Source organism: Pinus tabuliformis, chromosome 2_1, assembly GCF_031772625.1.
Source record: "Pinus tabuliformis cultivar Carrire ecotype Pingquan chromosome 2_1, CPIR1, whole genome shotgun sequence".
Taxonomy (NCBI): Eukaryota; Viridiplantae; Streptophyta; class Pinopsida; order Pinales; family Pinaceae; genus Pinus; species Pinus tabuliformis.
The window spans coordinates 378508471-378652649 of NC_142299.1; the positions used below are offsets into that span (position 1 = coordinate 378508471).

Sequence of the window (144179 nt, forward strand, 5' to 3'; positions counted from 1 at the left end):
CAAAACTAGTATGACATTTGGGAAGTCAAAAATGTAAAGAGATAGAAAAAACAATAGAGTCTACAGTTTTGAGAGGTATGCATCATCACTAAATTTACTAATGACGACTTTGGTTAAGACCAAACTCCTTTGGCAACATTCTTGAAGACTATGCCCATCAACATAGCTATTAAAAGTTTGTAGCAAGAATTGTATAAAAAATTATCCTTGGAACTATTGATCCTAGTTCAATAAAGTAATGCTAAATCCCAATGTATCTTGAAGATTGAAAACTCATTAAAAATTAGTCATGGGATTGTAAAGTATTATTGAAGAAAGGAAACTTATGAATGTTGAAGAAGATGTGACCTTTACTCATGTATTGAAAGGTCAAAGTTGTGCTCTTCTTTGAAGATACTGCAAAGTATGGTTGAAGGTCATTTTTAGGATGTTTTTGAAAAACTCTTAATGTGGCAAGAAAGGTTGACTTTAAGGTTGTTGGATATTAACAAATTCGTTACATCTGATGGCTGAGACAAAAGTATGAATCTTAGATTGAGATACACTAAATGTGTCTAATGCTATGACTGAGTAAGAACTTCCAATATTGAAATGTAAGATTTTTGGTGCCACTGGTTGTATGGTAGAATGCTAGAAAAATGGTTATCATTGAGAAAGATCCTCTTTGAGCCAGAGGAGTTAAAAGGAGGCATTGGAATATTCATGCACAAGAAGTATTGTAAGGATACTTGATCCTAGAAGACAAATCATTGAGAAGTACGGTCACAACCAAGAAGATATCTTGCTAAGACAATATGAATATTGAATGAAAGGAATTGAAGCAAAAATCCTTTAAAGGCAAAAGCTCTCTTGATAAGGTCAAGTCATGTGTAGATCTAACCTACACTGTCACCGTTATAGCAGGGCAAGGAAATAAATGATTAAAGACCTAAATTTTTTGAATGAATCTATATTGATATCATATACATTGTTGCAGAAAATCTTACATGGTATCTAGGTGTTGTGATCTAATGCTTAGCCCATAATGATGAAGTCCATTCATTACAATGAAGACCAAGTCTCTAAAAACAAAATGTTATTGTTGCTACAATGGTTTGGAAGGACCACATAAAATTATTGGATGCAACATCCTTGATTGATTAATGACAATGATGGACTTCATTGCATGTATGGGGCTTCATCACGTGTAATGGGCTCCAGGTTTTTGAAAATTTGAAATCTAGGGTTTGTGAACCCTAGTAGGCTAATAAGGGCTTGGATAAGAAAGCCATGGGGTTTATGAAAAAAACCCTAGGATTGAACCTAAATCAACATTTTTGCTGAAAGTAGAGACCCTAGCTCGTGTAAGGAAGAATGACATCATGTTGATGATGAGGACAAGGTTGATGAAATTGCAAGATGGATGCTAGAAGGCTAAGATCAAGAAGGAGCTGGAATTTTTCATACAATCCTCAAAATATAAGTAACATATATCTCTCTTCTTTGATTATTGTTGTTATTGTTTTCACCATTAGTTAGTCTCTTGTCTTTGTATCCTTTTCTTAGTTATAATTGTTCTTCCATAGCCTCCTAGTGAGGATTATAAGTACATAGTGAAGGCTACAAAGACTTTGGCAACAAATGGAAGAAGTGGAAGAGAGAAGCAAAGTGTGTGACAAGAGGACCTTCCTTGAATCATGATTTGTGTTAAGGAATACTGTAATAGATGAATTTCAAGCTCAGAGGGAGCTAATAGATCAACAAGTTTGAAGTATGCCTTGATTATGTCGAAGAGAAGCCAATAATGACTTCCAAATGGATCTACAAGATATATCATGCAATATAAGGCAACATAAACAAGTACAAACCGAGAGTTGAATACAAGGTTCTCCCAAAAAGAGGGAGAGGATCATGACAAGATGTTTTCTCCAAGTTAAGAGGTACACTGATGTTAAAACTATTACCTTTTCTTTGAAAATTGCACCAGGTGGATGCATAGATCATTTCTCTTAATATAGTAATTGAGAAGGAAGAAGTGTATGTAGAGCTACCTTAGGATTTTGAAGTGCATGAGAAGTAGTCTCATGATTGAAGAGGAATTTATACGATCACAAGAAGACACATTGGGCTTGGTATTTTTGGGATAATGGATCAAGGATGATTCTATATGATTTGTCTTTGTTGGAAGTAGAAGGACTCATGTGTTAGAGGGAGCAGTTGTGGCAGAAAGAATTGCTTCCATGATAGAGGGAGCAATCAGAGAGGCATGTTTTAGCTTCAAAGGGAGTTGACCTATGAGTTTGAGATGATGGATTGTCATTGATATTGTTAGAATAAATAATTGATATGTTGAAAGACAATGGTAGAGGGATCAATTAGAATTACCACAACAAGATATGTTTTTAGTATGAGAAGGAGCACCCAGTCAAGGTGATAGGAAAGAAACTATGATGATGGACCCAGTGTAAGGATTATAATCAGTTTATGAGCCAGGGCATGTTGCTCGACATGGGTTGGAGTACCAACAAGGTACAATTGGTCATGGAAAATACAATTGTGATTTGAGATTTGTCTCAAATAATGAAGTTCAACTACATATTTAGACTGGGCAGAGAGTGTTGAAGATAGGAAGAGTTCATCAAGATATTGCTTTAGTTTGGGCTCTGTTATATTTCTTGGATGAACATGAAGTAGACATTTGTCACAATCATTATTGTTGAAGTTGTGTTGGCAAGTTGAGAAGCAATTTGGCTTCAAACGCTACCTACAAGATTATCTTGATAAATTGCAGGTGTCAACCATGATGACAGGTCAAAACATAATGATATGCAATATCAAAGGAAACAATGTGACTTTAGTATTACTCTATAGTATATCAGATTGTTGGCAAAGCCTCTGTCCCAGGATGAAGCCTATATATACTTAAGGGACAAGCTTGGAATTGTTGAGAATGCTTCTCTCAATGAGAGGGAGTGCTGATGAGATAACATCATGGACTGAAATTCTCCTTGTGTCATATATGACCAAAATTAGGGAGAATGGTCCAACAAAGGAAAATCATTCTTCTTGTGTCAAGTATGTCGACCAGAATTAGGAAGAATGGTCCTAAAGGCTTAGGATTACTTAGATAGAGTGTGGCCTTTCAACATTAAGCTCATTTAGCACCATGCCCAAAATTACTCAAATAGAGTGTGGCCTTTGGAGATTCACCATGTGTCAAAATATTGACCAGAATGATGGTGAACGAGGACTAGTCTATATACCATGTGTTAGATATACCATAATTATTGTGACTAGTTAATGCTAATGATGTACTATGTGTCAGAGGTACTGACCAGACTTATGGTAGATTGTTGATGTTGTTGGTTTACCATGTGTCATAGTTGTTGACCATCATATTGTAACATGTTGATGTTATCAATTGACCATGTGTCACAATTGTTGACCAGATTATGGTAACTTGTTTTACCATGTGTCACAATTATTGACCCAATTATGGTACTTGGATTTGTTATAACCTTTTCTTAGAGAAATATGTCAACAAGAGAACATCTAGATAGTCATTATGAATACCTCCCTAGCTAAGAGGGACTGTTGAGTTTTGTAGTTATGGTCGATCTTCATAATCAATATTTTAGTCCTTAATGTATTTACAATGATAAATGTAAAGCAGGTTCTTCATGCTAGTGTCAACAAATAAATTATAAGCATGTTCTTCATGCTCTTTTCAAAATAAGGAAATTTGAATTTTTGGCTCCAAAATAAGCAAGTCAACCCTCCTCCTAGTCAAGTCGTCCTAGCTCTATTGTGGCACACATTCATCCAACAAGAAAAGTATTAATAAGGCACTAAACCCTCCTCCAAAGACACTACTTCATATCACCTCTGTTGAAGATAATTTAGATCAATCTGAGTCAATTTGTGGCAAGGATCAATATGAGGCAATTTATGGCAAGGACGAATCAGAGGCACTTTTTTTATCATGAAGAAAGACAAATTCCAGAAGTGATAAGGACGAAATTTTGAGATATATCAAGGATGATTTTCTAAGCATGTTAGGGTTGTAGGACAAAGATCTTTAGGTGCAAAAGTAGGCCAAAGTTTGGCCCTGACAGACTAGACCATACATAGTCTATTGGGCCGATCTTTGACTTGACTAGGATGGAGTTGGAACATGTTTGACCTAGCTTTCTTTATTGGTCATTGTGACTTTCTAAATAACTAGAACATCTAGGTGTGTGTATCTTGTTGAACTAAAGAAATTTATCTAAAGGTTGTTGGGTGTCCCCCATGTGGGTTTTCCCAAGGTAAAATGTTGTGTTCTTGTTTTGCTATCTCTTCGTGATCCTAGTTACATTTTGTTTTGTTGTTAATATTCTCTGTGTAATTAATTTATGATGAATAATCATGCAAGAAAAGATTAAACTAAGAAGAAATCATAAGAAGTAATTACCAATTTAATGGATGCTTGAAAAGTCAACATACTTTGGCCTTGGCCAACTTGCTGAAGCAATTGACTGCTAGTGGAAGGGGGTATCGATTCTTCACAATTTGCTTATTAAAAGCTCGGTAGTCAATACACATCCTCAACTCATTTGTATCCTTCTTTTTCTCGACGAGTATAGGAGCACCATAAAGGGATTAAGAAGGATGAATAAATCCTGCATCATCCAACTCCATCAATTGCCTCCTCAATTCATCCAACTTCGGCCCTAACAACCCATAAGGGGCTCGTGCTGGTGGTGGAGCACCAGGCTAAAGCTCAATGTGATGGTCCACTACTCTTCTTGGTGGAAGCACTTTTGGAAACTCATTTTTCATCCTATTTACATATGTCTCCAACAACTTGGAAAGCTTTGGTGGAATAGGTGTCCCCACTCCATCATCTCCTACTTCCTTGATTACTGCTGCATATATCCAGGCATTTGACTTCCAATGTTGCTCTTTCCATGCTTAGCGTAAACACAAGCTACATACTCTCCTTTTGTTGCTCTCGTGCGGTTGCGTGCACAACCCACATCTTGTTGTCATCCAAGATAATGAGTGGATCCATACATGGTATCAGAACCACTTGAATTCCTCTCAAGAAATCAACTGCTCAAAATTATCCATAAGAATCACTATGAAATCCAAAAGTCCCTTCCAACCATCAATATGAAGTAGCACATTTTCTACCAATCTTATCACTACCTTAGCCTTGGAGTTGACTGCTTTCACCATTGTCCTACTCACTGTTACTTTCAACACAAGTCGCTTTGCCAATCTTACCCTCAAGAAATTGTGTGAGGCCCATGTGTCAATCGGTGCTACTATTGTCTTCTTACCGATATCCATGTTCACAATGCATAATTAGTGCCTTTGATTGTCTTGTTCCTTCCCTAATACACTTATCATCTTAACAAAATATTCAAATGAACATGAAACACAAAAGACTAGACTTACCTCTTAGTTTGCACACCTCCATCTTGGTTGCACTGTTGAAATACTCAACTTCTACTGAGTGATTTCTTTGGCACCTCCTGTCACAACTCCGGGGCCTCCTATGGTTGTGAGGCACCTTGTGGGCGCATTGTGATCCCTTGAGCATGCAACATTAACGTGTTTCACAATTACCTAGTGTAGCATAGTGTTACTTCACTCAGACCATGCCTCACAATACACATTACCCCTATCAACCTCTATATCATATTAAGTGTGGAATTATCATCAACATAGAGAAATAATAATATTGTCACTTCTACTTCCAATTATCTTAATTCATTAGCAGAACATAGGCATTATATGCAAGACATTAAAAAACATTAACATCATCATACACATGCACCATTTCATAAGGGATGACCCTCTGACCTTCTGCTTTTATTAAAAATCAAAAGTACAAGAGATTCACTGAGTCAAAGGCTCATGCTGCAATTTTACCTAGCCAAAAACCCCAAGCAATTGCCAAAACCCTTCACCCTAACCCTTCAAGCCCCACCCAGATCACCCATAACTCTACCGCGATTTGCTACTACCCTATTGGGCTTGTTTGGTTTGGTTCACAAGAATTCTTCAGTCTGTGCACAATCATAGGCCTAAGGTCACTTGTCTGTGCTCCCTTGCATTCTCCTTCATCTCTTACATTTGTTCCAAGTCCCATGTGACTTCGACTGATATGAGTTTGATGTCCCTCTTCCACTGTTTGGTTTCTTCTATATATACGATTCATCACCATTCTTCTTGCAGTTTCTCTCCACTTTCCAACCGGTTGGCTCGCCCATATAAGCCATGTGCCTTAGGTTATGCCGACTCTTCATTCTTCCCAGGCGCCCACATCGCCTGCTCATCCCACACTGCCATTCCACTTCACTTGGTTGACATGCTTTTGTTTGGTGGCTTTGTCCAACTCACACATCGCTTGGCCTGTTGTGCCATCAAGCCACAATGGCTCTCAATTTTTTGACACCTCCCTCCACATTGTTGCAAATCATGTGATATGTTCATTACATTTCTTGCGACGTCGGAGTCACCCAAGTCACCTCATCTCACTAAGGCTTCAAGTAGTGCACCTCAGCATGTAGATGAGACAAGGATGTGCCTTAGCGCCCTGGGGCCTGACACTCATATACCAATTTAACATCTAATTTGACTGTAACCTTAAAATTAAGATATCTTTATCTTATCAAAAAACATATTCTCTAATATCACATACCCAACCTATTTATTTAAAATATCACATTCATACATATATTTAAAATTATTACATGAGATTCGTACACTAGAAATAATTATAGCATAATATTAATACATTGAAATAAACTTCCCCAATGGGGGTGTGCACAAGATCCGAGGGGGCTTGGGAGGACGAGCTCGCCACCCTGCCCACCTAATGTGTATTAAATGATAGAGTTGTGGCTCGTCTTGGACATGTAGTTGCATGCAACCACCTAGTTGGCATTAAATAAAGGTGTGAGGATGATGAAATGTGTATTCATTTTGGCGGTGAGGGTCGAAGGCAACTGCAGGCGTGAGGTCAAGGAGTTGATCTCCCTGTTGTCTGCCCCTTCGACCGACTCCTGTGTTGTGTTATTTTGGCTCATTTATGCACCTGACTTGTGTTATGAGAGAAGTGCTTTCTGCTTGGAGCTGGTGAAGTGGAGGGGGGTGGATAGTTCACGCTAGAAGAAAGGGAGTTTGTTATCAAAACCGGGGTCTAATAGGTCGTGTCTTAGTGCGGTGGGAGAATTGTGAGTTTGGTCGCTTGGTAATAATATTGAGGGATGTAATCTACCATGGACGTTGGAAAAGTGGAGGTGGGCGAAGAAGCTCAGTTAGAAAAAGAATAATTGATTTTTAGCTCCAATAAATGGTCATGGAGGCCGATGCAAGTTTCAAATTGTGGTTGCATACTCTGGAATGTTGGTATCAAATCCTATAATTTACCTTGTTATTCTTAAATGTACTCCTAGTTGTGTTAGCTTAGTCTTTGTTTGTGTAATTGCTATCGTGGTGTCTATGCCATTTTGGGTCTTGGGTTTATAAATTCTTGAGGAAAGAAATTTGTGAGAAGTACTATTTAGGGAAAGGGGTCTCTCATGTTTAGTTTGTTGCCGAGGGTCAACACTCTTTTTCCATCCTGGTTTTTATTATCTCGATGTGACTATCGAACGTCTAGTACACCATTGGGTTTATGTCTTGTTACTTGTATTATTTTTTAGTCTGTGGTAGGATCCATAGAAAATGGAATCAGTCCTAGGGTGTCTGAGTACAAAGTTCCATTGTGTGGTATAATATTGTCTATGTTTCATTATGATGACACTAGTATCTTGTTGGGAATGTTTCCTACCAGTTTTAAGTTTTCTTCTATCACCTTCCAGGTCATGGTCATTTTTGCTTTTGTTATAAGTGTGATCCCCTTTTGTTCATCATGCCTCCTAAACAACGCATGCGATGCATAAGGGGCAGTGGTGGCAGTAGCCGACCAGGTCAACAAAGGGCTCGACTCTTCACTGAGGATTCAATTGTTACATATTTTAATGCGGTACCCCTGGAGACATGACAAGAAATCAGGAAATTAGAAACTTAGGCAGGAACGAAGACACAATCCTACTTCGACTATGAGATTATGGATGAGGTCTCTTGCTGGGTTTCAGACATTGGTCATACTATGGGACAAAAAAAATAATATCTCAATTAGTCTGATATTGAAATACAAACAAGTGGAAATGTATAACATGTTTGCTTCTTTAGAAGACATTAAGTGAATGTTGTGAAACTAACATCTTACCATGGAAAAGTTTGCTCAAGACTAGCTCATGTGGAAGGACACCTGCATTGAGATACAAAAACTAATTCTCCTCCTAGATCAAGTGCCAGGTCCGTGCTCCCATCTCTTCTTTTGATTCTTAATGGTGTTTATATCTGCTAGTATATTTGGCATTCTATTATGCTTTGTAATTTTCGCCAATATGTTTTGATTTTTTTACGTTTTGGGATTAGTTGATTGATATCCTTTATATTCTGGGATTAGTAAAAAAATATGAATCCTTTACCATCCCCAAAAGTTCACAAAAATATCCTTAGTAATATGGTCATAATAACTATGTAAATTTAAGTTATTTTGGTAATACAAAATACTTTAGTTAAAAAAACATTAAAAAAAAAACAAAATTAAAATTCATAATATTAGATATTAAATTTAATCAACCTAATTCATATTCATCATTTATTTTTTAATAAAAATTTAAACTTTAATTTCTTTTAATCCCTTTAAATTCTAATCTAAAATGAATCTTTACCTATCTGAATTTACATTGAAATAATGGAAATTAAAATTCACAATATAAATTACAATGTTAAAATAAATCAACTTAGTTTATATTCCCCATTTTTTATTAACACAAAAAAATGATCTTTAATTTCTTTTAACTCTCTTTGGTCCTTGATGATGGATGAAGTCACTATCCAAAACACTGGACGGATCAACCATAAATGAAATGAAATTTTAATATCCACGAGACTAGATATAGTCTATGGGACCACTAGCTTCCCTGCTTTTGGCCTTTTGCAATTCAATCCTCTTATTATTCAAATGATGAGCTGACCCAAACCTTCTAACAGTCCCCTCACTAAAAATACAATGCTAAGGACCAATGTTAACATATTGCTGTAACTGCCTCTAATGTTTCTCGAAGCATCACATTCCAAAATGAAATGTTTTTCCGAATCCACTACCCAGGAAGTGCAAAAAGTAAAACCTGTTCTTCCCAAGCTTCTTTAGGTCTTTTCCACAGACTTGTTCCGCACCGTAGTTGATGCAAGTTAGTTCTTAGTTGAACAATAAGAATCTTTGCTCTCCATGGAATGCTAGCTCTAATGTACTCTTTTTGTTGGAGATCACAAGTGGGGTTGAATTCTTGAACATAGTACTTCTTCTTTCTACCCAACCCTTTTCCCCATATATGCTTACGAAACTTCTCCATATCAAAACTATTTAAATCCTTGCTATTTGTAGGACATGCATTGAGGTAAATACTTTTGTTTTGCATCCATTTGTTGTTTTGTCTCATCCATGATTTCTTTCTTTCACTCATTCCTTCATTGAAGATAACTTTAGGCCATTTACCTTCTCCCATTTGCTCAATTCTTTGTAGATACCTTATGAGACACACCATAGCGATTGCTTCAATGGAAGTTGCTCCTGTTTCACTCAGTATTATCTCATAAAAAACCAAACTTTTTATTTTAAACTTGCTCATAATCAAGCGTTTTTGGATTTTCTCAACTTGCTTCCATTTTGAGACAGGGATGCTAGTAGCCCACAATTCACACCCATATTATCACTGGGCAACCTAGGAGTCCAAAAAGCACTTTAATTGTTTTCCAATCCCATAACTCCGCCTCTCTACATCTGTTTTGAAGAGCATATAATGTTTTCTACCCTCCTAAAATTCTCTTCTTTCTATAGTGCTCCCAATTAAGTTTGTTGTTGAAATCAATCACGAGGTACTTGTATTCATTTACTTCTTCAAAAATGTTGCATTCGAAGAAGAATGTATGCTGGCTCTGCTTCTTTTTATTTGATAAAATCATTATTTTGGTCTTGCTGGTATTGACTTGCATCCCCATTGCTTTACAAAAATGCTCAAGGGCATATAGGTGCATCTGCAATCCCTGGGCCGATTTAGCAATCAATACAAGGTCATCAACATATAAAAGAAGCTTTATCACAAACTCCCCCAACCGAACACCATCCCCACCTTGCATATTTAGCAACTCTTCCAATTTATCAATATATAAACCAAAAAGAGTAGGGGATAAAGGGAAACCTTGCTTGACTCCGATGTCACTTCTAAAGCTTTCTGAAATGCCTGCTAAAGTTCTAATTTTGACTTTCACCTCTTCATAAACTCTATGGACAACAACTCTATAATGCACGAGAATTTCAAGTTCTTCCATTCTACTCCACAACTTATCTTTGGGCACTTGTCCAATGCCTTTTTGAAGTCAACAAAGCAACAAAATACTTCTTCTTTGCCCTCCCAAACCTTTTCGATAATGTGTCTCAATGTAATACCATGATCTAGTGTAGAATGTTTCAGCCTAAAACGTGCTTGCCCTTTTGCCCTATTTTCTTTGACTTCCGCCCACTTATTGTTCTATTTTCTACCATGCAGCTGAAAAGCTTTACAAACAAAAGATTGATCATAATAGTTTTATAGTTAAACGCCGCTGAATAACACAAGTGAGACTCTTGCAAATCGATTTCAAACACCAAAACTCCAGAGGCCCGAGTTGGTGATGGGACTTCTTTCTTATTGCTTGTATCTTCCTACACTACGAGCGTATGGGTGACAACCTCTAGAATTGGTGATGAGACTTACTTTCTTATTGCTTGTATCTTCCTACACTACAAACGTATAGGTGACGCTTCCAGAAATTTGAAGAGTTTTGCAAACAAAAATTTTATAGTTAAAAAGATTACTAAGATAATATAATCGGGAACAATATCTGACAATATATTTTAATCCCATGTAAAATGAGCCTGCCTTTGCTGATTTGAATTTACATTCACATTAAAATTGGCGTTCTTTCTCTTGTTGAAAAAACAAACTCAACCTGTGATTCTCTTCAGGTCACACAACTTCTGAATGTATGCTGGATTTCAACTCTTGGATATGCGAAAAATCTTGATTTTCCCATGTTCGCCAAGAATTTTTTGAATCCGACCTCTCAGACACAGGTTCTCTAATACATTCCCATTTTCTATATCTCTGCAACTTATGGCGGCAAGGGGCAAACTGGCTGACACATGATAATGGGTAGACAAAATCGCTCCTTCGAACGGAGACAAAGAAGATTGGAAGAGATAGCTGAAGCCCGTGCTGTACCATACTCTGGTCCAAACAGGTTATTATTCATTTTTTGCAAATTGATTTCAAAGATTTCAATTCTATACACGGTAAGTCAGATTCCATTTAGTTAAGTACCATTTCGTTTTTGAAACTGTCCCCGCCATTGATCGGAGATCTTTAAATGGCTGTAATTGCTTGAATGTATCTGCCAGAGGTTAGGAATTTTTGGTCGTTTATATTTAATTGGCTTTAATTTCGGGGTGATCTTGCATAAACATCATGGCTCATCAGTTGTAGGAACCGCCGGTAGTCCAAAACACGTGGAGTTAGGTTGCAGGTTGTTGTTGTCGTTTTTTAACGGAAACGACCCAAATTTTGCTCGGACGGGATCAAATCCCACGGACGTGTAGCTTTGGGGATTTTCAAGTAGAGCTTGTAAATTGAATTCCGTTTAGTTGTGATTAACCAGGACAAATTTACTGTCTGGCATGGAATTGCATAAGTGAACAACAATGAATTCCAAAAAGAGGTGATGGCAAAAGATACCATCATTATAGTACTGGAATACACATCATAGCACTGGAACACACATCATAGCACTGGAGAACACAAAATATGGATAACACCATTTACTACAATGATAGATAATCCATAGGATCATTTAACACAAAGCATAATAGCTAGCTCAACGTATAATAGATAACACTATTTACTACAAGGATAGATAATCAATAGAATCATGTAACCTAAAGCATAACTAACTTTCACAGAAGGACATAGTCATCTTTGATTACTTTGGATGCTCCTAGATCTCCTGCTATTGATTGTTGCTGTGTTGAAGGTTGTTTGGCCTCCTCAGAATGCCCGATTTGCCATGAAGAATCCCTTTCTCTGTCTAGTTTGCAACTATTATCTATACGACACTCTTTTGGTAACCAATTTTGCTGGCTTTCATTGCAGATGGTGGTCCACAGATACACTAGCAGTAGTGACCGGAAGTAACAAAGGAATTGGACTTGAAATTGTTCGACAACTTGCAAAGCAGGGCCTGACCATTGTTCTCACTTCAAGGGATCAGGTTAGGGGACAGGAAGTGGTGGAATCCTTACAGACAGAGGGACTTAATGTGGTTTTCCATCAATTAGACATTGTGGATCCAAAATCAGTGGAGCTGTTTTCCAATTGGATAAAAGAGCAATATGGCGGCATTGACATTCTGGTAAAGTATTGACCAGTGCTTTATATACATATGTGCTGCAGTTTTTTCCTGTCTGAACAGAATTCTTTTCTTACTGATTCAGAACATTTGTTTAAAATTGTCTTGGAATTCGGGAGTAATTAACATGTATGTTTACTTCTGTGCAACTTTTACTGTATGCCATTGAAAGAAAGCACTTTTCTCTTAGTTGTCATACGCGGCCTGATTACTTGGTGCCACGGGTATCCCAGGTTGATATAGATTGTAAAACGAATGGATAAATATATTTGGTTTTAACCTCTTTACTGGTCGTCACATGGGGGTTCAAAGTTTAACAAAGAATTTCTGAATCTAGATGACTCTTGATTTTATTAGTGGTTCCAAGTGACTTGAGTTTTGTAACCAAACTTTTGTGTGCCTTTAGAGGGATTGTTTCCATTGTTTAGGTCTTCGGGGGGTTTCTGGGGGTGGGGGTGCAGGTGGAGGGCTGTTTAACCTTTGGGGTTGGTTTTTTGAGAAATGCATAGTTGTCATATCCATACAATGGGTAAACTAAGCCAAACACTTCAAATCCAACGTCTTGTGTGGTGGGCCTCACCTTTATTTTATCTTAGGTATCAAGTCTTTGATTTGATTATCATAGTTCCTTTTTTGTAATCTTTTGTAAATTGTATGTAGATTCTTGTTGAACAAAACCTTGTACCCATGATTTGGGTTTTGGCTTTGGGTGTTCAAGTGCTTAGGTAAAGCAAGTCCAAGTTTCCTTACTTTTATGCCCCAAACCTTTGCAAGGTAGTATGGCAATGGGATGTCATTTACATGGCGGTGTCAAGAGCTAGGACACAAGAGAGAGAACTTTGATCAAGTTCTAATTGCATTCCCCTTAGTCTAAAGTGGCTCTCATGATTTATGCACCTTTCATTTGGATGGGGTTGTGGTGGAGCTTTTTTCAGGTGTTGCTCTTGCTGGTATTGTGGGACTTGTGATATAGGTGTATCACTATATGGGAACCACAACCAACACTCCTATCCTTCTAAGGGCTTGCATGCCTAGATATCTGCAAATGTATCAACTAAGTGTTGATCTTGAAGAGCATAGGTGGTGCCTAGTTGAAGGACATATAATAAATAACAATTTCACATGTGGACAATATGGATAAAGTGCGAGCTCTAGTTAGCATGATGTGTACCAATTGAAACACAACACGTGGCTATTCACATCGCAAGTTTATTCAAATCCACAAAACTCAAGCTAAGGATGAAATAAATGGAACGGTGCACATATGGGATTTTATTCGCTACCCCTTAACCTATTGGGATTATTGGTGTAATATATACATGTGGGCATGACCATTCATATGTATCATTAGTGTATTTGTTTTCACAATCAAGCCCATACTTTATTTTTTTATTTTATTACTAGGGTTGGTTGAGGTTGACCTAGTCAGCTTTGATATGTGGACTCAATAACCCTCTTGGGGAGTGCATCCTACTTATGTGGGTTTGTTACTGCTCAATTTAGTAGGGGTCCTAGGAGGGGTTCCGAAGGGACCACTGCTAGATCAAGTGGCAACAATGGGACAAGGACCCACTGTCACCTCAGTCGATGTCCCCTGCTCTTTACGGACTTTCACCGATGGGAGGAGTCTCGGTATAAGGAAATCACTAGGAATGATGAATCAATGATAGGATAGGTAGTGATTTCTAGAGCCCATTCACAAGAGAGACTCAAATAATAGGGCTTTGCTTGCTTTAGAAGCAAGGTGAAGGGCTCTCTAAGAAAGGCTTAAGGGAGGCTTAGACCTAGGGATTAGAGCTATTCCTCAAATAAAGGATGTCCTAGACCTAAGACTCTTCTATAAACTAGGTTTCTAAGTGGCCTTGTGAGATAAAGAATGATGAAGATGTGGGACCACAAAAGAGCCTTGGGAAGATCAAAGTTTGACCTAGGTTTCACGCTTTTTATCTTACTTTCAATGGTCATGCAAGGCCAAACGAGGAGGATGAGAAGGGTCTTGAGAATGATGAACTTCCTTTGAGTTTTCTAATAATGAGACCCTTGAAATCTACCTTAATCTAGGAGGAACCTAGACAAGTATGGTCTTTATGGCTACAACTTGGTGTATTTCCCAATCTAACCGTGGGAATGACCTCAAACTTGGAGGACTTCTAGAGGACACACCTACGCATATAGCTGCCAACTCGCTCGAAATTGTATGGCTACAAAGCAATTCGCTTGATGCCCTAGGAGACCAACTAAGGCTAGGGTAGAATTCAAAAGAAAAGGTAGGAACAAAAAAATAGGGCGATCACTTAGGATTAGACTAGTGCCTACCCTTTGGGAGAATTGGAGTCTAAATGTCTTTGGTTTTTCAAACTTCGCTATCTCAAGGAGGCCTATTACAACTTCACAAACCCTAGTGAAGAGGTTTGAAGGTTTCTCTAGACGTTTATACTTATTGACAATGTTTGATGGAGTTTCAAGGGAACAACATACATAGTGACCCCCTAGGAACATTCATTCTTATCAACAATGAGTAACGCATGCAATATTTTCGTAATCCAAGTGCTAACAAACTTGCATTACTTAGGGCACATTTCAAGACATAGAAATATATTCCATACAATTAGACATTTAATATAGAAGAGAAATAGCATCAAAAACATTTACAAGTTGACAAGAATATATCCATCCATCCAAAACATGCCAAAGAAGCTCCAAGAGAAAAATGCGAAATTATTCCAAACATCAAAGTGCATTAGAAACTCCAAAATTCGGCCAAAGTGCAGGTTTGAATTCTTTTGTTAAGAAATATCCAATCCAATTGATGATGAGAGATCAAATGATCCTCTCATACATTTATATGATCCTCTAAGGGATTCAAATGGCTAAACATGGCCTAACAATGTCCCTAATAATAAAATAATGTGCAATGTAACAATATTTGTTGCGGAAAATACTGGGGGGGGGGGTGAATCAGTATTTTAAAAAACTCACAATAATAATTTTTCTTTTTTGAAATGTATATGCGACTTCACTGAACCCAACTAGCGTATATACGCGACTGTTGTAAAAGAAACTAGCGTATTCCCAGTAAACTTTGTAAAACAACTAATTCTTTATCTGTTAAACTTTGAACCAAAATGTAAGAGATTTATCAGGCATTTGATAAGCAGTAAACAGGTGCAGTAAGAACAGAATAAAGTATCACACATAAGTAAACACACGTGAACATGCTGGAAATACTGAGAGGGGGGAGGTGAATCAGTATTCCTTAGCAATTAGCACTTTAAATCTTTTCAGAGCATTAATTAATCTTCAATTATTATTAATGTTTATGCAATAATAACAGTAAATAAAAGAACACAGTAGACAAGAATTTTAGGTGGAAAACCCCCTCTGGATCAAAAACCACCGAACGCTTTTCTAATAAATTCTTTAATCTTCATCCCCAACTGAAATGAAAGCAACAACTTCCTAGAATTCTAGAAAAGCAATCTTCTCCAGCTCCCATTGGAAGGATGCCCCAACGCCCTGGTTTCTTTAGTAGTCAATTGAATAGATGCCCCAATATCCTAGACCAACCTACCACCCTGAAGTTTTCATAGGCTTCAACTTGTAGGCGACTTCATGCACCAGCCTAACACCTCCCTGCCACCCTATAATGACTAAAATGAGACAAGAGTGTGGATTCCCATACTAGGGACAACGATCCACGATACAATATGATTTACAATGATTTTGACCGAACACCCAATCACACTATGACCTGCAACCCAACCATGACATCATCCCAACAGAGACTCCTATACCTCCCAATAATGCTTTTTCGACTCTAGGTAGATTGACTCTTTTACAATAATGACTCTTCCAATGATGACACTTTTACAAATGACTCTTTTATAACTTTATAATGATGACTCTTGGCCTTGATGCTTCTTCACAATATACGAATGACTGTCATGTCTTCAAAGGATGTCCCGCTACAATGCTTTTATTGATTTGATACTTCTGCTCTTGAATTCTTGCTTGAAGTTGTACTTGAATCTTCTTCTACCTACGTGCAAAATTTTCCCGGGGAAACCGATCCCAAAACAAAACAAAATACCCTTGCTTGCAAAACACATGTAAGTGCATAATAATGAATAAATACAAACTAAAATTACCATGCGTACTTGAAGTGTGCTTGTCACTTTTGTTGTTGACTTGTTGTAGCAGTAGACAAAGACTCCCACTCTTGATATAGGCCTGGACTCTATGCAAGACTATATCCAAAAGTTGTCCCTTGACTATTGATGTGTGGTCCTTACTGCAGTGATCCTTGAATGCATGCTTTTTCTTGCCTTCTAGGAGATCGATATTGAATATGTTGTATCTATGTAATTTCGGATCTCCAAGGTCTGAAATTTCGTCCTGTGGTAGCCCTATGAGTCCTCTTTCCAACCCCACAGGTTTGATCAAGATTGGATTCTTCAAGAAAGAGTTATGCCCAATCTCCCACGATGACCTGATTATAGACTGGTTTAGTAGAGCGAACTTGTACGAAGTGCCACGTGTCACTGTTGCGACCTTCGGCCCTGAAAACACTACTCAACAAACTATAGTCCGTCCTCTTTCTGTGACTATTTACGAAATTTGAATCCAATGCTCAGAGAGAAAGTTATGATGATTTTCCCAACGTCACCTGTTTGACATGGAATTCGGGAGCCTGCAAAAACCCTAACTTCCTCAGATCATATCTCCGAAAATATAGCGAACCAAGATCTGAAATTCGGTCACGAGGTTCATCAAGATTTCGACTCAAATGGGTTTTAATTTCAGCTTCTAAAGCTTCGTAGAAAAAAAGTTATAGCGAAAATGCCACAATGACCTGTTTGAAGCCACAAAATCCCTACTAGAGGAGGATATGAGGGTCATTATTTATATGAATGTCTTGAGTTGAGAGGGTCCTCAACAAGTGAACGTTGGAGGGATTTTAGGAGCAAAAAAAACATTATTAATTATTGACTATTCAATGACCACAACCAATTATGAGTGCCATGCCACAACCCCATAGGGTTTTAGCCCACTAACCGGGGTTACTAATTTCAAACATGAATATTTGCCAAACCATGAAGAATTACTTGGCATGTCATATATCAATGGAAACATCTCGACGAGTAGAATCCATCTAGAAGATCCTTGACTCAGAATAGAGTAAGTTGTCAAGTCAAAATGCCCATGCAAGATCGGGGTAGCCCCTAGTGCTGCTTGGGTTGACATCAATGACAACCACTAATAAAAAATCTCCCCCTTTGGCATTGATGGCAACACAAGTACTCCCCCTGCGATCATGACACCTCTTCCTACTGCCTTCTCTCCCCCTTTGTCATCAATGGCAAAGGGTAACTCCCCCTGACAAACTGTCATCCTGCAGACCTGTACACACCTCCACTCCCCCTTTCTACTTAGTTAGATAAGAGAAAGATTCTAATGAGAACTTGGGAGAATCCCAAGCTTTTGGTGAAGATACTCAAATGCTTCACGAGGTAATGGTTTGGTAAAGATGTCAACAATTTGTTCCTTTGTGCCAACATATTCAAGCTTGATATTCTTTTCGGTGACCTGCTCTCTAACAAAATGATATTTGATTGGAATGTGCTTTGTTTTGGAATGCATCACAGGATTTTTGGAGATATTGATGGCATTGGTGCTATCGCAGAAGATGGGAATAGGCTCATCAAACTTAACTTGAAGATCTTGCAAGGTTTGCTTCATCCAAAGAACTTGAGTACAACAAGCTGCTGTCGCGATGTATTTTGCTTCCGCTGTGGATAACAAGATTGAAGACTGCTTTTTACTTAACCATGAGACAAGGCAACCACCTAGGTAGAACGTTGCTCCACTGGTACTCTTATGATCATCAACACTTCTTGCCCAATCTGCATCTATATAAGTTTGGATGACTAGATCATTTCCTTTGGGATACCAGAGACCATATTCCGCTGTGCCCTTAAGATATCAAAGAATTCTTTTGACGACAATGATATGAGATTATTTTGGTGCTGCTTGGAATCATGCTACTTGTCCAACTGCCTGCATCACATTTGGTTGGGAGGCTGTCACATATAGGAGACTACCAATCATGGATCTATACAAACTTTGGTCCACATCCTTTGATGAGTCTTTAAAGCTTAACTTGCAACCTGTTACCATGGGGGTAAGGACTGGCTTGAAATCTTCCATTTGGAATTTCTTGAGCATTTATTTAATGTGCTTGGTTTGATATATGAATATTCCTTTATCCTGCTGAGAAATTTTAAGCCCCAAAAAGTATGTCAGTTCGCCAAGCATAGACATTTCAAACTCACTTTGCTTTTTTGTGGCAAAGTCTTTACTTAATCTGTTATCACTGCTTCCAAAGATTATATCATCCACATATACTTCGATAATTGTTAGGTTATCTCGTGTTGATTTGGGGTAGCATCGGATGTGCTCTAGCCACGAAAATTGGTGGAGAGGCTAAGGCACACGAGATCTCCAATACCTAGAAAGGGTTTCGGCAGATTCTAAACAGTTTGAGAGATATTAAAATAATTAATATTTTTAATGGAGTACCTAAGTCTAAACCCAGGGAAAATAAAATATCAATGTGTATTAATATAAAACTATGTTAGAATGGTCCAAAAGTCATGGATCAAGCCAGATCTAATCTTAGCCATTGATTAGGGACTTAATCTTGGCCGTTGATTTGTCAACGAGAAAAGTATAAGAGGAGGCTTGAGGGTCACTTGGAGAACACACCAAGAGATCAAGATTTCGCTTTTCTGGGGCTGCGTTTGTTGAAAAAGTTGAGAGAGTGATATGGAGTTGCAGCTGAAGGGTAGTGAATATAGAAGCAGTGAGGCAGAGATAGTGCCGGGAGGATCAGCGCAGCAGCCGGGAACGCTGACGCAGAGGGTAGAATCCGAAACTGTTGGGAACAGCCGGAACTGCCGGGAAAGCTGACACAGAGGGCAGAAGAGGCTGACACAGTCCCTAGAGGCTGACACTGGGGTTTTTCGTGGGGCAGATTGGAGCTGAGGAGTTTCTGGAGTGTTTATCCGGGGTTTCAGTTGGAGCATCTATCTTCGAAGGAGAGGTACTACTACCGAGATTTTTCTCTGTTGGGTGAGCCAGATTTGGCACCCAGATTGTATTCTGACTCTGCTTAATAAATCAAACCCTTAGATAGCTGCACCGGTTTTCCCGCATTGGGTTTTTCTGGGGACTTTAGTCCAAAAACAACGATGTCACTTCTGTGCTTGTTTCTATTTCCTTCAGTTGATGATCTGTAATGTGTTGAGCATGTACTTCTATTTATTTCCAGTATTTACATGGTAAATAACTTGTTAATTAACAAAACAAATAGGTAGGAATAAATCAGTAAAGTGGATGAAGGGTTTCTAACATGTCAGACTTAGAAATTCCAACATGGTATCAGAGGGTGGTTGCAGATCACAGGAGTACTGAGGACATCCGCTGAATAGAGCAGCAACAACAGAAAACAGTTGTACCGAGTGACAAAAGCTGTTCCTAGCAGAGTGGCAGCAAGGAAGGGGTGACGCAGTGCCTACGTCATCAAGATTGAGCTAGGAAGAGGCAACACAGAGGCTGAGGGAGGCAAAGGCAGGCTCATGTAAAGGCCAGGAGGGCTGACGCAGTTGGCTGAGGAGGCTGATTTGTCGGTGCCGGGATTGTGCAGAGCCTAGGAGCTCTAACCTTCAGTTTGTTGGGGTTTAGGAGGCTATGGGTAAGTTGCAGAGTGGAGCTGGTGGGGTACTGTAGTCAGAACAATACCTAACAGGGCAAGGCCAAGGTAGAGGGAATTGTTGCCAAGACAGCTTTCAAGCCAAGGAATCCAGATCAGTGTTGTTGTTGCAAAGATGATCGGAGAGGGGCAACTTAACGAAGGATTTCTAGGCGGGATATTGGGACTCTGAGGGAGTCGAGAAGAGAACTTCCAGACGGGAAGTAGAGAGACCCAGCAGGAGTCGAACCGAGAACTTCCAGACGGGAAGTAGAGAGACTCAGCAGGAGTCGAACCGAGAACTTCCAAACGGGAAGTGGAGAGACTCAACAGGAGTTGAACCGAGAACTTCCAGGTAGGAAGTAGAGAGACTCAGCAGGAGTCGAACAGAGAACTTCCAGACAGGAAGTAGACTCAGCAGGAGTCGAACAGAGAACTTCCAGACGGGAAGTAGACTCAGCAGGAGTCGAATAGAGAACTTCCAGGCGGGAAGTAGAGAGACTCGGAGGAGTCAACAAGAAGAGTAGAGAGATGGCCATGAATGGGCTGAGGGATCAGGATAGGTTGGATGAGGCATCCAACTTTGGCATCTGGAAGGCCAGGATCCTTTCTGTTTTGTGTGCCATGAGTGCACACACACCACTTGAGCGGAAGTGGGGAGACATCGAGCTGTAGTCAGACGGACTACAGACGATGAGGGGTAGGATCCTCGAGGTACCAACCTCTTGGATTAGACCTTGCTACGGGAGCCCCGAAGAGGAGTAGCAGTACTGGCGATGTCAGTAGAGATGGATGCGGATGGAGCGACAGAGGGAGCTACAGTGCAGGATTCCCAAGACAGCGTGAGGCAACAATGCGAGAGGCACGGGAGTGTTGCACCAGTGCAGGATGGCACAGAGAGGTGTGCAACAGTGCGAGATGCATGGAGTTGTTGCAGCAACGTAGAGGTCAGAGAGGGAGCACTTGTCAGTGACAGAGGGAGCTTCAGCATCAGGGGTGTCTCTAGCCTGACAAAGATGTCAGAGTTGGGAGATCAGTTACTTACTTCTCAGTAACTGAGTTGCAGTGTGGCAGTTAGCAGTGGTAGTGCTATGGGCAGCATGATGCAACATGATGAGAGGGTTTGCAGTGTAGATGCAACAGTGGCAATGGCAGGGCCATGGGCAGCAACACAGATGCAGAGGGAGTTGCAGTATGGATGCAACAGTGGCAGTGGCAGGGCCATGGGTAGTAGTACAGGATGCAGCAGTGCAGAGGATGTTGGGTAGCGGGCCTAACATTAGCGCAGGGACTGATGCCAGATGATCAGGGTGATGCTTAGTGAGGAGTATTACTAGAGCACACTCCTCGCTAAGAGGGAGTGTTGATTTGGGGTAGCATTAGATGTGATCTAGCCATGAAAATTGGTGGAGAGGCTAAGGCACATGAGATCTCCAATACCCAGAAAGGGTTTGGGCAGATTCTAAACAGTTTGAGAGATATTAAAATAATTAATATTTTTAATGGAGTCCCTAAGTCTAAACTTAGGGAAAATAAAATATTAATGTGTATTAATATAAAACTGTGTTAGAATGGTCCAAAAGTCATGGATCAAGCCAGATCTAATCTTAGTCGTTGATTAGGGACTTAATCTCGGCCGTTGATTTGTCAACGAGAAAAGTATAAGAGGAGGCTTAAGGGTCACTTGGAGAACACACCAAGAGATCAAGATTTCGACTTTCTGGAGCTGGGTTTGCTGAGAAAGTTGAGAGAGTGATTTGGAGTTGCAGCTGAGGGGCAGTGAATACAAAAGCAGAGAGGCAGAGATAGTGCCGGGAGGATCAACGCAGCAGCCGGGAAAGCTGACGCCATAGTTTTAAAATTCGGCCGGTTCGAAACGGAAACGACCGAGTTGATCCGTTTCATTGCCCAGAAATATGACTCGGTGGAGGAAACGGTTCGGGAGGCCGAGTCATGGCTGACTCGACCAACTCGGCCGTTTCCACATCTACTCGGTCGAGTCATTAAATCTGGCCAGTCACCCAAAAAAACAAGGATTTTTTTAATTTTTTTAACTTTTTAACATTTAGCTGATTGTTGGGGACTCCAAGGTGTTTTCTAAATTGGTTAAGTGCTATTTGGGGTCCATTCCCCTCTCCTAGTATTGATATGCTATTCAAATTTCATGGCAATGTTAAATTCTTAAAGTAAAAGTGACATTCTTCTGAATCTTCATTTTCATCCTTTTACTTAAATTTTTAACATTACCATGAAATGACTCAGGATGTTTGAGAGTGGTTCCAGCCTCATTGGATTTCATATGGAGAAAGTAGAATTTTAGATTTCATTCAAAATCTAGCAGACTTATTAGTTTTTCAGGATTTCAGGATTGGAGGATTGCAATGTTTCCATTGAATTTTGTCATGTATTAGGGTATGGAACTCGTATTTAATCAAGAGCACCAATCCCTCTATGTACCTTGATGTTAGTGACATTGGTTGTCGAACTCCTCCGGGATTCGCTCCCAAACCAGGAGCTTCTGAAAATGTCACTCCCACTCCCGTTTTCGCTCTCGCTCCCCACTTTCGCTCCCGCTCCCAAGTAACACTGAGCCAGATGATGTTGGCAACTCTAGCAGTTGCCAGTAGTACTGGTCACAGACTTTTGTTGTAGAGGCCATTTATAGCCTCCTTGGTTATGTGTTTTTGTTTTGATCTCTATATCAACATCGTGTATGTATTGGACAGTGCACTGGGTGCCATTTTGATATAATGGATATATTCATGAGCCTACTTTGATCATATGTTGTCTTCTATCTATATTCTAATGCTGTGTGTTTGGAAACATGAATGAAAATCTTTAAAATTATGTGTTTTTATAAAAAATAACTATTTAATGTATTTTTTACAACGATCGAGTCATTGAAATGGAGCCAGCTGAGTCGATACCGAGTCGGAGTCGGAGTCGGAGTTGGAGTTTTAAAACATTGGCTGACGCAGAGGGCAGAAGCCAGAACTACCGGGAATTGTCGGGAAAGCTGACGCAGAGCGCAGAAGTCGGAACTGCGCTGAACAATCGGAACAGCCGGAATTGCCGGGAAAGCTAACGCAGAGGGCAGAAGAGGCTGACACAGTCCCTATAGGCTAACATTGGGGGTTTTCGTGGGGCAGATTGGAGCTGAGGAGTTGCCGGAGTGTTTATCCGTGGTTTCAGCTGGAGCATCTATTTCCGAAGGAGAGGTACTACTGCTGAGATTTTTCTCTGTTGGGTGAGCCGGATTTGGCACCTAGATTGTATTCTGAAACTGCTTAATAAATCAAACCCTCAGATAGATGCACCGGTTTTCCCGCATTGGGTTTTTTCAGGGACATTAGTCCAAAAACAACGGTGTCACTTGTGTGCTTGTTTCTATTTCCTTTAGTTGATGATCTGTAATGTGTTGAGCATGTACTTGTATTTATTTCCAGTATTTACATGGTAAACAACTTGTTAATTAACAGAACAAGTAGGTAGGAATAAATTAGTAATGTGCATGAAGGATTTCTAACGTGTCAGACTTAGAAATTCCAACATCTCGATCCACTTTCATATAAAGTTTGCTGTCAGCACTTCCTTTCTTGAATCCCTGTTGATGTGGATATCCGTCAAGACGAGCATACCAAGCCCTAGGAGATTGCTTGAGACCATATAGAGCCTTCTTTAATCTTGATTTCTCTCGAGCAAGCATAAGCGAGAAACATCCTAATAACTTCTATTCTGGCAACGAGAGCAAATTTTTCTTCAAAATCGATTCCTTCAACCTGTGCATATCCTTTGCAGACAAATCTTGCCTTGTTCCTGGTTACCTGTAATCCTTCAACTGTTTTGCTCCCCTTAACTTGTAATGAAACTGCCATCTTGTTCAAACTACTTTCCTATCAATCGTAGACTTGTGCCATATACTGCTGCATAGACTCCTCCTCTACAAACATTAAGGAGTTAACAAGCCAGATTGTTCAAAATAATGAGTCACCTAACGAGCCATCTTGATGTTAGAAAATTATATATTACGGAGCAATGGAACACATAAAATATTGCAGAAATATAAACACAAAAAACGCATAAAACAAGAGAGACACAGATATACGTGGTTCACCCAGTTTGGGCTACGTCCACCCCGAACAGCCAGTCCTTCCTTTCTATTATCCAGCAAAATGAAGGGACACAACCTATAGCAGATCCGCTGTAATATCTTCTGTTTTCTGTCACAGTCTCGCCTCTTTATTTCTCGCTCAGAGAATACACATCTATTTCACAGCCTCAAATACAATGCCTTCATACAAAGAGAGGGGGTTTCCTTCTAGGGCAAAAAACCCTAAACTAAACATAAGTTCTATCATCAGATCATCCGCCTAATGAACGGCTCAGATTGACTAGAAATTACTATACTTTTACAAGGCAATTTTACATCTATTTTTGGCTTCGGGGGCGCTGCCCCTGAGCCCCCACCAGGGGACCGCTGGCCCCCAGACCCCCCAGCCGGGGGGGATCAGCCCCCCCGCGTGGAGGGGTGTACAAACTTCCTGGGGTATACATCTGGCTGAAACAAAGACCTTTGAACAATCATGCTCCACACACAACACTTGACTTGAGTCATTATCTGAAGCAACTGCTAATTCCTCATGACCTTTTGCTTTTACAAATCCTGAAAGTATACCGTTGAAACCTTGTTATCTTCTTGGTCTTCTTGTACCTGTTTCCTTTTCCAGACCTTCTTATCCTTACAATCTCGAGCCATGTTCCCATAGTTATGACACTCGAAGCATTCAATATTGTCCATAGGTGATTCCATCTGATATCTGCAACCGTGAGCGCTATAGCCATAGTTATGGCATTTGAAACATTCAATGTTTGGCCCATCTAGCACGTATTCTCTTCTGACAAAATCATCGTGGAACCTGTCTCGTGATCCTGCAAACTTGCTTCTAGGGTTTTGTAGATAATTATTGTACCTGTCAAAAACTTCACAATCCCTAGCCATATGTCCATAGTTAGCACATAAAAAACAATAACCATTAAATAAATGTGTATACCTGAATGGTTCATTCAGATGCGATGGTCCTTGATAGTTGTACCTGTCAATAACTTTACAATCCTTGGCCATATGTCCATAGTTAGCGCATGAAAAACAATAACCATTAAATAAACGAACATACCTGGAAGATTTTTCATTCTTCTTTGGAGGCGGTGTTGTAGTTTGTTGTGGTCCTTTGTTCTTGATTGCTTTGGTCTTGTTCTTTGGAGTTGCAACATTCTTCTTTGGCTTTTCACTTTGATCAACTTCCTTCTTAGAATCATCCTGCGAAGATGTGGAGCTTGTACCTTCATCAACTGGAGCTTTACCATCTTTAATTGCCTTCTTTTTTGCTTCTTCATCTGTCTTATCTTGTAAGTATTCTTTTTGTGATCCCTTGAGTTTGTTGATCTCATCACGGGTTGCATCAAGTTCTTCTTGCTTTTGAGCAAGATCTTCTTGAAACCATCTTTTCAAGATCTTCCTTCTTTTTTCTGCCTCCTCAACCTGTAGCTTGAGAAGAGTGGTCTTCTCTACTTCTCTGTTGAGAACTTATATTTGCTCCTTCTGCTTCTCATTTTCCATCATGAGTGTGCTTATTTCTACTAAAGATGTTTCTAATTCCTTTTGCTTTCGGTCAACAATAGATATGTACCTTGATCAGATTCCTTCCTTTCAATTTTTACTTCCTGCATCTGTTGTGTGATCTTGCTAATCTCTACAAACGTTGTGTCGAGTTCTTGTTGCTTTTGTTGGACTTCTCTCTTGAGGTCTCATGTCGCTGTATTCTTGATTTCTTCCAATTGAGTTCTAAGACTACTAATCATCTTCTCAGACTCTTCATTTTCTTTGATGAGTTCTTTTGCTGTCTTCAATTCTGCTTCCAAAAGTCTTGTCTTTTCCTTTTGACTTTTGAGTTCCTTTATCACCTTGATCACTTGATTTTGAAACTTTGTTTTACTCATTTCTCCCATTTCTTCATCATAATCAGAAGGATTTGAATTTTCAATAACATCTTGACCTGATTGCTTTGTTGAATAGAGATTATGAAGCTTTTCCCAAAGAGCTTTAGCTGTTGAACATTGACCAACTTTTGTTTTCACAGAATTTGGCAAAACATTCAAAATTACATTCATGGCCTTTGAATTGTACCTTTTAGCTTCGTCAGTAGATGTGTCTCCAGAAACAATTGATTCCAGTATTCCATGTGCCTGCAAATGTACTTCCATCCTGGAATCCCATATCCAGTAATTATTTGCATCAAAATCAATGGTTGGTACAAAATACTCACTCTTTTTAGATTTTGTTGTACTCGTACCTTCCTTTGAAATCCTTGTAACCTTCTTCTTTGACTTTCCCATCTCTATGATTTGAAAACTGACTTTCAGCGGTTAAGCTGTCACTGAAGGAACCAAGCTCTGATACCAATTGTTGGAAATACTAGGGGGGGGTGAATCGGTATTCCTTAGCAATTAGCACTTTCAAATTTTTCAGAGCATTAGTTAATCTTCAATTATTATTAATGTTTATAACAGTAAATAAAAGAACACAGTACACAAGAATTTTAGGTGGAAAACCCCCTCTGGGTCAAAAACCACCGAACGTTTTTCTAATAAATTCTTTAATCTTCAGCCGCAATTGAAATGAAAGCAACAACTTCCTAGAATTCTAGAAAGACATTCTTCTCCAGTTCCATTGGAAGGACGCCTCAACGCCCTGATTTCTTCAGTAGTCAACTGAATGGATGCCCCAACATCCTAGACCAACCTACCACCCTGAAGTGTTCACAGGCTCCAACCTGTAGGCAACTTCATGCATCAGCCTAGCACCTCCCTACCACCCTATAATGACTGAAATGAGACAAGAGTGTGGATTCCCGTACTAGGGACAACGATCCACGATACAATATGATTTACAATGATTTTGATCGAACACCCAATCACACTATGACCTGCAACCCAACCATGACATCATCCCAACAGAGACTCCTTTACCTCCCAATAATGCCTTTTCGACTCTAGGCAGATTGACTCTTTTACAATAATGACTTCCAATGATGACACTTTTACAAATGACTCTTTTACAACTTTACAATGATGACTCTTGGCCTTGACACTTCTTCACAATATACGGATGGCTGTCATGTCTTCAAAGGATGTCCTGCTGCAATGCTTCCTTTGATTTGATACTTCTGCTCTTGAATTTTTGCTTGAAGTTGTACTTGAATCTTCTTCTACCTGCATGCAAAATTTGCCCGGCGAAACCAATCCCAAAACAAAACAAAATACCCTTCAACTTACCTCTACCTGCAAAACACATGTAAGTGCATAATAATGAATAAATACAAATTAAAATTACAATGCGTACCTGAAGTGTGCTTGTCACTTTTGTTGTTGACTTGTTGCAGCAGTAGACAAAGACTCCCACTCTTGATATAGGCCTGGACTCTATGCAAGACTATATCTAAAAGTTGTCCCTTCACTGTTGATGTGTGGTCCTTACTGTAGTGATCCTTGAATGCATGCTTTTTCTTGCCTTCTAGGAGCTCGATATTGAATCTGTTGTATCTATGTAATATCGGATCTCCAGGGTATGAAATTTCGTCTTGTGGTAGCGCTCTGAGTCCTCTTTCCAATCCCACAGGTTTGATCAAGATTGGATTCTTCAAGAAAGAGTTATGCCCAATCTCCCATGATGAGTTGATTATAGACTGGTTCAATAGAGCGAACTTGTACAAAGTGCCACGTGTCATTGTTGGGAGCTTCGGCCTTGAAAATGCTACTCAACAAAATACAATCTTTCCTTTTTTTCGTGACTATTTACGAAATTTGAATCTAATGCTCAGAGAGAGAGTTATGACGATTTTCCCAACGTCAACTGCTTGACATGGAATTCGGGAGCCTGCAAAAACCCTAACTTTCTCAGATCATATCTCCGAAAATATAGTGAACTAAGATCTGAAATTCAGTTATGAGGTTCATCAAGATTTCGACTCAAATGGGTTTTAATTTCTGCTTTTGAAGCTTCGTAGAAAAAAAAGTTATAGCGAAAATGCCACAATGACCTGTTTGAAGCCACAAAATCCCAAATAGAGGAGGATATGAGGGTCATTATTTATATGAATGTCTTGAATTGAGAGGATCCTCAACAAGTGAACGTTGGAGGGATTTTAGGAGCAAAAAAAACATTATTAATTATTGACTATTCAATGACCACAACCAATTATGAGTGCCATGCCACAACCCCATAGGGTTTTAGCCCACTAACTGGGGTTACTAACTTCAAACATGAATATCTCTCAAACTGTGAAGAATTACTTGGTGTGCCATATATCAATGGAAACATCTCGACGAGTAGAATCCATCTAGAAGATCCTTGACTCAGAATAGAGTAAGTTGTCAAGTCAAAATGCCCATGCAAGATCGGGGTAGCCCTTGGTGCTGCTTGGGTTGACATCAATGACAACCATTGATCAACAGAACACCAAGATTTAAGGTGGAAATCCAATGTGGGAGAAAACCACTGCTGCTGTCGTCTCAGTCTTCAAAACTTATTAATATCAAACGCTGCTTACATTCTTGTACTGGTGTAGACTCATACTAGTACGCAGGCACCCACCTCCTGAAGGCTACAACCTTCACTAGTTCTGCAACTCTGTTAATTTTAGGTAACAATGGTATTTTCCTATGCTTAAGAACAATTTTACTTCAATTTCGTTATAAGCCCTGTTATCACTCTAGGAAACTCTCCTAGGTTGCAGCTCGGAGATGCCTAGTAACATATAATCTTCAATATTGTTCTCTGAACTATTGGAATGAATGATGGTTTGGATCAAGCCAGATAACCATTTCAACTCTATTCTCACTCAAGACATGCATGAACACCCTCAGCTCTACAAGGCTTTAGACCACTAATGCTCAATAGTTTGTAAATTCAATGAATAGATGGAGAATACCACCTGTACCAGCAGATGCATATATAAACACATATGAATGGCCAGCTACAGGAAGTAAAAGAAGCTTGCAAATCTAATTTATCAAAGCAGAGATAAGATGACAGTTATCTGGCCTTAGACACAAAAGAAAACATGAACAAACTGTTCAAGTGCAAGCTTAGAACAGAAGAGGAAAATGGACATTGAACATATAACAACAAAAGAAGCTTATATTGCTAGAATGAAGATGAGAAGCTTGGAGGAACAGAATAGGAATAATCTCCAGAAGTTGAACCCTTGTTACATCTAGTTTTCAGCCTTTTATAGTCCTTTTACAATGCTCTTGAGCTCTCAAAGGCTTGGAGTCTTAATCTGTCTAATCTGTCTTGTTAACTGATTGATTCCCTGAATAGGCAAGCATGGCTCGGAGGTTTTCTCCTTCTGACGGAGTAATAACCATCTTTAGGTAGTTTGATGCGCTGTCTGAGAGCTATCTCGTGCTATAGATGCTCCATGATCACTTGTTGGTTTTGGATAAGCTGCGCTGTTGATGCCTCATGACAGATTCTGTTTCGGGCTGCGTTGCGTTGTAGATGCCCATGATATTTCTGTTGTTGTGGCAGTGTTGGGAATGCTGTGTTGCGCTGTGCCCTTTCAAATGTTAGCAATGCATGCTTTTTGTGAATACAGAACAACGCTGCCATACTGTTTTTGTTTTAAACTGAAAACACAACAATATGGAGAAATCCCGCCCCTCTTTGTCCTTTTCGGACTTCAAAAGTCCTAAAAAATATGGGATATATATCCATCGGGTCCGCCTTTGGGGTGATATCACATCTCCATCGTTGATCTGGGAGTTCTAGATCCAAGGGTGATGATCCATTTCGGGCTAAGGGGGGTAGATCCTATGGGACAAAGGAAGACCAACTGTGGACCAGTTGGGTTGGGAGACACAACAAGGCAATTTAGCACCTGATTGATTTTAGAAGTTAATGTACCAGTACCTTATGGAGTTAATGATTAAATAATTGTTTGTCAAATGTTGTAGAAATATGAACTTTGTAATTCCACCATTAACAACCATTTATCATCCAATAACCAAAACAAAGATTAATTTTACAAAATGCGAGATAATCGATAAATGCTCAATGGCTCAGCAATTAAAATTCAAAAGATTAAATGCTTTAAATAACCACGCAATTTTAAATGTTAACTAATTATTACTTTCATATAGCTAATCTTCAAATGAATATTTAAGCATGTTTAACCACACATAAATGATAAAAATTAATCCCACATCAAAAATCTATTAGCCTTAGCGAAATACACCAAAATTTGGAAACGTGACAAAAATATGCTAAATTTGGAAAGGTGACAAAAATATGCTAAGACTAAATGCAACACAAAAATATTTCAAATTTTTTATATTTTTATATATATTTTTTTAAATTTTATTTTTAAAGTCAAAATTCAAACAAAACAAAACAAAATAAATCTAAAATCTAAATAAAACTAAAATCTAATCTAAACTAAAAGAAACTTTTTTATGCCTATTTATATTTTTTAAAGTCAAAATAAAACAAAGCTAAATTTAAATTACTCAAAATCTTAAATATTAATCTAATCTAAATCTAAACCGAATTTAAATCTAATCTTAATCTGAAATCATATGCTATACAAAAAATTAAAATGCCTAACCATATGTATATAAAAAAAGGTGAACTTTATAAAATCAAAACTCAAATCTAAATCAGAATCAAATAAACTATACGATGAAAACCTAACCGTATCTGTTAGTGAAGAAAGTCGATTTTTTTTTGGTTGTGTTTTTATCTTGTTTGCAGGTACACGTGAGGAATGCTTGGACGATGACAGAAGGAAGGATCGAGATGCGGATTGAAGGTGCTGCGAGCATGTGTGAGGCAGCTGCGTGAAGAGAAGGAGCTGCATGAGGAGTGCAGATGTGTGTGTTTTTGCAGGTGATCAATGGGAAAGGGAAGAGCAACGAGGAGAGGTTTGAGGTTGTGCGTGTGCAGGTCTGGATGGTAGAAGGAAGAGATAGCGGCAGCGTGAGGAGCAACGTAGGGAAAAAAATCGAATGGCAGCTGCGGATTGCTGAAGGCAGAGGTGGACGTACGTGAGGGCAATGCTGCGTTTGAGGAACATGTAGCAATGGAAGGTTTGGAGTTAGGCTGCGTGGGGTATGCGGAGGGAAAAAACATGCTGAGAGAGAGAGTTGGGGTTTTTGGAAAAGGAAAAGAGGGAAAATATGGCAGGGAAAACTGTAATTTCCTTGCAGGTGAATGCTGGGCAGCGTGAAAAGGTAGATGGATAGGAAAAATGTCCTTGCAGAAAAACCGAGGCTGCCAGAGGGTTTGCTGGCAGCAATCAAGCAATCACAACTTACTAAAAAAAATTCGAAAATCTTCCTGGAAATGAAACCCCAGCAAGCAGATAGCTTGGATAGAACCTCGACTTTCTTCAGAAAAATTGAAAACTCGTTGAAGATTATCCCTGCAAAATGATGCTGAGGCCAGATCTTACCCTCCAGGGCCTAGATCTGGCTTCAGGATAAGATTATATTCTCAGCTCCAAAATCTGTCACAGCAAAAGCAAAAATACCCAGAAATGATATATGCAAGGATTAAAACTAAAACCCTACAGATCAATTACAATATTTACAGATTTATGACTCTACAATAGCCAGATTTGTCAAAAATCCACAAAAATATTTTCAAAACTTTAGATTTACTATGAGACACTTCAGAAAACCTCTCATGCATTCAAAAGACAAATTTAAATGATAGACCCAGAATCGAAATTGGCTGGGCTCTTCAAGAAAATGCTTTCCGGGAGTTGGCTGGCTTAGCCGAGAACTTCCCCAAATGCTCACTAATCTTCACAATCTAGATTTTCTATACAACTCACTTCAACTATCAATAAAGAGGGAAAAAACAGTACTAAAACCCAAATCCAATGGAGATACTTGCCATTACTTTCAGAAATTCTATTACCATTCAAACCCTAGTGAGTGAACAAGATACCTATGTTCAACATCACTCTTCATCAACCTATTATCAATGGCTGAAATTAAATTTATGCAGAAAAATGAAACAACTTATAACATTTCAAAAGAGTAACACCAGCAAGATTTCAACCCCAAAGTCTTTCTTTATTGCACAAGAAAAAGATTACAAGAGAGCTTTCTTCAGCACAAGACTCACAGATCGAATGAATCTGAAATGACCCCTGACACCTTATTTAAAAGCAAATTTCCCAACAGCTAGTTCGAGTGGTCCATGTCAAAAAGATCTCTATCATCGATGAGGATCAAAATCTCTTTTAATCTCATCCATCGAAATTTTAAATGCATTTTAATATATTAAAAAATTAAAACCCTGCATTTATTTCCTCAAAACTTTGATTATTATTATTTTATTTTATTTTTCAAATATTTATTTATTTTAATTTAATTTTAATTTTTAATTTTTTAGTTTTTTTTTTTTTTAATTTTTTAATTTAATTTAATTTTTTATTATTTTTATTTTTTATTTTGGATCCTCGAACTTAGCCTTTAATCATGACTTTAATCATGACACTTTAATCATGACTTTTGCAATTTTACATCTTAAGGGGGAAAACCCATTTGACATAGACCCTCATAGACCACCCAGTCGTGCGACACAAATATAATTTAACAGATCAAGCAATTTGTAATAACCTAACCAAATAGTTAGAATTATTTCCAAATTACTTTTACATAGACTTGAAGCACACTATGATTCCCCTAAGATTCTAATGACAAATTCATTCCGGCTTTGGGGTTAGGCTGAAGGAAAACTCTGCCGATCATGGATCGGTGAGACAAAAAACCTTCCAGAACGTAGATTATCACTATAAAATTAGGTTTTCCTAAGCAATTTACATACATGACTCAGATCTGCTAAGATTATTTACAATTTACACATGCAGACTGGGTTTACAACATAATATGATTGGGTCGACGATGACTGTCGGATGGCATGGACATATCGATCAAGCGCTATCCCTTTTGCGAAGAAAAGGGGGTGTACTGCTATGGGTAGTTGACACATAGTGGTCAACATTTGGCTTTGCTTGCGGACACGTTGCTACACTGTAGGAATGTGAGAATCCAGAATCTGCATCCACGTAACACAACCAAAAATAAGTAGTGTCCATCCAAAAATCATCATATAACATTAAGCACATGAAAGATATAAGCTCTTCATTTATTAACTATCTAGTAACAAGAAAAGTAAATCTAATCCTAAAACAGAAATAAAATGCTGAAATGACAAGGAGTAAGGTTAGAAATATAATATAGAGGGTGCCCCATGGCATCATATATCATCTTTGAAGAACAACTTGAGCATTTGGCCATTTGCAGGTAAATCAAGTGGTTCGCCATCCAATCTGCTCAAGTGGAATGAGTTTGGTCCAACAATGCCTCGGATAATGTATGGTCCCAACCACAAACTGTCGAACTTCTTATGTTTTCCTGGTTTTTCATTCTTACGATCCCAAAGAAGTACCATATCTCCAACCTGCAAAGATCTAGATCGAGAGGATTTATCAAAGCTTTTCTTAATGTTAGATTGATTTTTACATATAGCATCAAAAGTTGTCCTACGAGCCTCATCTAACTCCACAATCTGATTTATTCTATTTTGAACAACATCTTTATTAGTAGAAAAATGTTGAAGGAGCTGATAAGCTGGCAACTTCAGGTGCACAGTTAAGGTTACATCCAAACCATAAACTAATTCAAAGGGAGATTTACCAGTAGCTTTCTTTTTAGTGATCCTATCTGCCCATAAAGCATACTTGATTTTGCCATCCCATGATCTCTTATTATCTCCTACTATCTTCCTGATAATGGTTATGAGATTCTTGTTACTTGATTAAGCCAGACCATTACCCCGAGGATAGTAATTTGATGAATGAGATAAGACAATGCCATACTTGAAATAGAAAGACGAAAACTTTGAGGAACTAAAAGCTTTGGCATTGTTAGTAGTGATCTTAGCAGGGACACCAAATCTAGTAATGATATTATTTTCAATGAAATCCATAATAACCTTTTCAATGGCATTCTTAGCAGGAATGGATTCAACCCATTTAGTGAAATAATCAGTAGCAGTCAAAATCCATGAGTAGCCATTGCTAGAATTTTCATGGAACTTCCCGATGAAGTCCAGACCCCAATGCTGAAAAGGTGCCTCTACAATGACAGGTTGTAGGGGCAGGGCAACAAGCTTCTGTTTCCCAGTGAATAGTTGACAGGCTTGAAAAGTTCTAACAAACTTATGCACATCAGAAAAAATTGAAGGCCAATAATAACCAGCTCTCAGAACTTTATGGGCGGTAGTTCTAGCAACGTGATGACCACAACAAAATCCTAAATGAAACTCAGAAATTAATTTCTTGGACTCATTGTCATCAACACACCTAAGCACTATGCCCTCATGATTTCTCCATCCAAGGCCATCCTTCATGAGGCAATACTTAGTGGCTTTTAATCTAAGAGCCCTTCTCTTATGAGCAGCTAAATGGTTAGGACATGTAAGATTCATCAAGTAATAAAGAATGTCCTTGTATCACTCATGCTCTCCTAATCTTTGCAACTTAGGTGAAGATAGATCGCTAAGACAAAACAAACCAAGAGTCTTTTCGTTACCTTCGGTCAACATTTGAGCCAAACCTTGGCCTTTGACTAGCTTGGTGGGTCTGATCTCCAAATCATATTCTTGTATTTTAGTAACCCACCTAGCGCGAGTCCCTAAGCAATCGGTTTGAGTTAATATATCTTTAACAGCAGAATGCGGGATGAAAGCAATAATTTTAGAATAACCCAAATAAGTTTTGAAATGCTTAAGAGACTTGACCAGGACATAGGCTTGCTTTTCCATGGTATTGTACTTTAATTTGGAATTTTGAAGTGCTCTACTCATGAAAGCAATAGGTTGCTCGTGACCATCTTTATTCTTTTGTAAAAGGATGCCAGCAATGGTATCTTTGGAAGCGAAAGAAAAAATCATGAAATCCTTGGAGTAATCGGGACTAATTAAGACAGGAGCTCTTGCAATAGCGCATTTGATTTCCTGAAAAGCCTTTCTGCGGTCTTCTTGCCAAACAAATTTTACATCTTTCTTAAGAAGACTTTGAATAGGCTTAGCTACTTCTGCGTAATTTGGAATAAACCTTCTAAGAAAATTTGTCTTTCCAAGGAAGGGCTGAAGGCATTTAAGATTATGAGGAAGAGGAATCTTTTGGATTGCTTCAATTCTTTCAGGATCAATCTTGATTCCATCTTTAGAAATGATATGGCCAAGTAATTTCCCTTCGGTTACTCCAAAAACAGACTTAGTTGGATTCAAAGAGATCCCGTATTCTCTACATCTATTGAAAACCTGCCTAAGATGATTTATATGACTGATACCATCTTTAGAAAAAACAGTAAGATCATCTTGGTAAATTTCAATAAATTTCCCGATTAACCCCTTGTAGGCATAATCCATAGCCCTTTGAAAGTAGCCCTAGCGTTGGTTAATCCAAACGACATTCTAATGTATTCAAAAGTACCCCATGGTGTGGTGAATGTGGTTTTGTGACGATCTTCCTTTTTAACCCATACCTGATTATACCCAAAAAAACCGTCTAGCAATGACATCATTCTAGAACTGGTTACTCTTTGTATCAAAGTCTCCATGTTTGGCAAAGGGTAATTATCTTTCTTGCATGCTAGATTAAGATTTTGAAAATCGACACAAAGCCTTATTGTACCATTCATTTTCCTAACAATCACCAAATTGGAACACCATGTTGAATGCTTTGTTTGAGCGATAATTCCTGCCGCAAGCATTTTTGAAAGCTCTTTCTGAACCAAAGGGGCTAACTTAGGATTAATTTGCCTAAGTTTTTGGCGAAAGGGTTTAGCATTTTCATCTTTTAAGGGGATAATATGTTCCATGACATTTTCCCTATAGCCTTTTAAGTCATCATAAGAAAATGCTAAAACATCTCGATATTCGCGAAGTAAATTAGTTAACTTCTTTCTTTCCTCCACACTAGTACCTTTACCAATTTTAACAATCTTTGGGTTCACAGGAGTACCGATGTTTTTCTCGAGATATTCGCCTGGGTCCATTTTATTTTCCTCTCTCAACTTCGTGGCATCATGATGATCAAAGTGTTGCTCTAAGGCAACCACATTCCTAGGAGTAGGATTTATGATATGCTCATGATTGAAAGATCCATCCTCCTTAGAATCTATCTGGAATTCTTCAAACTCATCCAGACTATCAAGAAAACGAATCACTTGCTTTTCATCATTAAAGACTTGCCAATGCTCTGAGTTATCTGGAACAGACAGTCTAAATATTACTTCCATTTTGATCTTATCCTTAATTAGTTCATCAGACAACTGGAAGGTAGTAGCAGCTATGGCAAGTTCATCCGTCAAACTATTATGCTCTCTTGGGATGGCTTTAGGGTCAAGGGCATCAAAGTGTTCCATAGCATCCCACACAACATTTCGATAATTCCTTAATCTTTGATTTTTACATGTAACTTATTTTTAAGCTGCATGATAATTAAATCAGAATCCCCCTTAATGCTAAGCAACTTAATTCTCAAAGATTTTTCCAATTCAAGACCCAACAATAAAGCCTCATATTTAGCAACATTGTTGGTTGCTTCAAATTCGAATCGATAGGCAAACTTGAAAATGTGACCAAGGGGAGATTTAAGCACTATTCTCGCAACTTTACCATGCCTAGATGATGCACCATCAAAATACATGTACCAAACTTTATCATTGAGATCCTTAATCTTATCATCAGGAGGAATTATGAAATTAGACATAATAGCAAAATTCCCAATGTCAGATTGTTCTTTAATTATCTCGTTGTGAGGTCTTTTAGGATCTTCAACATGGAATTTTCTTTTGAGCTCTCTATTAAGTCTTACAAAACCATCACCTCTAGGAGAAGGAATCATAGCATATGACCAATTCATTTGAATACTTCCTCCTAGATCAGAGGCCCACTTTTTGAATAAAAGCATACCCCAGGCATCAGGCACATCAACAACAACACTATCCATAACAATCATGATGTCTGGGTAAACTGATAGATGAACTTGTAAATCTTTGATCAAACCATGCACTTCAATCTTCGTAGAATCCATGGCACATATATTATAGTAGGGTCTAGAGACTCTTAAGTTAAGCTGTTCCATGACCCTTTTAGTGATGACACAAGCTGATGCACCAGAATCCAATATGCAATTATTCAATTTATATCCATTAACCAACAGGGTGATAAAGAAAGGTTGGTGATCTTTGTTATCCGCATCTAAGCTTTGCAAATATATGGGAGCATCGTGATAGTCAACTTCCTGGGTCTTCTATTGAGAAATATTTACTTGAGGACCTTGAATAGCTTTTAGTAACTTATCTCTTTGGGAAGGGATTTTAGCAATCTCAGAGACAGGAACCTAGATTTTCGCATTGTTAAACCAACTTCCCAAATCGACATCTAATCCAGAGTTCAAGCCAGGGTTAAAAGTTCGAGGGGGAATTTGATTCCCACTCTGATCTTTATCCCTTCTCTGATAGGTTAAACCTTTATCTCTAGCAATTTCCATGATTTGCTCTGGAGAGGGTTTTTCACCATATAACTTAGCCAAAATGTCATCTTCATTTTCAAGGTTATTTATACTAAAAGCTGACGAGGGATTCATAACGTCACGACTATTTCCCTTAACCTCCATCTAATCATCCATAGACAAAGGAAACTTGTTACCCACTACATTTATTTGATCACCTGTCCCAAACATTCCATTATCTAAAATTCTTCTAACGATGGGACAAGTGGCCTCTTCATGAAGAGCATCACAAACCCGATAGTAAGGCGAAGCATTATCGACCAAATTAGTAAGTGGATTAGGAGGTCTCTGCTCACTAGATTGACCCTTATTTTGACAATTGTTATTTCTGTTATTATTATTTCTAGGTTGGAAATTTTGTGTTTGTGCCCTTTCCATTTGGACCAACCTATTCTGCAAAGTAGCTATCTCCTTATTATGATTAATTTCCATGCTTTCGATCTTTCTGAACAAGCTCGCTTTCAGGCTCTTGAACTGCTTTTCCTTTATGTTCTTTTAGTTTCGTAGCAGCCCTATCGAAACTTGGGATCTCAGACATCCCAGATGCCGCCTTGTCCTTTTCAAGCTCTATTGCTAAGGCTTGGAAATCCCTATAATCATTAAGTCTAGCACGCCTTAATTCATAAGAGGGCTCAGGATTAAAGGCATTAATGTAAAAATCTCGAAGAGGTTTGTCGGTAGGTTTATAATCTTGAGGTAATTCTTTAATAATATCATTAAACCTTTTGTTAAATTCTTCAACGGTTTCATTTTCTCTCTTTTTTATTATGCTAATAGCTTTCACGAGGTGTCTCCCTTCTCTCTTATCCCCATACTTTTCCTTAAAGGCATCAATGATCGATTGTAAGGAATTAAATGAATTCCGAGGCTTTTCTGAAAACCAGTCATGAGCATCGCCCTCCAAGGTTATAATAAAAAGAGTCATTCTAACATCTTCATGATCGAAATCAGCAGACCTTGCGTACTTAGCCATCCATATACTAAAAGCTCTTAGATGTGAATTAACACTAATTGCGTTATCTCCATGAAAGCTAGGCAACTTATCTATCCCAAGTGTTGGAAGATCATTGGGATAACCTTGAATGTTAGAAAAATCGCAAGGGGCATATATATCCATGATGTCGTGCCCAACCAAGCTAGTAAAAAGCAAGTGGATATCAGAGAGGGCTTCTTGTCCGAGGTTAACAAGAAGTGTACGAGAAGAGAGTTTGTGTAATCGTACCCTGAGAGCCCTTTCAGGATCAAGAGCAGGATTGCACAAACTGCTTGGATGTCTTCTAGTATACACTCTTGCAGATGATATATGAAGTGGAGTCGCCACCCGGATAGGAAGTGAAACACGGAAAAGCTCGAAAGGAGAGAGCTAAGGACGAGAGGAAAGAAACGAGATGAATGTCGAAGGAACCAAGGACAAAAAAAACTCTATCCTCGGCAACGGCGCCAAAAAATGTTGTCGTAAAGATTGTCACGACAACGCTCAGATCGGGGGCTGTCACCCTGATCTCCGATCTCTCCGTTTAAGCTTTCTCCCGAGGCTGGGGGGGTAGACCCTATGGGACAAAGAAGACCAACTATGGACCAGTTGGGTTGGGAGACACAGCAAGGCAATTTAGCACCTAATTGATTTTAGAAGTTAATGTACTAGTGCCTTATGGAGTTAATGATTAAATAATTGTTTGTCAAATGCTGCAGAAATATGAACTTTGTAATTCCACTATTAACAACCATTTATCATCCAATAACCCAAACAAAGATTAATTTTACCAAATGCGAGATAATCGATAAATGCTCAATGGCTCAGCAATTAAAATTCAAAAGATTAAATGCTTTAAATAACCACGCAATTTTAAATGCTAACTAATTATCACTTTCATATAGCTAATCTTCAAATGAATATTTAAGCATGTTTAACCACAAAAAAATGATAAAAATTAATCCCACATCAAAAATCTGTTAGCCTTAGCGAAATACACCAAAATTTGGAAACGTGACAAAAATATGCTAAGACTAAATGCAACACAAATATATTTCAATTTTTTATATTTTTTTAATTTTATTTTTAAAGTCAAAATTCAAACAAAACAAAACAAAATAAATCTAAAATCTAAATAAAACTAAAATCTAATCTAAACTGAAAGAAACTTTTTAATGCCTTTTTTATATCTTTTAAAGTCAAAATAAAACAAAACTAAATTTAAATTACTCAAAATCTTAAATATTAATCTAATCTAAATCTAAACCGAATTTAAATCTAATCTCAATTTGAAATCATATACTATACAAAAAATTAAAATGCCTAACCATATCTATATTAAAAAAAGGTGAACTTAATAAAATCAAAACTCAAATCTAAATCAGAATCAAATAAACTATACGATGAAAACCTAACCGTATCTGTTAATGAAGAAAGTCGATTTTTTTGTTTTGTTTTGTTATGTTTGTGTTTTTATCTTGTTTGCAGCGATGCGTGAGGAATGCTTGGATGGCGGCAGAAGGAAGGATCGAGAAACGGATTGAAGGTGCTGCGAGCATGTGTGAGGCAGCTGCATGAGGAATGCAGATGTGTGTTTTTTGCAGGTGATCGATGGGAAAGGGAAGAGCAGCGAGGAGAGGTTTGAGGTTGTGCGTGTGCAGGTCCAGATGGTAGAAGGAAGAGACAGCGGCAGTGTGAGGAGCAGCGTAGGGAAAAAAAATCGAATGGCAGCTGCGGATTGTTGAAGGCAGAGGTGAACGTACGTGAGGGTGATGCTACGTTTGAGGAACAGGCAGCGATGGAAGGTTTGGAGTTAGGCTGCGTGGGGTATGCGGAGGGAAAAAACATGCTGAGAGAGAGAGCTGGGGTTTCTGGATAAGGAAAAGAGGGAAAACCTGGCAGGGAAAACTGTAATTTCCTTGCAGGTGAATGCTGGGTAGCGTGAAAAGGTAGATGGATAGGAAAAACGTCCTTGCAAAAAAGCCGAGGCTGCCAGAGGGCTTGTTGGCAACAATCAAGCAATCACAGCTTATTAAAAAAATTCGAAAATCTTCCTGGAACTGAAACCCCAACAAGCAGATAGCTTGGACAGAACCGCGACTTTCTTCAGAAAAATCGAAAACTCGTTGAAGATTATCCCTGCAAAATGATGCTGAGGCCATATCTTACCCTCTAGGGCCTAGATCTGGCTTCAGGACACGATTATATTCTCAGCTCCAAAATTTGTCACAGCAAAAGCAAAAATACTCAGAAATGATATATGCAAGGATTAAAACTAAAACCCTACAGATCAATTACAATATTTACATATTTATGACTACAATAGCTAGATTTGTCAAAAATCCACAGAAATATTTTCAGAACTTTAGATTTACTATGAGACACTTCAGAAAACCTCTCATGCATTCAAAAGATAAATTTAAATAATAGACCTAGAATCGAAACTGGCTGGGCTCTTCAAGAAAATGCTTTCCGGGAGTTGGCTGGTTCAGCTGGGAACTTCCCCAAACGCCCATTGATCTTCACAATCTAGATTTCCTACACAGCGCACTTCAACTATCAATAAAGAGGGAAAAAACAATACTAAAACCCAAATCCAATGGAGATACCTGCCATTACTTTTAGAAATTCTATTACCATTCAAACCCTAGTGAGTGAAAAAGATACTTGTGTTCAACATCACTCTTCATCAAGCTATTACCAATGGCTGAAATTAAATTTATGCAAAAAAATGAAACAGCGTACAGCATTTCAGAAGAGTAACACCAGCAAGATTTCAACCCCAAAGTCTTTCTTTATTGCAAAAAAAAAGATTACAAGAGAGCTTTCTTCAGCACAAGACTCACAGATCGAATGAATCTGAAATGACCCCTGACACCCTATTTAAAGACATATTTCCCAACGGCTAGTTCAAGTGATCCATGTCAAAAAGATCTCGATCGCCGATGAGGATCAAAATCTCTTTTAATCTCATCCATCAAAATTTGAAATGCTTTTTAATATATTAAAAAATTAAAACCCTGCATTTATTTCCTCAAAACTTTGATTTATTATTATTTATTTAATTTCTCAAATATTTATTAATTATTTAATTAATTAATTTATTTTAATTTTTAACCTTTTAGTTATTTTTTTAATTTTATTTATTTTTGTATCATTTTTTATTTTTTTATTATCTTTATTTTTTATTTTTGGATCGTCGAACTTAGCCTTTGGAAAAATCACCTAGGACCTAGGACTTAGGACTTATGAGGGGATAAAACATTTTCTAACCCTCAAGACACTTTAATAATGACTTTTACAATTTTACATCTCAAGGGGGGGAACCCATTTGACATAGACCCTCATAGACCACCTAGTCTTGCGACACAAATATAATCTAGCAGATCAAGCAATTTGTAATAACCTAACCAAATAGTTAGAATTATTTCCAAATTACTTTTACATAGACTCGAAGCACACTAGGATTCCCCTAAGATTCTAATGACAAAATTCATTCCGGCTTTGGGGTTAGGCTGAAGAAAAACTCTGTCGATGATAGATCGGTGAGATGAAAAACCTTCCAGAACGTAGACTATCACTAGAAAATTAGGTTTGCCTAGGCAATTTACATACATGACTAAGATCTGCTAAGATTATTTACAATTTACACATGCAGACTGGGTTTACAACATAACATGATCGGGTTGACGATGACTGTCGGATGGCACAAACATATTGATCAAGCTCTATCCCTTTTGCGAAGAAAAAGGGGTGTACTTCTATGGGTAGTTGTCACGTATTGGTCAATAGGGCTCATACTATTGTGACTAACAGAGGTCGAGTTTCAGTAAGGAGAGTCTGTGTACTCCAGAGACTTGGGGGATTCAAGTACAGTCCTACTGATTTATATCTGCTGTGTGAGACTTAGATTGAGCTCACTGTTGTAAAAGCTCTGCTTGAAAACATAATAGAGAGGCCACCACTGAAGGCTGGACCAGGAGACGTAGCGTAGGAGTGTTGGGTGAACTCCTTATTAAACTTGTTGTGTTTATATGTTTGCCTGTTATGTTTTCTCTAACTGCTTCAGTGTTTGTGTATTTCGCAATCTTATCAATCCGTTGCATAAAATAACATAGGCACACCCACGCATATGAGTTTGTAATACCTTAATTGTTTGTCTTGGATAAATTCCAGATCAAGTGGTATTAGAGTTCTAGGTTACTAAGGCTAGACAAACTTGTGCTAAATTTTGTTGTTGAATGCTAACTAGATTAAAGCTTAAATTAGGAGAAGGAGAGTTGGTTGAAGGTAACCCTGAAATTGGAAGAGTCTATCTTAAGAGGAAAATGTCAGAAGAAAGTCCCTTGGAATCAAACTCCCAGTTCATGGACAGTTTCTTGACCATGAGAGCCATGGTAGTAGAAATGTATAAAGAATTTAAGAAAGGTAGAGATGAAGATTCATCAAACTCCAAACAAGATAAAGGAGTAGAAGAATCTCTCCTCCATGACCATTCTAAAGGCAAAGGGAAAGAAGAAAAGTTGCCCACACCTCCTAGTAGCCCTGAAAATAAAAAGAAAACATCTTTGATTAAATTAGATGTTAAATTTGATTTGCCGATATATGATGGAGAGTTGAATGCAGAGAAGCTGGATAATAGGATTAGACAGATTGAAGTATAGTTCAGGGTGCATAACATTGATTCAGACAAGAGTAAGATTCAGCTGGCCAGCCTACGCCTTGGAGGCATTGCCTTGGTATGGTGGGAAGGCAGGACACAAGCTGACATGAAGAAGCATGGTAAAATTCTTTCTGTCTGGAGTGAATTTGTTTCTGCAATTAAAAAGCAATTCTATCCACTAGCCTATATGCAGCAAGCCATGATGAGCTGGCAAACTCTTCGCCAATTAAAAGGGCAAAGTGTACAAGGCTACACTCAAGAATTTAGGAAAAGAGCTTTGATTCTAGGAATTTCTTTAGACTCACCTGAAACTTTGCTGAAGTATATAGGTGGTCTACACAGCTATTTAAAGCACACTATTCTCATGTTTAATCCCACTAGCATAGATGAGGTATCTGTTCAGGCTACACATCTAGAGGCTAGAGGCAAGAATGTGAACCCAGAAGTTGGGGGATCATCAAAACCCACTGCAAGCAAGAATAAGGAGAAAAGAAAACAGAAATGGAAAGAGAGGAAGACAAATACTGTACAAAAGACCAAATCTTCATGCACTCACTATAAGAAGGATGGGCATGATGATGAACACTGCTGGATTTTGCATCCGGAGCTGAAACCCAAGAAGTACGATGGCAAAAAGAAGAAGGCTGCTGCAGTTATTCAAAAAGATTTGGGGTCAGACTCATGAGATGAAACAACAATCGCAGCCACAGGTATAATAGGTTGTCTGCGCTAGAGAATGCAGAAATCAAGAAGCAAGTACAGGAGCTGCTCGAGAAAGGGTTCATAAGACCTAGCACATCGCCATGTGGGTCTCCAATTGTCTTGGTGAGAAAGAAAGATGGCTCATGGAGAATGTGCATTGATTACTGAGCACTGAATAAAATAACGATAAAAAATCGTTATCCCCTTCCTCGCATAGATGATCTATTAGATTAGTTGAAAGAAATTGTTTATTTTTTCAAGTTGGACTTGCATAGCAGAGCAAGATGCATGGAAGACTGCTTTCAAAGCAAAGTAGGGATTGTATGAGTGGTTGGTTATCCCTTTTGGCTTAACTAATGCTCCTGCTACTTTCATGAGAGTAATGAATGATGTAATCAGACCTTTTATTGATGATTTTGTCATTGTATATTTAGATGACATTCTTATATTTAGTAAAACATGGGAAGAACATTTAAAGCATGTTAAGCAGACTCTAGATGTTTTGGAAAGAGAAAATCTTTATGTTAAGCTCTCAAAATGTGAATTTGGCAAAACATCTTTGAATTATTTGGGTCATATTGTAGGGGGTGATGTAACAACCCATTAATAAAATTTTGGACCTTAAAATTTTATAAATATATATCTATGTATTAAAATTTATAAAGTATGTGGTTAAAACCTTATAATATGAATTTATAAGTTATATTAATTAATTTTATATCATACATAATTTAAATATTATAAAATATACTTATATCATATATAGTTTAAACATTATGAAATATACTTTACATCATATAGTATTTAAATGTTATAATATATATATACCTTAAAGCTTTATAGCATGTATAATATAAACGTTATACATTATGTTATTAAAACTTTATAAACATCATGATGAAAGTTATAAAGGTATCAGTTTAAAAACGTATAACGTATGCTGAAGTGTGATATTCATAAATGTCGGCTGCCCTAAAAATCACCTTATCCCAGCCATTAATAAAGTCGAGGAATCAGCTGAACATTGATTGCTAAACGCAGAAGTCAGTGGAAAATATCCGAGAACCTTGAATGCAAGAAAGGCGGTGGCTGCAAGTGGGAGGGCGGCCACCGCCAGACCAGGGGTTAAATAGAAGGGTCTGAACCTGAAGGTGGGGGGAAAAAACCAGAGAATTAAGGATTCATCAGCAGGAAACCAGGAGAAGTAACTTTGCAGTGGAAGAGTCTTGAGTGATCTGAGTTCTGGGCACGGAGGGACAGAGAGCCTCTGTGGAGAGCTTCTCTGGATTGAGCAACCAGGTTGCTCATTCTGGTAGGGTGGTATTGGCCATCCCGAAATTGGATCAAATCAGTCAGCAGTTCAGGAGTACCAGTTCAGCAGCGGAATCGGAAGTCAGCCAGCAGCTCAGGTAGGTACAGATTACAGTTTCATACATTACTGTTTTCAAATTTTATGAGTATTTCTTTTTATGGTTGCTTTAATGCGAAATTAGGGTTCTACACATGGTATCAGAGCCCGTCTCAAACCCTTTGGGACCTTAGGGCAAAAAAAAAAATGGTTATAAAATAGCACCATTAAATCTGCGGGCCTGCCTGGCTTCAATCGTGACCAGCTTCAATCGTGACAGTCGCAGACTCACGCCCTAATGGATGGCCTAACACTCGCTCAGCTTAAGAGTGAACCAATGCCCTGTTACTTTTGTGTTCGTGTTTGTGAAATTTGGTGTTTTAACGACAATAGGCGATATAATGAAAATATCATTGCAGTAGTACTGGGCTGTTAGTGTTTGTGATTGTGAAATTCGGTGGTTCAACGACAATTGACTTTGTATTAAAAATGTTATTACAGTACTACTGGGTTGTAACTGTTTGGCAGGAAAAGCAGAATCGATTTAGAGCGATAGTGAACCACTGCCCCGTTGGCTAAATTTTGTACCTTTCTGTTGGTGTTTCTGAAATTTGGTGGTTTAACGACAACTCCCGTCGAAGAAATCGTAAAAATGTGTCTGCCAAAATCGTAAAAATGTCTGCCAAAATCGTTTAAAAAAAAATGTCGGTCAAAGGTATCCGTTGCCTGTCTGTCGAATAAATTCTGCCATGGCATGCGCAACTGGAGCTACCGATATAGGAACAGCGATTTGCATTGCGAAATTTAAAGCTATTTCAATACTTCCACCATTTCACCGCGGTCATCGCCAGGCGAGAGTACTCCGGAATCCGGTATTTCTGTCGCATATCGTATAATTATCGACGTTTTGTTCATTTTATAATAATTGTGGTTTTGCTCATTTGGCGAAATAAAGCGTCTAGCCAAGCTTGCTAAATTAGCTATGTTTAGATCACCGAATAAAATCTTTACAGAAGCAGTATATCCCTCCTCGCCAGCGTAAACTATGGTGACGGAAGTACGTTTTAGTGCACCGAAAATGAGATATTTTGGGGTAGTAAATTGGCTAGGGTGAAAGGTTCTAAGGTTCAAAAAAAAAAAAGTCTGTCAAAACGGTCAAACTTGGCATAAGCACTTCAAATGTCCAGCGAGACAGTCTCAGAAAATAGTCTGCCTAAAACCAACGAAACTCCTGTTATCTTAAGTCGTTCTGTTTTCTCATTATTATCCGATTTTACCAGACAATTCATTATGAATGTTATACATGTATGGATAAGAATAGACAAACTTCATTTATATTGATATATTGAGAAAGCTGAATGGTTTCTTTATGTAGAAAGAATACCTGCAGCAAATACTGAACTGTAGCTTATATGTCGACTGTATAAAAAGATATATTTTATAGAGCAGTTTAGATCGATTTTGACAAATTTCTTCTGAATACAGTATAAAATATATCAGAGAAGGATATGCAGGATCCCACTTATTTAGATCAAGTCTTTGGGAAACTCTCATTACACAGAAAAAAGTTAAATAACAACAATTAAAAATTAGACCACTACATGCCTGGTTGGTCAAAAGTTAACCTTGAGTTCATAGGCCATACAGGTCTCTGGACTATATTTGAACAACCATTTCCCTACTTACAGAAGAAATGGGAGAAAATTCCTCTGAAGCAAGGAAGAAATGATAAACACATCGATGTTTAATACTAATTTTTAACAGTAATGGTTAACTTCTGTATTTACATAGAAGGGGAGACTGGCCAGACTAAACATTCTAGTAACTTAAAACAGTCAGAAAAGTTGGAGAGATCTCCTCTTCCAAAATTAAAGTCTGGATAAGTAGTTGATCTTCTAAAATTTTATCTATCTTACTTATCAATTTACACCTATAAACTCTAAAGAAAATACACTAGTTTCTTCCCTTGTCAACCAACTAAACAGCTTCACAATTCATCTCTAGATTTTCTGTTTAGCAATAAATGGTCATGATAGTTGTATATGATGATAAAAGATAATTTTGTTATGTCTTGAAGCATACTACTGAAAGGAGGTCATTATCATTTAGCATCTTTTAGTACGCAATGCGTGCTCTATTTTCATTGTACTTCTTTGGGCTTCTGAGAATTCAATTTCTGCTTGGTGTGTCTACTTTGTCATTGCTGAAATCAAACAAATTGTCTGATTTTATATTTTGAATTCTTTCTCAGCATCTTTTCCCCAGTGGCTTGCCCATTCTAGTCATGGTAAAAGACTGGTCAAAGTGATTGATTTCATTGCAGTGGTGGACAATTTTATAAGTCAGTTTCCATCACAGAACACCCTGCTGTCTACACCATATCTCCTTATCCGATAAGGAAGCACATAGCAGTAATCCAGGAAGCACATCACAGTTACACCACTGCTGCACCTTCACTGAAGTCATCCCTGTTGTACCTTCATTAAGGTCACCATTGCTGTACCTTGATTGAGATCATAACAAATGTGGTCTTTATGATAGCTACACCGAGATAGGGATCAGGACTTTGCCTTCATAAAAGAACAAGATCATGACTGCTATTTCACCAAGATCTTGACTGTGTCTAGAATGCCAAAATGTATAACTATGAGGTCACAATCATGCCGAGATTGTGACTGTGTAATGCTAAGAGTGCCATATACTTAAATAAATTAAGTTTAACAATTAAATTGAGTATGCATATTGGTAGCCATTAAAAACTATATGTTATAATAGTGGTCCATGTTTTAATCCATACCCTTGTAATTTATTCAGGGTATGGATACAGATGACCCCCCTTAAATGTTATAGTCAGGTTGAGGTATGACAGTTATGTTACCGATGTACATTGTAAACGAAAAGCTAACATTTTCGTTTTGAGGATGTCATTAGGTAAATAAACTTTGGATGTCTTACCTTAGGGGCTAATAACCATACACTTCTGCATTATTCATTTTTAGAAAACCCTGCATTAGGACAAGGAGGTCGCGTGGCCACCCTCCTTGACCTCGGTACCAGTAAGATCCGCCTAGCGGGTAAAAATAGCAAAACTATACCCGTTTTAAATGTGAAGTTGCAAAGAAATTAGTGTGTTAAAATTTGGTTATCCGCCGCAATTTTTTTTATATATATACATTTTATTTTTGTTCAGGGACCATTACTATGGTAAAGACGTATGAGCGACGACGACGTGACCAGGCAGCATCATCACCATTAATGCCGCCACCGTCGCCATCACCATCCCCCTCACCCTCGTCACCACCAAGGCAGCCGTCAACATCAAACGCTCCAACGCCAGAGTTGACCGTGATAATGAACTCTTTGGAGGCCTTGTTGGAAACATTAAAGGAATCAACTAAGGCTAAAAACAAAGAGGAATTTCAGCATGTAGCCACCAGTTCAGCGGAACCACATAATTTGGAGCCCAGAGGATCGAGAGAAGACATCTCTAGAGAGCTTCAGAAAATTAGACTCCCCGAATTTTCGGGAGGTCGAGCTGGTGAACGCGCTGAGGCATGGTTGGAAGGGATGAACCGGTGCTTTAGGTTAAGAGAATATTCGCCTTCAGCAAAGACAAAAATTGCCGTGTTTCAACTAAAGGAAAGTGCCCTGATTTGGTGGGGAAACCTGGAAAAGCAACTACACCTTACATCACACAACGTTCCTTGGGATCTGTTTGAGGAAAGGTTCCGCGCGAAGTATTTACCTCCATATTTTCAACAGCAGCAAGCCAGAGCCTTTCATACACTAATTCAGGGAAGTAAAACGGTGGAAGAGTACGGAATAAGGTTTATGGAGCTGGTAAAATACATTCCCTACTTAGACTCTGATGAACGTCAAGCTGAACGCTTCATATTTGGGTTAAACCCTCGCATCAGAGCCTTGGTAAGTATGTGGAAACCATCATCAGTAGCCGAGGCAGTCGAATGTAGCCGTTATGCAGAAGAACACCTTGGAATCAAAAAGGATACAGGGCCAGCAGGGCCTTTACAATCTGGACTTCCAGGGAAGGCTCCCCGGAACTTTTTCAGAGGAGGTAGCTCGAGGCCACCTTACGGTAACAGGTTTACCCCAAGTATGGGGACAAGAGTTCCCATGGCTGTAAACACTATAGCTGCGGAATCGTCCAGCACCAGACCTTGGGCATCGCGAGGGACTACCGGTAGAGGAAGGGGTGCGAGAGGAACCAACATGGGAGGACGCGGCTCGTTCTCTAGAAACTCACACCTTAATTCAAGAGGATCAGCGCAGCTCAATTGTTGGGGATGTGGGGGGCCGCATTTCCAGCGTAACTGCCCAGAAGCGTCATCGGATATATTGCAAAGCACTGGGAGGGAGCCGATATCAGCCAAGCGAACTAATCATAGAATTCATGCAGTAGTCAACCACGACCAAGCAGCCCATCAATCCACTGTAGTGGAATCTTCAGGTATTATCAATGGTGTAAAACTCAAAATCTTATTTGATACTGGTGCCACAGATAGTTTCATTTCGTCATATGCATTAAACAAATGTGGGTTGGCAGCTCGTAGACAAAATGATTTCCACCAAGTGGAAATGGCCTCAAGAGAACTCCAAACCGTGGGCTTGAGTGTGGATCAATGCAAAATTGACCTAGGGGTCTGTTCGACTAAACTAAAAGTCTACGTCACCGCCCTAGGGACGTATGATCTTATCATAGGTATGGATTGGCTGGAAGCTCACCAAGCGTGGGTAGATTGTTATGGAAAAAGGATTTTGGGCTTAAATGATGAGGGAGAAGTAATCCAAATTCAAGGAATCAAGAGAGAAATTTCCTTGCGCTACATTTCGGCAATGCAGGTGAAGCGTTGTTTAAGAAAGGGTTGTCAGGCTTATGCAATTCACGAAGTAAGCCAGGAAAAGGGACCGTCCTTAGAACAATATCCGGTGTTAGCCGAGTTCCCGGATGTATTTCCAAAGGAACTACCTGGATTACCCCCGGTAAGAGAATTGGATCTCACTATTGAATTAAAGCCAGGTACCCAGCCGATTTCTAAAACGCCTTATAGAATGACAGCTCCAGAACTTCAGGAATTGCAAATCCAGTTGAAGGAACTACTCGATATAGGGCTTATTTGGCCCAGTACCTCACCTTGGGGCGCTCCTGTAATTTTTGTGAAGAAGAAAGATGGATCCTTAAGATTATGCATAGACTATCGGGACTTGAATCGAGCTACAGTAAAGAATCAATACCCTATGCCGCGAATCGATGATCTTTTCGATCAAATGAAAGGAGCTTCTGTCTTTTCAAAAATTGATCTTCGATCAGGGTATCATCAGCTAAGGATTTCTGAAAATGATATCTCTAAGACAGCATTCCGGACACGTTTTGGGCACTATGAATTTACTGTGGTACCATTTGGGTTAACAAATGCGCCAGCCGTATTCATGAATCTTATGAACAGTGTTTTCCGTCAGTATCTTGATAAATTTGTACAAGTCTTTTTAGATGATATTCTCATCTATTCCAAGAATGAAGAAGAGCATAAGGAGCATTTGCGGTTAGTATTGTCCTGCCTTAGAGAACGTCAGTTATATGGAAAACTGTCCAAGTGTTCCTTCTTTCAGGAAAAGATTCATTATTTGGGTCACATCATATCAGGTGAAGGGATTTCAGTAGATCCGGAGAAGGTAAAAGCGATCATGGACTGGCCAATACCGAAAAATGCACATGAGATACGAAGCTTTATGGGCTTAGCAGGTTATTACCGGAGGTTTGTGGAGGGGTTCTCCAAAATCGCGAAGCCAATCACAACCCTCCAGCGTAAAGGTGTTAAGTATGAGTGGACCGAGGAATGTAATAATGCATTCTCTGAACTCAAAAGACTACTCACCAGCGCACCAATCCTAAGGGTCCCTGATATGGGCAAAGACTTTACAGTATGTACTGATGCATCCAAGCAAGGGCTGGGTGCAGTATTGATGCAGGATAAGGGAGTGATAGCTTATGCTTCCAGAAAGCTAAAACCTCATGAAGAACTCTATGCTACTCACGATTTAGAATTGGCCGCTGTAATGCTAGCTTTAAAGATCTGGAGACACTATTTGGTGGGACGAAAGTTCACACTTAAAAGCGACCATCAAAGTCTACAATATTTGTTCACCCAAAGAGACTTAAATGCCAGGCAAAGGCGATGGAGTGAATTCCTAAGTGAGTATGACTTCGGAATATCATATATTAAGGGAAAGGAAAATGTGGTAGCCGATGCCTTAAGCAGGAGACCCCGGATATTTTCTCTCATACCCATTAAAGTGGACTTAAGACAACGAGTGCTGGATCGTCTTATAAAAGACAGCTGGTATTTAAAAGTGAGGGCAAGTCTTGAGGGGATTAAGGCAAAAGAATCTAAGTTCGAGGGTTATGAATTAGAAAGCGATGGGATCTTGCGATTCCATGGAAGGATGTACATTCCTGATGATAAAGATCTTCGAGATACCATCCTCAGGGAAGCTCACAAAGCCGTATATTGTGCTCATCCTGGAGTAGGGAAAATGTATGCGGATACCAAGAAACTCTTCTTTTGGGCAGGCATGAAGCGTGATATCGCTCAATTTGTTGCAAAATGTATGGAATGTCAGCAAGTAAAGGCAGATCATGGTCACCCAGCGGGTCTCTTACAACCCCACGACATACCTATGTCCAAATGGGAGACCATCTCTATGGATTTTATCACTGGACTACCTCTTACTTCTCAGAGACACAATGCCATTCTGGTAGTGGTGGATAAATTAACAAAAAGCGCCCATTTTATTCCGGTAAGAGATACTTATGATGTTGCTGACGTGGCTCGAGTATTCATAAACGAAATTATCAGATATCATGGAGTACCTAAGAAGATTATATCCGATAGAGATTCGCGATTCACTTCCAGATTCTGGACGTGCATGCAGACAGCCTTAGGTACTCAGCTAAATTTAAGCACTGCCTACCATCCTGAGACTGATGGGCAAACTGAAAGAGTAAATCAAGTACTTGAAGACATGTTGCGAATGTATGTAATGGATCAGCAATCACTCTGGGAAAAGTATTTACCCTTGGTTGAATTCGCATACAACAACAGTTACCACAGTTCAATTGGGATGCCTCCATTTGAAGCTTTATATGGCAGACCGTGCAGAACACCGTTAAGTTGGGACAGGATAGAAGATCGAGTGATAATAGGACCAGAATTAATCCATGAAATGGAAGCGCAGGTCAGACAGATTAGACAGCGGTTAAAGGAAGCACAGGATAGACAAAAGAGTTATGCTGATGCTCACCGATCTGATAGGAAGTATGAAGTAGGGGACCAGGTCTTCATCCGCATCAAACCAAACAAAAGTACTATTCGATTCGGGAAAGGGACAAAGTTGTCACCCCGATTTATAGGACCGTTTAAAGTCGTGGAAAGAGTTGGAACTGTTGCCTATCGTCTTGCCCTGCCACCTCACCTGCATAGAATTCATAATGTATTTCATGTTTCTGTATTAAGGCATTATGTAGCTGATCTATCTCATAACATCCAGTGGAAAGAATTGCAGGTATCGGACGAGGGAGTCATAACGGTCGAACCGTTACGTATACTGGAACGTAGAGTTAGACAGCTGAGGAACCGCCTGGTGGACCAAGTTAAGGTCCAGTGGGACAAGTATAGTCCTGGATCAGCGACTTGGGAGAATACAGAGGACATATGTCAGAGATACCCTAGTTTATGTCCATTTTGAAGAGCTTTACACTATGTTTAGTATATATATTTACTTCACCTCTGTTAGAAAACCAAAAACATTTGAATGATTGGTGATAAACATGGAACTTTGCGGCATAATATGTGTTTAAATTCCTGCTGGTACATGGATACCAAAATAATATATGTTTAAATTCCTGCTGGTACGTGGATACCAAAATAATATGTGTTTAATTCCTGCTGGTACATGGATACCAAAACAATATATGTGATTATATTACTAAATTATAAATGTTGAAGTAAAGTTAAGACCGTCAAATGATTTTACTTCGGGTAGAAATTGAACAATATAAATCTGTTTTATTTTATGCATGTCAAAACGAGCAACTGAAATAAAAGACAGGAAGTGAATACACCCTATAGAAAAGTCAGAATACATGCATAGAAAATAAACAAAATTCTGTTATATGTAGATAATACATAAGTTATTTCGAATATGCTGATGCACATTTTACAAATGCTGGGTAAGTGTAAGATTGCAGGTAAACTGGCAGAAAAACTATGATTGCAGATAATTGATCCAATTTCCGAGATGACCACGTGATGACAGAACTCAGATCAGTTAAAGCTCAAAGTGATTCTATGATAGGGGAGTAGCCCTGATACTACTGGAGGGGTGGAGGTGTTACCCACCGTTTATCCTCCGAATCTTGGGGTCATGGGAGGACTGTGCGAGTCACGCTCCCCTAGACGTGTGATGATGACTGCCGGATGCCTACTGGGAATCAGGTCGGTATAGCCGACGCTGTTACCTTTGTGTTATGAATGGTTAGGTCAATAAATTGACGCCATGGCATACTCTAGTAGAGGACGGATAGGATGGGAGCAGAAGAGATTAGGGAGGATAGGATGAGTTTTGAATAGCTTGGGGTCCGGGATAGAAAAGGGCATGTCCGTTAAAACCTTGAACCTAAAGCTCTAACTTCGGGACGAAGTTTTCAGAAGGGGGAGTGTATGTAACAACCCATTAATAAAATTTTGGACCTTAAAATTTTATAAATATATATCTATGTATTAAAATTTATAAAGTATGTGGTTAAAACCTTATAATATGAATTTATAAATTATATTAATTAATTTTATATCATACATAATTTAAATATTATAAAATATACTTATATCATATATAGTTTAAACATTATGAAATATACTTTACATCATATAGTATTTAAATGTTATAATATATATATACCTTAAAGCTTTATAGCATGTATAATATAAACGTCATACATTATGTTATTAAAACTTTATAAACATCATGATGAAAGTTATAAAGGTATCAGTTTAAAAACGTATAACGTATGCTGAAGTGTGATATTCATAAATGTCGGCTGCCCTAAAAATCACCTTATCCCAGCCATTAATAAAGTCGAGGAATCAGCTGAACATTGATTGCTAAACGCAGAAGTCAGTGGAAAATATCCGAGAACCTTGAATGCAAGAAAGGCGGTGGCTGCAAGTGGGAGGGCGGCCACCGCCAGACCAGGGGTTAAATAGAAGGGTCTGAACCTGAAGGTGGGGGGGAAAAAACCAGAGAATTAAGGATTCATCAGCAGGAAACCAGGAGAAGTAACTTTGCAGTGGAAGAGTCTTGAGTGATCTGAGTTCTGGGCACGGAGGGACAGAGAGCCTCTGTGGAGAGCTTCTCTGGATTGAGCAACCAGGTTGCTCATTCTGGTAGGGTGGTATTGGCCATCCCGAAATTGGATCAAATCAGTCAGCAGTTCAGGAGTACCAGTTCAGCAGCGGAATCGGAAGTCAGCCAGCAGCTCAGGTAGGTACAGATTACAGTTTCATACATTACTGTTTTCAAATTTTATGAGTATTTCTTTTTATGGTTGCTGTAATGCGAAATTAGGGTTCTACAGGTGATGAATTGAAGATAGATCCCTCTAAGGTTGCAGTCATTGTAAACTGGCCTAAACCCAAATTTGCTACAGAAATTAGAAACTTCCTAGGAGCAACACAGTATTGGAGAAAGTTTATTTCTAACTTTTCCTTAATTGCAGCTCCCTTACATGCTTTAACAGGATTGAACAAGGTGTTTCAGTGGGGAGGCAAACAACAAAAAGCCTTCGACACCTTGAAAGAAAAGATTAGTACAACACTAGTACTAGCACTGCCTGATCTTCAAAGACCATTTGAGATTGAAACAGATGCCAGTGACTATGCCATGGGAGTAGTGTTGATGTAGCACGGTAAACCCATATGTTATCATTCTGAGACATTTAATTCTGTAGTAGTTAATTATCCCACATATGATAAAGAATTGTATGCATTAGTACAGAGTGTGAAAAAGTGGAAACATTATCTAATGGGCAAAGAGACAGTTATACATATTGATCATCAACCACTTCAATATTTGCACTCACAAACTAAGTTGCAACAATCAAGACATTATAGGTGGATGGGTTTTCTACAACAGTTTCATCTTGTCATCAGATATAAAAAGGGCATACACAATAAAGTTGCAGATATGTTGTCCAGATCAATCATAAATGCATCTACTATAATTAAGCATAATTCAGTATTGCATGAAAGCTACATTGAACAGTATGCTCAAGATATAGATTTTAAAGATGTATATGCAACTTTAAGTCATGGCAAACAAGTAGAAGAATTGGATTATCATGTTAAGGACCAAGTCTTGTATCATTTTGGAAAGTTATGCATTCCACAAACTGAAAGAGTAAAGATAATTCGAGAAGCACACACATCTCTAATATCAGGTCACTTTGGTGTAAGTAAAACAGTTGCACAGCTGCAAAGATTTTGTTATTGGCCAAAAATAAATGAGACAGTTTCTAGATATGTAAGAGGGTGTATTATGTGTGCTAAAATCAAGCCCAGCATTAGAAAACTAGGCTTGTACACTCCACTGCCAGTTCCTTCTCATCCTTGGGAAAGTGTTTCCATGGACTTTGTTGGGGAACTGCCTAAATCTAGAAAAGGTCATGACTATTTATATGTTGTTGTGGATAGGTTCAGCAAAATGTGTATTTTAATACCATGTAACAAACAGATTACAGCTGAACAAACTGCAAAGTTGTTCTTCCAGCATGTATGGGTTCATTTTGGATTACCCACTTCCATTATATCTGATCGAGATTCCCGATTTGTGGGAAAATTTTGATAGAGTTTGTGGGAATTGATGGACACCAGACTTAAAAAGAGCACAACTTTTCATTCGCAAACTGATGGCCAAACAGGAGTGGTCAATAGGACAGTGATCTAGTTGCTCAAAGGTTATTGCAGCAAACATCCCAAGCTTTGGGACGAACATTTATGTTATGTGCAACATGCTTACAACCGTGCTAAACATTCTTCTACACAGAGATCTCTTTTTGAGACCTGTTTTGGTTTCACACCAAGGTCTCCCTTGGATTTTGTCTTTGGTAAAGACATAGCAGTCGATGGACACAGTGATGTGGACAAGGCAACCAAGTTCATTGAACAAATCCAAGATATTCACCAGGCAGTACAGGAACAACTGGAAAAAAGCCAAGCCAAGTACAAGGCAAGGCATGATAAGCATCGAATTGAGCATAGTTTCCAAGTCGGTGATCAAGTCTGGTTGTATATCAGCAAAGAGAGAATACAAGGTGAAGGTCAGAAGCTGAAGCCAATAAGGTATGGACCTTTCAAGATACTTGAGAAAATTGGTGAGAATGCTTTTCGCCTTGATTTACTAGCTTACATGCACATCTACTCAGTTGTTAATGCAGACAGCTTGAGACTATTTGAACCTTCATTAATTGAAGATCCCGAAGAGCAGAGTCAATTGCCTTCTATTGATGATCTGTTACCTAAATATCTCAATGAGTTGCAGGAAGATACAATTCTGGATAGGAAGGTGAGAACCACGCGCAGAGGGGATGTTGAGTACCTTAGGATTGGGCTCAAAGGTTCAAAACCAAGCAGTGCAAAATGGATAGAAATTGGGCAAGCGAGGAATCTATACCCTCACTTGATTGATGCTTAAAAACCAACTTTTGGTGGTCCAAAAGCTTTTTCAGTGGGAAGGTCGTGATCCGAATTGGATCCTAAAACACTCTCTAAGTTTTCATGAACTCTGTAAAATTCATGCCAAAGTTTCAAAGTCTTAAAAAGATCAAGCCTATTGGAAGGAATCCTCAGACAGTTGCAATGGCAGTCAGTGTGGATCAACGAGGGCCGACGTTCTAGCGCGCAGAGCGGCAGACCATGGTAACGCGCACTGGCACCAACCGGCAAAAACGGGGGTGAATTTAAGCAAATGGAGGCAGTTTCTGATGTGCGATTAGTGAAAACTCTTAGTGAAGAGAAGCCCGGAGCACCCAGACCCGAAATATTATGAAATGCAGAAAAGTAAATGTTTCGGTTCTGTCGGGGGCGGGATTCCACAAAACTGGCAGGATATCGGAAGGGTTCGAGGCGGTAAGCGGTTTTAACCAAGTTCTCCTGATGCCACACAACGAGTGACACATGTCCAGCGGAAGAGAGAGAAAACTGTGCATATCTGACGGGTAACCATCGAGCTACTCAACCGCTCGATATGAGCGACAACCGTAGGATTTGGGGGGCCCAGATCAACAACAGGGACGCGTCCCAATGGGTAACCGGATTTGACGAGGTTATAGAACAAGATCACATAAGGTTTGAAGTCTGACATGGACGATGAGTTGGCAAAGATTTGTGTTTCGCGGGCAATCTTGGAGCAAACGGAAATAACGACCGTTCAAACATTTCCAAGAGAATTGACACTCAGTTCGTTACGAAATAGGTGGCCACCTCCCTGTGAGGCGTTACACAGTGATGATGACGCAGAACAGAGGAATTCGAACGGACAGAGGCAGGGAAACCAAAAAGCCGGGAAGTAGAAACGAACAGTCAGAAAGCAGATTGGCTTTAAAGCCACGAACAGATAGAGAAGCAAAAGGAGTTAGTTAGATGCAAAAAGTTAAGAGTAGAGAAAGGAAGTTGAGCTGACCTGAAAAAGCAAAGGCAACATCGAGCCAGACAGAGCCAGAGAGAGTCAGAGAGTCTGTGTACTCCAGAGAAGGCTTGAGAGGTTCAAGCGAACTCCTCTGTATATGCTTGTCATGTATGAGTCTTAGATTGGGCTCATACTACTGTGACCAATAGAGGTCGAGTTTCAGTAAGGAGAGTCTGTGTACTCCAGAGACTTGGGGGATCCAAGTACAGTCCTACTGATTTATATCTGCTGTGTGAGACTCAGATTGAGCTCACTGTTGTAAAAACTCTGCTTGAAAACATAATAGAGAGGCCACCACTGAAGGCTGGACCAAGAGACGTAGCCTAGGAGTGTTGGGTGAACTCCTTATTAAACTTGTTGTGTTTATATGTTTGCCTGTTATGTTTTCTCTAACTGCTTCAGTGTCTGTGTATTTCGCAATCTTATCGATCTGTTGCATAAAATAACATAGGCACATCCATGCACATGAGTCTGTAATACCTTAATTGTTTGTCTTGGATAAATTCTAGATCAATATTCATTGCATCCAAAGCATTGTACTTTGGACATGTCTTGTCTTCCACGTGGTTGATTGTTGTTGTTATTGTTGTACTTTCGATGAGGTTCAAACCTTCCACACTTTCCATTCTTCTTCCGTCATCTAGCAACAAAAGCTTGAGACTTTTCATTGGGTTTGGTGTCATCTTTGGCTTCCAATCTGTCTCTCCTTTTGAAGGTTGGAGTGTCCTTTCTTGAATAGATGCTTGTCAGAGAACTACTCCATTCTGAAGGTAAAGCATTGAGTATACAAGTCGTTGATTCAGAATCGGAAACAACTTCTCCAAGCCCTTGTAGTTGATCCTTTAACTGTGAGACCTTTATAAGGTACGAGGCCAAGTCTTCATCCTTCGATAACCTTGTTTTGTAAGTTGATTCTTCAAAGACATTTCCTTCCCTGTGGTAATGATTGAACATAATTTTACCAACCTGTCATAGATTGCTTTAGATGTGCCCAAATCTGCGACAAAGGGAATAAGTTGATCTTTGATAGATTTAGTGAAAATCCTTTGAGCCCTAACTTCTCCTTTAGTGTACTTGGCCAATTCTTGAGTTTTATCCTTCTCTGGTTTTGTAACTTTGCCTAGAACATAGTCCATGACTTCATTTTCTATGAGCACCAAATCTATTCTCTTCTTCCATGCTTGAAAGTTTGATGACCCATTGAGTTTGTTGCCTTCCTTGCAAAATGAAGTCATTTGATCTGAAGATTGAAACATAGAGAATAATGTTGATTTCTGGTAGCATCGGATGTGCTCTAAGTTTCAAATTTTGCAGGGAGGCTTGGGCACATGTATTCCAAAGAACCCATAAAGCGTTTTGGGAAATTCCACCTAGACATAATTTTATTAAAATAATTAATTATTTTTAATGGGACACTAAATTTAAACTTAGGAAAATAAAAGAATTGATGGGTATTAATCTAACTATGGGTGTAACTTCTAGAAGAAGACGAGGATCAAGCATAAATGATCTTAGCCATTAATTAGCTTCTAATCTAGGCCGTTGAATGTCAACGAGGAGATTATTTAAGAAGGCTTGAGGGTCATTTGGAAAGATACACAGAGAGTTTAGAAGTTCAATTTTCTGAAGCAGAGCAATTGCTGGGAGAATTTCAATAGTGAGTTGTTGCAGTGAGGGGCAGGGATAGTTTGGTTGGAGAGTCTTCTCCTGAGCCAGGATACGCAGCAGAGAGGCAGAGAGACACCAGAAGGAGGCAACGCAGTACCTAGGAGGGGTTGATGCTGAGCCAGAAGGGCTCACGCAGAGGTAACACAGTCCTCCAAGTAGAAGTCCAAAAATTTGTTGGGGTTTGACGTTCTGAGCCGGGAGGGTTGACGTCAGAGCTCCAGGAGAGAAAATCGATCCAGCGCTGGGGTGACGCAGTGCCTTAGAGGCTGACGCAGGGCCCACACAGGGGCAATGTAGAAATAGCCGGGGACACGTTGGTTCAGCTGCTGAATCAGCCGGGACTTACCGGGTAGAGTGAGGTAATCTCACAAATTTCTTCTTCCAGTCATATTTCTCTGTAACTGGATTGCCGGAAGGGCATCCAAAAGTTGTATTTAGAAAACTACTGCATAATAATAAAACCCTCAGATCTGCTGCACCGGTTTTCCCGCATTGGGTTTTTCCACGGACGTTTGTCCAAAAACAACTATCATTTGTGTGTATCTTTCTCTATTGTTCAGTTTCTTGTTTCGGCGTATTATTTAATTGATGTAGGCTGCAGTGTATGTATTTCGATGTTTGCCGTAGGAAACTGCAAATAACTTGTTCATGTAAATCTAAGAAGTAGAAGAAATATTATCCATGTTGCAATAGGAATTCCCAGGTTTAAGGAATTTTCACACAATATCAAAGCGAGTGTAGGTGAAGCAAGAAGAACAGTTCTATAGAACTCAGCGTTGAGCAGAAAAGGAGGTCGAAAAAGCTGCAAGAGGCAGTGGTTCGAATTCCCAGAGGGGTTTGCGTAGTCCAAGCTAGGAGGGAAAAATTTCGAGGCAATCTCTCTCTGAGTAAGTAGACAGAGAGAAGGGCTTCCAGATCAAGATCTTGCCGTGGCAAAGGGAGCAACGTTGAAGCCTCAGCATGAGGAAGTGCTGATGGGACACAGTTATTCTGCAGGCCGTTTTGCTAGGTAGAAAGGTGTTAGAAGAGGAGAGAAGCACTGTGAGGGAATTTTTTCCTCAAAAGACTTCCTGCCAAGAAGTCCGTTTTCTTATTCGTTGAGCAACAACATTAAGAAGCAAAGAGGAACAGTTCAACAATTTCGTGGCAGAGATGGAAACCAATGGATTGTGGGATCAGGATAGACTGGATGGAGCATCCAACTATGTCATCTGGAAGGAAAGGATGTCATTCCTTCTAGATGAGCATGCTCTCAAGACATGTTGACAACGTGGTGGCTGTGCCTACAGATGTAGATTTGCTGAAGAAGTACAAGGCAGAAATGGTGAAGGCAAAGAGAATGATCCTTGACGGAGTGAAGGATCATGTAGTCTATAACATCGCTAGCAAAGGAACTGCTAAGGAGATGTGGGATGCATTGTCTACGTTGTATCAAGGATCTTCCGAGCTGTGGAAGATGTACTTAGAGCAGAAACCAAGATCTGCACAGATGTAGAAGGGGGATCGTGTAGATCCGTTCCTCATGAAGCTTCAGGAGACTCGAGATGAGTTATCAACTGTGAGTTCTACACCTCAAGATTCCGAGTTGGTTAGATTGGCCCTCTATTCTGTCTCATATGAGTGGCAAGTCTTTGTGCAGAGTATCCTAGGCAGGGCAACTTTGTCGAATTGGGATGAGATGTGGTCAACTCTCAAGCAAGAGGAGCTGAGGAGATACTTGGTCAAGTGTAAGCTTGATCAAAGCAGCAACAGTGGGTCGAAGCCTGAGGAGGAGGATGAGAATGCAACCCTTGCATCGAAGGGGCAGCAGGAGCAGCGTAGGCAAAAGAAGGACATCTCGAAGATAAAATGCTTCAGGTGTGGTGAGATGGGTCGCTACGCAACACAGTGCCCTCTCAGGAAGAAGGACAAAGATGAGAAGCACGATCCGAAGGCTGCACTCGCGAAGATTGAGGAGTTCACCATGACAGTTGAGATACCTCCAGGAGGGAGGTGGGCTGATTTGGAGTTGTAGTTCGAAGGAGCTACAAATGGGTAGGATCCTTGAGGAATCCACCTCTCAGAGCCCAAATCAGAAGTAGCAGGATGGACTAGTGTCGGATGGTGCCGAGAAGTGTCAGAGAGAGTTGTAGTGGCTAAGAGCGCCAGAGACTGAACAATGCAGAGCAGAGTTGGAAACAGTGCAGATGGCACAAAGCAGAGGTTAGCAGCGATGCAGTAGATTCAGAGGTTCAACACAAAGACTAGCAGTAGTCAGGCTCCAACATTCACATGGTATCATACTGAACACAATTAGTTCAGTAATTTGGGATGTTTTTCTGTTGCTGATGCAGTAGCAACGATAGTTTGCAGTGCAGGGGCAGTTGGCAGTGGCAGTGGCAGTAGCAGTATGGATGCAGTGTTGACAGTGGCAGGGTCAGCAACAATATAGATGCAGCATTTGCGCAGTGGTTGGTGGACAACATGTCAAACATCAACAACACAGAGGAAGATGTTACAGAATAAAGTGATGCTTCAACAGGTAGCATTACTAGAGCACTTTCCTCGCTAAGAGGGAGTGTTGATTTCTGATAGTATCGAATGTGCTCTAAGTCTCAAATTTTGTAGGGAGGCTTGGGCACATGTATTCCAAAGAACCCAGAAAGCGTTTTGGGAAATTCCACCCAGAAACAATCTTATTAAAATAATTAATTATTTGTAATGGGACCCAAAGTCTAAACTTAGGAAAATAAAATAATTAATGGGTATTAGTCTAACTGTGGGTGTAACTTCTAGAAGAACACGAGGATCAAGCAAAAATGATCTTAGCCATTGATTAGCTTCTAATCTGGGCCGTTGAATGTCAACGAGGAGATTATTTAAGAAGGTTTGAGGGTCATTTGGAAAGATACACAAAGAGTTCAGAAGTTTGATTTTCTGAAGCAGAGCAACTGCCGGGAGAATTTCAGTAGTGAGTTGTTGTAGTGAGGGGCAGGGAAAGTTTGGTCGGAGTGTCTTCTCTTGAGCCAGGATATGCAACAGAGAGGCAGAGAGACACCGGGAGGCAGTGCAGTAGCTAGGAGGGGTTGGCGCTAAGCCAGAAAGGAGGGGTTGGCGTTGAGCCAGAAGGGCTCATGCAGAGGCAATGCAATCCTCCAAGTAGAAGTCCGAAAATTTGCTGGGGTTTAATGTTTTGAGCCGAGAGGGTTGACGTCAGAGCTCTGGGAGAGAAAATCGATCTAGCGCTAGTGTGACGTAGTGCCTTAGAGGTTGACGCAGGTCCCACGCAGGGTCAATGCAGAAATAGCAGGGGACACATTGGTTCAACTGCCGAATCAGCCGGGGACACATTGGTTCAACTGCCGAATCAGCCGGGACTTGCCAGGTAGAGTGAGGAAATCTCACAAATTTCTTCTGCCAGTCATATTTCTTTGTAACTGGATTGCGGGAAGGGCATCCAAAAGTTGTATTCGGGAAACCACTGCATAATAATAAAAACCTTAGATCTGTTGCACCAGTTTTCCCGCATTGGGTTTTTTCGGGGGTCCAAAAACAACTGTGTCATTTGTGTGTATCTTTCTCTAGTGTTAAGTTTCTTGTTTCGGCATATTATTTAAATGGTGTAGGCGGCAGTGTATGTATTTCGATGTTTGCCGTAGGAAACTGCAAATAACTTGTTCATGTAAATCTAACAAGTAGAAGAAATATAATCAGTGTTGCAGTAGGAATTCCCAGGTTAAGGAATTTTCACAAATAATATAGTACTTGTCAAAAGAGTGACCTGCTTGATGATGATGTCTTCAAATATCTAGATGCTCCCAGGATTTCCAAGAGACTTCAAATATATCCTAGAATAATGACTTCTAGGATGGCTGGTGCAATAATAACTTCAAACTGCTCCAAATAAGAATGATGATGCTTTGAAGAGTGTAGATGATGTTACTAAGAATCTTGATGTTCCTTAAGTGATGACTTCTTGTAGAGATGTCTTCCAAAATGATTGATGATCAAAGAGCTTCCAAGAGAGAGAGATTGATAAGATGATGATCTTCTTCAAAAAGATGATGAGTAACCAAGAGTCTTCAATGATAGAGAGAGATGAATAGCTGATGTAATAGTCTTCCTTTGAGTCTTTTTCCCTATTCCCTTTGCAAATGGTGTCCTCAAAAGTAGCTTGGATGGATGTCTTCTACTTATGTCAACAAGAGTGATCTTCAAGCTGCCTTCTCCTCACCTTAGCTCTGATACCATGTTGAGAAATCAATAGGGCAGCGGATTAGGGATGATTTCTCTTAACTGATAATTGCTTGTGACTATATGTTAACTTCTTATTAATTTTATTATGTTCTTCTTCATCAAACAGTTACCAAAACATAAACATGTTGATCACAACAAGACAATGAACACATGATATAGGCTCCAAGCCAGGGCAAAACTCCACAAGGGGGAAAACCCAGTGAACTCTTCTCTTCTTATAGAATCAGATCAATGTGAGAAATCCAAGACCCAAAATCCAAGACCAAGACCTCCCACAAGACCCAAGTCAGCCCTCCTTCCAAATTTGTTCAATAAGTCAAAGTCAACTCAAGTCAACAGTAGTCAAAGCCTTCCAAATCTGGTCAAACTTCAGATTTTCGGCCCCTTCAATAGGTCTGCAATTTTCAGCCCCTGCAACTCCCTACAACATTGCACGTGTGACAAAAACTAGGGCAGAAAAACTTCGCATGTGTGGCAGATTTCTCTCCTTTGACCCTTGCTCTCTCCTTTGACTTTTGCTCTTTTCTTTGACTTCTTCACTGGTTTTATCTCTCTTCTTGGCACAAAAATTGAACTTGCTTGTGATAATCCAAATGAGAACAAGTTGCACTGTATTTATACACATCCAGGAGGTCGAATGGGTCCCTTCTAGGGCTGACTTGGTCTTGTGGGGACAAAATTGACAATTTTGACTCAAATAAAATTCTTTTTCTTGCTTCTTTCAAAAGTCCAAATGGGACTTGACTCCAGTACAATAGATTGACTTATGACAAATATTATTTTGACTCAATAAACCCTAGAAGCATGAAAAACATGCTTGACCTAAATAGCAATTTGACTTGAGCATGAAATACATGCTATAAAAATTCTTTTTCTTCTCTTGCTTTTTACATGAAATATACAATGACATAATAACAATGATAATTATGAAGACCGAACCTAGTTACATTTTCCAACATAAATAAGCCCTAATCGACAATAAAACAAAAAGAGAAATGATTTTTATAATTTAAGAGATTACCACAACAGAGATGGACTAGTGCCTTCTCAATCCAAGGCACATGGAGTCTAGGAATCAAACAATTTAAAGGTTCCTTGGAGAGACAACCAAGGAAAATTTTAAGGATGGAAAATTTTCTTGAAGTTTAAAACATTGGCGAATCTCACTAATACCTAATATGCAAATTATAAATGTTTATTGATATATTTGTAAAATTAATCAAATTTATAATTATTTTATATATAGTCTCTCTATAATGTTGGCGATTTTTAAGGTAAAATAATTTTATATTCTAAAATTTGGGCGAATCGAATTTTATAAAATTGGAAATTGGCGAATCTTTTTTGTGGAAAAATCATGGAAAATTAGCCCACTGGGCGAACATTAGCCCCTAAAATTTTCCATGGAGACAACAAGATCCAAACAAAATGAGGTCAAGTAAACTAACTTAACCTAAGGTTTGAGATCAGGGTTCTCAAATTTTCAACATGATTAACATAAAGACAAAACTATCTCTATTCCTTATATATTTGGAAGAAGGGTTTAGTTTAACAAGGACAATGAAGCAGATACCAAATAAGCTAACTTAGCACGTGAGCATTCATCCAATATTTAATGTTAAAGCAATGAAAGTACTTTGCACAAGTATCACTTTCAAATGTCTCAATAGCTTGTGATTGTATACAAGTTGCCAGATTTAGGTATGGGAGGGCTATCATTGGTCCTGTTAGCACAAATTTCTACTCTGCTTGTAAATAAGAATATCTTTAAAAAATCTACAGCAGAAATTAGTGAAACATCTAGGAAAATCTGCCCTTAGTGTCACTGGCAAATCTCCCTCTCCTTTCAGGCTGGTGCGTGCCACCTCAGCTAGGTGTCACTGGTTCTAGCAAGTGCTATTTTCACCCATAAATCTGGAACATAACATGTAGAAAAACAGCAAACTACTGGATGTTTGACCAGCAAGTTAGTGGCCAAACAAATTTGTAAAATACCCAGTGTTTTAATAAGTGTAATGATCTCTAGCAATCTACTTTTTATATGGAAAATAATTAGGTAAAATTTTAAGAAGGGTATTTAAATGGCAGATTTCACCAAAGAAAATAGCTTAAAAACTTTTGCCAAATTGCATAAGATACCACTGAGACGCCAGATAAACCCAGAGAAATTTTCCCATTTATTTACTATAATTGGGAGGGCTATCATTGGTCCTGTTAGCACAAATTTCTACTCTTCTTGTAAATAAGAATATCTTTAAAAAATCTACAGCAGAAATTAGTGAAAAATCTAGGAAAATCTGCCCTTAGTGTCACTAGCAAATCTCCCTCTCCTTTCAGGCTGGTGCGTGCCAACCTCAGCTAGGTGTCTCTGGTTCTAGAAAGTGCTATTTAGTATTTTCACCCATAAATCTGGAACATAACTAATCAATGAATGAATTGAATTGATTTTCCATGAGCAAATGAAGCTCAATAAATAATACAGAGATATTTACAAGAATAGAAACAACGAGTTTCTATTAGGAAATAGAAACAACAAGTTTCTTCTAAGAAACTGCTAATACGATAAAATAGAAACAGCAAATACGATCACAGATGATCTTATCCGAATGAGCATTAAACACTAAATAACATTATTCTAATACCCTCCCTTAATGCTCAATCTATTTACAATACCGATAGACCCTCTGAATTTTACGAACTTATCAGGACCAAGGGGCTTGGTGAAGATGTCTGCGGGCTGCTCTGTTGTGGTAACATATCACAACTGAACAAATCCATCTTCAACAAGTTGGCAAATGTAGTGGCAATGAGTTTCCACATGCTTTGTTCATTCATGGAAGATTGGATTCTTGGCAAGTTTGAGCACTCCCTGATTATCACAGAACAAGGGAGTAGGACCTGTTTGGGAAACATACATATCGGCAAGCATACGTCGAAGCCAAACTGCCTCATAAGATGCCTTAACTGCTCCTTGATATTCTGCTTCTGTTGAGGAGAGAGCCACTGCTTGCTGCTTCTTTCTAGTCCAGGTGACAGCATCGGATCCTAGACTAAACACATACCCAGCTGTAGATTTACGGTCATCAACCGAACCAGCCCAGTCAAAATCTGTGTAAACACTGAGTGTAGGATCGGAACTCCGAGTGTACAGAAGTCCATAATCAGGAGTGCCATGCACATAACGGAGCACACGCTTCGCTGCTATCCAATGATCAGCCTTAGGAGCTGACATGAAGCGGGAAATGTAGCTCATTGCAAAACTGATGTCAGGTCTAGTGGCAGTAATGTAGATGAGGCTGCCCACTAATTGCCTGAACAAAGTTTCATCCACAAGGGGTGAGGATGACTGAGTTGGAGTTTGAGTCCTGGTTCCATTGGAGTCGTGGTAGGTTTGCAATCCTGCATTCTGAACCTGTCCACAAGATTTCTGGCATACTTGGACTGAGAGAGAAAGATGCTATTCTTAGTCTGCTAGACTTCAACCCCCAAACGGTAATGAAGGAGTCCCAAATCTGTCATATCAAAAGTGCTGCACAAATCCTGTTTGATCCCATGGATCAAATGTGCTGAACTGCCGGTAATGATAAGGTCATCCACATAGACAATCACAAACAAAATATCATCACCAGTATGCTTGATATACAGATTTGCATCAGATGGGCTCCGCTGAAAGCCATGATCTGTTAGGTACTTATCAATTTTCATGTACCAAGCCCGAGGAGCTTGTTTCAGACCATAGAGTGCTTTGACTAATCTACAGACTTTCTGTTCTTGACCAGCAACTTTGAATCCTGGAGGTTGTGTCATGTAGACTTCTTCCTGTAAGTCACCATTCAAAAAATCACTCTTTACATCCATCTGATGGACTTTCCAACTGAACTGAGCTTGTAAGGCAAGGACGAGCCGTATGGTACTCATCTTAGCTGTAGGAGCAAAAGTCTCCTCATAGTTGATGCCTTCCTTCTGTGATAACCTTCGAGCAACAAGGCGAGCCTTATACTTGTCTAGGTTTCTGTCAGCTTTGTATTTCACTTTATACACCCATTTGCAGCTAATGGGCTTCTTCTCTGGAGGAAGATCAGAAAGGATCCAAGTGTGATTCTTCTGAAGACTCTGGAATTTAGCTTCCATAGCCTGTTCCCACTCAGGTATACCCTTAGCCTCTGAATAGGTTTGAGGCTCAAAGATACTGTGTAGGTTAGCCATAAGAGCAAAATTTACTGTAGACTGCTGAGTGCTCTTATTTCTGGAAGTCCTACCTTCAAGGAGCTCATTATCCCGGAGATCACCAATAGTTTTAGCCCACCATTTAGGCCGGAGAGTAGAGGAACTAATATCAGGAGGAGGTGGGGGAGGTTCAGGAGCAAGAGGAACAACAAGAGGAGGATTATGTTCCGGAGGAAGCTCAGGTAGTGCAGCATCAAATACTGATGTTGCATCATCCCTCCCATCAGGTGGACCTAACGGAAGAAGAACACTGTGAGACGGATCCTCAGAACACTGCTCAAAAGAAAGAGGCTGAAAGAACCCTTTGTCTTCATCAAATACTATGTCGCGACTGAAGCTAAGACGACCAGTGTCTATATCTATCAGCCTATAGGCCTTGTGGTGATCACTGTACCCTGTCATCATGAGTTTCTGGCTTTTGGAATCCAACTTAGAACGCTTAGCAGCTAGAATCCAAACATATGCAACCGAGCCAAACACTTTGAGGTGACTGATCTTAGGCTTACGGCCAGACCAAACCTCTTCTAGAGTTTTCCCTTTAACAGCCCGAGTAGGTGATCGGTTAAGAAGATAGATAGCAGTAAACACTACTTTAGCCCAAATTTTTTTCGGAACACTCTTGTGTTGTAACATGGAACGAGCCATTTCAACAACCATACGGTTGCAACGTTCAACAACACTGTTCTGCTAAGGAGTGTAGGGTGTAGTTAACTGGCATTTGATGCCATGGGTATCACAGAAGTTGGAGAAAGCAGAAGAACAAAATTCTCCCCCCCCCCATTATCTGTCCTAAGAGTTGCAATATTACAGCCAGACTCTTTTTCAACCAAGGATTTAAACTTCTGAAAGATATTAAATACATCAGATCTATTTTTTAGAAAATACACGCACATCTTTCTACTGAAATCATCTACAATAAGCAAAAAATATTTGCAACCAATAATAGAAGATGCATTCATAGGGCCAAAATATCAGCATGAATTAACTGGAGTACCTTAGATGCGTGCCAAGATTCTCCATCCTTGAATGAAGACCGATGTTGCTTGCCAGCTTGATAGGTGCCACACACTCCCAACTGCTGAGTCTGAATATTAGGTAACCCCGACACAAGTCCCTCCCGAGATAGCTGAGAGAGACATTGAATGTTGAGATGCCCATATCTTTGATGCCACAGAGTGCTGATGGGAGAAATACGAGCTGCTAGAGCCACTTCTGGAGAATCACCGGTGTCAAGAAGCCTGTATAGGCCATGATCTTCTAGGCCAACAGCAACCGTAAGACAAGTGTCCCTGTCAATAATGGAACACTTGTGTGCACTGAACACCACATCGAGCTGAGGAGAGTTCCTCATAATCTGACTGATAGACAACAGACTAATCTCCATACTAGGAACATAGTACACATTCAGGAAGATGAGTATGCGCCCACCAGACTGGATCTGAACTATACCTCGACCAACTACTGTGTACTCCTCACCTCCATCGAATACCACAGAATCACTGAAAGATGTGAAGTCAATAAACCAATTATGCTGGTGAGAGAAATGGCGTGATGCACTAGAGTCAATGTACCAGGCAGAAGACGGAACATGATTTGATGACCTCTTAGCCATAAAGGCATAAAAGGCAGATTCTGTCTGCTCGGAATGTTCTGCAACATTTGCTGTCTGATAGGACCCTCCCTGTTTTTTTTGTTCTGAAGCAATCCGTTGTCAGCAATCTTTCTTCATGTGACCAAACTTGTGACAGTAATTACACTGTACATTTTTCTTTCTAGCGAGGTCAAAAGGTTGGGAAGAACCTTTCTACTGAAAAGATTGAGAAGACTGATATTTGGCAGCAAAAGCATTTTCTGAGGAGGCTGATGAAGCACCACTACCAAACTGTTGTTTCCAACGATCCTGCTGCATGAGTTTGGTGCATAACTTCGGAAACTTCATATCAACATTAGTGGAGGTAATGTTGAGTGTTTCTATGAAGTGCTCATAAGGTTTTGGTAGACTTTTTAGAGTGATGACTACCATACCTTCTTCCTCCATGGTCCGACCAATGGCTTTGAGCTGATCTCGAATGTCTTTAATCCTGTTAAGATGTTCCTGTAAATACATATGTTCTTCCATCATGATGGAGAATAACTGATTCTTGAGAAAAAATGCTCTGCTCTTGTCGGATGTCTCGTGTAATTCCTTTAAATGTTGCTAGATTTGGGCAGCTGTCTTGCCAGAAGGAATTTGTGGTAACTGATCATCAGTCACAGAGAGCTTGAGAAGCATAACAACTTCTCGATTTCGATCGTCAAACTTATCCTGATCTGTACCAGGTGTACCAGGACTGAGCTCTTTTCCTAAAACAAGTTGATCAAGACGCCTATATTCAAAAATGGTCAACATTCTCTGTTTCCAGATGTTATAATTGGTGCCAGTAAAGCGCTGACTGCCTTCCAACATCAGATTGGTTAGCGAAGCCATCTGCATGTTTTCCAAGATATAGAAAAACACCAAAATGAATCCGGCACGGATTTCAATGTAGATGTCGCTGATCTGGTCAAACTCTTGACAGATGCTGATAAAAGTATGAAAGAGAATTAGAAATCGTTCTGAGAAACTTAGGTAGGAAGAAATGCCCAATGCTGATTGCTCCACGTAGTATCGAACATACGTTCAGCACCCTTGTTGCTGCTCGGTTCTTTATGGCTCTCTTCAAGACAGTTTGGAGAGCAGTTTCACGGAAAAAAATCGAGGCACAGTAAGCATCAAAACATCAATCTATCAACTACAGCTGGGCTGCCCAGCCTTTTGTTCTTCAACAGCTTTGACCGACAATCTCTGTTCTGATAAAACAACCTGCAAATATGTAGAATTTTGAACAGATGCGTGAATATATACGGAGACTTGAAGTCGTGCTGTGAAGCTTGACAGCCAATGCACAGAAACTTCGGCGACTGTGGAACTGGTTCAGCCTTCTGATGATCCGACACAGTCCACTCTCCGCTACAGGTACGCTAGGTGGCTAGGGCAAGGCAGATCAGATCTAGCATATATATGCGTCCCTTTCTCTTATCTCTGCGTCTGGCACACTCGCGTTTTCTGGAGCTGTCACAGTGAATGCAAAGAGGAGAACGCAAAGAACGTCATGAGGAATGCGAAGAGGAGAACGCAAAGAACGCATTTTCTGGAGCTGTCTCGTGCTGATAAGTTTGAATAAGTTTGATGCAGCAGATATCCACGGCAAAAAAATACGCCCGACTCTCGTGGTGGTCACGCTTGCAAACGAAAACTGCATGCGCATTAACTAAGGCACCAACACCATTGATTCGAATCACTGCAAAAGCATGGCGAGTTGCTGAAGTGCAACACAGTGATGTAAAAAAAATATAAAACCCGCGGGTGCAAATTTAAACAGCGACGTTCAAATGAGCAGAAGTCCTGCCAGCGTGGCTACGGCGAGGATGATTCCGACTGGGGTCTCTGTTAAGCCAAGGAGTTCAGAAGGGTATTCGGGCTCTGCCCGGATGTATCACCGTTCCGCGCCGGTAAACGTACCCCCGTGGTCTAAAAGTAACCAGACTTCGATGAAATCCCAGCTTATGGCGAACGATGATGAGAATGATGAAGAGAGGCTGCCAAAAAAAAATCAGATTCCAAGAGCAATTTCGAAATGAGCCACAGAATGTTTTCCAGCAATGAAAAAATTATTTCGAGAGATACTTGTGCTCTTATACCATAATCAATGAATGAATTGATTTTCCATGAGCAAATGAAGCTTAATAAATAATACAGAAATATTTACAAGTATAGAAACAGCAAGTTTCTATTAGGAAATAGAAACAGCAAGTTTCTTCTAATACGATAAAATAGAAACAGCAAATAAGATCACAGATGATCTTATCCGAATGAGCATTAAACACTAAATAACATTATTCTAATAATAAAATGTAAAAAAACAGAAAGCTACTGGATGTTTGACCAGCAAGTTAGTGGCCAAACAAATTTCTAAAATACCCAGTGTTTTAGTAAGTGTAATGATCTCTAGCAATCAACTTTTTATATGGAAAATAAATAGGTAAAATTTTAAAAAGGGTATTTAAATGGCAGAATTCACCGAAGAAAATAGCTTAGAAACTTTTGCCAAATTGCATAAGATACCACTGAGACGTCAGATAAACCCAGAGAAATTTTCCCAGTTATTTGCTATAATTGGCTTGTTTAAAAAGGTTCATTGATTATCATGTAAAGATGATATAACCCCCTTTAATGATGGGCATTTTATCACTTCATTGGAGGCGGAATGTTCTGTAAGAGTTCTTTTTACTTTGATATGTATGAAATATGTATGGAACTCTAGGGACAAGTTGCTATATAAGAGGGGGTAGAGTTCAAGCTAAATTGGCTTTTGTTTTTGTTTATTTCCCTTGCCATTCCTTTGCATTTTAACATTTGGCTTATGCTTTTTTTCCTTCTTTTTTGTATCTGCTTCAGCTTTGAGCATTTCCAGCCCCTTCTCATAGGATGAGGTATATAAGGAACCAACAAGAGCAACTGACAACAAACAGTCAAAATATGGGAGAACGAATAAGAGAAAGTATGACAAGTATTTAAGTAACATGGAACACTATCAAAGTTAGAGTTTCTATGGATATCTATGTTGTGATATCGATTAAATTCTAATTGTAGTCATACACGTTAATATCCCATTAATTTGAATGTGCCAACTTTTAAAATTTCTTAAATATAGTGGGGGAGAATATTATCATAGACAAGAGCGTTAATGCACTGTAATCTGACAATGCTATCTTGATCCCTCATTGATGCTTATTTTGAACCTTATATTGTCTGTTTTTTCACTATATTATCCAATCTTCTCACTCATCTTTAATGCCTTTCTACTCACTCTTAATTAAAGTTTTCAACCTTGATAATGACAGTCTCTCATCACTTGTTCATTATAGTTTGTTCACGAGGAGTTGATTTCATTATCTTTCTATCACACACTGCTCTGTTTATGCTACAGTTCTTATGGAAATTCTATTATTAGCAGTAGTCTGGATGAGGAAAAGACCGGCTAAATCCATTTTCTGGAAAAAAGGAATATGATTTTTAGGAGGAAAGCATCATTTACCGGTGCCAACTTTACATCCTTCACATTTTGGTTGGTTTTATGATAATGTTGACCATGCCCTATTCATAACTGGACAACACAAGTTTATGGAACACTCTCATAGTAAGCATGTATACGTTTCATTTCTTATATGTCTTGGAATTACGATGTTTTCACAAAGTTGTTATTTACTGGCTGTATCACTTATTTTTATCAAATTTAACTACTACAGAAATTTAGGGTTCTTTTTGTTATCATCCTGTTCAGCGAATGAATGACACTTAGATGCAGGTAAATAATGCAGGTGTCAATTTTAATACTGGCTCGAGCAACTCAGTGGAATATGCAGAGACTGTGATACAAACAAATTATTATGGTACTAAAAGAATGACAGAGTCTATGCTTCCTCTTATGAAACCTTCCTCAGCAAGTGCTCGAATACTGAATGTCAGCTCACGACTTGGAAGGCTAAATGGAAGGCGCAATGTACGTATTAGGCACTCAGTAATTAACAAATTTACTTCCCTTCATATCTTGTTAGAAACCCAACTCTTCTTATATGGTTTGATTTTTTGTCTTCCTTTTGTCGATATGATTCAAAAGAGGAAATTTATTAATAGGATATTCCGAATTTTGCATCATAGCCATTCACATTATAACAAAATGTTGCCTGACAGAAAATTGGTGATGAGTTGCTAAGAAATCAACTTGAAGACGATGAGCATCTTACTGAAGCACTGATTGACACTACCGTTCAAAGTTTTATGGAACAAATTAGAGAAGGGACATGGGTATCTGGTGGTTGGCCACAAATTTTCACAGATTATTCAGTCTCAAAATTAGCTGTCAATGCTTATACTCGTTTTCTTGCAAGGAGGCTTTCTGGTCGTCCGGAAGGTCACAAGATCTATGTGAACTGTTACTGTCCTGGCTGGGTCAAGACTGATATGACTGGTTGGGAAGGTAACATAACAGCGGAAGAAGGTGCAGATACAGGAGTATGGACAATCTTGCTACCTCCTGAATCACTTTCAGGAAAGTTTTTCGCTGAAAGGCGTGAAATACGCTTCTGAATTAGCCTATGATTTATCCTAGTACCCTATACTTCACCGACTCCAAAAAAAGTTCGTTCTCACTGATTGTAGGGTGTCAACATTATGAGATATTAACTAAAGGACCGATTGGTTCTATTTTTTTTGAATAAAACATCTAATAGCAGATTTCTACAATATTTCTCATTCCGCTTCGTTCTATTTTAGCTCTAAACAGAACTGAACATCTTAAAAAGGTTATGGACATAATGTTTTCTTCTGGATATAATATTACGTATCAAGCTAGAAAATTATTTAGACTGTATAACAAGAGAAGACAAAATGCATACAGCTTTTGTCTGTATCTGTTACAAGTGATGCTGTAAAGGGTTACATTTTGAATTTGAACCAAGCTTTCACCTGTATCTGATATAAGCGATGTTCTAAAGGGTTATATTTTGAATTTGAAGCAAATTGTGTAACAGTTCTAGGAAGACTGCTGGCTTAGTGAAAGTTTTCCAGCAACAATAGTAACGGGAATGATTGGGCTCTACTTTCACTCAAATCCCATCTATCTAGTCCCCAAGATTACAACAGAGATAGATGATATATGTAATGAAAAGTTATGATGTAAATAGAAAATTGCAGTACCTGGGTACGGAGCATGGAGGTTGTGTCCTGCTTTGATTGACATGCTTCCTTAGTGGAGATTAAATATTCTGTTTCCCAAGGAAAACCTCACAGTGAAATACTAGGAACTTCTCTGCATTAGAATTTAGTGGTTGGTTCCCAATGGAAATGTAATATTCCTAACCGAGAATATTCCTCAAACCCCAGCAAAATCTCAAACCAAATATGTGCAAATGATATAATAAACCAGAAGTGATAAAATAACAATGGAACAACATATAATAATGTAAACTGGAAATATAAGCAGATACACAAGAAATGCAGCGAGAAATGCTAAGCCATTTTATTATACTGAGCAATAAATGAGTACAAGAGGTGATTAGACAGATGGCACCTCGACTTGCACAAGGCAAGTGAAGAAATACTCTCAGAATGACAAGAATGGCCTCTCTGTGTGGACGCTGCTGCTGTACCGCTGCTGCTGCTAGAAAACAAATGATGATTTGGGGCTGCTCCCCTCCTCGGAAAAAGCTGAAACTCTGGATTCGGGCTCTACTCAAGAAACCCAGAAAAACCCAGAAAGCTTTCCTAGAATGGCCTCACACTGATCTGCGTCCCAGCTGCTGGAAAACTGCCGTGCTACTGTTGCTGCTGGAAATTGAATGAGGATTTGGGGTTGTTCCCCTCAAAAAAAGCTGAAACTTTGGAATCAGACTCTACTAAAAAAAGAAAAACCCAGAAAGCTTTTCTAAAATGGCCAACCCCCGAAAATCACCCTCTTGGGGTTTTGCGCAGTTCCTCAAAGACGCTGATGAAACTGCAGCTGAAATGCTGATGAAATTGCTGCCGAAATGCTGATGAAACTACTGTGGGAATGCCAATGGAAATACTTTGCCCGAGCAGGCACTCGAAGTCCTCCGGGGCTAAGGGTGAGATCTCCGAATAGAGACACTCAATGCACTAAACAGTGCTGCAAACTAGCTAAACAACTAGCGTGCTTTAAGTCGAAATGACTATCACAAATGCTCATAACCAGAATGATCCCAAATGAGGGGGTTCATCTCTATCTTATAGCCTTTGCCTCTCACAATCCATAGGCTCACTTTCTCCTGTGTGATCTCCTTCTTGACATGTGTTCCTTCCCTCCTGCGCAGTCCCTCCGTGTGTCTGCATGGGCCCCATTTCTGCATCCCCCTTTGGCCCCCTTGATTCCCCTTAAGTCACAACGTTGTGCTACCTAGGAAGTGACTTTTTATCAATGTTCCACCAAGACTCCGGTGCGGGGAGACGCGGGTGCGGGGAGACGCACAAGGGGGACGTGTGGGAGTACCCTCAAATTTTAGGGAAATTTCGGGGGTGCGGGGAGTCGTCGAGGTATATATATATATATATATATATATATATATATAAAATCCAAGTTGATATTCATTGTTCATTGTTCAATAATGAAAGCATAAAAATATTAAATAGACAATTGAAATTTGAGTCATTGATCCATCCTCATCATTCATTTTAATACAAACATCATTCATATGACATACTCAAGTGACAAGTCTCATTATTGAATTAATTATTATTCATACATACCATGAGATTCGAAAAACAAAAATAAAAATCAATAATAAAATATTCAAATACATTGATCGATAACTCATTCAAATCAACATTGCGTGGAAATGGAAATGACTTTGGGTTGAAATGAAGTGAGCTTTTAACTTTAAGTTTTGCCTTTCATGTCTTTTAGGTTTAGGCTTTTAAGTTTTAGTTATTTAGTTTTAATTTTAATTTTTTTTTAGACTTTTAAGTTTTAGTTATTTAGTTTTAATTTTAGTTAAAAAAAAATTAATGGTTTTGATTTTTGAATTTTTTTATTTTTAAGTCTTATTAGACAAATTTAAAGGGGGACGCCCAGGCACACCCTTTTTGGGGAGTCTAGACTCCCACACTGAAGGGGGACGCCCAGAAGCACCCTTTTTGGGGAGTCTAGACTCCCACACTAAAGGGGGACGCCCAGAAGCACCCTTTTTGGGGAGTCGTGGGGAGTCTAGACTCCCACACTGGGGAAACGCACCCCCTTGCGTCTCCCCAAGACTCCCCAAAAAGGGTGCGTGGGGAAACGCACCCCCAAGAGACTCCCCGTCCCGGGTGCGTGGGGTGCGAGGGGTGCGCGCACTCAACCCTGGGGGACGCGTCCCCGTGGAACACTGCTTTTTATTCTAAAGTGAGTTATGTTCCCCCTTCCTCACTTTTTATTTACAAATAACTATAGAAGGCAAAAATTGAACAAAATCGAATATTCCAATTAGCCATAGCTAATTAGGAATATTACAGTCTCCCTCGGCAAAATGTTGCTTGTCCTCAAGCAACTGAAGTGATGGATGCTGTAAGATCTCCTCATTCTCCCAAGTGGCATACTCATCCGGCAAATTCTTCCACCTCACCAAGAACTCCCGGACCGTCCTGCTCCGAAACCATCTCTCCCTAGAGTCAATGATAGCCTCTGGCTGCAATACCAAATGCCCCTCATCATCCATGGGTGGTAGCTCAACCGTCACGGTCACCTGCTACCCCAATGCCTTCTTCAGGCATGATACATGAAAAATGTTATGAATCTTGCTGCCTTGGGACAGCTCCAACTCATATGCAACCTGTCTAATCCTGTGTATCACCCTGTATGGCCCATAAAAGTGGGGTTTGAGCTTCTCAACCCCCTTCTGCTTCAGCGATGACTGTCGGTATGGATGTAATCATAGGTAGACCATGTCCCCTACCTCGAACTGTCTCTCCACCCGACCCCTGTCGGCATACAGTTTTTGCTGGTTCTGCGTTGTAGCCATGTTATCCTTGAGAGCTCGGAGGATATCCTGACTCTCTTGGATCCAAATCTTGGCTCTAGAAGCCTTGCTATCACCAAACATCACGTTAGCAAAAGATAAAGGATGATTCATGATACCCATATAAGGCATAGAATGGTGACATACCAATGGACATGTGATGTGAAGTATTGTAGCAGTACTCCCCCGGATGTAGCCGCTTCACCCATGCTCGCTGCTGCCCACTGACATAGTTATGCAAGTAGCCCTCCAGCCACTTGTTAACTATCTTCGTCTGTCCGTCCATCTGTGGGTGATAACTCGGTATCAACTCCGTCCCCACCAATTAGAAAAGCTCCTGCCAAAACCTGCCCATGAAACGACTGTCTCTGTCACTGACGATGGTCTTAGGAAGACCATGTAGCCTGAAGATCTCCATGAAGAACAACTCGGCCACCTGTGTTGTTGTATAGTGTGCGAATATGGCAAAAAAATGTGTGTACTTCGTCAGTCGATCAACGATGATAAAGATACAATCATTGCCCTGTACCATGGGCAACCCTGTGATGAAATCCATCGAAATACTCTCCAATTTCCCCTCCAGAATGGGAAGAGGCTACAATAATCCGGCGGGATGGCTCATCTCTCCCTTGTTCCTTTGGCAAACATCGCACTCCCGGATGTGTTGGAGTACGTCCTCCTTGAGGCCCTTCCATGAGAACCTCTCCCTAATGGCCCTGTAGGTTTTGGTAAAACCTTGATGTCCTGCCAATGGGGAATCATGTGATGCCTAGAGTATCTTCTTCTTGAGCTGAGGCCCCTCAGTCAAGAAGATCCGGTCCCTGTAGTAGATGATCTCATCGACCACCCTATACCTGTCATCTGCCCCCTGCCCATCCAGAACCTCACATGCAAATATGTCCTTGGAGTACTCTACTAAGAGTCGAGCCCTCCAATCTGTATCCAAGCTCATAAGAGACAACGTGGCTGGTCTACGTGAAAGGGCATCTGCTACCACGTTGTTCTTACCTTTGACATACTCAATGTCAAAGTCATATGCTTGGATCTTACTGATCCACTTTTGCTGCCTCTCCTGTAGCTGCTTCTGCTCCAAAAAGAACTTGAGGCTGTTGTGATCAGTCCTCACCCTAAACCTGTTGCCTACCAAATACTGCCGGTACTTAGCCAATGCATGCATGATGGCCAGCATCTCCTTGTCGTATATGGAATACAACCTCTCGTGCGGAAGGAGCTTCCGGCTCTCAAATGCTATAGGGTGACCTCCCTGCATCAATACTGTGTCGATCCCCTCTCCCGACGCATCACACTCCAAAACAAATGGCTGCGTGAAATTTGGAAATGCAAGCAACTCATGGATAGCTCGCTCAATCTCATCTTGATAGGCCTTGGGGTGCTTATAGGGGGTGGTAATCACGGCCTGTATGCCTTGCTCAAGCTCGATGGTGTGCTCAAACCCCCGATCTGGTGGTTGTCCTAGTGGAATCTCCCCAAACACTATGGCATACAGATCAAGGGTAGACTGTATCTCTGGGTGTAACATCTATCCTATAGTTCCTGCCTCTAATGCACGCAGCTCCATTGCCCACTCTATGTCTCCCTTTTGGAACACTGCCTCCATCGATGAGCCGAGACAGTCTGAGGCGGATATGTGTGCTGTCCCCGTATCTTCTCATGCCTCCCTATCTTCTCATCATCCCACTCCATCTCTAGGGTCTTCCAATCTGTCGTGGCCTTCCCTAGAGTGATAAGCCACTGAACACCCAGTATCATGTTGGTGTCCGGAATATCGACCACAAAAAAGTGGTCAGTCAATGTGTAGGTGCCCATCGTCACTGAAAGCTCTGGAACATAACGAGCACACGTCATGGTCTGATCTCCTGGGACCAAGACTGAAAACCCATCGAAGCTCTCTATCTGTATACCTCTCCGCTCAACCATCTGGGCATCGATGAAGTTGTGGGTTGCCCCACTGTCAACCAAAACTGATACGCGCTGGCCACGTACTGTCCCTCGTACGCGTAGCGTCAGATACTTGGGAACTCCCCGCAACGCTGCAAGGGCCCCTCCGGTGGGTGCAAAAGATGCACCACTTGCTGCTGGTGGTGGAGGTGGCAAAGGTCCCTGTATGGCATGGCTATCTCCTGCCTCCACATCCTCCTCGTCATCCTCTTCTCCACTGCTCTCGGAGAATACCTCAATAAAATGTGCTTTACCAGCAACACATCTATGTCCTGGTGCCCATGGCTCCTGACAAGTGAAGCACAAGCGCTTCTTCTTCACCTCCCTCCTGGCATCATCGTCAAGCTGTACTCGTCCTGGATTCCCCTTTGGAGGTGGAATCCTCACATCCTTCCCCTTAAACTGGAAAGTCTGTCTCTGGGGGTAAGGTGTCCGGGTCCTGGTTAAGACATCTTGTAAGTCACGGGTCTTGTTGATAGCGTCCTGGAGCGTAGCTGGTCTAGTGGATCGAACTAGACCCCGAAGTGGCTCTGCTAACCCCTCAACATACATATAGACCCTCCGTGCCGTGGAGAGGTCTGGCACCATCACGGAGACCCTCAAGAAATCTGCAATGTAGGTCTCTGGGCTCCCTGTCTGTTTGAGCCTCGTCAGCTCAACGAAATGCTGCTCTGGATCCCTCCGATCAAATCGCTCCATCAGTCTCTTGGTAAACTCGACATATGACGTCACTGTGGAGTGCCCCAATGTAACCATCCCATGAAACCACCAATCCTAGGCCTTGTCATCCAAATGCAACATTGCCACCTTGATGGCCTCTGCCTCCGACATGTGGTTAAGCTGGAAATAAATGTCTAGCGTCTCCACCCAAGACTTTGCCGCACTGTTTGATGAGCCATCAAACATAGGCAAGTGGAATCTGCTTGCTGCACGGTGGGTGTCGCCATCATGGTAATGCCGGTACCCTTTGTGATGATCGCAGGGTCTACTATCTCGCTGGAGCTGAACAAAATCTTTGAATGAGAGGGCTTCCCTGAAATCCTGCCCATATGCCTGGTACTCTGCAAAATAATCGCCCATATGCCCGGGCTCTGCCTCCTGTTGGGCTGCGGCCCCTGTGTCTGCTCCTAAGAAGGTGGGCATGGTAGAGCATGTAGGGGCATGTGAGGCCCCCTGCTGCGCAGTATCACGCTGCTCTGGCAAGTGATGGGATGCACCTGATCCCTCACCGATCTGAAAAACTCGTGGGCTCTCCCGCTGTCTGGCCTCTACTGTCGTGAATCTCTGCCCCATCACCTCAATCTGCCTCGATAGATCCTGCACTGATTTGAGGAGCATATCCGCAAATCTCTTCCCGTCCTCGTCTGCCATCTGCTCTGCGTCCACTACTGGCTCTCTCTATTCTGCATCTACCACAGGTTCCTCTTGTTCTGCGTCTGCCATAGGAACACAATCTCCCTCTCCATAGGTATTCTCCAACCTACGCCCAGTGTCTCTGTATCTCTGACCTCTGTAATAGATATAGGGTTTTTCCCCTGGTGTCATAGATTGCTAGCTCCATAGGCTGAGCCAGATCTATGCTCTGATACCACTGTAATATTCCTAACCCAGAATATTCCTTAAACCCCAGCAAAATCTCCAACAAATATGTGCAAATGATATAATAACCCAGAAGTGATAAAATAACAGTGGAACAACATATAATAATGTAAACCGGAAATATAAGCAGATACACAAGAAATGTAGCGAGAAATGCTAAGCCATTTTATTATACTGAGCAATAAATGAGTACAAGAGGTGATTAGATAGATGGCACCTCGACTTGCACAAGGCAAGTGAAGAAATACTCTCAGAATGACAAGAATGGCCTCTCTGCGTGGACACTACTGTTGTGCTACTGCTGTTGCTAGAAAACAAATGATGATTTGGGGCTGCTCCCCTCCTCGGAAAAAGCTGAAACTCTGAATTCGGGCTCTACTCAAGAAACCCAGAAAAACCCAGAAAGCTTTCCTGGAATGGCTCCACACTGATCTGCGTCCTAGCTGCTGCTGGAAATCGAATGAGGATTTGGGGTTGCTCCCCTCCTCAAAAAAGGCTGAAACTTTGGAATCAGACTCTACTCAAAAAACCCAGAAAAATCCAGAAAGCTTTTCTGAAATGGCCGACCCCCGAAAATCACCCCCTTGGGGTTCTGCGCAGTTCCTCAAAGACGCTGATGAAACTGCTGCTAAAATGCTGATGAAATTGCTGCTGAAATGTTGATGAAACTACTGTTGGAATGCCAATGTAAATACCTTGCCCAAGCAGGCACTCGAAGTCCCCCGGGGCTAAGGGTGAATCTCTGAACAGAGACACTCAATGCACTAAATAGTGCCGCAGACTAGCTAAACAGCCAGCGTGCTCTAAGTCGAAATGACTATCACAAATGCTCATAACCGGAATGATCCCAAATGAGGGGGTTCCTCTCTATTTTATAGCCTCTGCCTCTCACAATCCCTAGGCTCACTTTCTCCTGCATGATCCCCTTCTTGCCATGTGTTCCTTCCCTCCTGCGCAGTCCCTCCATGTGTCTGCATGGGCCCCATTTCTGCGTCTCCCTTTTGCCCCGTTGGTTCCCCCTTAAGTCACAACGTTGTGCTACCTAGGAAGTGACTTTTTATTTTAAAGTGAGTTATGTTCCCCCTTCCTCACTTTGTATTTACAAATAACTATAGAAGGCAAAAATCGAACAAAATTGAATATTCCAATTAGCCATAGCTAATTAGGAATGTTACAGGAAATCTGTCAACGTTGATTACAATGTGTGATTTGGAAGGGACATCATGTGAGGCACATATTAGAGGCAACTAACCTGGGAATCAACCCGAAGGCCTCTTACATAAAGCTTGTTAAAACAAAGTCTAGCATCCTTCCTATAATGTAATGTCCCAAGCATCAATGGACTAGTATTGAGCAACATAGGAAGGCTACCCACTGTCATCTTAATAACTCTTCCTCTTTCTTTTGGTTGGATCTTATCTAATTTGGAGGCAATTCCCTTAAGAATAGGATTGTGAGGGCTATGGAGTGGGGATCTAGGTGATGCTTGAAGTGTAAACCTTAACAAAACATGGTGGTTGTAGTACTGGTATGTGGTAGTGAAAATGAAAAGGAATGAAATAGAAATGAGGGAAAGAAGGGAATGGGATGATGCAAGACTAGTGCCTATCAATTTAAGGGTTAATGGTGTTGGAAATGGTTGTTATTGATTTCAAAGGCTGTCCAAATAAAAGAGAAAGCTACATAGTCAAATATCATATTTCGAGACCTTTCCAACGATACATGACACGCCTTCTGGAAATATTGTTTTTGGATTTTTGATGCCCTATTTAGATACCTTATCTTTGAATGCATTTTTACTCCAATTACCTAGCTCAAATGGGAGCATAATATATATGGTTGCAAAGTTTATTTTGAGACCTTTCCAATAGTATATGGCACTACCTCTAACTCCTCATGGTTGAGGAGAAATGATCTTTTCGATCTTCATTATACATTCTGCTAGTTGCACAAGTCAGCACAGCCAAAGCACACGTTGCCTAGCCAGTGGGCAAGGCTGGTTTCTTGTGTTTTGAAGGCCAAGTTAAAGTCTGGTTTATGGTCGAAGTTGTTGGGAATATTGAGGTGGGTGAATAAGTATTTCATTTTTTCTTACAATTTAATATCACAGAGCATTAAACAATCATGTCACATTAGTAGCACACAAGATTTGTATTAACAATTTATTTATATATTGAAAGGAAGTTACAACTTTTGGCTTTACTAGCTACAATTGGAAGGGATACAACGCTTGGTTTACCAACTCCTACTAGAAGGAGGCGACAACCTCCTGAAGGAAGCTACGACTTCCTTGCCTAGCACCACCCTACCAGGGACATTGAACCAATTATACAACACTTAATCATGATTGCCTCTTCAACTTCGGGTCTATTGATGTAAGATAGACTACTGTAGATTAACCCTTCACTCTAGTCTTTAATAACAAAAGTCTCATACCTTAGATAATTTTGAAGGAAGTCTAGAGTTGGACATGCTGTCACTGTTCTCTGCTTCAACAGGATATACTTTAGTTACTTCTGCTCAAATGTGCTTCTGAACTGATCATACAAATCTGGGTATCAAATTGCCTCAAATCTATACTTTACACTCCAAATCAAGCGAAACTATAGTTGTTATAAATCAAATAGTTCTCATCTTAGCTCAAAATGCCCTCACTCTTGTGGCCTTACAGGGCTACTTTTAGTGCCCTAAACTAGGCCTATCTCCTGCAGTTTCCTGAAAGATGTTGTGGTCCAATAATAGAGCAAATTCAACCTTGGACAATTTGTGAAAATTTCATCTATTGCAGTAACTGGAAATTATTCTCCTGACTGTGATTTTAATTACACAGTTTATTTGCTACGAAAAACAATGAATAAAATCACAACTGCAATTCTCACCATAAAAATTCTAGGAAAAATAAAATGCTGAAAGCTGAGAAATTCTAGCATGCATAAAAATTAACATGGTTTTTTTTGGACAAATGTCCCCGAAAAATCCCAAGTCAGGAAAATCGGTGTAGCAGTATGAGGGTTTATTTTATTATGCAACAGCTAAAATCTGAGTACAATAATTTGGATGCTCTACTAGCAATCCAATCCGAGAGAAATACTGGCAAAATTATTGTGAGGATTTTTCGTCACCCCACAGTTGATTTCTGTCCTCGAAATTTCCTCCCTAGCCACACACAATCCCTTCTACGTAGAGCTTACGTAGATCCTGTTGTAGTTGCCTCCAGAAAACTCTGAAACCCTAACTCTATCTTGGTCTAGCTCTGGAACTGACTCACTTCCTCGATTGACCAAAATCCTGGCCTTCAACTGCTGAATCACCAGCTCCTCCAGCTAGATCAAATTGACTACTACTGTGCCTAGCGCAATCTTTGCGCAGACCCTCTGGGAATTTCACACTCCCTCTCACTGCCTCTTCCAGAACTGGAAGACTTCCTCCGAAAATGCTGCTGACCTCCTCTGCCACCTGCTACTAACCCTCTGACTCAATCTTCTCTACTGAATCTTTGCTATTGAGAAAACTGAATTGCCAGGGCAACTGAGTATCTGCACTAGTGTGTTCTCCATCTACCTATCGAATTCTTATTTTCCTCTGTTGGAGTAGCAATGACCAAGATTAAAACTTATTCAAGGGCCCAGATTAATTCCTTGTTGATCTGTGTGCATTTCTAGATGATTCTCACCTTATCTCAATTAATATTGATTAATTAACTCATTTTCGTAAGTTTAGACTTAGGAAATAATTAAAAATAGGATAATAATATAATTGAGACACTTTTAGGTGGAATTTCCAGAAATTATTTATGGGTTATGGATAAGTCCTATGTTTTAGCCTTTCCATAGAGTTTCAAGACTAGAACACTTCTGATGCTACAAAAACTAACACAATCCTGAAAACATAGCTTGGATATACTCAAGAATGCCTCAGAAAGGGCCCAAATTTGCCTCAGACAAGGGTTGAATTCTTTTTGAGATAGAGGCCAAGCCTGCTGTCAATACAAGTTCGAATTTCGCACTGTAAATGGCCATGCAACTCACCTCGGATGAGCCTCAAATTAGGCTCTATAACTTAGCCCCAAACCCAATGAATCACAACAAGAAGAATAACGAACATAACCAAAACAACTTTTACTTCAGCAAGGATTTCGATTCACTGTCTAAGATCTCTCCTTCCTTTAGCCTTGGATTGCTCCAGATTTGTCTAAGCTCAGATCCTCTGAAATGCTTACCTAGAATGACCACTGTCAGGCCAGGAGGTAACTCCACAATGCGAATTATGTCTTTGCATTAAGATTGCTCATGGATATATACAAGGAGGGAGAGACTCTTGGGCTTCACCTCCTAGTGTCTCTTCATATTCCTATTCTCCATTATTTACTATTTACATTATTTACATATATTCACCCAATCCCAATGATTAGGTGTCAACATTCCCCCCTTAATTTGAAGGGATGTTGGTGAGTTCAAGCATCGTTCTGAACCTTTTAATTTTTTCTCTTCCAAGTGCTTTGGTGAAGATGTTTGCAATCTGCTCATTAGTGGAACAATGACGTAGATGGATTGTCTTGGCCTCGACATGATGTCGAATCAGACGGTATTTTGTATTGATGTGCTTCGTTCGATCATGGAAATTTGGGTTCTCGGCCAACTTTATTACAAAGGTGTTGTCAATCATGAGTAGAGTTGAATGCACTTGTTTCACTTGCAAATCTTCCAGAATTTTCCCGAGTCACACAATTTCCTTTGTTGCTTCAGTTGTTGCCACATATTTTGCTTCTGTTGTGGAATTTGCTGGAACTGATTGTTTGCGTGATCTCCAAGTGACAACTCCTGATCCAAGACTCATAGCATAACCTGAAGTAGATACCCTAGTTTCTTTGTCTCCATCGAAGTCTGAATGAGAGTATCCATCAAGCTAAAGTCACCCACCTGTGTATACTTGAGTCCAAAGTCTTGAGTTCCCTTCAAGTACTTTAGAATTCTTTTTGCAGCAGACCAATGTCCCTCACAAGGATTTTATATAAACTTGGAGAGGATTTCAACAACAAATGAAATGTCCGCTCTGGTTGTAGTCAGGTAGTTGAGACTCCCTACATGTTGTTTATACTTTGTTGCATCCTCAAATTCTTTCCTTCAATGGATGTGAGCTTCAAGTTCTGTTCCATTGGAGTAGTCAAAGGATTGCACTCAACCATGCCAAACCTGTTCAACAGATCTCCAATGTACTTCTGAGAGAGGAATATAGACTTAGGATATTGAGTTACTTCAATACCAAGATAGTAGTGAACATAGCTCAAGTCAGTGATTTCAAAACCTTTCCTCAATTCCTTCTTTATGGATGAAATGTAGCTCTCATTGTTCCATGTCATCAAAAGATCATCTACATACATCGTAAGATATGCAACTGTTTTGCCAACTTTCTTGAAAAACAAAGTTGCATCATCAATATCCTAATGTTTGAAGTTGAGTTTTAGAGGATGCTTAGTTAACTTTTCATACCAGGCTCGCGGTGCTTTGCTTACAGCCATACAAAGATATCACAAGCTTGCATACTTTGTGTTCCTGGTCCTTCACAACAAATCCTTCTGGCTAGGACACAAAACATTCTCTTTTAGATCTCCATTCAAGAAAGCAGTTTTTACATCCATTTGATGGACTTTCCACTGTTCTGAGCTGCCAAGGCAAAGAGTGTCCAGATGGTAGCCCATTTTGTTGTGGGGGAAAATGTTTCCTCATAATCGACCCCTTCCTTCTGTGCAAAACCTTTTGCGACCAGCCTGGCTTTGTGCTTGTCAAGTGAGCCATTGGCTTTATACTTGTTCTTGTAGACCCACTTGCAGCCAATTGGTTTGGTTCCCAATGGAGGACCAACCAGCGTCCAAGTGTCATTCTTTATCAAGGCATCATACTCTTTTTGCATCGCTTCTTTCCATTCATCATGAGAAGTGACTTCTTTGAAGAAAGTTGGTTCAAAATCTGTAGACAAATTCAATTCACAATCATAAGAGACATCCATATCAACAGGTGAATCAAAATCGTCTACATCACCTCCATTTTGCCTGGCTGAATTTCTTGTTCCTGTGTTTCCAACCTCATCAGGATGAACACTTTCAAGTGTCTTTGTCGGCCATTTTGGAGGACCTTTCTGAGATAGCCCATGCTGCTCAGTTGACGAAGTTGGGGCTAAGTCAAGATTGAGTCTCCCAATTCTGTCAATCACATCACTCAAACTATCATCAGTGGCTGAAGCTTCATGTGGGGGAGAGAGTGCTTAAGAAGAAGATTCCACAGATTGATCTAGTATAGGAATCCCTCCTTCAAGGTGTGGAATCTGATTATCAAATTCTCAAAACAATTTTGTATGTATGAGTCTATCCAAGCGATTAAATTGCTGCTCAACAACATTGTGAGCTTTGGAAGATTCAAGAAATATTGTATCTCTAGATATAACAAACTTCTTATTAACTTCATCATAGAGACAATATGCTTTGGAGGTATTTGAATACCCCAAGAAGATACACTTACGACTCTTTGCACCAAGTTTGTTTCTTTGTTCCTTTGGTATAAATGCATAGTGTTGATTTTTGGTAGCATCGGATGTGCTATAGCCATGAAAATTGGCGAAGAGGTTAAGGCACATGAGATCTCCAAGACCCAGAAATCGTTTGGGGAAATTCCACCCAGATGGGGAGATATTAAAATAATTAATATTTCTAATGGGGTTCCTAAGTATAAACTTAGGAAAATTAAAAGTTAGATTATTTATAACATTATTTTATTTTTGGGGCTTATGTAGGCCAAGGAGGCTAATTTGATCTCATAATTAGTGTATAAATACAAGTGATATGAGTTCATTATCTCATCATCACTTTGTATTGGATCTTTTCTCTCTCTTGAGAATTTCACACTTTTTCTAGAGGGTGAATTGGAGCTTTATGGATGAATTTTGATGTGTGGATATTGGTCTATCTTATCTTGGAGCTTCTCTTTTGTCAATTGTGGATGGTTGGATATATTCTGTTACATGTAAGCACATGTATTTAATGTTTTTCTTGTTTTACCTTGTCATATACATTGGACTGATGTTTTTGCTATTTTTAGGGGTAATTGTTGAATGCATTTACTGCTTTAAATTGTGGAATTTTGTCTCTATTATAACATCTCTCAATCTATGAGCCATGAAATGTGAACGAAATCTCCTAGGGGTAATTCTATCAACGAATTGACCTTGATAAACCATATCCTTTGCACATCAAAGTATAAAAGATGAAAGACTGCTTCTCCTTGACCTAGAAGGCTAATGAAGTGGTCTTGAGGCCCCCTTGAATGGGAATCAAATATCCATACTCATGTTCATCATAGAATCCATTCTCCCAAGACTAAGGCATTGATATACCAAGAGATGGTCACCTAAAATCATATCTTTTTGACCTTTTTCTAGGGCTCGCCATGTTGGGTCACCTAGGGCATCATTTTCCCGATAAACTATCCATCCAAAAAGTTAGATCTCTTAGGTTCTCTTGCGTTGGTGTTTCCCCAAGACCTCCTCCAAATTTGTGGCCATTTCGACAGTGGAGTTGTGAGAAAAGCCAAGCCTTAGTCGCGATATCAAAATTTTCCCTAGCATCCCTAAAGGCTAGTACCTTATTGGATCAATTCAAATGTTTAAGTGGATATTATTTCTTTGATCCATTTCTATGCCTTATGCAGGTTAAGGACAATCATTGGTTGCCATACTCTTCTCCCCTATCCTAGACTAGGTCCACTTGGTCCCATGTGGTCCCGTTCCTTTGAAAAGAAAATTCTTCAAGAACCATCTAGGATACCACTTTTCAATAAGCATTTTAGGGATTGGGAAATTCCTTCACGAGTCATATCCCATAAACCTAACACTTAAATCCTCCTTTCCTTTCCCTAAAAGACATTGTACCTTGCTTAGAAAGCAACCAATGTATATCTTTCTAACTCTTCCGGGAAAGGGATTATTTGGGTCACTCCACATCCTTTCATTGAATTATCCTTCATCGGTGACTTCCATAATATATCGGGTCTCCTCCCATCGGTGAAAGTATGTAAATAGAAGGAAAACTTAGCTGAGGTGATAATGGGCTGTCTCCATTTGTTGTCCTTGGCCTAGCAGGATCCCTTGCTGGTTTGAGCGGTAAAATTTTGGCGCCATTGTCAAGGACACAAAATGTGTGTTTTGTTTCCCATACGACAGATTTACATATCATTATTGGTGACTCTATTGGAAGAACGAAGACCAAGTTCTTCATTGAACTTTAAGGTCAATTCTTGTAGGGTGAAGCAAGCATATTTCTAGGCGTATTTAATTCTTCCTTGGTGACTCCTACATATTTTTCATGTATACCTCAAATAGTTTGTCTTTCTTTGATATATTTCTCACTTTGGACGTTGCTAGCATCCCTGGGCATCTTAATCACTTCGTGGGAAGGATGGTACGTGGGGTGCCCATGGTTAATGGTGATCCACTCTCTACAATTGACCATGTAGAAATATTTAATGCACATGATTCAAGAGAGAAGGTTGTTCACCAAGATGTCCTTATGTTATTGTTCATGGGATGCCTCGATGGTCATAACTCATGGCTACATGATCATGAACATATGAATATCTAATCTATTGAAGAGTTCGTTGATATCTTTCTAAGTCATTTTCAAGTACACCCTGCATTAAGCATCCAAGAGGAAGCCTTCGTTGAGCATTATCAAGGAATTAAGAATTTAGATAATGAGTAAGAAGACAAGTCCTCCTTGGGTCCACATGATGAAAATGATGATTTTGAGGACACATGTGTTGGGAATGATGAGTTTATGGAAAGTGAAATTGAGACCAACCTTACCTTTCTCAAGGATATTACCATTGAATCCTATTTTGAAACCCCTGAGAAAGATGATCCCATTAGCCCCTTGGAAGATGACATTGAAGAATATTTCCACATTGAAAAGGAGAAATGGGAAATTGTTGGTCCTCAATTTGATTGTGCTCCCATTTACGACACCGACAAGGAGGGTGAGGATGAGGTTTCTCTTCCCTTCCCCTCAGGCACTATTTATGATGACATACCCATTGATACCCTTGGGGAGGAGAATATTCATTTGCCTTTGCATAAAGAGGGGCAGTCAGAAGTGATGAATTTTACCTTTAGGAGAGACCCAATCTTTGATACTAAGGAAATTGATAAGGCTCTCACTTCTCTTGAGTATGATTCTGTGTTCAAATCACTTGAGCCTTTAGATTATGATTTTGGGAAAGAAAAACCCGTTGAATACAATACTTATTTCTCCCTTTTTCCTATTGGTCATCATCATGGGTCTTCATCAAGTGATTCCCTCACCCTTAGTCATATTATCTCAAGTAACTTTGAGCCCTTTACCCCTCCTGAGTATAGTGTGAAGCAAAATCCCATCATTGATTATACTTTTCCTCCTTGGACGCACCCTCAGGGTTTTTATCACTCCATAGTCTCCCCTCTCCACTGTAATCATCATGGGCAACCTACTTGTGTTTCTCCATCTCGTCGTCCTCCTTCTCCTGTAATCATAACCCGATGAAGGCCATAAGCCACAACATAAATAGTAAGGAAAATGGTGGAAGTGATATGCCGAAGGTCACCATTCATCGAAAGTTTATGAGCTTGCTTGTTGACATCTCTATATTTTGGTTACAAGAGAATATTTCATGGACTAGATTACATCATTTTCTTACCTCTTCTTACATAATCATCCATATGTGGGCACCATATTTTCCCACCTCCCGCCCACAACATCCTCCATGTGTTTGGGTTTGCATTCACTTTGGGACTTGCTGCATGAGTAATCATATATGCAAACATATTTATATTGATTTGATGATATGTTGGTTGCAATGGCTTTACAATTACACTTAATAATAGTTGCGTCATATTCATGTTAGGGTAGGATGCATTACATGCTCATTTCCACATTAGAATTAACGTCATATGATATTTCTCATGGTAGATAGATGCATATTTGCATATTTTATTTTCTATTGATTTTATGGCCTAACATATAGCTTGTGCGATCATGAGACTCCACAAAAGCATGTTGCCCCGTGTTTTTTTATCTATCATATGTGCAGGTGACAGGTCCACGGGAAACCAAGAGATTGTTGGAGTTCTCGTGACCTCCCATTCCAGTAGCTTCGCTCACTTCTTCGAGAGACCACATCCTAGTTGGAGCTAGATGTTACCCACCATTTTGTGGGTGATATCCCTAAGATAAAGTTTTTCTCCAAGATGGTCCTTAATCGACAACCATCAACCCCTTGCAGCCACCAAATAGCTCATTGTGCCATTTCTCTACCACCTGGAATAGCCATGTGATCCCTCGTCCATTTTCCATGATCATATGTTTGAGGTGGGCCTCCCGAACCTAAAGGTATGCCTTGTCATTTGGTAATTGAGTAATGTAGTTTGCTTATCATGGACACTTATGAGCATGTATTAATGGGGGGATTCGACGAAAATAATGGGCTAGGTTTGTGCTCCTATCTGCTAAATCCCTTTTGGATATTAACCTTGGATTCTAGTCTAATGGGATCTATTTTACTGACCATTTCGCTTTAGGGATGGTATTTCATGGGAAACCCCGATTTTGATTGCGTGGTCCCACTCCATTATTCACTTATATTACCCCTTTTCCACTCATTATTACCCATTCATCATTTCTCCCACCTGGGTCCACATTCCTCCACTGGTTCCATATAGAGTTAGCTCGCCCCTTCCCCTTTCCCACACTTTTGGTTGGTTTTTGGAATGATGCCCCAAAGGTTGATGCAGCTAAAAAGAAAGATAAAAGCATATTTGGCTACATTCAACAAGAAAATGTATCAAAAAATGCAAAAGTTGGCCGGGACAAACACATTTAGCATGTGGGAAAAAGCTAATACATGAGATCTACCCCATCATCATGGCCATCACCCTGGTTCCTACAGGTTTCATGTGTTGAAATATGGCAACAAGAATATTCCAATTTAATTTGTCATTGAATTAAATTGTGAATTAAAATCGAATTTAGTCATAATAGCTACTTGGAAATAATGAATTAATTTATTTTAAACTAATTAGTTGGAGAAATTCAAGTTAGAAGCCTTTCTGAAGTCATGCAAGAGTTATCCCTTAAATTAAGGAGATAAGATTGAGTTATATTTGAATTGTAATTAGTTAACTTAGTTTACTGAGTTAAGTCCAGTTAAATTAGTTCCAAACATTTTGAGGAACTAATAATGAGTTAACAGTCAGTTGATGCGTTAATGCACTCAACTAGTGTTACTCCAGTTAGATAAAGATTCCCTCATCAGAAATTCATGCATGTCTATTCTGAGAAAGACGTAGTTGAGATTAATGTTCAAGGACAATTTACTATCAGTTGCATGTGTTTTCTCATGGAGAAAACTCATGCATGCAGTCAAGGATTTATCCTTCAGGATTGCGCAATTTTGGAGGATTGGTTTTCCACTTCGTAAGAGGCTAAATCATCCAAAAGGAACAACACAAGGAAATAGGATCTTGGAGCGCAGAGAGGAAGGATGGAGAGAAGCCAAGAATTCCTGTGAGCATCTGTGAGGATTGTACTGAGAGCTGGCTAGCTGTGAGAGCTAAGGATTTGTATAATTCCTATGTATTTCCACCATGTATGATAATACAATAGTGTGGGGTTTTTAGCTGATTCTTTCCCCAAAGTATTTTGTTGTGTATTGTGCCATTGATTCTTCTTCTTCTGGTTATATTGTTCAGCTCGATCTTTAAGCTTCCACGAATTGATAGTAGAACTAGGTTATAGTATTCTGCTTTGATTTATATTGCATTATCGAGTTAACCTATCACAAATTTTATACACTATGAACCTCCATCATAAAGGAACACCCATTATTGTTCCAACCCCTGGTGTGCAATGAACCAATCTACCTTAAAATAGGGTATTCACTACTATATCGTATGCATCATGCTCTTACCCCTTGAGCCCCGAGCATTTAATCAAAGAAAAATCATAAAAAAAACAAAAAACATACAAAGAAGGGTGGAAAAATCACGGTTGCGACACCTCATGTACCACGATTTCTCATTCCTATACATTATAAATCCAAGTGTGGGCTTCCCTTTTATTAACTACCCTTGTACCCCAGCATGTGGCCGATGGCTTCCCCTTCTCATCCCCTACTTCATTCACCTATCTGTCACATGCCAACACCTTTTGAAGGATGTGCCTTAAATATATTATCCACTTTAAAAGTGGAAACCACCTATAGGATTCTTAGTTAACCCCATTTGGAGTTTAGGAGACATTGGCACATTCCGAAGCCCATTATGGAAGGCAGTCCATTATGAGGTCCCCGCCCGTAGTCCATGATTGGTAAGCTCATTTACTCAAATTCTCTATTGACTTGTTGTATTGGAAGGATAGGGGACGCATTGGATCTTATGCAGGATTGCAAAAGGTATCCATCTTGGGTTTGATCTCCTTATATGGGGTCCTAATCCTCCAGAGGGCTACATTGGCACACACAAGATGTGTTTTGAGAGCCATGGGCCTCCATAGTAGTAGACAACACTCCATGGATCCCCAAGGATAGTCAAAGATGCTCGAGATAGTCCCATTGGATGAGGATGATGCACTTGGTTCACCTTTTCCCAACCAGACCGAGAGATGTAACATGAACTTGGCAGATGACCTAGGGCTTGTAGGATGATGTGGCATTCCCCACACAGTCATCAGAGCCCTTGCAGATGATCTACAAGCATCCTCGACTCATTTGGAGACCCATGAGGTATTATTGTGCCCCCACACCCATTGAGAGTACCACAGGTTTTGTTTGGAGAACAAGGGGCCAACCCCTTTTCCATCACTTTTGAGGGTCCTACTCTTCATTATGGAACCCATGGACCTCATTAGGATTCTTAGAGTTCCCTACGAAATGCATAGATTATTATTTGAAGAGGCTTATTCTTTCATTTATGAGCTAGTTTGGTGGGATTATCACCAAAAGTTAGATTATTAGAACATTATTTAATTTTGGGGGCCTATGTAGGCCAAGGAGGCTAATTCAAACTCCTCATTATTGTATATATACAATGGAGATGAGTTCATTATCTCATCATCACTTTGGATTGGATTTTTTCTCTCTCTTGAGAATTTCACACTTTTTCTAGAGGATGAATTGGAGCTTTATGGATGAATTTTGATGTGTGGATATTTGTCTATCTTATCTTGGAGCTTCTCTTTTGTCAATTATGGATGGTTGGATATATTAAATTACATGTAAGTACATTGTTTTAATGCTATTCTTGCTTTATTTTTTCATATACATTAGATTGAGATTTTCACTATTTTTAGGGTTAATTGTTGCATGCATTTACTACTTTAAATTGTGGAATTTTGTCTCTATTATAGCATCTCTCAATGTATGTTCCATGTAATGTGAACAAAATTTCCTAGGTGTTATTCTATCAACTAATTTATCTTGATAAGCCATTTCCTTTGCACATCGAAGTATAAAAGCTGCAAGGCTACTTCTGTTTGACCTAGAAGGCTAACAAAGTGGTCTTGAGGCCTCCTTGACTGGGAATAAAATATCCTCATTTACATTCATCATAAACTCCATTCTTCTAAGGCTAAGGCACTGATCTACCAAGAGGTGCTCACCTAAAATCATATCTTTTCACCTTTTCCCAGGTCTAGCCAAGTTGGGTCACCTAAGACATCATTTTCTTGGAAAACTACCCATCCAAAAAGTTCGATCTCTTAGGGTCTCTTGGGTTGGTGTTTCCTTAAGACCTCCAAATTTGAAGCCATTCTGACGATGAATTTGTGAGAAAAGCCAAGCCCTAGCTTCGGGATCAAACTGTTCCCTAGCATCTCCAAATGATAATACCTTATTGGATCAATTCAAACCTTTAAGTGGATATTCTTTCTTTGATCCATTTCCACGACTTGTCTAGGTTAGGGACAATCATTGGTTGCCATACTCTTCTCCCCTACCCTAGACTAGGTCCACTTGGTCCCGTGGTCCCATTCCTTTGAAAAGACAATTCTTTAAGAACCATTAGGGATACCAATTTTCAATAAGGATTTTAGGGATATGGAAATTCCTTCACGAGTCATATCCCATAAACCTAACCCTTAAATCCTCCTTTCCTTTCCCTAAAAGACATTGTAACTTGTTTAGAAAGAAACCAATGTTTATCTTTCTAACTCTTTCGTGAAAGGGATTATTTGGGTCAGTCCACATCCTTTCATTGACTTATATTTCATCGGTGACTCCATAATATACCAGGTCTCCTCCCATTGGTGAAAGTCTGTAAATAGAAGGAAGCCTTAGCTGAGGTGACAATGGGCTAAGTCTCCATTTGTTTCCCTTGGCCTAATATTTTCCCTTTAGGTCCCATGCTAGTTTGAGCGGTAACATGTACATTTTCCCACAAAGTCCATGTGTGTCAAAATTATCCCAAACCCAACAACCTAGGGTTGTGGTAGTACCTGCCAAGATACACAAATCAACACTCCCTCTTAGCAAGGGAGGTGTTAGCCTCCTATACCAATAGGTTTCATGTTTCATGATTGGCATGGGAAGTTCAAATATGTTCAACTTTGATGCTGCAAAGGCTCCATATTTTTGTGCACAAACACATTCCTAAATGGTTTTGGTACTCTTCCTCTTGTTAAATGGGCGATCCAACAGTTCAATCTGGATCATGCCATGTTTAAATTGATGTTGTAGAATATAGAAAGAAAATCTGTCCAAACAGTTCAAGCTTGGCAGATTAGTAGTTAGGTAGAGAATGAAAGTGCCCAACTGTTTAATCTGGGCCCTTGGAAGTAATAAGGGTAGTTTAGATAGCAAGTCATTTGAAAAAGAAAAAGAAAAAGAAAAAGAGCAAATGAGGGTTTGCAAGTCTAAGTGCACCCTCCCTGAAGTAACAAAAAATGCTAGGAATGTTAAGATGGGTAGGTAGCTAGGAGTTGCAGAAGCCTGATTCTCTTCAGTTTTGGCCTTGATCAAGAAGGCACATATTGGCACTCGCAGAGGTATCTATGCAGCATTTTGATGACAAAATATGGAAGCATGTCTAACTTCCCCTTTTTCCCCAGAAAATCTCTTTCTAACATCCCTCCAATGGACCTTGGGATTTTCCCAACAAGCCCTAGCATCATTTTATCTTTTGTGAAATATTAAGCCAATGTGTTGGTTTCCATCACACAAGAAAGCCACATTTCTTGTGCAAAATCATTTCCCACTCTCATCTGCTTCTAAATCTAAGTTTACTCTTTACACTTAGCTCTTTGTTCCTCTTTCACATCTCAGATTCATATTGACTTCTAACCTTATGATATAGCTCCCTAAGTGTTCCCCTCCCCCTACTATTATAGCATTTTATGCAAAAACCCAAAAAATATGTACATACCCCCCCCTTGGGCATTATAGCCATATATTCTAAAGTTCGGAAAGTGTGACAAAATCAAGGACTCAGGTATATAGTTGTCCATATTATGTTTGGGATTTAAATTGACATCTGGTTAATTTAATAACCCTCACCCGCTATACACTTTATAATGTCATTTCCCTCTTTTCCGCATCATTTGTATAAAATTCCCGCAAACCCACATTTACCGTTTAACAAAGGTTTCATTTCGCCGCGCTTCACCAAAGAATATTTTTAAATGGGCGGGTCCCGCTGTTATCGCACTGGCGGCTTGTCCTCCCATCCGTCGTCGGATCTGGGCCCTCCCATCCGACGGTTCTCGGGAATTTCGGAACCCCTCCGCCATCCGTCCTTTACCTCCCGAAATTGTCAGTGGGATGACGTTGTGCCAGGGACGCGTGTCCGCTTTCTATTGCGTCGGGCGGCCACTGACAATTACCAGCCCCGTACTAAAGCGGTTTGATAAAACCGCTTACCACCGTTTGTTCCCGCGCCTACGTCCTCGCTCACATCAGCAACTACGTCAAATGCCATTTCATCGATAATCCAACATGGCCACCGCGTCATCTATCCAAGTCAGCCCACTCATGCATCGCCACGTCATCCTGTCGTACCTGGGCCCGACCAGTGACGTCATGCTGACGTCATTCGTGAAAAAGGCGCCAAATCCCATTTTTTTTCATATTTTCGCACAAAATCATTGTTTTACGCATTTCTATTGGTCAATTGCTGTACTCCCTTGCATGCTGTTTTACGTCGTCTGTCTGCCAACTGCAAAATTCAATCCCTGAGCTGCTGCCGCTACAAATTCATCAACTTTCAACACCCTCGGCCTCACAATTACCAGGTATTTACCGATTTCCTCTGCGTACCCTGGTCTTCCGAGTTTTCTGCATTAAAAAAGCATAATAACTGGTCAAAATTCCTGAGTACTAAGACCCTCTATCTGCTAATTCAGCCCCAAGTTTATCTGAAGGAGGTCCCAGGTTCAAATTTCGCTGAATTCCCACAGCTTCTTCCGCATTTCCAACTCAAAACCGTTGTCAAACATATTCTACTATGGAAAGCAGCGCGCTGTCTTACCATTGACTCTTTCCACTTCTTTCACCAGCAACTTCCCTCTGTCCACCCAATTCGCCCTTTTCCTCTCTGTAAATCACTTCACCCCTCATAAACCACCGTTCAGTGCTACTTTTGCTGAAACCCAAGCACAATCCATTTCTAAGTCATAATCAAACAATGGAGACTCCTGTGGTTCTAAACGTTGCCCCTCTAAATGCCCCACATAAGAGTTTGGAGTGGTTATCCCTGGCTGACAGGGATTACCAGATGGTTGAAGTAATTGAATTATCAAGCAGATATCATGTTCCAGTTATTACTGAGATAAGAGCAAGACATAGAAATGGTACTGACATCTTGGGAATCTGGAAGTCCCACTTACCAGTCTATTATCTCCCTCAGGTGAATGTTTTCCCTGATTTGATTCACCAATGCTGTGCAAATTATGATCCCAATCAAAGGGCTGTTCTGAGTCCTTCAGGCTCTATATTATTCCATATCACTCCTGAAGCCATCAACCAAATGCTACAATTTCATTCAGCAAAGCCACTAACTCCTCTTTCTATGCAACTTTTGCTGGAGCAAGGTGCCAAGCTGTCTAGCTCACAAATTACAAGAATTGCTCAGTTGTTCATGCGGCCAGATTCCCAACCTCAGCAGCCTCCTCCTTTCCTGCATGTATGGTTCAATGACATAGGCAAACTCCTAGTGAACATGATGTCCTACATCTTGGGGTACAACACTAGTGAATATGTGGATGAAACAATTTTGGTCATGCTATCTATGTTTGCCCCAGGAAGGCCTCCTGCTGTCCAGTATGACTATGCTACATTTATAGCCGACAAGATTCATGAACAGTTCATGAATTTGGAGAGAGAGAGGGTATTCAAATACACCTCCTATATATATCATTTGCTATTGTACAATCAGCCTGATAGCTTTCTTGTTTTCCTCAAGAAGTTAGATGCAAAGGGAAACAGAAGATCTGTAATATTCTGGTCATCAATCATTCACCATATCTTTTACTCTCCATACACCTACTGTGAGTTTATTGATCTGTTCATCCACCCAGCCCTATCTTTGCTGATGAGTTCTCCTCCTCCTAGACTCACAGATGAAATGCAGAAGATTCTCCAGCTCTCAAAGAACTATAGCATTGGAGATTGGTATTTTTACCAAGATCACACAGTAATCAGGGTATATGGCTGTGAGCTAGCCCCATACAGACTGCCCAAGTATGTCCCCATGAGGCTTTTTGCCTTGGAATACTTTCAGAAATTTGGCAATGTAGACATGGTTCACTTCCATAGCAAAAATAAGAAAGCACAACTCAAAATTAAGCACCAACTAGGTCCATTCATTTTTAATAAGAGAGAGGAAGCTTGGGAAGAGGCAGATAAAATCCTAAAAAGTTTCCAGCTGAAAACAAGTTTCTACTAGGCACCATATGACCCCAACCACTTCATAAGCCTTAGGAGAATCAAATACAGGCTTGCTAGCTATGACCACTTTAGCATTCCACAAATTGAAAAATATGCTAACCAACAAGAGTGGGTAGAAGGTACATTAGTTGAAGATTATTCTGCAGAGGAATTAACACAAAAAGAAATTAAGGGGCTTGAAAAAGCAGTTGACCTAGAGTATGTTGGACAGGTATTTTCCTCAGCCCCTGGGCATCTTGGAGAAAGCGCCTCCTCTTCCACCGTTCCCCAGCAATCTGCCCAAGCAGTTGTCCAAGCAACAGCCACAGCTAAAGGGAAAGAAATGCATCAAGAAGAGCAGCTCCCCAATGTGGAGCAACAAGAAGAAATGGCTGATCAACCTGCTTCTACAGATCAGCAGACTCAAGGGCAAGCCCCTCCAATGCAGGAAACAACAGTTGAAATCCCAATATTGCAAACACCAGCCAATGAAGAAAGGATTAAGAAAAGGGATAGGCAAGAGGAAACTCCTCTAACAGCCTCAACAGATCAACCAGGGGAAAAGCGACAGAGGCTAAATCCCTTCTCTAAGGAGGAAATGTCTGAAAGACCAACTGAGACTATGCTTCCTCCTAGCATTGAAACATCGGCCAGCTCCTTGCAGCAGGAGCAAGAAATGCAACAAGGGGCAGAAGTAAGTTCTTCAAGGCAGCGGACCAAGTCAGACTCTAGTATCAAGAAGCAGTTCACAGACATCAAGGCAAGAAATGAGCCACTTAGATACCAGCTCTACAATCAACTCTTAAGGATGGCACCAACTAATCAGCAGAGGCTAATGTCAGCCTATGATATTCAAGAAGGAAAAATGACTCTTAGTCATTTTAGGCCTACTATGCAGCAACCTCAATCAGCTGCTGACTATATTAGAACCAATTTGGAGGTTTTTGCTAAAGACATCCACCCCATGGATCAGATTGAGCTGCATAAGCAAACTGGGGAGATGGTGTACTCTACCTTGGCTGAAAAAACTTTATTGGCACGCAGGTTATAAAATTCTCTACATAATACTGCTGCTCAGTTAGAGTTGGAAAAGGCATCATGTCAGGCCAAGGACAACATAATTAAGTCCTTGGAAGAAATCATCATAGAGCTGGGACACGATCCCAATGACCCTAAAGGTGTGCAGGCCTTAATGAAGAAAAAATATGAGGATATAGCAGCCCTGAGAAAGCAAATCAAGCTACCAGCTACCCTTCACCCTCAAACTGAAGGTGTTGCACAGCAAAAGAAGGATCAGGATGTGGTTGCTCTACTCTTGACCTTACATAAGAGATTGGTGGAAACAGAGGGTGCCTTGGAGGTAGCATTAAAAGCAAAACAAGGAGAATTACCAACTCAGCTAGCACAGACATCTACAGCCATTGAAGATGTGCCTCTTGTAACTACTTCAGCAGGTCCTCCCACTGGACAAACATTAGAGGCAGGCCCTTCAGGCTCAGCACCAGCTCCAGAAGTGACAGCACAAACAACAACATCAGAGCAGACACCTAGCCTTAACATGCAAAATATGATGAAAGAACTAGAAGCTCTTGAAGCACAGATGGCAGAACTAAAGGAGGCTAAAGAAAAATTGGCAAGGCTTGAAGAAAAATATGACAAGTCAAAGCAGAATGTAGCTGAGAAGACAAGAGAGGTAAGAGCTCTTGAAAAAAGGATAAAGGAACTAGAAAAGGAGCTTACTCTTGATAAAGCTATAATTGAAGTCAAGAAAATCCTATGGGCCAAAATTGGTCAGTCCATCACAGACCAATGGCAATCCATTGAGACCATTCATGAGCAAATAGATCTCATAAACAGGGCTCAATTTGAAAATCAAAAAGCCAGGGCATCTTTAGGGAGTATGCCTGAGCTAGCCAACAGAATGATCCAAGTCCTCAACAATCGTACTGGCCCTCAGCTAGCAGAAATGGGTATCAGAAACAGGACAGATACCATCCTACTAATAAAGAGGGTGTTGACCTTGAGGAATTATGTGCAGGCATTGGACAGAAAGTGCCAAGAAATGCAAACAGAGGTAAATGAATTTATTGCCAAAATTACAACATTACATAACAGGGGGCTTCCCAGCTTGGTAACCAGTGCAGGAAGGTTATTATCACATGAACATTATGCCAAGAGGGTCAACAATTATGCAACAAATCAAATCACAGCATCCTCAAGCACCTCAGAGGAAACAGGGCCCCCATCTGGGCAGAGTCTTTATGATAAGCTAGAGAATTTATTTTATATTGAGCATGAAATCAGACATCTTTTTGAAGTGCCACCAAATTATTATAAATACACTGAAGCTGATGAGACTTTAATCAAAATACAGAGACACCAATTGCCTACAGAAGATTGGTGGAGAGGCATGATAGAAACATTACTCTGATAAATCAAATTTGTTTAAAAAAGTCCTTTGGATCAGTCATAAATCAACATTTTCAAATGACTCATATGTCTAGTCTACCTGGAATGGCAAGGGAAAAGGGCAACTGAATGACAAGGATGGTGACTAGGCACAATGGATGAGTACAAATGATGTGACTAAAGCAGCAGCGTCGTGGCAAAGCAGCAAAAAAGCAAAGACTCCCGAAATGAATGCAAATCAGTCGGCCGGCCCAGTTGGTTCCAAAGTCAAAAGATCTCTGACAAAATAAACAGCTGTTTATTAATATTTTCAATAGCAATAACTTTTGTATCTACTAATCTTGAGGAGTTGGTAAGGAAAGTTATGAGTTAATGACTCATCTTTCAGATATTTTGGATCCACCTTTTGTATATATATCCCCTTGCTGAACGCATTTGGGGTTGTTGATTTTCCTTCTGAGGAGCTACGCTGTAAATTTCAGACTTTGAATACAAGAAGCTAATGGAGTTCCTGAGTTCTGCGTTGTTTTGATGTGTTGTGATGATATTTCTTGCTGCTGCAGAATTCCTGCGTTATTTCATGATACAATAAGTTTTCTGAACCGTGTTCTTATGTTTTCTTCGCTCACAAAATCCGCATATGTTGTATGTTTCTTGGTCTTAGCATTAGAGAAGAAGAATAGTTCAGGATTTGTTTGTTAAACACCCTAAGCTCAATCTTTACTGCTAATTATGTTTTCTTCAGACTTGGTTATGAATGTGAAACTCTTAATTGCTCACATTTACACTGAATCTTTCATGGTAAGTACTGTTTAGGAACTTTGAGTGGCTCCTGAATAATATTTTACTTTTCCATTTCACCAGCATAGTGAAAGAATCTTAACTGTTTTTCACTGACTGATTGCATCTCATTCTTCTCAAAATCAAAGGTTTGTTTCATGAATGCCTATCTGGCTCTGCAGTATCATCATTCTCACCAAATACCTTAAGCAACACATGACCACTGACTCCAATGCCCAATGGAATAAACTCTCTGAACATTGCATGCCCCTCTATTAGAAGATATCACCCAACCAAACTTCAAACAAATTCAGTACATCAAAGCTAGCCTAAAATCCCTTAAAACAAAGCTAAATCCTAAAAGAGAGAGCCCTCTCTGATTACAGGTGGGCTAGAACCTGTAGTCCAAAGATTGGTTTGTGGTTACCTCGGTCGTATTCCCTTAGGAGTCAAAGGGAACAACCTGAGTGATAACAGGAGGTACTTCCACTACATGAAAGTGACCATCATTGTTGGCAAAACTAGTCCAACCTCTGGCATTTCACTACTGCAATATACCTTATAGAATGAACCATGCTCGTCTAAGTAGTGTCTCTACCTCATCTTATCAGAATGTGGAGATTCAAACTTTTATTAGGAATCTCCCTCTGAAGCTAGAATCCCTCTGAGTCTACACAACCTTCACTAGTTCTTAATGCTATTGAACTTGTATTGTACAAGGTCAATCCAAACTGCAGTCGAACACTGGCCACATCACCACCTTAACTCAGCTCAACAAGAAAACTCATCCTCCTGTCAAATACCACACATTCACATGGCTCCAATCTCGGATGTGAAACATCATGTCCTAGTGAAGAAAATAGCATGCCATCATCTCGTCCAAGCCAAAGCATCTCGTGAGTAGTCCCAACAATCCATAACAAGTCATCATAAGTCCATGATCTACAACATGACATACAACAAACTGTTGTTCACCAAGTTCACCATCAATCCATCGGAACTCCCAACACATCTTGCCACCTAGCCAATCGAGACCACATCTCCATGTCCTCAGCTAATCCTTCTGCTCCATTATCTAGACAATCTCAACTCCCCCTGAGCCGCTTCGCTGTGCACACTCTGATCCACTAGCCCTTCAAAGTAGCTCTGATACCATGTTGATTTTTCCATGGCACTTAAGAATCAGGTTTGAGTCTAAGATCACAATCACAAACACACTCAAATGCCACAACACTACTACTTTGCACATTGGAAAACATGAAGCAGTGAATAAATCTCATGTACGTGCCAATTTTTAACTTTTAACCCACAACTTATTATATTACAAACTTTAATACAACAATCTTAGGGCTCCCATACCAGGGATCATGGCCCTTACATATAACCCTGATACAAGGACACAACTAGGGCTTGGTTTCAACAAATATGAGCACTCATCTATTCCTGAACAAAGTACACTTGAACTACTTGCTGATGTAGTGTTCCACAACCCTTTTAGTCCACATATCTTGGACACATATGGTGGGTGCTTTGCCTCCCATTAGAGAAATTTTAAGGTAAAAAATGGGCCTCAAAACAAAAATGTACAACAAAAATCAACTTTATAAGAATCAATAGGATTCAATATGATGATGTCAACCATGGGGGATGATTCACCATTTTTGGATTAAAAGGTTAAAAAGATAAAAAAATAAAAAAACTATTTTTCTACTTGTATTTTCAACTTATCTTCCTATGATTTTACTCAAATTTCGAGCATGAGCACTCGTTGGATGCATAATTAAATTTTACATACAAGGAGTACTTGTTGCACTCAAATTATCAAAGTTTCAGGGAAGTGGAAGTACTAAATTTTTTCAACTAGTTTTTATATGGTGGATTGAATCTTTGCTTGGGCTATAGTGAACATTAATTTTTCTGAAGCGTTTTAGCCATTCTTTCAAGGAAAAAATATCATAAAAAATATTTTCTCAAAATCTATTTTAAAAACCCATGTATATTTTGTAAATTAAATTGTAAATTATTTTTCTAACTTCGGTTGGGGTTTTTAGATTCATTTTGTATATATTTGGGGTTTGGGTGTTGTAAATTTTATTTTTGCAGACTACATCAATGAGTTAAGTGGAAGAAGATCTAGATCTAGGCTCTTGAGGGTAATATCTAGTCACTTGAAATGTTTTGCAGGGTTTTTGTTGATTTGGTGTAGCATCGGATGTGCTCTAGCCATGAAAATTGGTGGAGAGGTTAAAGCACATGAGATCTCCAATTCTCAGAAATGGTTTGGGTAGATTCTAAACAGTTTGGGAGATATTAAAATAATTAATATTTTTAATGGAGTCCATAATTCTAAACTCAGGGAAAATAAAATATTAATGTGAATTAATATAAAACTGTGTTAGAAGGGTCCAAAAGTCATGGATCAATCTAGAGTTAATCTTAGCCGTTGATTAGGAACTTAATCTCGACTGTTGAATTGTCAACAAGAAAAGTATAAGAGGAGGTTTGAGGGTCACTTGGAGAACACACTGAGTTGATCAAGAATTCGATTTTTGGGGCAAGGCTTACTAAGGAAATCGAAGGACTGATCAGAGTTGCAGATGAGGGGCAGTGAATACAGAAGCAGGGAGGGTATCAGGAGCATCAATGCAGAAGCCAGGAGAGAGGGATGCAGAGCCAGCTAGAGGCCACACAGAGCTTGTCAGGGCCCATGCAGAGGCATCCAGGAGCTTCGCAGTGCCAGAGAGAGCCAGCGTGGGTGACGGAGAGGCTCTTGAGGCTGACACAGGGCAAGTTGGATGACACTGGGCTAGAGAGGCTGATGCGGTCCATAGAGGCAGACACTAGAGATTTCGTGGGGCAGATTGGAGCTGAGAGTTGTGGGATTGTTCATTTGGGGTTTTAGTCGAAATATCTGTCTCCAACTGAGAGGTACTACTGTTGAGATCATTCTCTGTTGGGTGAGACAGTTTGGCACCCAGATTGTATTATCAAACTGCTTAATAATAAAACCCTTAGATAGTTGTACCGGTTTTCCCACATTGGGTTTTTCCGGGGACATTGGTCCAAAAACAACAGTGTCACTTGTGTGCTTATTTTTTCCTTCAGTTGATGATCTGTAATGTGTTGAGCATATACTTGTATCTATTTTCAGTATTTACATGGTAAATAACTTGTTAATTAAACAAAATAAGTAAGAAGAAATAAATTAGAAAGTACATGAAGGATTTATAACAGTTAGACTTAGAAATTCCAACCTGGTATCAGAGCGTGGTTGCAGATCACAAGAGAATTGAGGGCATTATATGAGTAGAGCAACAACAATAGAAACAATTGTCTTGAGTGACATAAGTTGTTCCTAGTGGAGAAGCAGCAAGGAAGGGGTGACGCAGTGCCTGCGTCATCAAGTTTGAGTGGGGAGGAGGATCAGTGTAGTGGCAGAAGGGAGCAGACCTGACCTACGCAGTGCCCGATCATCCTTCTCAGTGAGGAAGGATTGATGCTCGTGGCCAAGAGGTGCAGATTTTGCTGGTGCTAGGATTTCGTAGAGCCTAAAAGCTCTAACCTTCAATTTTGCTAACGCATAGGAGGTTGTGGGTAAGTTGCGGAGCGAAGCTGGTGGGGTACTGTGGTCAGAATAGTACCTAACAGGGCAAGACCAAGGATGAGGGAGTGGCCGTCGAGGATTTCTAGCCAAGAAATCTAGATCAGTGGTACAGCTGCACTAACGATCAGAGTGGGGGCATCTCGACATTGGCAGAGGGGTTTCCAGGAGGGAAATCGAGGTTGAGAGGGAGTCACACCGAGAACTTCCAGCAGGGAAGTAGAGCAGCGAAATGGAAGTGAACGGGGTAAGAGACCAGGACAGGCTGGATGAAGCCTTAAACATCATAGTCTGGAAGGCCAAAATCTTGTCCGTTATAGACAGGAATCATCTCAAGGACTTTGCCTTGAAGACGATAGCAATCCAAGTAGATCCGATTGAGAAGGATAAGTATGAGGAGGCAATGGCGAGGGCCAAAAGCATCATCCTTGACGGGGTCAAGGACCATGTAGTACCACATATTTTCGAAAAGGACATGACAAGTGCGACGTGGGAGGCCCTGACGAAATTGTATCAGTATACTTTCGTGTAGAGGAAGATGCTACTAGAAAATCAACTGTGATCATACCAGATGCAGACGGGAGAAAAAATCAACACCTTCCTTAGTCGATTGAAGGAGATTCGAGATCAGCTGACTTCCATAGGGGCCATGCCGGATAAAGAATTAATGGTGAGGACAACCCTGAACATAGTCTCAGAAGACTGGGAGGTGTTTGTCCAGAGCATATTGGGCAGGTTGACCCTTCCAGATTGGGAGGAACTGTGGCGGCTCTTCACCAAGAATAGATCAGAAGGCTGACCAAGGCAGGAAGTAGCGACAAGGGGGTCAGAATCAAGAAGGAGGAATTTGAGGATGCTTCCCTAACATCTGAGGGAAAGCAGGAGAAACGGAAGAAGAAGGACCTCTCCAAGGTCAAATGCTTCCACTGTGGGGAACTGGGTCACTATGCGAGCTAGTGTCTAAGAAAGAAGAGCAAGGGAGAGGCTTCCGAGACCAAGGCCGTGCCAGCAAGGGTGGAGAAGGAAGTGGAGACAGATGATGATTGTTCCATGAGTGCTCACACGCCACTTAAGAGGAAGTGGGGAGACATCGAGCTGTAGTCAAACAGACTACACACGATGAGGGGAAGGATCCTTGAGGTGCCCAACCTCTTGGATTATACCTTGCTACGGGAGCCCCAAAGAGGAGTAGTAGTATTGGCAAATGTCAATAGAGATGGAAGTGGATGGAGCGACAGAGGGAGCTACAGTGCAGGATTCCCATGACAGTGTGAGGCCATAGTGCGAGATGCATGGAGTTGTTGCAACAACAAAGAGGTCAGAGAAGGGGCACTTGTCAGTGATAGAGGGAGTTTCAGCATCATTGGTGTCTCTAGCCTAACAGAGATGTCAGAGTTGGGAGATTAGTTACTTACTTCTCAGTAATTGAGTTGCAGTACAACAGTTAGCAGTGGTAGTGTTATGGGCAACACGATGCAACATGATGAGAGGGGTTTCTATACGGATGTAGCAGTGGTAGTGGCAGGGCCATGAGTAGCAGTACATGATGCATCAATACAAAGTATGTTGGGTAGCAGGCCTAGCATTAGCACCAGGACCGATGCCAAATGATCAGGGTGATGCTCAGTGAAGAGTATTACTAGAGCACAGTCCTTGCTAAGAGGGAGTGTTGATTTGGGGTAGCATTGAATGTGCTATAGACACGAAAATTGATGGAGAGGCTAAAGCACATGAGTTCTCCAATACCTAGAAATGGTTTGGGTAGATTCTAAACAGTTTGGGAGATATTAAAATAATTAATATTTTTAATGGAGTCCCTAAGTCTAAACTTAGGGAGAACAAAATATTAATGTGAATTAATATAAAATTGTGTTAGAAGGGTCCAAAAGTCATGGATCAAGCCAAATTTAATCTTATCCATTGAATAGGGACTTAATCTCGGTCGTTGAATTGTCAAAAAGAAAAGTATAAGAGGAGGCTTGAGGGTCACTTGGAGAACACACCGAGTTGATCAAGAATTCGATTTTCTGGGGCAGGGCTTGCTGAGGAAATCGAAGGAGTGATCAAAGTTGTAGATGAGGGGTAGTGAATGCAAAAGCAGAGAGGTAGAGAGGGTATCGGGAGCATCAAAGCATAAGCTAGGAGAGAGAGATGCAGATCCAGCCAGAGGCCATGTAGAGCCAGTCAGGGTCCACGCAGAGGCAACCAGGAGCTGCGCAGTGCTAGAGAGAGCCAACGTGGGTGACACAGAGGCTCTAGAGGCTTACACAATGCCTTCAGAGGCTGATGCAGGGTGAGTTGGGGTGACGCTGGGCTAGAGAGGCTGACGCAGTCCCTAGAGGTAGACATTGGAGATTTCGTGGGGGAGATTGGAGCTGAGAGTTGTGGATTGTTCATCTGGGGTTTTAGCTGGAATATTTGTCTCCGACTGAGAGGTACTATTGCCGAGATCATTCTCTGTTGGGTGAGCTGATTTTGCACCCAAATTGTATTATGAAACTTCTTAACAATGAAACCCTCAAATAGCTGCATTGGTTTTCCCGCATTGGGTTTTTCTGGGGACATTGGTCCAAAAACAACGATGTCACTTGTGTGCTTGTTTTTTCCTTCAGTTGATGATCTATAATGTGTTGAGCATGTACTTGTATTTATTTTATGTATTTACATGTTAAATAACTTGTTAATTAAATAGAACAAGTAGGAAGAAATAAATCATAGAGTACATGAAGGATTTCTAACAGTTGGGCTTAGAAATTCCAATAGTTTCCATGAAAGAATTTTCAAAAAATCAAATAGCTGAAGCATACTTTTTTTTGGAGCAAGGATTTTAAGCTTTTCAGGGCTTTGAGCCCCAGTTCTGCCCTCCTTAGCCTCAACGTCAGCCTTTCTCCCTCTAATGTCTTGGTTTCTAGGCCTCCCAGGGCTAGACATGAGCCTTAGGAGCTGTAGATTCTATTCTTTACCCTAGTCGCAAGACCAAAAGGCCTTGCGGCCTCCCCTCTCTCGACCTCCTTCCTTTTCAACCCTCCATACCCGCAACGCTAGCCTCATTGGGCATAGCGTTGCCTCTTTGAGGCCTTATTCTTCATCTTTGGGCCCTGGTCTATCATCCTACCCATTTTATCCCCACAAATTCACCTCCCTTAGCCTTGTTCTCCATTTTCTTGGCCTATTTTGCCCTAAATTAACTTGAAACTCTAATATGAAGTTTTAAGGCTAAATACTTGGCGATTTTTTAGGCTTAAGGTCTCAAAATTCACATTTTTCAAACAACAACGTGATCCCAAAATTTCAATGAATTTCAACAGTGAGATCTTCACGGTCTTGGGCCTAGGGTTTGACTTCTAAACCCTTGTTTTGCTTCAATTTTGTTACAATAGTCAAATCATTAATATATAAGCCCTAAAATCACATTTTAATTGGTCAAAATCAATTAGAATTGCAAAATCTAAATTTTCACAAGTTTTGGCCACTTGGACATCTTTAATTTGACCTAGATTTAACATTTTAGCTTGCTGGAATTTACTGCATAACTATGAAATTCAAGTCTAAAATATTTTTGAAGCATATTCTTAATAAAAATAAAAAGATTTGGATTTTCAGTTTTCGGTAAAAACTTATTATTTTTAGACATTTTGGGCATCATCTTTAGTATTTTTAGCTTGCTGATTTGTCACTAATTTACTGCTGTAATAAATTTATCAGTTCTGAAATTTTTGAATCACACATCCTAAAAGCCCTAAAAATTGAAAATTTTGAGTTCTATTGCATTTTTACTTTTTTTGGTCATATTGGCCATCCATTTTTGGCATCTTTAGCTTGCTAATCTGTGGTTGTTTACTGCTATAAACTAATAAATCAGACCTGAAATTTTACTGAATATATAATTATAAAGTGGGCTAAATGAGTTAATTTCCATTTGCTGGTTATTGAGAATTTTTGTGTTTTATGTTTAAGACAAATTTCATAATTTGAAATGGTTTCCTCACTACTGTTGTAATATTAATTAAGTCTGAATTTTCTGAATATTTATTGCTGATATAAATTGTTATAGATTTGAAATTGGCTTTTCTAATCTCTCCACTCAGAATCCGACATTGATCTTGTTGATTGGCACAATACCTTGTGTTAATAATCCTTGGTTGATAAGTTGGTTACTTGAAATTTACACTTGTATCTCTTGGCTCTCCTCTTGTTTAAGATTGTATCACAACATTATTAAGTACTCCTTCATTAAGATACATTTGACATAAGTACTTAAGTAACTTAAGCAATTTTAACTCAAGATAATCTCACCCATAATCTCTTGCATAAGTGTACTAGATTTAGATTGCATTAATAATTTACCTCCTAGCATAGTCTAGGTTGATAGAGATATAGGGCAACCATTCTCACTTAGCTTGAGGGACCTCAACAACTCTTCTGTGGTTAATACGATGACCTTGTAGTTGTTAGAGCCACAGTCTCTGCAATGCCGGAGGCATCGAGTGATAGGAGCACAACAAAAGGTATCATTAATCAGGCCCTAGCCTGCTTCATATTGGTCTCCTTCCCACAACCTACCTTGGAACCCAACTTCAAAATAGTTAAAGAAAGGTTACATCTAGATTAGGTATTTAACTAAAAGTAGTCAAGATCTTTGCATCTCACATAGGTCATAAGTTTGCATATCATTCAAGTTAGTCAATCATCTTAAGTAGCGTGTGTTCATCTGATCATTTGGTTCCATTTTATTATAGGAAAGAATCTGTGACTCCATTAAGGCACTGGTCTCATATTTTAAAATATAATCTAATTAATAATATTTCTCGAATTTAACCAATTGGCTAGGCCATTCGTCCATGTCTCCCAAACAAGTTGGTTACCAACTTGTTTTCCTTCATCTCATTCCATAGGGACTACCCCCCATAGCTTGCAGTTGGGAGACAACTAGAACAGAGTGGGTGGGGATCAGAGTGACAACCCCTATCCTGAAAGTTGTCGTGGTGTCTATACAATCTGGGAGACAATGGTACCCATGTTGCATACTCCTGATGGACCCAACTACATGAAAAATGTGATTGTAATAAAGTATTTTCATGTATTTCACATTTTTCCTATAGTAGGGCCCGTCAAAAGTATGCAACATGGGTACTTCTTGGATGCAAAATTAATTTCTACATCCAACGAGTGCTCCCGCTTGAGTAAAATCGTAGGGAGATATGTTGAAAAAGTGGGTTTTCCTTTTTTCCCTCCAAAACTTGATGAGTTAATCTAATCTTATTTTATTATTTCCATTATTATTTTATAATATTCCTTAAGAGGCCCATTTTAGACCTCAAAATTTCTTTAATGCCATCTTATGATCATTACAACTTCTGCGTCTTTAGAAAGCTTGCATCTCCATCTAATCAAACTGCCACTATCAACCCCCCTACTGCTTCGAGAGTGGCTGAACTTTGGCTCACTGTTCTGCGCACTAGTAGCCCTCTTACTCCAAGATTTCCGCTTATAGGGTCTTCAACAAGCTACCCACTAGCACTAATATGTTTTATATCATCATTACTCTTAGGGACTTCACAACTTCCCCTTCTTACTTCTCTGCTACTCCAAACATGACCAAACTTAGGGCTTCAACAATATGCCCTCTTATCATTGAGTTTTCCCTTCTGCAACCCACTGAACTAGGGCATGCCAATCTGCCTCCTAACAGTTCATTAGCTACTTTACATGAGGTCTTCAACTCTAATCACTTACATATCTCCTACTTCACCAAGATTTTGTACTTAGGGCTTACATAATCAACCCTCTAAACACCCTTTCCACTGCTTTGAAAGACTGCTTCTTAGAGCATGCAATACTGTCCGCTTTTCATCAAACTAGGGCCCATACCCTCTTGACTTATATTTTTGATGCTCCAAAATATCAATCCTTAGGGCATCTAAAGCTTCCCACACACAATCCACGCTTTAACTGATTTAGGGCACAAATACACAACCCTCACACTGTAATTTTCTCCTCAAATTACACAGATCTAGGGCTTCACAACTGCTGTTCAAAACAACCCTACCATCCCTAGCCACCATCAACTTAGAAAGACAAACATACCTCTTCAAGAATGTCTTCTTTAGCAGTAAACTACTTGGCCTTGTGCACATATCAATGAAGGTTTTGGCCCTCTTTAGGGCTTCTATCACAACTACAAAAGTTCCCTAATATTTGCGGCCAAACCTCCCTCGAAAGACAATGTAACTTCTTCTTCATGTCTTGAATCCTCATCGTCGTCCCTTGAAATGCTACGGCCTAACTCCAACTACTTAGTAGGTTTCTCAATGTTGCCAAACAAACATCACTACCCTCTTCAAGCAGCTATAATAGGGGCTCGACCCTACTTCAGGAGCACAAAAAACTTTCAGCATGTTCTCACAAAATTACACCACAAACAAGTGCCCGAAATATGGCTTGCTAACTCATTGTGCCTTCACCCTAACTCGACCTAACCATATTTATGAGCTCCATAAATGGGTAATTATATGGGCTCATTTGACCTCCTAACTCAGCTTAATCCACCATTCTCATTAGTTTATTGCATGTTTTTGATTATATTTATGCTAATAAAGTGCATTGGGTTAGTCATTATGCCATGAAGTCTAATGTGTGCTTTATGCAGATTTTTGGTCAATTTTGAGACAAATTCAAAGGTTTAATGCGCATTTGGCAGCCAATATTCGAGGAAAACAAGGGAGAGGATTTGTAGGAGTGTGTCCCCCTCATTTATGACCCCCTATCTCAAATCCTCCTTCAGAAATCTCGGAGCACAAGCAGCCACATCAATGCATCAAAGGGGCAGCCGAGAAAGTGAAGAAGAACTGTTGTCTATCTCTAGTCTTGGGAGCCAAGCCTCCTTGATTTTAGGAGAGCTATTGGAGGCTCCAGTTGTATAAATAGGAGGGCTTAGGTGCTCAGTAGTTTAGTTGGATGTTAGTCAATTTTTCGCACTTTTGTTGCAACTCTTGCTCAACTCATTTCGAGCTTACTTTTGTGAACAGTTTTATGTAATGTGACTATTATTTTGATAATGGAGATGACGTATTTTCTGAGCCAACACTAATTTCTTTCAGAGGGATGAAGCTCTTGGGTTAGGGCCCAACCCAAGCTACCCAGCACCTCTTGTTTGTATTTATATGTTTTGCTTCAGTTTATGAATTAGTTGCTGTTAGATAGGTTTTCTTTTCTCTTGGTTAGAATAAGTTGATTCTGGTGATTTCCATAGTTGTTTCCATTTTAGTTGCTAAAGTAGGTTAAATAGGGGTAAGAAAAGGATACAAAAAGTCCATCAACAGAGCTTGACCTCCTTTCCTCCTTTAGGGACCATGAATTGAGGTCAAGATCTGCTTGCTGCCATAAAAACACAATTTTTATATCCCCATGCAATTCCTAGTGTTACAATTTGATTTAGAGGTTAATGCTTTGCTTCAGATCCAGCGTGTCATGCTCATTTCTATTTCTGCAATAAATATCTTTCCATGATTTCCTTTCCATATAGCATTGTTCAACATTTTATTTTCCTAGATCAGAATTTAGGTTAACATGAGATATTGTTCTGGTTTTTTGGTGCAACGAGTTCTTTTCTTGCTCAGATTTAGTATTTTGATTTGCAACTCTCTTACAATACATCTCTACTCATAATAAGTCAATAAAGCTACCATCACCACCTCCTTTTCTACATGTTTCACAGGTCATTCACATCTCTTCGCAAATCTGCCCTAATTTCTGCACTTTTCTCATAAGCCTTCCTCTTGTCTCTTGAACAAATCCAACCATCATTTTATTTCATAATCCTCCTTGATGAACTTCAGACACCTTAGCACATCCCTATGGTCTTCAGCTACCCTTTTCCACCATTTTTTCCACCTTTAAAACCTCTAAAACAGCCCTCGGCATCCTCCTGTAGATCCCCTGCAGCCTCTTGTAGAATTTCTTGTATGTGGCTTTTTGTTATGTAACCAGCTCAAGAAAAGATAGAAAATATAGATCAATGCCTTAGAATTCAGCCTCTTCGAGGGGGCAACCTCCTTTACATTACATAAATGAACAATTCTTGGATGATACAAATGAAAAGACCTCCTTTCTATATATAGGAGTCTAAGGGGTCATAACATAACCATAGCCGACATAACAATAATAATGTAAGGGCACAATAATAACAATAGTGGGCTTATATGGGGCACATTAGTAACAATATGGGCACTACATGGGTACATCAATATAATAAGTGGATTGTACTAATAACAATAAAGGGTTACACTAGTAGTATAGGGGCCTAACATGCCCCTCTCCTTCAAAAAGCGTTGTCCTCAACGCTTGAGTAGCTCTTGATGCTTCTGTATAAAATTCTTGTCCTCCCATGTGGAATCTTCAGCGGGTAAGTTCTTCCACTTGATGAGATACTCTGAAATTGATCGATTTCGTAGCTGTCGGGTTCTTGTTTCTGTGACTGCTCCAGGTTCCAATATGATTTTTCCTTCCTTTTCAATATCTGGCAATATTGTTTGAATTGGGATAAGTGGCCATACTTCTTTGTCCTTCTTCCATTCATCCCTTGCTTCATTTATCCAATCTGGTTGGATAATAGAAATAGCACAAAACAATGCTTCCACATCCTCATCCTTGAAGAGTCTTCCCATTCGGTAAGGTCGCCATTTTTTAAGTGCATGTAGTATTGCCAACGTTTCCTTCTCATAAATAGCTTGCTTTAGATGTAGCAGTAAAAATACCCAATCGCCTACATCAAAACATTTTTCACTATGATGTTGATCTACCTGTTGTTTCATTTGATTTTGCATCGAAGTGGCGCTATCCTTTAAAAGTTGGAGAACTTGTTGTTGATGCTCGATGTGATCTTTCACTGCTTGAACCTTTTTCTTCTTGATATGTCCTTCTATCTTTAGATTTTGAGGAGTGGTAATTTCTTCCAATCCTTTACAAGATATGGTCGGATTCATTTCTTGACGCTCGATGTGATCTTTCACTTGTTGAACATTTTTCTTCTTGATATGTCCTTCTGTCTCGCTAGTTTGAGGAGTGGTAATTCCGACCAGTGAATTACAAGATATGGTTGGATTCATTTCTTCTTTCTTGATGTGATCTTTCACTTCTTGCACCTTTTTCTTCTTGATATTTCCTTCTATCTTGAGAGTTTGAGGAGTGGTCATTCTTTCCAATACTTTACAAGATATGTTCTGATTCATTTCTTCTTTCTCTGGGATCGGGTCTTGGCATATATCCTCTTCTTTTGATGTTTCTTGATCCTTTTCTTCCTCCTCTTCATACTCTATGTAAAATAATTTCTTCTCAGCACACTTATGACCTTTAGTGCATTTGCTGTCACAATTGTAACAAAGCCCTTTTTCTATTTTTTCTTCCAATTGTTGTGGTGTAACCCTTGTAGGTTGTGGAAGGCTAGGAGGAACAACACGTCCATCTTTATAGTTGTGAGGGGTAGATTTCCCTGTTGCCATAATTTTACTTTCAAATATGTCACAAAGCCCTTTTACTCTTTTCAATTGTTGTGGTTTTGCTCTAAAGAAGGTGTTACTCTTTGTATCCTCATAATGTGCTATCATTTCCTCCGTGAGAATTGACCACATAACAAGTTTTTTACGAGAACAAAGCCCTTTATACCATAAAAATTGATCCGGTTATAAATATGAAGATGCAATACATACCTTTTGTAACAGTGGTACACCATGTAGATCAAAATATTGCTCCATCTGAAGTATCCAATTTACCGGATCCTTGCCATCAAACTTCCTCATTTTGCTTTTTTTTTTTATTTTAGGACCTCGAAATTGAAACGACTGTAACTCTGTACTTGTGGATATTTAAGTTCTGAAATTGCTACCTGTAGAAGCCCTCTGTGTCCTCTTTCCAATGCCACCAGTATGATCCAAATTGGATTCCCCAAAAAAGAGTTATGCACAATCTCCCAAGATGACCTGATTATAGACCTTTCCAGAAGAGCGTATTTGTATTAAGTTCCACGTGTCAATTTTTCGACCTATGGATCTGAGAAATGCATGCAAGAAACTACAGCCTGTCCTCTTTCTTTACCTTCTTACGAAATTTCAATCCGATCCTCAGAGAGAAAGTTATGACAATTTTCCCCAGGTCACCTGTTTTGAATGTAATTCAGGAGTCTGCAAAAATACCAACTTCCTCAGATAATAACTCCAAAAATATCATGCAAAAAGCTCTGAAATTCGGACCCAAGGTTCAGCGTAATTTCTTCTCAAATGGGTTTTTTTTGCGACTTCTGAAACGTCACAGAAAAAAAGTTATAGCAAAAATGCCACGATGACCTGTTTGGAGCAGCGAAACCCTAGAATCCAAAGCTCTGATACCAAACGTTATGTAACCAGCTCAAGAAAAGATAGAAAAGATAGATCAACGCCTTAGAATTCAACCTCTTCGAGGGGGAAACCTCCTTTACATTACATAAATGAACAATTCTTGGATGATACAAATGAAAAGACCTCCTTTCTATATATAGGAGTCTAAGGGGTCATAACATAACCAAAGCCGACATAACAATAATAATTTAAGGGCACAATAATAACAATAGTGGGCTTCTATGGGGCACATTAGTAACAATATGGGCACTACATGGGTACATCAATATAATAAGTGGGTTGTACTAATAACAATAAAGGGTTACACTAGTAGTATAGGGGCCTAACACTTTTTGAAGTCCGATTGCAAGGAAAGCCTCTAGAAGGTTTCCAGAGGTCTCCTAGAACCCTTCCACACCTTCCTACACCTTTGAAAATCCAAAAGTCACCCTCCATCACCACCTAATCGCTGCCACATCCATAAACGAATAAATTACATGCAGAACAATTTCACATAAAATACATAAAAATCCAAAAAAGATGTTTTTTTCTTATTTCCTTCCAGAAATATCTTGAATAGGTGTAGTTTACTTCCTCAGTAGGTAGTGGCACTCATTTCCTAGATTTTCACCTCTTTTTTTGCAAAAGTAGGGTTAGTCGGTAAATTAGGGTTTGCTAGGTTTACTTTGCATTTCAGATTTCTTTCTCTTTCTGCAAGTAGAATAGCCTTTGTACTGTAAGCTTTCCTTTCTTTCATCACATATAAACCTTCTTCTGGAATTCATAGAAGTTGGCTTGAGCTCCTAGTAATCTTGCGCCAGCTGACCAAGTGACAACTTGCAATAAGAGCTAGTACTTGTGCATACAACACCGTCGCTTCCAAGTTTGTTACGAATTACCGGGTTGATAAAAGTAAAGTAGGAAGCCCCAGGAGTTGCAACATTATTGCTTAAATACTAATGCTCACCATATATCATAAGAGATAAAACCAAAACTCATCCTCCACTTCACGCAATATCAACTCCTTAGGTTTGCGGCCAGATCAAATTTCCTTCTACTTTGATGAGATGCAATTGGATGATGTGTTGAATGAAATCACCTTGCCTCCTTTTTATAAAGTTCTTGGTGGGATTCCTGTATCCACCAACGATCATTACGTAACTCCAAGATGACTTTAACAAATTGTTAAAACTCTATAAAACATATGACATAATTTTTTTTTTTCCCTTTATCCAACACCAGGTCATTAGTGCCTTTGGTTCTCCTTTAGCCCTCTAAGGTACCCCCACACGACTTCAATGAACAAACCATTGAAAAATCCATTTGGTTTCATGCCCAAAATTTTGGGTGAAAAACCCACTATTTGGGTACACTTTCCCACAAAGCCCATGTGGGTCAAACTTCTCCCAAACCTAGCAACCTAGGGTTGTGGGAGTACCTCCCAAGCTACACAAATCAACATGAAGGACTGTTGTCTTTTTTAAAATAAATATTTTTCTTGTGGAAGTTTTTCTTTTCCCCAAAAGGGCATCTCTTAGCATAATGAGTTATTCTACCACAATTGAAACATTTAAAGGGTAACTTACCTTTTTGTTTTCTGGTTCCTCTCTTGAGCTTTCTAATAAAAGTCCCTTCTTTTTCATTTGATTCATCGCCTAGTGTTCCTTCTACCTTGAAATATTTGTTTCTTATCTTCTTTGTGTCTTTAAAGGCTTCTTCTCTATTTGACTGACCAACTTCTGTATCTATTCTCATTCTGTATGCTATAAGGGTGCTATGTAATTATTCCACTATCATTTTGGTCAAGTCATTGGTTTCTCTATGCAAGATACCTTGGCATCGTATCTCAAAGGGAGCGATCTCAATACCTTTTGTATGATCAAGAGATCCTTATTTTTTTCCCCTAATCCTCTGATGGCACTGACAACTTCATCTACTATGAGTAAATAGGTCGCAATATAGCTATTTTCATCCATTTTCATATTTTCAAACTGTGCTCTATGTTTTTGAAGTTTAACCTATTTGACCTTATCATCACCTTCATAAAGAGTTTTAATTTTATCCCAAACCTCTTTGGTTGTGGTGCATGTCATCACCTTGGTCTTAATGGTTCTTGACAATCCACCTATGATGGCATGAAGAGCTTTTGGATTACAACCAAAATTCTTCTCATTGGGATCAATTGGAGGAGTTTAAGGAGTTTTGTATCCATTAACATTAGACAACCAAACACTCCCAGAGCCTTCAAGTAGTTTTCCATGAAAATTCTCTATAATGTATAGTCATTTCCATCAAATGCCTGAATTGTTCTTGAAAAAATACCTCCCATTTGATCCATATTTGATCACGATCTTCCTTCCAGTGATTAGATTCTTTGAGGCTAACATACTCTGATACCAATTGTTGGCAATACTGAGAGGGAGGGGGAAAGGTGGGGTTGAATCAATATTTCATTTTTTCTTACAATTTAATACCACAAAGCATTAACCAATGATATCACATCAGTAGTACACAAGATTTGTATTAACAATTTATTTATATCTTGAGAGGAAGCTACAACTTTTGTCTTTACCAACTACAACTAGAAGGGATACTACCCTTGGTTTACCAGCTCCTATTGGAAGGAGGCGACAACCTTCTAAAAGAAGCTACAGCTTCCTTACGTAGTACCATTCTGCCACCATTAATAATAAAATATAGAATAATAGCTCTTGGGCTATCGTACCAGGGACAATGACCCAATTATACAATCCTTAATCACTTCTATCTCTTCAAGTTTGGGTATGTTGATGTAAGATAGACTATTGTAGATTAACCCTTCACTTTAGTCATTAATAACAGAATTCCCATACCTTAGATCAATTTGAAGGAAGTCTGAACTTTGATAGGTTGTCAATGTACTCTGCTTCAATAAGATATACTTCAATTACTTTTTCTCAAATGTGCTTCTGAACTGATCATAAAAATATGGGTATCAAACTGCCTCAAACCTATCCTTTACACTCATCCAAATCAAGGAAAACTATAGTTGATATAGATCAAATAGTCCTCATCATAGCTCAAAACGCCGTCACTCTTTTGGCCTTACAAGCCTGGTTTTGGTGCTATAAACCAGGCCTATCTCCTGCAATTTCCATAGATATGTTGCAGTCAAATAACAAAGCAAATTCGGCCTTGGACAATCCTCAAAACAAAGCTAAGATATAATAAAAAAATGCCTTGGATATGTTCCAAAATTTGCCTCATATAGGGTTTTGAGATAGAGGCCAAGCCTACAGTCAATACAAGTCTGAATTTCACACTAAAAATGGGCATGCAATTCACCTCAGATGGACCTCAAATTAGGCTCTGTAAGTCATCCTTAAACCCAACGAATCACAACCTAAAGAATAACGAAAAAAAATGGAACAACTTTTACTTCAACAAGGATTTTGATTTATTTTCTAAGATCAGAAAATACTTTGCATTTTAACCTTGATCACTACTCTTCATGCCTTTAGATTTCTCCTTCCTTTAGCCTCAGATTTCTCCAAATATGTTTAAGCCTAGATCCGTCAAAATACTTGCATAGAATGCTCACAACTAGGGTATATTGATATTGTCTGTGAGGGGGGCCTATTTTGGAGCCGACTTGAGCCAAAAATAAGTTTTTGTTTTTTTGTTTTTTAAAGGAACGTATTTTCTGGAGCCAACATGAACTTATTTTAGGGAAAACTTGGATATTTATTATTCATTTTGACTTTGAACATGAGGAGGACTATCTTCTAAATTTTAATGGACCACCATGAATAGGGTTTGGACCATATTGAAATTGATTTGTGTCATGCATTTCATGTGGGGCCAAATCCATTGAAGTTGGGGAAAATTTTGAGCAAGATTCAAACTTGAATATTTCTCCAACCAAAAGGATCCCCAAGGCATGTGACCTATTAAATAAAATGGTGAGATGAGGCTACAAATCTAGAGTATTCATACACACAAATTCATGGTATTTTGCATGCGTATCATCAAACAAGTACATTGTATCAATGACACATTCACCTTTTGACATCAATGACAATTTCTTCCTATAGAAGTTGCAATCTTGTTATAGAGCAATTTTTGAGGTGACTGATATTTATTGGAGAACTGTTGTAGGGATCTTTGGAGGTCGAGTTTGGTTAGCTAAGACAATGTTAAGGAGTTTTTAGCTGAAGTAGTTGTGATGTTAATGTGATGATAGGATCAATCCCTATCGTGGACGAAGGTGCAATAAGAACAGGGCTAGTGTGGACAACTCTTATGGTAGGTCTGTGGGCTACATAATGTGAGTGTTTAGTGCAAAGGTTGATACACCATAGGAAGTATACCTTCAAGGTTGTAAAAACCTATCTGGTTCTAAGTGTTTTGAAAAACCCATATAACAAAAACAAATATACAATGTTGAGTACAAGTTGCCAAGGTGGGTAGGCCTTCTCTTTGAACATATAATAAGCTTAAGTAGTGACAATTGAAAAATGAACAACAAGAGTTGAGGAAGTTGAAGTGCTAGGTCAGAAGACCTCTCAAGGAACAACTTGAAGACGTAGTTTGGTGCCTACAGTTTTTTGAGTTAGTGCTCAACTAAGGGATTGATGTCTCTTGTAGGTTGGTGCCTATGAAAGTTGTAAATTGGTGTTTACTTTGTACAAGGAAGTTTAAAAAAAATTACACAGAAAAAATTGTATGTGTTTCTTATGAAGATATGTGTTTCATGATTTACATGCATCAAATGTTTTAAAATATTAAAATAGTAAAAAATAATGAAATATTGATTCACCCCTCCTCAATATTTCCAACAAATGGAGCCATGAAATGTTGAATTAATGAAATATTGCAATCAACTACTTTGATGTAGGCTATATGGTTGAAAAAGGTTAGTTTACCACATTCAAACTCTTGGATGAAAGAATTTATTTGATGCATTCATCACTTGGGTGTGTAGTTAAGGTACAAGGAAATTAGTTCAATGCAATTTACCCCAAACAAAGATATAGAATCAAGTCTGGGAGGGTTAAGGGTGTCACTCATGAATATAAATGTCAAGGAAATATTTTATGGCTGAAATGTATGTTCAAAGAAGAAACAACGAGCTAATGCAACACTCTTCGACATGGCTCAATTATCTGAGAAAAGGGAGTTGATTATTAAGACTTTCTCATCAACTTCAACGACTAAAGATATTTCTATTTCCATAATGTTGCTAATTCACGATCAGTGAAGCTAGTTCTATTACAAACATTGAAGCTATCGTAAATAAAACAAATGTGGGTGCTAATTCATGATCACAAGTCCCCCCATTTTTGCTTACATTTGAAATTTTCAACGACAATGTTCATAACTTCTTGGTTTATTTTGGTGCGTCATCAACTGTAATACCTTATATGTGTGCAACAAGACTAGTGCTAATATAAAGAAGGTTGATGCAAATATCATTCAACTGGATAGATTTCAAGTACAAGTGGTTGGTGAGCTTAAAGATGTACTAATTCGGTTGGTATTTTATTCACGAGTGCACCAATTCATTGATATTTTGGAGCTTATGGACTTCTTTTGAGTAGAGATTGGTCAAACAAAGCTTCAAGGTTACTTCAGCTTCATATTGGTCTCATTTGTGGCTACCCTGCAAGGGTATGAATAATCAAATAAGAGTTAACAATGAGCCACATATGAAAAACACCGTAACTAATATGGAATGTCCTAATGATCCCATTAGTGTTTCTCAAGAGATATTGGGGAATTGTTTTTTGGAAGTTGATATTGGTTGTTATCAAGCACAACCATCACAAAATCCACCAGATACACAGTTAGAACTCCTTCACTGTAATTTGACTAGCGATAATGACACTTGTTTTATATATGTAAATAATCTTAGTTTAACTAATAATTCTGTAAATACTAATGTTTGGAATCTCTACTATGATGGATCAAAGACACCGGATAGAGTTGGTGCATGCAACATCCTCATATACCCAAAGAAAAACAAGATCTTGATATCATGTTGCTTGGAATTTCAATGTACAAACAACACCGCTGAATATAAGGCATTGAATTTTGGTTTAAAGAAGGCCATAAACTTGAAGGTAGAGTGCTTAAAGGTTATTGGTGATTCTGAAATCAACTCGACACAGGTACAAAACACTATTCATTGCCTTTCGCCTCATCTTAAAAGATACCAACAAGAGTTATGGCGTCTAATTTATTATCTTAAAGCTTTTAATACTGTATCAGTGCCTAGGATTAATAATGATACTATAGACACGTTAGATAATGCATCAAATAGGTTTACCCCTTGTTACTTCTCAAACTAGCAAGGGACCTAAGGGGTATCCTTAAAGGGAAAATGCTAGGCCAAGGGCAACAAATGGGGGCTTAGCCCACTGTCACCTCAGCTAAGGCTCCCTTCTATTTACAGACTTTCAATGATGGGAGGAGACCCGATATATATGGAGTAAATAATGAATGATAAGTCAATAGATATGAGTGACCCAAACAAACCCTTTCCCAGAAAAGTTTGAAAGATGGAGCTTGCTTTCTTACTATGTAAGGTAGTATGTATTTTAGGGAAAGGAAGAGAGGATTTTGGGGGTTAGGTTTATGGGAATAGGTTTGTGAAATGGTTCCCCAATCCCTAAAATCTTGATTAGAGTTGGTATCTCATATGGTTCTTGAAGAATGATCTTTTAAAGGAGGAGGACCACATGGGGCCAAGTGGACCCGGTCTAGGGTATGAGGAAAGTATGAAGCAACCAATGATATTCTTACCCTAGACAAGGTGGGGGAAAGGATCAAGGAAAGAATTTCACTTGAAGATGTTGTCTTGACGCTATGATGTGCTAGCCTTGGGGATGTCAGGGAAAGTTTTGATCCAAGATCTAGGGCTTGACTTTTCTCCCAACTCCACTATTGAAATGGCTTCAAAATTGGAGGAGATCTAGAGGAAAGGTCAGCACATCAGACCCTATGAGATTGAATTTTTTTGATGGCTAGCTTGTTGAGAAATTGATGCCCTAGGTACCCCAATGTAGCTACTCCCGGAAGTATGTGAGAAAATATGGATTTTAGTGACCACCCTTGGTAGATCAATGCCTTAATATTTGGGAGAATGGAGTCTATGTTGAGTATGAGAAAGATTACTTGGTTCCCAGTCAAGGAGGCCTCAAGATCACTTCGTTTTCCTTCTAGTGCAAGAAGAAGAAACCTTGCAACTTTTATACTTCAATGTGCAAGAGGAATGGCTTATTAAGGTCAAATTTTACCCCTAGGAGATTTCACTCACATTACATGGCCCATACATTGAAGGAATGCTATAATAGAGACAAATTCCATAATATTAAGCAGTAAATGCATGCAACAATTAGCCCTAGAACAACAAAAATCCTAGTCCAATATATATGACAAAATTAAACAAGAATACCATAAAAAAAGTAGGTACTTACATGTAATAGAGTATATCCAATCATTCACAATTGAAAATAAAGAAGCTCCAAGAGAAGATAGACCAATATCCACACATCAAAACTCATCCATAAAGCTCCAATTCATCCTTAGAAAAAGAGCAAAAATCTCAAGAGAGATAAGAGATCCAAACCAAAGTGATGATAAAAAAAGAACTCATCTCACTTGTATTTATACACAAATTAGGAGTTAGAATTAGCCTCCTTGGCCTACATAAGCCCCAAAAATAAAATAATGTTCTAACAATAAAACTTTTGTTGACAAGCCCACCAAAATAACTCACACATGAAAAAGAAAATCTCTGAAGAGGTCAAATAATAATCTGTGTATGTCATAGGGTCCTCTAAGAGGTCTAATGAGGTCCATGGGTGCCACAATGAAGAATAGGAACCTCAAAAGCAGTGGAAAATGGGTTAACCCCTTGTAATAACTTGTGGTGCTCAAAATGACAAGTGGGGGCACACAAGTGTCCTCACGGGTCTCCAAAAAAATCGAAGATGCTTGTAGATCACTTGCAAGTGCTAGGATGATGGTGTAGGTGATGCCACATCATCGTGCAAGTCCTGGATTATCTGCCAAGTGTGTGGTGTAGATATGGGGCCAACTGGGCATGATGGATCAGGTGCATCCTCCTCGTCCAATAAGTGAAGCACGAGCAATATCTGAATCTATGTGGGGATCCATGGAGTGAAATCTACTACTATGGAGGCCCATGGCTCTCAATGCTCACCCTACATGTGCCAATGTAGCCCTCTGAAGGATTAGAACCCTGTATAGGGAGACCAAACCTTGAATGGAAACCATCTGCAGTCCTGTACAAGATCCAATGCATCCCCTAGCCTTCCAGCACAATAAGTCATTAGAGAATTCGAGTAAATTAGCTTACCTAATCATGGACCACAGGTGGGGACTTCATAATGGCCTGCCATTCCATAATGGGCTTCGGGATGTGCCAATGTCTCCTCAAATCGAAATGGGGTTAACCAAGTACCCTATTAGGTGGTTTCTACTTCTAAAGGGGATAATATTCATGGTACATCCTTCAAAAAGTGGTGGCATGTGAAAAATACGGTGAATGAAGTAGGGGATGAGGAGGGCAGCCCTGGGTCACATGCGAGGGTGCAAGGGTAGCTAATAAGAGGGAATCCCACAATTGGGTTTATAATGTATAAGAGGGAACAATCGTGGTACATGAGGTGCCCTGACCTTGCTTTTCCACCCTTCTTTTATTCCTTTTGGATTTTTATGATTTTCTTTGATTGACTTCTCAAGGCTTAAGGGGTTAGAGCATGATGTCTAAGATATAACAATGAAATCCCCCTTTTAAGGTGGGGCAATTCATCGCCCACCAGAGGTTGGGACAATCATGGGTTCCTATATGATGAAGAAGGCTCATAGAACTTGTAGGAACTAGGGTGATGGCCATGATCATGGGGTAGAGCTCATGTATTGGATTTTTCCCACACGCTAAATGTTTTTGTCTTGACTATCTTTTGCATTTTGTGGTAATTTTCCTGTTGAATGTGACCATATATGCTTTTAAATTTATTTTTAGCTGCATCAACCTCCTAGCTTCATTCCAGGTAATGACCCAAGGTGTGGGAAAGGGGAAGGGGCAAGCTAACCTTATGTGGACCTAATGGAGGAATGTGGAACCAGGTGGGAAAAATGATGGATGGGGTAATAATGAATGGAGAGAGGGTAATATAAGCAGATAAGGGAGTGGGACCACACAACCAAAATTAGGGTTTCTTGTGAAATACCATCCCTGGAACCAAATGGTCAGTAAAAGAGATCCCATGGGACTAGAAGCCAAGGTTAATTCCTTAAAATGGGTCTAGGGGATAGAAGCACAGACCTAGCCCATTATTTCCACTGAATCCCCCCATTAATCCATGCATATAAGTGTCCATGATAAGCAAACTACAATACTCAATTTCCAAATGACAAGGCATACCTTTAGATTCAGGAGGCCCACCTCCAAACATACGATTATGGAAGATGAATGAGGGACCACATGGCTGGCTCAAGTGGTGGATAAGATGGTACAATGAGCTAGCTGGTGGTTGCAAGGGGATGCTGGTTGCCAGCTAAGGACCATATTGGAGAAAAAAATTCTCCTAGGGATATTACCCACAAAATGGTGGGTAACATCTGGCTCCAATTGGGACATGATTTCTCAAAGAAGTGGGCGAAGGTACTCGAACGGGAGGTCATGAGAACTTAAACAATCTCTTGGCTACCATAGACATGTCACCTGCACATACAGTAGATGGAAAAAAAAAAAAAATGGGGCAACATGCTTTCATGGCATCTCATGATCGTGCATGCTAATATGTTAGGCCATAAAATAATAGAAATTAGAATATGCAAATATGCATCTAACTACCATGAGAAAATCATATGATGTTATTTCTAATGCAGAAATCAGCATGCAATGCATCCTACTCTACCATGCATATGATACAATGTCAAGCCTCAGGATAATACTCCTTTAGGAGTTTCCCATTCACAGGAAGGGGAATGGCTTCTCTATCCAAAGTTTCTAAATGATATGAGTTCACTCCTGCCACATCACTTATCTTGAATGGACCTATCCAAAGGTTATCCCACTTCTTGTGCATACCAAGTTTTTCTCTTCTTTTATCCCACAAGAGCACAAGGTCACTAGGTTTGAAGGCTTTGTGTCGGCTATATTTGAAGTTGACTTTCATTTTATCATGACTACGACCAATTTGGTCAAAATCTTTCCTTCTATTTTCATCGCTTTCAATTAGTTGATCGATCCAGGATTGTATGGCATTTTGTTGATCGGGAAAAGCTTTCAGGCATTCAAGGATGGGAAACTTCATTTGAATAGGTAACTTGGCCTCATAACCATAAACCAATTGGAATGGGCTAAAACCAATGGAAGCCTTCATGGTTGTTCGGTCAGCCCATAAGGTGTACTTGATCTTGTTATCCCACCCCCTCTTATTATCACCAATGGTTCTTTTGATAATTTTTATGAGGTTCTTATTGCTAGATTCAACCTACCCATTTCCTTGAGGGTAGTAGTTGGAGGAATGTGATAAGATTATGCTGTACTTGTTACACAGGGATGTCAGAGCCATGGAATCAAAAGCTTTGGCGTTATCAGTGACAATCTTGGTGGGAATGCCAAATCTAGTAATAATCTTATCCTCAAGGAAATCCATAACCACTTGATTAGTTGCCTTCTTGTTGGTATCGCTTCAACCCACTTGGTGAAGTAGTCAGTTGCTGTGAGGATCCATCTATACCCATTGATAGAATTGTACTTGAATTCACCGATAAAATCTAAGTCCCATTGTTGGAAAAGTGCATCGATAACAATGTTTCTCAATGGCATATCGGCAAGGTGATGCTTCCCAACGAATATTGAAAAGGTTGGCATCATTTTACAAAGTTAAGGGTTTTAGCAAAGATAATGGCCAGTAATAACCTGCTCTCAAAATCTTATGAGTGGTGGTTTGGGCAACATAATTTCCACTGCAAAAACCAACATGGAATTCGTTCATCAATTTTTCAGATTCTTCCTTGCTAACACATCAGAGGATTACCCCATCGGGACTCATCCATCCAAGGCCATTTTGGGTCAAACAAAACTTAGATGCTTTTAGCCTCAAAGCTCGCCTCTTGTGATCAACAAGGTGGGGAGGGGCAAACAAATTGTGCAAATAATAAACGATGTCTGTGTACCAGTCATTGTTTTCGAGCTCAGTGGATGTAGTGCATAATTTCTCCTCTTCTCCTTCTTTAATGGCTTGACTATTACTCTCAGTAAGCATCTCAACCAATCCTTGTCCCTTGATGACCTTTTTAGGGCGGATATCAAGGTCATATTCTTGGATTTTGGATACCCATTTGCCCCTAGATACGATATAATCAGATTGTGACAACACATCCTTCACAACAAGGTAAGGGACATATGCATATATTTTACTGTACCCTACATAGGATCTAAAGAACTTAAGGGATTTGACAAGAGTGTAAGCTTGCTTTTCACTAATGGTGCATCTTGTCTTAGCATCTCCGAGGGGATTGCTTATGAACACCATTGGTCTTTCCCCTCCTTCCTCATCGTTTTTCATGAGGATACTAGCTATAGTGTCCTTGGATGTGATGGAATATATTATAAATTCCTTGGTGTAGTCGGGGCTAATTAATACACGGACAAAGGCAATTCTTTCTTTAATATCTTCAAAGGCATCATTTGTAGTATGGTTCCATGAGTAGGGAGTATATTTCTTTAGTAGGTCTTTCACAGGCTTGAAAATTTCAATAATATTTGGCACAAATCTCCTCACGAAGTTTATTTTTCCGAAAAAGGATCGTAATGAACTTTGATATTTGGGAGGGGGAATTCTTTTGATGGCTTGAATTATCTTGGGGTCAATACTAATCCAATCCTTAGAGACCACATGCCCTAACAATTTACCCTTGTCAACACCGAATATCGATTTCTTAGGGTTCAGGGAGATGTTGTATTGCCTACATTTCTCAAATACCTTTCTCAAGTGTTTGCAATGATCATGTCTTTTCTTAGAAGCGACAATCAAATCGTCTTGGTAGATCTCCATGATCTTTCCAATAAGGTCTCTAAAGGCAAAATCCATGGCCCTTTGGAAAGTGGATCCAACATTGAGGAGACCAAATGGCATCCTAAGGTACATGTATGTTCCCCATGGTGTGGTGAAGGCAGTTTTCAAGCGATCCTCTTCCTTTACAATGACTTGGTTATACCTAAAAAACCATCAAGGAATGACATCATTTGGGAACCTATTATTCTTTGTAGGAGATTTTCCATATTGGGCAAGGGGTAATTGTCTTTTAGACACACATGATTGAGATCCTTGAAATCAATGCACATCCTAATATTTCTAGTCTTTTTATGGGTGATCACAGGGTTGGAGATCCAGGACGAATGTCATATAGGGGCTATTATCCCTGCATCGACCATCCTTTGGAGCTCTTCCTTGACCAAAGGTGCAAGCTTGGGGTTTATTCTTCTCAACTTTTGTTTGACAGGCTTGGCACCTTCCTTAAAAGGAATAGTATGTTGGATAACCTCAGGGCTATAGGCTTTTAAGTCATCATAAGACCAAGCGAACACATCCTTGAATTCCCTCAACAATTTCTCGAGTTCTTCCCTTTCTTCTTTAGACAAGTTCTTCCCGATTTTGACCATTTGAGGAGAGGTTTCAGATCCAAGGTTGAGATCCAATGTATCAGGTGATTATTGATCATCCTTTTTAGTGGTGGTAACATCAAAGTATTGTTCATTTATTAAGTCTTTACCCCTTCTATCGAGATCTTCATGGTCCTGAAGGAAGTTGGCTATATCTTGATCATCTTCAAAAATAGGCCAGTGTTCTTCATAATTAGGGACAGAGGGCCAGTGGATTGTGTCAATTATACACTTCCCTCTTTTAGCGACATCACTGTGAATAATTGAGGACGTGGATGCAACTATGGCTAGGGCATTGGCCATGTCATTTAGGCATCGATCTAGGGCCAAGAATTGTAGCTCTTTGAACCCCTTGATCATGCTAGTGATTCTCTCCCTATAGGGTTTCAATTTTTCATCCTTAGTTTTGAAAGTCCCCCTTATTTGTGAGATGACAAGGTCAGAATCTCCAATTATGATTAAGTGTTGGATCCCCCTTGATCGAGCTGCCTCAAGTCCTAGTAGGAGGGCTTCATATTCAGCTATGTTATTGGTGCAAGCAAATTGGAGTCTTAAAGAGAATAACAAGTACTCCTCAGAAGGGGATATGATGACAATGCCAGCCCCTGATCCAGTCTTAGAGTGAGCCCCATCAAAATACATAACCCATCACCCAAGGAGAGGGGTAGTCTTGATATGCTCACCCTTGAAAATTCTCCATTCTCCAAGTTTATTATCTTCTTCTTCCAAGTCATTATCAATTTCTTGAGAGTTGGCAATCATTGGGGCAAAGAATTCCTGCCTAGGGATAGATACATAGGAGTTTTCTTTCCAAGGAAGGTATATAGTGGAACTATCTTCATTGATGGATAGGTTAAGGTTTTCAATGAATTGTTTTGATAGAATCATGCCCCATGTTGGATTGGTTTTGATAATGAGAATGTTTATGGAGAATTCTCTCTCAGGATATGTATGGAAAAAGACCTTTCTACCTTCTACCAGCCCACATACCCTGAATTCTTCACAATTTAGAATCACCTTGCCCCAACATTTTCTTGAAAGAGTAATCCCAAGCATTTTCATAATACTCAAAGGCATGATATGGATAGGGCTCCCTGAATTTAAGATGCAATTCTTCAAAGTATGCCCGTTTATTCCCAGAGTCACATAAAAAGGGTCAGTCAAACTTAAAATCAATCTTAAGGGAATTTTGGTAGTGGGGTCAGGAGGTTCCTTTGCCTTGTTGCTGATTTCTTGTGTCATGATTTCTTCATGATGGGGAATACTTTCATTTGAGGGGGAAGGCTCATCTTCAATTTGCAGCATGGAATTATGCTTCATGGCTTCATCAAGGTCAATCATCATGTTTTGAGCTTGGAAGAGACTAGAGGGGTTTTTATTTCGGACATCGAAGACCAACTCTCCTTTGAAGGCATTGAGGTAAGAAGCCATAGCTACATCCTTTGGGGGAGACATTTCTTGAGGGATAGAATGGATAACCATATTGAATCGTTGATTAAACTCAACAATGGTCTCATCCTCTTTCTTTTCACTAGACAAGAGCCCTTTGTACATTTGGACCACATCCTTTTTTTGGAACCATCTTCTTCTAAAGGTTTGGAAAAATCCTTCCCATGTGGAGATGGAAGATGATGGAAGGTTGAAATACCAATCCTGGGCATTCCCTGTCATGGTTGTAGCGAAGGAAATCATTCAACTATAGTCATTATATAGTTCATCACATGTTCGGTATTCAAATTTTAAGAGATGTTCTTGGGGATCCTCCTTCCCTGTGAACATAGGCCTTTTGGGGTCTTTAGGTACTGCACAAAAGAGAGCCCCAGTCATGGAGGAAAGGTCTAAAGGTCTAAATATCTTATGTTTCTTCCTTAATTGATTGAGATTTTTTTTGAAGAAAGGAATATGGGGTTTGTCATCTCTCCTTCAATGGTAAGTCACAACCTCAAGATCTTCCATCTGGGAGAGAGAATGTGGAGTTTCCAGAGGAATGCTTTATAGATGTCATTAGTGAATTAATTCCTCGATGATTCACTAGGGAGGTAGACCTACTTCCTCCTCGGCAATGACGCCAAAATGTTACCACTCAAACTAGCAGGGGACCTAAGGGGGATCCCTAAAGGGAAAATGCTAGGCTAAGGGCAACAAATGGAGATTTAACCCACTGTCACCTAAGCTAAGGCTCCCTTCTATTTACGGACTTTCATCGATGGGAGGAGACCTGATATGTATGGAGTCACTAATGAATGATAAGTCGATGGATATGAGTGACCCAAACAAATCCTTTCTTAGAAAAGTTTGAAAGATGGAGCTTCCTTTCTAACTAAGCAAGGTATTATGTATTCTATGGAAAGGAAGAGATGATTTTGGGGGTTAGGTTTATGGGAATAGGCTTGTGAAAGAGTTCCCCAATCCCTAAAATCCTTGTTAGAATTGGTATCTCGGATGGTTCTTGAAGAATGTTCTTTTAAAGGAGCAAGACCAAGTGGACCCGGTCTAGGGTATGAGAAAAGTATGAAGAAACCAATGATATTCTTACCCTAGACAAGGTGGGGGAAGGATCAAGGAAATAGTTTCACTTGAAGATGTTGTATTTACCCTATGACGTATTAGCCTTAGGGATGCCAATGCAAGTTTTGATCCCAGAGCTAGGGCTTGAATTTTCTCCCATATCCACTATCAGAATGGCTTCAAAATTGGAGGAGAGATAGGGAAAAGGCCAGTGAAAGAGACCCTTGGAGATCAATCTTTTTATGGCTAACTTATCGGGAAATTGATTCCCTAGGTACCCAAATGTGGATAGTCCCAGAAATATGTGAGAACATATGGATTTTAGTGACCACCCTTGGTAGTTCAGTGCCTTAATCTTTGGGAGAATGTGGTATATGTTGAGTATGAGAAGGTTTTATTGGTTCCCAGTCAAGGAGGCCTCAAGATCACTTCGTTTTCCTTTTAGTTCAAGAAGAATCAACCTTGCAACTTTTATACTTCAATGTGTAAGAGGAATGGTTTGTCAAGGTCAAATTTTACCCTTAGGAGATTTCGCTCACATTACATGACCCATACATTGAAGGAATGCTATAATAGAGACACATTCCACAATATTTAGTAGTAAATGCATGTGCCAATTAGCCCTAGAACAACGAAAATCCCAATCCAACATATATGACAAAAGTAAACAAGAATAACATCAAAAAAGTGCATACTTACATGTAATAGAGTATATCCAACTATTCACAATTGATAATAAATAAGCTCTAAGAGAAGTATGCCAATATCCACACATAAAAACTCATCCTTAAAGCTCCAATTCATCCTTGCAAATACCATATCATTGCCCAATTCTTAATATTTTGTCTCATTATGCGGTGGGTATATGCCACTAGAGTATGCTTTGCAGGGGTAATTATATGTAAAAACTGATGTTTATAGATTTGGTGTTCTTCTCCCGGAAGTTATTGTTGGAAGAAAAAACACTGATTATAATTTGTCCCCTGACATACAGGTTCTTCTAAGATGGGTGAGATATTGTAACCATTGTATCCTAGATTGACCATATCTACCTTAGCTTACCTGGTTATTTAGTTCATACATAAAACTTAAAACATTTAGCTAAGCATGGTATCACAAATTTCACTGCCCATCTCTTGTTGTGGCTATGTAGGTATGGAGATCATAATAGGGAGGAAATGTTGTGTGGATGATTGAACCAACAATACTTGAAACATGCAATGAGGCAAAAGCGTTGAGATTCATTCATGTTGGTATTTTGTGTACACAATCTGAACCATCACTTCGTCCACCAATGTCTATGGTCATCTTGATGTTGTGACACTCTTAGTGGATCCCACAAAACTTGCTTTTATGAGTTCTTTTGATTCCCAAAACACAAAGTCCACCAATTCTAGCTCCAAGTTGTCAATTGCCACCACAAACACATCTTCTTCTCCAATGCCACGTTCCTTTTTGTCATCCAACATTGATGCTAAATCTATCTTGGTACTTGGATAATGCTAAATCTTTTGCTAAAATAAACCAATTTGAGTTAATGTTGTTAATGAAGCGAGCAATCACACATATAAAGAGACAAATGTAAGTCACGAAGTGACCTTGCTTGAGTTCTATGCGCAAAAACATAAATAAATTGTAAGTGTTTCATTGGTATCTTTTTTGACTTGCTATTATTCGTGTTTGACCAATTTTTTTTTACAACTTGTCCATAGTTTAACATTAATACATTAGATGTGTTTCATTGGTATTTTCTGTTTGACTTTCCATTATTTGTGTTTGACCATTTTTTTTTTTTTACAGATTGTCCATACTTTAACATTACAAATTAAAATTTATTGTTTTTTAATTTTAGTTCTATTTATTTATTTTAACTTTGATTGGCTACACTCTTATTGTGTAATAGTTTGCTTTGCCAATTTCAGTCTCCAGCTAGGTAAAATATATCTTTTTACACAATGCAATAATACTTGTTTCCAGATTTTATTGGGAGATATGGATATTTCTAGTAGTTATTATATGATCCTTTTGTAGAGTGGAAGGAACGTTATCAATTTTATTGCAAGAAGTGTGAGATCTTATGGCAAATTGGAACACAAAACGTTTCTAATTTGAGTGTAGAACAATGGATATAGAAGTTTCCTATCCCACATTGGAGGGATGGGTTTTTCCAATTTCAACATAGGAAGTATGCTCCTTCCTCCTGGTACCAAGTCTAACTAAAGATGGATGTTTTCAACTTTTAGAAACCTATGGGATTGTATTTATACATGAAGGATAGATGTTTCCAATTTCAATTTATGAGACAATGGATGGTCAAGAAATTGATGAATTAAAATTAATCATAATAATGAGCCCTTCTTTCATCATGATTTTCCATTACCTCTACAAGTTCACTCCTCAAAGTTTGTTTTTCTAATTCATTTTGGGACAATGGTCAACCTCTATGTTTTACTCCTACTACTCTATTCAACTTATAGTTTCCATGTGAAATGTGCTATATGTTACAGCTTGCTGAAATTCAAAGATAGACGTGGGGTGCTTCGAGATTGGTTTTATGGATTTGTGCTCTTTCAAAGTTGAAGGATACTAGTGGGAAATTGACTGAGGTAAGTTTCTATTGAACCTCTATGTTGTTCATATATATGTTTCTTTAGTGTATAATGAATCCTTGAGCAAACATATTTTGTATTGCTAACTCAATTGCTTGTAGGATTGGTTAAGGATTGTAAAATAATTAGTTCAAATATGAGTGAAGAGAGCTGGTAGAATATATATATATATATATATATATATATATATATATATATATATATATATTTTAATAATTAATTTAAAATTATCTATTTAATATTTACTTAATTTATAGTTATTAACACCTGTACATATGTATTTTTAGTTAATAATAATCTTGTATTTTACATATTTTTAATAGAATATGGAAGCTGAATGTTGTCCTTTTTCAAAATATCCTTGCATAAATAGGTAAGCATAAATCCAATCATTAATATTCTTTGAAAAACAATCCAAATCATTAATATGTTTCATAAAAACCAATCATTAATATATTTAGTCTTTCTTGGTCATCTCCATGACTAGAGGTCCCCTATAATTTATGCATGCATTCCCATTTTCCTTGAATTTTCCATCCCGTTAAAACCATTTTTATTTAAATGTTCTTACAATGAATACAACTTCAAATTTAAAATTTCCATAAGATGATAGTACCAAATGATGAAAGTAGACACCCATTCCCATGTTCCTTGAATTTTCCATCTTTTTTAAAACCCAACAAAATTTTCAATGTTCTTACAATAAAGACAACTTCGAAGTTAAAATTTCCATGAGATGATACTACCAAATATAAAAATCAAGATGAAAGTAGACTATATTAAGCCTTTTTCTAAAGCATCATAAATGTGTTTTTGGATCAAGATGAAAGTAGATAATATTAATTACAATTTTCCATGGGATGATACTACCAAATATAAAAATCAAGATAAAATTAGACTATATTAAGCTTTTTTAAAAGCATCATAAATGTGTTTTTGGATCAAGATGAAAATAGATAATATTAATTACAGTTTTTGTTGTTGCAAATATTTTTTTATAATACAATTTGTAAAAAACATTATCTTCATAAAAAATTAAAAAAAAGAAGAAGGTAAGCTATCAATTTACTAGTGGAAATGTAAAAGTAACAAGAAAAAAGACATTGACCATAAACTTATACATTCCAATACAATAGTATTTTTAAAATCAGAACAAAGTTAAATGTTCAATTTGTTGTTCCAATATTCCTAGTTTGTGTTAACATTAGAACAAATTTAAATGTTTAATTTGTTGTTTCAATATGTCTAATTTGCATATTGACTGCATTTTGATACTCTCTCTATTTATGAGATTTGAACATCATTATTATTATCTAATTTTTAACGCGAATTTAACACACACACACACACACACACACATATATTATTTATTTTTATTTTTGATGAACTATTATAATGAAACATTTCACCTACTTAAACTATAAAAATATTTCTTAATATTTTTTTTTAAAGAAGTGACATATAAGTTTTAAAATTATTGCAATGGACAACTTCACAAAAGTATGATCTCATAGTTTGCATCCTCCCTGCTTTCACCATCTCAATCATTGTGGAAGGAGCCACATTGTTGAATCATGCATCAAATTTGTTCTTTGGATTAAAAAATACCTCCTCAATAGGCATATCCTAAACATTCATCGCTTTGTTATATAAAATAGTGAGCTAAGTTGTAGACGGTTGGGCCTGTGCTTTTGTTAGAAATTGAAACACAATTTTTTGTATCAGAGTATGGTTTTCTTCTTGTGATTTGAAGACATGATTGGTAGGGAGTGTTGAATTAATGAACCAAACAAGTTTGGTGCACATATATATGAAAAATGTTAATTTGAGAAACAAACCAAGTTCACAATGCAACTATATCTAAAATTATAACGACTTTTCATTGATAGGATGCTTAACAAATCTTTATTAAAATATTTCATTTACTAACCTCAACTAAACATAAAAAACAAAGATAATAAATGCATCAAAAACTATTAAATTGTTTTGGCTGAATACAATTGTCTTTTTGTTGTAAAATGAAATATATACAATTTTAATTATTTATTATTTTTATACTTTAAATTAACTATATTTAAACTAAATACTAACTACTATATAATACTAGTTTGATTATTTACTTTTATAAAATTATAGGAAAGAAGTGTTACATTTAATATATCTATATATTATATTAACATATAAAAATTATAATATATAAAAGCATATCTCAAATTCATTGGAAAAAAGTTATATGCCATTAATTTATTTTAATCTATTTAAGAATTAAAAAATTTATATGCAAATGTTTTTCATTATATATATTTTTAAGAAATTTCATATATATTAATAATATATAAAAGAAAAGAAAATAAATTTTAGATAAATGAAAATTAAGAAATCCACGCAACAACTACAACAAAAGTAGTTTGAACCTGACTCACTAGCCTTACCATAACCAAAGATAATACATTACATTAGTTTATGTATTGTGAAACATTACTCACTATAAAAAGACCATCCCCCTATGAACTGGCTTAATTTATAGACTCCATTCACAAATGTGTTGAATACTAGCTACAAACACACAAAACAACGAAATCAACTTCTGTAATCAACTAATAGTGGAATAACAAAAGAACACAACATCGATTACTCTTCACTTAGCTAACCAACCCACAAACTAGGGAAGTCAGGTCTTCTTATCGGTCTTCAACAACTCCTCAGTCATCATCGTCCCTATTCTCATCCAATTTGATTGTTATCTACGTTGACTAATGGTCTGGATATTTTCTACCAACCCTTTTCAACTGTCCCATGCTCTCCAATTGATGAATAGTTCTAGTTGGAATATTTGCTGATGGTTTTTAGTCCACTCTATCATTCTATCTCCTCCTGCAAATATTTTCTCAGTCTTTCACCACGACGACCTCCCTCACCTTCACTAGACATCTCAAAATCCTAACTGCTAAGATCTACTTCACATGCATCATTGCCTACTTGACACTGTGATACCTATGCACAATGCTTTCCCGCGTTGCATCTCCATGTACTGTGCCAACCTCTCTACTATGCATTTGTTTCTACCCTCATTATTACAAAAAAATAAATCAACCTCCATAAATATTCACACATGATTGATATGGATGATAAAGTATATATTAAAATGATGTGTATATTTCTCAATTAAAAAACATATATCTATCAATTATAAAGAGAATCAAATTATTTGAGTGCAATGCTTAATGTATTTTAGCATCTTCAATAGTGGATTTTTTACTATTTTTATTTTTATTTTTTAATATATAAGAAGTGTTGTTCAATAAAGTAGCATATTTCTTGGCTAATTGGGGATGCAACCAAATATGTCTTAACTTTGTTTAGGCTGGGCTCTTGTTACACGTCATTTTGTCACATTAAGTAAATGACCAGTGGTTTGGATCTTTCACTATCCATAAATGTGTCCCAAAGAATTCCCCTGCAAAGTTAGAATCTAAAGTATCCCAAGGAAGGTGAAATTACTGGATCCCATGGTTCAAAACCTTGTTTTTGGCTTCTTGCACAATTCCCTAGTCAATCTGATCCAGGTGGACATTGGTGGCCACCTGCCAAGTCCACCTAGACCCCCACCATTGTCCCTCTTGACATTTTCAGTTTCCTTAATTATAGCACAATTTACTATTTTTAGCAGTTTTCGGGTCCTAAACTTCCGGAGCCGTTTTGAGGCCCTAAACGACGTTTTTTGGGAAATCTCGCTCCAGTGATTTTTTAGATGAAAAATCGTTGTTTGCGTTATAGTCCTCAGAAAGATCTTTTCAACGGGCTATCATGCGCGTAAAACGGAGATCGTATGCCAAAGTTACGACCCCGGGCAGTTGATGTACCAATTTACCCAAACGGGGCCCATAGTTTGGCGTTTTCATCTTCTAGGGTTAGGTTTTGGAATGTTAAGGGTTTTCCATTGTTTCTCAATGATAAATAGGCCTTCGAGCCTCATTGTAAAGACAGTTCGGAACATTTCAGAGGCATGTAGCCGACACATCTCTTCTCAGAGATAAGCTACCATCGCCCTAGCTGGGTCATTTCTATTTGTAAGCATATTTCAGTATTCTCCATTAGTGAAATGAAGTATTATTTCCGCTGCATCTCTATTTTTATGGTTATCGCATCTCTGTATTTATGGTTATCTCTGTAATCTATTGCGTTCCTGCTTAAATCCGGATCAGTGGTATCAGAGCGGTCTGCTTTTTCTCTGTTTTTCTTTGCATGTCCCCGACGAGGTCGGGATATAAGGAGTTAGGGCTTGAGCTGGTTGAACCCTTGCAAGACCAGCCTCGCAAATCTCGACGGCCTCCCATGGCGGATAAGAAGAAAGACGAGGGAGCAGGAGATCCCATCAAAATCTTGCTCGAAGAAGCCCTCGAGCGACAACGGAACGCGATGATGGACAACTTTGCCCAAATCCTTCAGCGGCTACCCAAAGGTGACGCATCAGCTTCCAGCAGCTACTCTGGAAACGCCACACCGTTTAAGGTACAAGTTAATTTTGAAATCCCCATCTTCGAGGGTCAAATAGATGCAGATGCCGTAGATAAATGGTTAAATCTGCTAGATGGGTATTTTTCTGTTCATGAATTTTCAAGTCGGGAAAAGATTGTTTTCGCTCTTCTCAAAGCAGCCCCCCATGTCAAGGACTGGTGGGAGACCTACTGCGAGCAGAAGGATGAAACTACAGGCTCGCTATTCTCAGCCGCACCCACCTGGAATTCATTCCGAGATGCCATCAAGGAGCAATACTACCCTGTTGGAAGCTAGGAGGATGAATACATAAAGTGGACCACGTTGCGGCAGGGAAGGGATCAAGATGTGCCAGAGTTCACCAATATTTTCCATACCCTTCGCACGAAGTTGGGTATCAAGGATTCGGAGCAGCATCTGATACTCAAATACCGTGGTTGCCTGCACAAGTACATCCAGGAAGAAATGGAATTCCTGAACATCTCATCGCTCGGCATAGCATACCGATATGCCGTCAAGATCGAGCAGAAGTTTAAACAAAAGAAGCGAGACTTTGGATCTACAAATCCAAATCAAGGGAAAGGTGCTCCTAAACCACAGAACAAGGGACAAAGCCAAGGCGGGGCAGCCCAAGACAACCCGCAAAAGCTACAAGCAAAGAACAGTGCCGCAAAGCCGAAAAAGGACACGGGAAAATGGTGTGAGTTCCATAAGAGCTCCACTCACAACACAAGTGAGTGTCAGGCCAAGCAGTCACTGATGGCCGAACTAAAGGTTTCAGAATCAGATGCATGTTCCGACTCTGAGTCAGAAACAGACAAGGGGAATGACAAAGGGAAGCAGATCATTGATGCGGATCCCAACGCCACTGTTGCTACTGCCAAGATCCAGAAAAATGAACCCGAAGATCCAGAGGAGGAGGAGCGTCTCTTCCACTCCCAGATGTGGGTAAGGGGCTCCCCACTACAGTTCATTGTCGATAGCGGGAGCCAAAAGAACCTCATTTCGGCAGAGGTCGTGAAGCGGTTGGGCTTACCGACCACAGCACATCCACAACCGTACACTATCGGGTGGCTGCACCAAGGACGGGATCTTCGCGTGAGCCAACAGTGTCGCCTTCCATACGACATCAAGCCCTTCACAGATGAGGTATTGTGTGACATTGCTCCGCTTGAAGTTTGTGATGTATTATTAGGACAACCATACTTGTGGAAGCGACATGCTGTGTATGAATCAAGGCCCCGTGCTGTTATTATTACTTTGGGAAATCAGTTGTACAGGATACCAGAGGTAGCACCGCCTACTGCCATCTCTTTGATTACTGCAAAACAATGCAGTAAGCTCATTTCCAAAACTGGAAAATTTGTTTTCCTGATGATACGCCCTCAAGGAAAGAAGAAGACGGTGGCCACAACCTCCAGACAGGGCCCCTCTGCACGACAACTACAGATGGACAAGGTCGTGGAGGAGTACGAGGACATCTTCACCTCCCCCGTAGGGGTTCCTCTGCACTGTCAGGTCAAGCACTCCATCGATCTGACCCCAGGTGCACCCTTACCCAATGGACCAATTTATCGGCGCTCCGTTCTGGAGAACGATGAAATCAAGAGGCAGATTCAGGAGCTTCTGCAAAAAGGCCACATCCGTCCGAGTTCATCGCCTTGCGGGAGCCCAATTGTGTTGGTACAGAAGAAGGATGGGACTTGGAGGCTCTGTATTGACTATCGAGCGCTGAACAAGATCACTGTCCGTAATAGGTACCCGATCCCGCGGATTGATGACCTCCTAGACCAACTAAAGGGGGAAAAATATTTCAGCAAGATTGATCTGAAGTCAGGATATCACCAGGTACCAATCGAACCCTCTGATGTGTGGAAGACTGCCTTCAAAGCCAAAGAGGGCCTTTTCGAATGGTTGGTTATGCCTTTCGGGTTGACAAATGCTCCTGCAACCTTCATGAGGCTAATGGATGACATCTTGCGGCCATACACCAACTCATTTGTAGTGGTATACTTGGATGACATTCTGATCTTCAGCCAGAGTTGGGAAGAGCACCTCCACCACATCCGACAGGTTCTCCAAACACTGCGGCAACACAAGCTATGTGCCAATTTGGAGAAATGCACTTTTGGCATGACCCAGGTTCAGTATCTGGGATACATTATTGATGAACAGGGGGTGCATGTGGATCCAGCCAAGATCAAAGTCATTCGGGATTGGCCACCTCCGACCACTTTGACAGAGCTCCGCAGCTTTCTAGGTCTTGCCAACTTCTACCGCAGGTTCGTGTTGGGTTTTTCTCATATCACTTGGCCTTTGAGTCAAGTCACCAAGGGCGGGGCGAAGGCAAAATTCTTTTGGTCTGAATCTCAACAGAAGGCATTCATAGAGTTGAAAGATCGCCTCTGCACAGCACCAGTGCTCGCTTTACCAGATTTACAACAACCATTTGAGGTCGAGACAGATGCCTCTGACTATGCTATTGGGGCAGTCCTTACTCAACACGGGCATCCTGTGGCATATCACAGTGAAACACTTTCAGACACGGTCCGGAAGTATCCCACTTATGATAAAGAGATGTATTCCATTGTACAGGCTTGTCGGCAATGGAAGCACTACATTTTGGGGAAGGAAACGGTCATCCACACAGACCACCGACCCCTACAGTTCATACAGACCCAAGGGAAATTGCAGAATGATCGCCATCAGAAGTGGTCCACATACCTGCAACAGTTCCATTTGAATATCAAGTATAAGAAGGGCAGCACTAATAATGTTGCAGATTGCCTCAGCCGACCACCGATCATGGCGTTAACCACCGTCCTCAACTCTTGTGGGCATGAGACTTCTGATTGGCCACTGCTCTACAAAAGCGACCCGGAATTCGGCCACACATACCAGAACCTCTTGGAGGGTCAGCATGTTCCAGATTTTCACCTCCAGGACGACCTGTTATGCCACTTGGGTCACCTTTGTGTTCCTTCAAGCGAGCGTGCCAAGATGATTTGGGAAGCACACTATAGTCGAGTTGCTGGTCATTTCGGGGTCGAGAAAACAGTGGCAGTGCTGCAAAAGTATTTCTATTGGCCGAATCTTCGACAGGATGTTGGGAAGTACATCAGATCATGTACTGCCTGTGCCATTCCCAAACCGACCATCAAGAAGCAAGGCCTCTATACCCCACTGCCTACCCCTAGCCAACCTTGGGAATCCATCTCCATGGATTACATGTCTGGCCTTCCTTCCACGAAGCATGGAAATGACTGTGTTTTTGTAGTCGTCGACAGGTTCTCGAAGATGGCCATCATGGCGGCCTGCAAGAAGAACATCACAGCAGAAGCCACTGCTAAACTCTTCTTTGAACGAGTTTGGGTGCACTTTGGGATTCCACAGTCTATCATCTCAGATCGGGACAGTCAGTTCCTCAGTACATTTTGGTCCAGTCTCTGGTCAATGCTGGACACCAAACTCACTAAGTCCACCGCCTTCCATCCTCAAACTGATGGCCAGACAGAGGTTGTCAATAGGATGATTGTACACATTCTGCGCATGTACAACTCAAAGCATCCACGCACATGGGACGAGAACCTCCCCTATGTTCAGCACAGCTACAACCGAGCTCTTCACAGCTCCACTGGCCATAGCCCTTTTCAGGTGGGCTTGGGATTCCAGCCATTATGCCCCATTGATGTGGCCATGCCATTTGCAGCTACTCACGCAGATTCTGCTCATGTCCAGTCTGAAACAAACAAGGTGACCAGCTTCATTGAGCACATCCAACATATTCGCCAGCAGGTCCATGACATTCTGGAGAAATCAAATGCCAAGTTCAAGCAGCGACATGATCAACATCGAGTGCCACACAAGTTCCAGGTGGGTGACAAAGTCTGGTTGCATTTACAAAAGGAACGCCTTACTGGAGCCTATCGGAAACTGAGACCACTCCGATATGGTCCCTACACCATTACTAAGGCTGTGGGAGACAATGCATTTGAACTCAGCATTCCCCCATTCCTTGGCCTGCACCCAGTGTTCAATGTGGACCGCCTTCGGCCATACTTTCCACCATTGCTAGATACATCCGACATTGCAGAACAGCTCACCCCCACAGAATTAAATCCAGATTGCATGGAACAAGCTGCAACTGATCGAATCATGGACACACAGATCAAGAATACTCGCCGACAGAATATTCAACTGTATCGAGTTGTCAAAGCAGGGCAACTCCTTCACAATGGCAAGTGGCTCACCAGGGACCAAGTTCAGCAAAAGTTTCCCCATCTCATGGAGGAACTCAACGCAATGGGGACCATTGCTTCCTAAGGGGGGAGGAATGATCCAGGTGGATATTGGTGGCCACCTGCCAAGTCCACCTAGACCCCCACCATTGTCCCTCTTGACATTTTCAGTTTCCTTAATTATAGCACAATTTACTATTTTTAGCAGTTTTCGGGTCCTAAACTTCCGGAGCCGTTTTGAGGCCCTAAACGACGTTTTTTGGGAAATCTCGCTCTGCGATTTTTTAGTTAAAAAATCGTTGTTTGCGTTATAGTCCTCAGAAAGATCTTTTCAACGGGCTATCATGCGCGTAAAACGGAGATCGTATGCCAAAGTTACGACCCCGGGAAGTTGATGTACCAATTTACCCAAACGGGGCCCATAGTTTGGCGTTTTCATCTTCTAGGGTTAGGTTTTGGAATGTTAAGGGTTTTCCATTGTTTCTCAATGATAAATAAGGCCTTCGAGCCTCATTGTAAAGACAGTTCGGAACAGTTCAGAGGCATGTAGCCGACACATCTCTTCTCAGAGATAAGCTACCATCGCCCTAGCTGGGTCATTTTTATTTGTAAGCATATTTCAGTATTCTCCATTAGTGAAATGAAGTATTATTTCCGCTGCATCTCTATTTTTATGATTATCGCATCTCTGTATTTATGGTTATCTCTGTAATCTATTGCGTTCCTGCTTAAATCCGGATCACAATCTCTGTGCATATGCAAAGAATTCCATTATAAACTGTGCATAAGTGCGCTCTGTATTACACTGTGACTTGCGCACATGACTTAACAAATGTAAAAATAAAAAGTAAAGTCTAGAAGCATTGTTAGTTGTATCTATCCCAACTAACAA

At 39.6% G+C, this 144179-nt stretch overlaps 1 protein-coding gene across 1 annotated transcript; it reads left to right on the forward strand.

Moving 5' to 3' along the window:
- Positions 1-11045: 11045 nt before the first annotated feature.
- LOC149200433 (short-chain dehydrogenase/reductase 2-like) lies at positions 11046-74924 on the forward strand. Its single transcript, XM_089402739.1, has 4 exons — positions 11046-11367; positions 12273-12531; positions 73896-74090; positions 74282-74924. Exons 1-4 carry the CDS (start codon positions 11270-11272, stop codon positions 74675-74677), a joined length of 948 nt encoding a protein of 315 aa, XP_089258865.1. The 5' UTR covers positions 11046-11269; the 3' UTR covers positions 74678-74924.
- Positions 74925-144179: the final 69255 nt, after the last annotated feature.

Excerpts from the sequence above, each read along its gene's own strand:
- LOC149200433 (XM_089402739.1), top strand. The coding sequence starts at position 11,270 with ATGATAATGGGTAGACAAAATCGCTCCTTCGAACGGAGACAAAGAAGA. Across the intron at positions 11,368-12,272 it reads CCATACTCTGGTCCAAACAG|ATGGTGGTCCACAGATACAC; the intron begins GTTATTATTCAT and ends CTTTCATTGCAG. Across the intron at positions 12,532-73,895 it reads ATGGCGGCATTGACATTCTG|GTAAATAATGCAGGTGTCAA; the intron begins GTAAAGTATTGA and ends ACTTAGATGCAG.